Genomic DNA, 144,179 nt, shown 5'->3' with positions numbered 1-144,179 from the left:
GCCTTTTTTGCAATTTAACCCTTGTAATTATAATAGCTTAAATGTGAAAAGAAATCGAATCATGTTAATCGATCTATTTGTGATAGCTGTATTGAACATCCATAGTTATAGCGATATAGAGAAAGATATGTCTCTGTATATTATCTTAGAATACATCTTTGTACAATATAAACGAGATCAAGTTAAAATAGATGCGAGAAAGCGAACGGAAGAAAGATAGCGGGTAGAATGTCTAAATTGTTTCTCAATTGGAGACACGCTGTTTCTACGCAGAAAATTGGGATTTTGTATTTGAAATATATTTTAAGAATTGTCGGTTAGGTAATTGCCATATTATCATGCTTTTGTTGGCGATAGAAGTATTTATCCGGTTGTTAAAACGATCGTGTTATGCCCGTGCCACATAAGAGAAGAAACAGAAAAATATATTATTGCTAATATATAATTATTAATATTATTATTTTTATAACACATTACGATCACTATTATTACATTGATATACAATTAATATTATTATTACCAGCTTTGGAATTGCCTAGAAGAGCTGACACTGGATGGATTTATGTATAAAAATTTTTATTCAAGAGTTATAAATATAATAGATATACGTTTCGATCACAGTTTTGATCCTTTTCAATATCATATGTATACTAAAAGTACATTACAAAGTGTAATCGTCAAGCAAATAGAGTCACTTTGTTCTATAACGAGTTATGTTATCCATATGTGGTTGTAAAAAGTTTGTTACTAAGTCCGAGCGCCATATATATTTAATTTCTAGATTAACTCGAATATTTTATAAAACAATTATTAATTTATAAATTATTGTGACTAATAAAAATTAATATAATGACTTACATAATATGTACTTGTAACGATATGTTTAGTCGTCTTAATAGATTACTCGCTCGTTGACATTTAAACTAGCAATTCGTGAATATGCTATGTGTATGCTGGTGAAAATATAAAGGAAAGGAGGGAAGCAATCAAGAGAGTCCTTGAGATTAAACTCGAATAAAAATTTTTATACACAAATTCATCCAGTGTCAGCTCTTATAGGCAATTCCAAAGCTGAATTTAATTCGCTAGAGCTTGGTTATTAATTCACTATTATTACCATTATTATATTCAGGGATCTTTATTATCTAGTTGTCACTAATTATTATCATTGTTACGAAAATCAGCGAGCATAATATTATCGACACATTTATGCGCAATCATAACATTATACATGCCTTTCACGATAAGAAATTTTTTTGAGAAAACGAGAGATATATAGAAAATGAGTAAATTTCATGAAGGTTTGTTTGACGATTATCAGTCGCGAGTCTACAGCGGTTTTTATCAATTTCGCTTATAATCATTTCAGTTGTATGGAAGAAGTTTATCTGAAATTAAGCTTTCTTAGAATTAAGAGCTAGAGTTAATAGTAAGCCATCTAAGAAGACAAAATAATAGATTCATGTTCAATTCTTTCTCTTATTTTTTGTTTATTTATGTCTTATATACAATAGATAATTTATAGCAAAAAGCAGGATTGGTAAAGACAAATGTTTTTATTTAAGACTGAAACATACTGTGTTTCTTCTTAAATATGTTTTTAATGTCTCAAATATGCTTTATACAGTACTATAAAAAAAACATGCAAAACATTAAAAACATCAACTAAGCATGTTTTAAACTATTTAAAACATTTTTTTTATCAACTCTAGCAAAAAGTAATATCCGTATCTTTTTAATTAGAAAATCATTTTCTGAAGATCGAAGTGGTAAAAGCCGCATATAGACCTCGTAATTACATCGTGAGATTATCATCATGGGTCTAGAGTGCAATAAAGTTAGGATACGCAGTTCACTTTCCTTAATAACAAAATAATATCCTTTCGCTGTCCTTAATTGTCCTTATTTTCTGCTCGTAGGTTATGAGAGTCTTTCTCCTTATTCTTTCTGCATTTAAATCTGTGGAAAACAATTTGCGGTTCAATCTCGCACTCGCTATTCTTCTTCACGTTTCTCTAGTAATCTATCTATAGTTATCTATAGTTTCTCTATCACTATTTTCTTGATTAACTAATATAATAAAAAAGAAAAGAAACAGAAACTATTACAGTCAAATTGAATTTGTTTTTCTATACAGATATTTGCGCCCGATTTAATTTTCTAGTAAATTATATTGCTTTCTTGAAAATGATAAAAGTTGAAAAGTTATTACTTGGGAAATATAAAGACGTGGAAAACACTTTTATAATTACATGATGATATTTGGAATTTTATTATATTGTTGTAGCAATGTTGCATTACAATTACAAATATATACTGCAATGTTACTAAAAAATATTTTAGCAATTCCAATTTTCTTGCAGTGACATTGCTGTAATGTTTTGTATTGTATGGAAATTAATGCCATCCAAAAATGTTTTACAAAAGGCAGCTTTAGTCTCAACAAAAGATAGTAAAAGTGAGCATTTAATGTTGTTTAATGATGTTTTTACTGATGTTTTTTTGGACAGTCCTGAAAACACTAAATGCTTTTTTTGGCTGTTATTCGTACATAGTTGTTTGAGTAATGTTTATTTTCCTTTTCTCGTTTGAAAATATGATCCTTAAACCACAGAATATTCCAGTAATATTGCTGGAACATTCTGTGCTCTATGAGTAACACTCTTAGATCGAATGTTTTTGTAAAAAATTGCAGAAATATCTGAAGTTTTACTTCGCGGAGAGTTTGTGTTTCGCCATGTTATGTACATCAACGTATTTCAAGCTCATTAAGATTTAAAAAAAGGCTTTTTCCCTGATGACATTCTCCATGTAACACGATACCGATGTTTTTCTTTGTCTTTCGTTGAGGCTAACGAGCTTTCCCATTTAACTGTGATATTTGCATTACTGGGCGCATCACATTGCATATTCCATTGTTGCTGGAGTCAATCTGTAGAATTAATGTTTCTTTTTTCACCCCTTTGTTGTACGCGCGTATTGAAGGAACCGCGGTGGTTTTAAAAATATCCGTTGATCCACAGATACATCCCTCGAAGTTTCCATATTGTCCCAACTTCTTCCACTTGAGAGATAAATGAGGATAATTTTCGCTGATTTCGTCCCGACTTCTTCCTTCCGTTCTTTACGCTAAATTTCTGAACCACTTTTTCCTCCGCAAGTTTACGATCAATTACTAACAATCGTGCAACTCCTGCTGTTTCATTTGTCGCAAAGTTACCCCCTCAAGGCCCTCCAATCGTGCCGGCACGATGGACACAGAAAGATTTTAAGGGCGTACAAAGGGCAGATATTTTCGCGTGCGTCGCCTCATCGAAAAAAAGATAGAAAGAGAATGAGAGAGAAGAAAAGAAAGCGTCAGGTATTGTTATGTACGCTGCCGGAAAGTTTCATACTCTCAAGCATTTTTTCTTTGTACATATAATATACATGTGTAATCACCGATTCGCCATGGCGGTAGAATCGTAGTCTCAGGGTTGCAAGCAAGCAAACACGATACAAACGATAGGCACATTCAAATAGTTAAGCGAATTTATCTCTGTCAAACATTATAGAAGTAGTAAATAAAACGATAGATTTAAACGAGGGAAAAGAATAGAGCGTTAAAATAAAAATACGATGCGTTATGTAGGAAGTTTGCGAGATTACGAAGGGCAGATAATTGTTGTGGAAACGAAAGGGAAAGCAAACGCGGCGAGGATGGAACTATTATGATGGATTAATTATTATAAAAGTATAATTATTGTAAGACATTATGGTGCGGAATAATTAGGGACTAGGTTTTTATTTTCTTGTGGTAAAGAAGTACTCCCGAATCGTCGAATTTTACAAAACTTGTGTTTCGTCGCCGCACATCTCTTTTGAAACTTTTTGTTTTGAACGCGCGTGACTTGTCAGACGGTGATGTGTTATTTCATTGAGATCTCGTATTAGAAGGGTGGTTAAGACTACGTGTAATTTATTGTGAAAGGACAATTCAAGATATAGTGAAGATTCTTTCGCGAGATAAAAAAAAATGTGATGCGACGTGACTCTCTTCTTTCCCGACGTCAGGATAAGGATATGACGATTGTACAGCGCTAATAATCCGTGGCTAAGTAAGTTCCTTCGACAGGGGGCAGAGATCTTGCCTTATCGATTTTGCGATACGCGAACTACACTGTGACGCGAACGACACAAACGCGTCTACACTGAAAGTGTATTGTATACATGTTCGTGTATAAACGTATACGTGCAGAGATGTATGGCAGGCAGGCTGCGATATTTCGAGATTTTTTTTATATTTGTAGAGCGAACTGTTCGTAAGTGCGGATTTGGACGATTGCGTTTCTCTTCAGGCTTTCCCTTAATTATTGTAATATAAAAATCGTGCGAAATTGTTGAGCTTTTTTAGTTTTTGTCTTACGAGTCATCACTTTTCCTGTCTCAAGTCCGTCGATGTGATTCGCGTCTGTAAGAAGAGAGATACTGCTTCTACGATGATTATATAAATATGTACGTAGTTACTTTGTAATTATGACGCGATAGATTCTATACATAATTTTTATATGTATGTATGTTGTATGTGTGTGAAAGAGAGAAAGAGAAAGAGAGAGAGCGCTATATAATTTGGTATGTATCTGTAAAAAAAAATGAGGCCGAAGAGATAATATAAATGTATCAATATTGTCGATGCAACGCAATTGCAAACAGGGCGGAGTTTCATAACGCGAATAATTAGAATAGTTTGTATGAGAAAAAGTGAGAAAGAGAATGAGTGTATTAAGATGACGATATATCTACAACGAGATGCAGAAAATAAATCAACAAACGACACGCTGTATGGAATTACCTCGGTAATAGTGTCTTCGTTCATTACTCCTTCAATCGTTCGTATATAGAACAAATAATTTTTTTTCTTTTTCCATAAATACTTAAAAATACGATTTTTTATTTTATTATGCAACAGAAATCGCCGAGAATTTTTTTAGATATCTGTCAGCGGGCATCGACAATTTTCAACATAAATTGGAAATTTAGTTAATTCTTCTCGTTGAAGCTGTAAAAAAATTATAAAATGTTTTATTCATTACTCCTTCAATCGTCCATATATAGAACAAATAATTTTTTTCTTTTTTCATAAATACTTGAAAATACGATTTTTTATTTTATTATGCAACAGAAATCGCCGAGAATTTTTTCAGACATCTGTCAGCGGCCATCAACAATTTTCAACAAATTGGAAATTTAGTTAATTCTTCTCGTTGAAGCTGTAAAAAAATTATAAAATGTTACGCTTTATTTAACACTGAATTTTGTTTCAGCATAATTTTTTAACTCCGATCATAGCTCTATGTTAAAATATTTAATATTGGAAATTTTAAAGAAATTCTGATTACAGTTTTCAACAGGAAGCGCACATTTAATGCGTTAATGTTGTAGCCGCTATAATGATGATTCAATGATTTCGTTTCGTTACCGGTAAAGGAAGTTCTCGACTAAGTTGACCTGCCATATAACAGCGATTGAAAAACACTTCTGCATTCCTGGACGTTTATCGCGGCGCGGAGGGATCGGATGCAGCTCTCGCTTTACAAGAAGCGAGAATCGCGAGGCCTTGTATTTCACGTGTTACCGTACCGCGAGTCGTCAGTGTTTGCGTTTGAAAATGTGCCGATCCTAACGAAACGAGGTGCTCGCATACCGTCGCTCGTCCGCGCGAACAGTTCGAGAAGCGAAATGTCGCGAGAAATGTTATCGTACGTTTTAATTCTTTTTTGCGCGGCGTTAATTCTCAACAGTAAGTACACGCTATATTATTTCATGTTTCCTGAAGAGATCTCCGACTGTTCGTCACTCTTTAACGATATTGAATTATCGCGAAACGTGTCAGACAAGACATTGTTTTAGGATTTGCATTACGAATGCATATCATAAGAATAAGAACCGTGGGCTTAAAAATTAATACATAGAATTTAAAATCGAAATTATCCAGACAACAAAAACTGTCTAAAATCAGGTCATAAGATGGTTTTTGCGTCTAAAAGACGACTTAAAAACGTCTTATGTTATAATTTTAGACTTTGTGTTGTTTGGGTAATGACAATTGATTTTACATCCCATATCAAGTTAGATCTTGCATTGGTCTTTTTTTTACACTGTTCTTCAACCACTCGATTATGATAACAAAATTAAACTATATTTTTAAAATCTTCATGAATTTCTGCAAATAATAATTCTTCATTAGACCTGCCGATTAAACCCGCTTTAAATTATCTATAATTCGCGTTAAATGTTGAAATCTAACTTTTATAATTTGTTATATTAAGTATTTTGATTTTTCAGACATTCTTTATATTGTAGAGCATATAAAATTATAAGTAAACCGATATTCATAGTTCGTTCTTATTTCGTGATCGTTTAAGATATCAATATGACATCTTAAGACTGTATTTAAGAAGGTTTTAAATTAAGGACTATAAATACTATTTGAACTTTGATATGAATTGTTTAAAATTGTCTTTAAATTAAATTGAAGATGAGACGTTTGATCTTTGCTCGTTTGAGAAATAATTCGAACCGCAAAGGATTAACACGGTCGATTTCCCATGAAGAAAATTTAATGACAACTGAGCCACGTAACGTGATCGAAGGACTATTTCCACCTTTATAAAAAAAAGAAGAAATTTTGAGGGTTTATAATAATATTACAGTTTTTAGTAGTTCTGTAAAAGAAAGAAAAATTCACTTTATAATTGATTTGAGAGGAGAAACAAGTTTTTCGATATATTTTTTCTTCTTTTGCAGCGGAATGCACGAATGGTATTCCAAATCGCTGTTTAGACCTGGCCAGGTTTGATGTCGACGAGATCGAGAATCATTTGTCCAAATTAAATCTCATGGACGTGCCTACCGTAAAAATGATGACCGCCGGATTTAAATGTCCAATTTCCGCTCTGCCCTTCGGTACGCTAAAGTCGGACTGGGCCAGACTGTTGTTGCTTCAAGAAGCTCAACCTAATGGGTCAATCATCAAGCTTAAACTCGTTCGGTTGATGCGAATATTGATAATTGCTTATTATCAAATGGAGGAACGTATTGAAGTGACGGATTCTGAGGCGAAAATCTCAAAGTAAGCCAAAAGGAATTTCTTTTTTTTTTCTAAAGCCAGAAACACATAGAAAAAAATAAGGAAATAAGACCTAAGTGAGTCGGCTAATCACAGTAGAGAACACAATTATTGCTTTAAGTTCTCTATCGTGATTGGTCAATTCGTTTACTGCTTACATTTTACTATCTTACGTTTTTCTAACAAGGAAAGTTTCACAACTGTCCGGAACTGATTTGATTCTCCATGAAATATATTGTTAAACACGAAAATCTAAGATTTTTTTATATGTGCTCTAACTCATGTTTAAAGGGTGAAACACCCCTTTGAAAAAAAACGGTATTTTTCTTACGAAGCGAATATCGTCGGAAGTATAAAAGATGGAAAAAATTTTTTAAACAAGAGTTGTACAGTTTCAAGAGAATCATATTTCATGGAGAATCAAATCGGTTCCAGACAGTTGTGAAACTTCCCTCGTAAGTATTTTTCTTCGAGCGAGGAAGATACGTTCCGATTCCTTGGAAAACGTCGCCGTTTTCATTTTGTTAATTATCTTACTAGATTTGATATAATCGAATAGTCAATCACTCCGAACAATTATTCTCCTCTCTTATCACGAGTGATTACGTGTTTCGGTGATGCATTAAAATAGCGCATACGTTCGTTAAATATTTGATTTGCAGAACGTGACGGAAGTTTCTCGCGAAAACTCTAAGTGCGCGAATCGCATGATTCTTTGAAAATGAGCTTTAACAATTCAGCAGTAGCTTATTTGCTGAAGGTAAGTGCAGTTGGAGACACGTTCCCTTGTAATCAAACTCGCTCGAACTTTAGTCCAGTACACGTTTCGCGTCTATTTAAGTTGGGATTTAAGCTAAGAGGAACGAGAAGAGAGAAGTCCTGGATGATGAATTTATCGAATTGCTACCATTACGGGACCGGTCTAAATCCACGCAAGTTTTACGTATATATGCAAGGCGTTTCAATCGTATCCAATTTGTTCGACAATTTTTTTACTTTAATCCTTAACGCAAAAGTTCCGCTGCTAACAGCTTCTTGGTACCTCAATTAAAAAGTTGCAATAAATCATGAATGAATTTATATATTTATTTTTAATAAAAAGAACTTTCTTTTTTTTTTTTTATTAAAACTACCAAAATATGATAGAACTTGATGACACTAATTGGTTTAATGGTTTCACTTCAGGAAATTTATGACAGAAGAAACGATGACGACCGTAGCTGAGGACAAGACGAGACAACCGCATTGCCCAAACAATAATTCCTTGGAAGCCGAAATTTCGAGTAACAATGTGATTAATCATTGTCCATGCATATTTTTGAATGCAACGCGGTTGGCCAGCAAAAAAGACTCGAGGATAAAGCCGAACTCGACGACAGTAATCGAAATCGCGACGATGAAGAACTTGTCGAGTCCCAATGGGACAATCACATTCGCTTCATTCGACACGACACGTCAAAACGTTACGTCGTCGAGCGATCTTGGCACGACGATCACGTATCATCAGGACGACGCGAAAAAAGCGGCAATAAGGATACTCGGTAACTGCTTGAAACAATCTTTGAAGAGTGTCACGCGAGAACAACCGAGCAGTAAAATATTCGAGATCGTGAAAAATAAGGCGAAGTCTATCGAGGATAACGAGATTGGCGATCGCGGAAGAGATCGCACCATTGTCAGGATGTCGCCGCCGATAAATGAATTCTGGCGATACGTGACGTTCCCTACGAAGTCGCCGTTAACTATCGCCAGCGTAGCCCCGGCATATCGAATGCGAAGTGGATTTAGAACAGGTCCGCGGAAGTCGCGAAAACGCCTGAAATTGAATAACGACATTTACGAAAGCTTCAGGCAGTTTTATGGCGTCAGTAAGAATACATAAAGAGTAAAGGGAACTCTTAAAGTGAGTGTCTTCATGCAATGTATGAAACAGTCGGAGAGTTTATTTTTATTAAAACTTTGTCTCCGCTACTTTCGAACATTTGTGTGCTATAAAATATGAAAAGTTGTGAAAGATAATCTTTATGTCTACATAGACAATTTGAAGAGAAAAAATTTTCAATTGAAAATACTGGGGATAAATAATTCTATTATATATATATCTATATATACCTACATATTTATAAATATAAAATTTCTGAAAAAAAATATATCAATTTTAATATAAATATTTAGTTTAATGCTGCTAACTAAACATTTACTTACAATAAATAAATATTTGTTCAGTAAAAAGAATGATTGTTAAATTAAATTAATGTTTCTTGTATCAAATAAATACATCTTTATATTTAATAAATATTTAGTTGGCAGTATTGAACTAAATATTTGTTAAAATTGACTATATTTTTTTTCAGTGTAATTCATATATGCGTGTTTATACGTGTTGTGATTTTAATAATTGTGATTCGGATGTGGAAGGGACATTTTCGGGCGAAATATCAATTTTGGACACTTTTTAAAACTAACTTTAAATTCGCTATTTGGCGGCAGACACACGATTGACTCGATCACTTGGTAGCTCATCAAACTAAAGAGTTAATGCATAAATATTCTTAGATCTATATACACCAAAATCGTACCAAGATCAAACATAAATTTAAGACCATAAATTATATTATATTATATATAATTTTACATACTCTCTCTCTCTCTCTCTCTCTCTCTCTCTTAATAAAAAACACACATATACTTAATAAAAAAAAATATATAAATTATATAATATAAATATGAAACTATACATTATATAAAAATATGTTTCACATTTTACGCATTTTCACAAAATATGCGGGCGATATCTCGATCGAGAGTAAAGAAAAAAAAAATGAGGAAAAAGGACAAATTAAACGAAAAGAATATATATAATACATGTCATATTCTTGTATTTTTCTCAATGTTCCTCCACGAGCTTATCATTCGGTACATCAGGCTTCGCTAGATAAACGTTTGCCGATATCTCACAGAAAATCTCAATAAAATCGATCTTTCAATATATCTTTGTTCCGATATTCTTACACGAGCGACATTTGTGCGAAACGATTCGCCAATTTTTGACGTTTATCTTGTCGACTGATAAATCTGAAGAGTAAGAGCGTTTCGTTTTCTATTAAAATACAACGTTGGTCTCTGTGTATTATTATTATATTATTACGCAAAGGTACACGGCGTGGAAAGAACAATACCGCATCGAGCGAGATACAATTTGATCGAAGTGTATGATTTACCTTTTGTACAATCGTGACTCGCATTTATTTCGCTCTGTTTTGCGTGTTTCGTATGTGTTGTTTACACGCTCGGAAATGCGGAATGTGGAGAACGTTCGGCGGCACGACGTTTCGATATATCTATTTTCGACGCTGGAATATCGTCTGCCACGCGCACGTGTTGCACACACCCGCGGAAATGCACGAAGTATTCGCAGTCCTACAAAAATCGAGATTTATACGACTGCGATGGGATATATAACGGCATTATATGTATATGATGTCGGTCCCGCGCATTCACGAGTATATCGGCAGCGATTGTACCGCGAGTTTCGCATGGTTGAGTTATAGCGACTCCAGTTCAATAAGGTTGCGGTCCGATTCACACTCACGTTTAAGAAAAGCAACTCTTCCGGTGCAACTCAGAGGTCACAGAGAACAAAACAATCTTTTAAGGCCGGAATCAGATTACGCATTGAAGACTGAAATTGAAGGTTGAAGATTGAAATTTGACCAATGAGCACAAAGGAATTTTAGTTCCTATTGTTTTGATTGATCAAATTTCAATCTTTTAATCTTCAATCTTAAGGTTTGTTCGCGTCGCATGCTCCAACGTGTTTCAATATGTTCCTATCATAGCTCTTACTCACTCCAATGATCGATTAGAGTAAGTAGGAACTATGGTAGGAGCACGTTGGAGCATGTTGGAGCTTGCGACGCGAACAAACCTTTAATCTTCAATGCGTAGTCTGATTCTAGTTTTAGACTATGTTCAGATTCCTACCCGAGTGCCACCCAGGTGTCACTCCATCCTTGTTAACCTACCGAACTTTAAACAAGAATGACATGACATCCGGGAAGCACCCGGGTGGGAATCCGAACACGCCCTAACCTGATAGTTATTGTCATGTGATTTTTTTACAATTTGGAATTTGGACCTAATTTTTTATTGGTTCAAAAAGTAGCCATTACCTCCGATTGATTTACATTTGTTTAATAAAGTAACGCGGTCAATTCTGCTTGCTCGCGGAAGCGACATTAATTTGGAAGAGTCACTGTTGAATTAAATTTTGGATTCCAGGCGAACGTTCTTTTATTAGGCGGATGCAGTTCAACATGCTGTTGAAGAACGTTCGCCTGGAATTCAAAATTTAATTCAACAGTGACTCTTCCAAATTAATATAATAAGGGCAACGAAGAACGGCTTCCGCGAGCAAGCGGAATTGACCGCGTTACTTTATTAAACAAATGTAAATCAATCGGAGGAACGATAAGGGAGCATTCCAGTTTGAAACTTTCGCCAGACTACGAGAACGAAGAGTGTGGAGAAAAGTAAGCTGAGAAACTAATCATGATTTCGAATTCAATCGCGGGATTTCCGCGGAATCATCATTCGGAATCGCGGCGCCTCCGCCGCCAGTCGCGCGGATTCGTTCACTCGCTCACGCGGGCCCCTAATATTAATTTCAATCTACATAAATGCATAATAATAAATTCAATAGCGGCTCCCACGGATATGCGCGACTTGGAGAAAATCGGAGATATTACAGCGTTCGGAAAAATTCTTCTGGCGATCACGGCTGAGCGCGTGGGCTTCTTTCTCCCTTTCTTGAACGAGCGAAATAAAGCTGTTGCATCGTTCGTAAAAATAATCATTTTATTAATAAACTGGAAATTGTAAAAATTAATGAAAATATTATTAGGCACCAAGACCCGCCTTGATCGAAAATGGTTTATTTTTTACTTAATATTATTCATTTCATTAATCTTTATAATATTAATATTTTAATATCGATTTTAGTTGTATTTATTTTAATTTATTGTAGTATCAATACGTTAGTTTATTGTGTTTATTCCAATAAGTATCTTACTAATATACATATAATACAATTTTTTTAGAATGAAAGCGGCTGGTATTTTTATAGTCCGTTCTTATTTCAAGATTGTCTTTATTAATGTCTTAAAATGTTAATGTACGACTCTGTAACTGGCTTATGACTGCCTTAAAACTCTTAAAAGAATTGTTCTTAAAACTGTACTTAAGACAATCTTATACGAAAAAAACAATTTTACTGAAGCATCTAAAAATTTATCTAGATATAGATTTGAAAATAATTTTGTCGGACTACTAAAATAATTATATATGAATCTCAAGCATGATGAGCAATTTTGTGAAAAGTTTTAATATTTTAGCAATTAGAATTTGAGCATCCTCCTATATAATTATTTTCATAATCCAACAAAATTATTTTCAGATCTGTATCTTGCTTAATTTTTACTTTAATAAAACCGTCCTTTTCTTTTGATGTAAAAGTAAGAACTAATTATGAATATCGGTCATAGGATCAGATTTCACGTGAAAAATCATTCTTTGCTTCTCAGTTGAATATTAACGTAGTTTTTTTAATTCAATTTCTATTATAAGTTACGACTATTGAACCGTTTCAAGATATACAACTCCGACCCGAGCATTTCGTCTGACACGAGATACTTCTGAAACGAGATTCAAGTAACAATTGTAAATACGGGTCTTAAAGACATCACGATGTGTAGATAATTGTTACTCCATCGTAGAGTTGATTATAGTAATTTTCCTAACTTCACCCAATTTTCCTCGTTCGCGCCCGTCTCTTTATAACTTCGCTCACTCCGGCATGGAAATTAGCTTCGTATCGCATTCGACAAAGACCAATGAGATTGTCGTCGCGGGGTAAAAGCAGGGGTAATATTTTAGTTGTTTCGTCGCTTTACGGTTTCGTTATGAGTTCGCGAATTTTTCGCGTCTCGCGATATCAGTCGTCAGAATTTCAAGGCAACCTGCGAGCTGCATTGACGCGAAATATCCGTTTGCCACGATATCATTTATTTTAGCGTTTATTTTTATAAAGACTTTAAAAATACCTCGTGAACTTAATTCGAGAAGATATCTGATGAACAGATTTTAACGTGATTATTTAATTATCGCGAGATTTTTGGGTAAAATCACAAAAACGGGACGAATAATGACCTCTTTTCGCGACTCTCTCTCGATTTCTCGGTCTTCGGTAACCTTCAACTATTCGAAATACCTCGGAGTCTCGTTTGCATGCCGGCAGTTGCATGCTGCCGGAAGGGTAGGTAAAGTTTCAACCCCGCGTCGGTCTCGGGCGAATATTAGCGTCGCGTCCGGGTTACACGTGATACCGTCGTTCCGTAATTCCGCGGACACACCGAGCAAGCTATGGGGTCCAATCTTCGGGGTCCGGCTGTTTCAATTTTCGACAGTTTCAGTTTTCGAAAGTTCGTCGAAAGCTGCTGCGCTGCCATTCAGCGACAACGACCGCGCGGTAGAGAATGCCCGGGTATGACTTTCATATTGCGGCGGAGACGCTGCTCGCCATTGCTGACCGCGGAAGCGAATTGTTGCCAGCACGCGTAACGACCATTCAATTTGTAATTTGTTTTGTGAAACTGTTTGCAACGACGATAAAAAGCGGGGAGAACCGAAATGAAAAAGTTATATAAAATAATAAATTTTAAAATAATTTTTTTGAACAGATAATTATTCCTTAAATGACATTATTTCTTAAATGGTTAATTATATTCTTTTCATTCAAATCTCCTAAACTCCTAAAATTTTCTTTTAATGATATATGGAAAGAACGGTTTTGCTAAATATAACTAAAAGTTTAAGTAGATACAGATCTGAAAATAATTTTGGACTATCAAAATAATATAGGACGCTCAAGCTGGTTGCTGGAATGTCAAAAATTCTTGCATTGTTTATTATGCTGAGATTCATAGATAATTATTTTGATGATTCTACAAAATTATTTTTAGATCTGTAAAATAAATTTTTAAATACTTCAGTAAAATCGTTCTTTCTGTATATAAATATACCTTCTTTCCTTAAAAAATGTTGAGATTCTAGAGATATATGCGAGGAATATTTTATATTTTTTTTTCCCGAAATCTTGATGCTTAAAATAAAAAAAGCCATCAAATTGAATTTTTTATCCGCATACTTTAAACTGGATGTGAGTAATAAAAAGTGAAATATGCAAGTTAAAAATATTCTTAAAATTTTGTTCAAAATAGATCGCGACACGAAAGATTCAAGTGCATTATTCAAAGACGACGGAGATATAAGCGAGGAACACATCTTCTTGTTCTTTTCTTTTTCTGAAATCTTGATGCTTAAAATAAGAAACTCTCGAACTATTTTTTATCTGCTTGCTTTAAACGGATGTAATAAAGAGTTAAACATGAATTTAAAAAAATCTTCTTACTTCTTTATTCAAAATAGATCATGACACAAAAGATAAGTGTGTACAATATATTATTCAAAGATACCGGAAATATATAATACGTTACAAAATTATTTATGAAAATCTATATCTTATAAATTATATCTTGACTCCAAAATGCGAAAAAGCTACATGTATCATTATTTGATAAATTATTATAAGAACGAATCGATTCGGGAGTCATCACGATCGACCGGAATCGCAATTCGGTCGGGAGAGCGCACGGTACCGATCGCGGCCGGCTGGCTCATCTTAATCACCAATTCATCACCCGCCATTGCCTCTCGAGGCATTCGCGTGTGAACCTAACCAGATAGACGATACATCGACCGTACCAAACGCGTAGCTCCGCACAGCCTCCGTGCCGATCTAATAGATCGTCGGTACGGGCCGACGAGAAGAGGCAGTGGTATGGACAATCTCGGCCGTCCGGCCCGGTTACCACGACCGGTTAATGCCTGTCTCCCCCGTTCTCGGGGAAGACAGGGTGGGATGCGAGAGGATCGAGCAAAGGAGAGGGACAGGGGATGCTCGGGTCGGGCGAGAGGGAGCGTGGGTAAAGTTAAGGCTGGTTCGGGGGATGGCTGGAATTGATACGAACGTTCCCGCTGACGTGGACGACCCGACCCGCAGCTCCGCTCGCCGATAACAACCCTTAAATCATTCCTAACCGGGGGCCGTCCCGCCACCCCGTCCGTCGCTCGCCCCGCCACGTCATTCTTTGCCCGATGCGTTTTTCTACTTAGGGAAAATCGTCGATATCAAGAAATTGCTGATTTGCGGCCGGCAACGAACCGTTCGGAACAAATCGCGATTGTTACGCCAGGAGGGAAGGAGGACATTCTGAGTACGCCGAGGATATTAAATATATATGCACTGATAGTTATATATATGCACTCAAAGTATTGGAAGTCATTTTGAAGGATTAAACATCACAGGTATTTAATTTGTAATTACAAAAAATAAATAAGAAAATTTACATGCATTAATTTTTATTAAAGATATGTTTATAAAAATTATTTTTTATAATTGGTGGGCGGCAATAATTAGCAGCGTACAAGTGGAAATATTTATTACACAAAATAAATTCATAAAAATTTTGAAAATTGTAAATTAATTCGAGATAATATAAAATTTTACTAGAAATTACTTCTTTGTTGATGTTGATTTGCGGCCAGCAAAGAACCGAAATGCATTTTACATGAATTACGTTAATTGTCTGATAAATACGATTGTGCCGAGCTCTAGACAATGGAGAGGAATTCTATAGAACCTCACGTCTAATACTATTAGCACAATCTACGAGAAGTATAGAAATAAACCTTTCATCTCTCATCCCATTTCTTCCTAAAAAAGAAAAATTTGAGCGGAATATCAGAATTGTTATCGTAATGATGCATCTTACGTGACATTACTTGTAATCTACGGGATATAATCGATGAAGCGTTAATCGTTCTAAAGTATTTATTGTTTAAATCGAGGACACACCGAGATTTAAAGCGCACACGCAGCTGTCGAGGGCAATAAGCGACGCCAGGTAGAAAGGGTTAGTGGAGAACGGCGCTCAACCGTTTTGCCCCCTTTCCCCAACGCGAAGATGCGTTGGCCCGTGAACTCACCGATAATGCAGAATTATAGTCCACGGCACTGCTGGAACCTCCCTTTTCGAGCCAGCCGTGCGACTACCTACGAAACGCCTATCACCGCGCGTATCGAGGCGTGAGCAGGGGTTGGTTTGCACGCACGTATTACACCCCGGTGATTACGCGTCCCATCCCAACCCGATGCCACCCTCCTCTGCTCATCCGAGAAAGACTTGCCGGATTTTGCAAAGCACTCCCGTGTCCCGCAGAAATCGCGTAAACATCTCCCGGATATCTTTATGGCTTTTATTTTTGCGACAATCGGATAGTCTCGATAATGGATGAGAATCGAATTGCAGTGAACGATATAGTGAATGATATTTTACAAATATCATGATCATTATAAAATAAATCAATAAAAGAATCCAGCGAACAAACTGACGTTATTTATCGTCTTTAATGTCAAAATAATGTCGAAATGATGACAAATAACATCAGCTTGTTTGTTGGGAACACTAAGAAAAATGTCAAACTCCTGATCACTCATCACGAATCTTTAGACTGATGACGTTTTATTGGTACGTTTGGTACGTTTTATTGGTTTAATAAAAATATTTTTCTTAATAAAAATTTATACTATCTAATAAGTTGTGATATTTCAATTTGAATTCTTAACGCAGCCAGAAAATAATAAAACTTATGTAGCTAATATAAATCATGTAATAGTCAAACAAACGCAAAAGCAGAAAGTGTAAAAATTCAAGAGAAAGGTACGAAGGAAAGGAAAGCACTACACCGCGCAAAAGACTACAACAAAAGAAATGAAAAACGATGTATATTTCTTTTCTGCCAAATAAGTTTATAATTCTAGTAGTTGTTAATAACGTAATGGTAACAGCGATATTTCAGTTTATAGCATGATATGTAGATCGTGGTCGCAAGTGCAATCGTGACGTTGTCGGAATTAAATACAGCGCACGGACGCAATGCAAGACTTTCATATTGCCGTAAAGGCAATGAAAATTACAATTATCTCGAATTAAAGAGACATACGTTCTAAAAAGTTTGTGGCCAAAGCGCATAGCAAGTTGAGATTACTTTTTCTCTCTGCAATTATATAGCGACATTCCGTAATACGTACAGCATATTACATTACGAAGTTTTTATATTATGCTACTTTTTCGCTCTCGTGTCGAAAGCAGTTAAATGATATGCGTTTGGTCGTCAGACTAATAATACTTTTTTTACAAAATAATATAAGTTAATCAGGATTTTCATAAATTATTTGCTGCAACTCCTAAACTGAACTCCACGTGATATTTTCCTTCTCATTATTTAAAGCAATCTTAAATATTAATGCTATACTTTCTTCTTCTTTTCTTCTTTGTTTCGAGAAGAAGACGAACTTCTTTTTTCGCAGTTTTTAAGAGTCTTATTAACATCAAATTATTAATATTCTTATAAAATGCATTAGCATCAAAAATTATTAAATTGCTCGTCATATGATGTTACTATTTTAGTTTTGTTTATGATGGCGTTTCAAGACCGAAAAAGATTTCGTCGCACGGTTTGCAAAATCAGATATAGGTATATATAAATTAACACAGAAATATTTAAGCACTAAGATCCGCTTTGACCAAATATAGGATTTTGCTTATTTAATCAGATTTAACTTCTTTTTTAATATTTGTGATCTGTGCACATAACCATGTCTCTATCTTGTCTTTCTTCTTCTCTCATTGCGATTTGAGTTATAACAGAAACTGGTACAAGACGAAGATTCAATGTATAATTCGTAAGTACTTAGATTTGTGCCCTAGGAATAAACCTAGTAACAGAGATTGTCGAAACCACTGGCCGTTCCCCGGGGAGCTATTACACCATCGCGTTTTACCCCTGTTCCAAATCCTGATATTACAGGCTTACATAATATGCGCTTGAATTTTCATAAAGTTCACGAATAGAATCACTGTAAGTGAAACTAACGACATGACTATACGAACAGTCGTGTCATTTGAATAATTTGAATAGGTTTGAATATATATAAAGTTGAATTGTTCGACAAACCAAATTACGATGAATATTTCACATAGTGACCGAATAACTGTGTCAATCCTAATAAATTAAGATCCTAGCAGAATACACAATGATAAAAATCATCGCCATATATAAATAATATTATTTTATTCGTTCAATATTCATCTCTATAATCCTGTTGAGCTTCTTCGTTCCGCTCGCTTAGTCAATCCTTATCTAATCTTATCTACGGATTGACGACAATTGATTGCACCGTGGGGACCATTTTATATAGGTTAATACGGGGCGCGTGAATGTCTTTACCCGTAATCTGTTTAACTGTACCGTTGCCCTCTGTAAATTTGTCCTTTTGTTTCTCGGTGTTTCATTTCACTCAGGGTATGTAAATTCGGGTATATAATTTATTATTACTGATCATAAAAAAATTTATTATTATCGTGATTAATATTAACACCAACACAATGAGAATTATATAGACGCCGCATGATGATTAAATCCGTGTGATGATTAAATCCGTTCTATTTAAAAAAATCAACGTGATCTTGATCTGATCTTATCGACGCCATCCGAGGTCAAACTGATTAGATCAATAAATACTTCATTTTAAATCCTACAATTTTTGTCTGAAACATTTTTCTCAAAAATGCATATTTTCTGAAATATTCAGCTGGCCCGGGACTTTTGGTGGACTCTGTATATAATTATGTATAAAATATGTCATTTATATACAGTGTTATATAAAATTATATATAATTTTATATAATTATAAATAAAACATTTTTTCTCGAGTACCGATATTTTTTAGAGCGTATAAAACTGGAGCTTCTAACCATAATTATTTTATCATGTAATTATATAGTCATAAGTATCAAACACTTTTCCTCATAACAATAATAACTATAAAAACAGAGCTCCTAATTATAATTATTTTACCATACAATTATAATCATAAATACTAAATTTTTCTCTCAGTGATGTTTTTGGAGAGCGTTATTATTTTGAAGCGGTTTATCCATTTCCAATAGGCCTGGAATTCGCAGGCGATTGATTGCGCCGCATGCGTTTGAAATGGCTTAATGGTGAAGATACGCTTGAACGGTTTATCGAACATCGGCAGAAGATCTCCATGAAGCGACGTACGCATCAGTAGTTACGTATTTGAAGACCGTTATTAAAATTCAGCCCATATTAAACGGGCGTTTTCGCTATGTATGCTGAATATGTATGTCTAGATAATTTTACAAGAAGATGTAATGAATAAATACAATAGCCGTTTATTGACGTTCGACTATTCTACGTCGAGCAAAATATTTGCGATTAGCAGAATTTCTAAATGAACAGTAAAATTTTTAAATAATGACATAATAGCGGGAGAAATGTGCAATCCGAGTAGACATCGAATTTTTACAGTTAAATCAGGACGAAGATATGTCGTTCCGTATGCACAGTAAACCCGCCAGTATTATACAGTAAAGGGTTCAGTAAAACCGGAGGAGTCGAATGTGTGGAAAACCTATAGAATCTTTTTGCCGGAGCGCCGCTCGTTAAGCTCTCTTGAAAACGGATAAAAATTACGGATTCGCGGATCTCTAAATTTCTCGCGGTGGCAAAAAGCAAAAGCGCCAGTGCGGATTTATACCGCATTCGTAGCATATTACGAGGTATTATCCGACGTCGCATAATTCGTTAACAAATGGCTTTTGACTATTTTGATGGTGGACATCGTCCTCAAAAAAAAATTTCAAATTGACCACAACTAGTTACGAATGCAGATCAGCCTCTCGGATAATTGTCGATGACACTCGCGGACCGAAGATTTCCAATTATGAACGTTTTTAGCGAGTACCAGCCGGAGTTGCTGGGGGATAGGGGAGCGCAAAAGGTGCCGAGGGTTCAGTCCATGGGAGAAGGGGAGGGTTTGGACTGGACGTGAACGTGGTAGATGGTGGTTTTGAGAGGGTATGGCCCGGCGTTAGAGACAATAGTAGGCGGACAAAAGCGTGATATACGGCGACCCCCAGAGCAGCGGTATTAAAATCATATTTTTAAGCCCCCCAACCCCGGGGCCGCGGGGAGTGCCGTGGGGTGTCCTTTCCCCGCCGGTCGGCTGGCCACCTCTTTTAACCGTCGACCTCTGTCCCGCAATCCACGCCGAACCGCGAAATGGCGGAGGACGGGCGCTGTCTTTGCGGCGCGTTGCCGCCGCCAGATTTAATTGGATTCACCGGCCGTAATTAACGCGTCCGCCATCGAAGACAGACTGTATTGATTTACTTCCAATATCATTCCTCGCGACAGCACGGCCGGAAAGCTTTTCAGTCATTCGGAAAAATTGACTCCGATAGTTTGCGTCTTCATCGACGGCATGCCTCTTCTCGCTTATATTAATATATTTTATTTCATAGTCAGTTGCTAAATAATCATTATTTTTTATTATTTATAAATTATTTGCAAATTTAAAGATTCTCATTAACATCAGATTATTAATATTTGTATAAAGATGATTAGCGTAAAAAATGATTAAATTGCTTGTCAATTTAATAAGTTACGTTCCTACTTCTGTTTACATTGCGTTTCGAAAAAGATTTCATCACGCGGTTTACAGAATCAAATATGTTTATAAATTCACATAGAAATATTTAAGCACTAAGATTCTCTTTGATCGAATATAGGATTTCTTTTATTTAATTAATTTATTTTTATGGTTCAAATTTGTATTATAATTGTTTTTTATTATTTGTTATGTAATGGAATTGATTTCTAACGTTTATTTTATACCAATTTCAATAAAATTCCGTGAACTCGTGGCAAGAGGAATTACATATGTGTGTCGACAGTATCTGACACCACAAGGATTTTTTTATAAATCAGTCGTCGCAACGGGCATGCAGGGAAAAAAAATTCGATGCTCTTGGAACGCTTATGTCCGCGTATGCTGTCCCGGGTGCACTTCATTAAAACTTTTAAATTTTGCCTCGCCCTCATCGTTTCGCAGGGTAACTCGCGAAACGAGAGAGAGTTTCGCTATGCCGCGTCGCGCCGGCATGAATTTGCCGGTCCCTTGAACGTCGTTACGTCAGCCGTGACCCTCGTGTAGTGCTTCTCTACATAGTTTCTCATGTAAGTGTCTCTCTCTATACGTATTTCTTTCACTTATTACACGCACAGTTATGCAACTCGTGTAATTTTGTTGCAAACTGCCGCAGTCGCGCAACTATTACATCTAGAATCTAGGACATCGAATCGCGAAGATCTAACCGTGTGTGATTTAACTTCGCTCAGCCTGATTACTGATTATGAAACAGAATATCTAAAGTAACTCTGTCCCTTATGACCTACTTAAACGTTGAGATTTTCAATATTAATTGAAAATATGAGACATTTTCAATATTTATACATGGGTGCAGTGAAGATTTAACTATCTACGGTATAATCCACAAACAGCATACTGGGTGCAGTACTTTATATACGTACAGTCCTCGATTTTTGAAAACCAATACTCAGATTTAAAATAGAAGACATTTCTAAACATTAATTGAAAATATGAGACATTTTTAATATTTACGTGGATGCAGTGAAGATTTAACTATCCATGTAACTATCCACAAACAGCATATCGGATGCAATACTTTACATACGTAGAGTAAAAGCAGGCATTATGGAATAGCGTTTTTTAAATTAACATTACTCCGATATAAATGTATATGAAGACTTTAAATTTACACAGAACTCTTGAAGAATATGTTAGCTACAACATCCAATAAATGAAAGTCGCCAAATTTAAGTCAACGTCAATAGGGTAAAAGACCATATTACTGGTATATTAAGCGTTTAGTCATATTTGATTTAGTATATTTATACAATTAATGATAATTTAAGTATTAAAAATATTTTTTTTAATTATTTCAGTTATGAACTTTACAAATAAAATAAAAGAGTTTAAATAAAATTAACTGTTTTTTTTATTTAATAAAATAAAGACTAAACTTAGTTGCACCTTATACTGATAACCTTAAAATTTCATTGTTCGTAATACTAGCAACCAGATGAATGCATTACTGACAGTTTTTCATATTAAATTATTGTACCTGTAAACTTAGTCTCTTTGTGTTTTAGATAATAAGTAATTAAATAATTTTAACTTTTGAAATATTTTTAAATGCTTTTATTGAAATAATATACATATGTATATATATTAAAATATGTATATTAAAATAATATAATTCATATTAATAAATGGAACATAAAATTAATCATTCGAAAACTACGTTTTTCATAAAATACATTTTTTAAGTAATAACAATGATAAGTAATAACGTAGATAGCCTATTTTTTATTTTTCTTTAATGATTTTAATTTTGAGAATAATATCCGAGAATAATGTTTTGAGAATAATATCTGATGTATTAGAATAATATCTAACATATTTAGTATTGGAATAATAGTGTTATAATAATAATATTGTACTTTCGAGAATATTCGATGATTCGAGCAATCTTGAGTCTTGGATACCTAAGGACACACACGACATACGTTGATATTGACACATTGAGGTTGTATTTGTCTTTACGAGACGCCAATATCATGCTCATTTCGTGATTAATGACTATAATACTGTTGACAGTATTAGGAAAAATACAAAAAAGTGAATATATTACTGGCATTAATGAATACATTATACAAATTAATAAATTTATTCAATATTTAATTTTTTTCTTTTTATTTCAACATTATTTCATCAGAAAAATGAGTTTTCGTTTGACTTACTGATCAAATTTTCCTACAATCGCTCATCTTTGCAACTACTTATTATCCACTCCACTAATAAAAATGGACATAATTGAGCAGAAAAATGTGTTTCTCGAACTTTAAGTTTTATTTGTAATTAAAGGATTGGTTTTCATTTTCAGTTAACTGTTGTAATAATAATTAGATATATTACAAATTCTATTAAAAATTAATAAAACAATGTAAGATATACTTTTTCCATCTCAAAATGCATTTTAATTTTGATTGACAGTAATGTATACACTGTCAGTAATATGGTCTTTTACTCTATTAACGAAAAAGTAAAAAGTGAGAAAATGGGGGATCTAAAAAATGGGACATAATATGGAATACCGATGAAATTTTGATCATAGTAATAAATAACACAATAAATGAAGTTTATTTGAGAAATCCAAATTTGTTTATTTATGTAAACTGATCAAGAAAAATAGAAAACTGTTCACATTTTTATTGTACAATAACACAGAAAATATAATAGCATCATTGAAGGTTATTACGCATGGACAATAAAGAATAAAATTAAATCTTGAATTATTAAATTATGACGTACAATAAATATTAGCATCTAAAATAAACATTATTCACAAGAAGAATCAAAAAGTTATATTCTCAATCCTCGATGTATTCCACATTACCTGCATATGACAAACAAAGTCTTTCCGTAGCAATAAACAAGTTTGAAATAGCAATTAATCTGCATAATATTGTTCATGCAACATTATTAAAAGCGTCTATGTAATATATGTAATAAAAAAATTTACCTACAGTTTGAGAACTTTTTAGAAAAAGCTGCCGGATCTGCTGACGTAACGAAAATGAATAAATGTTAATTATAACAAAACGTTTGGTCGGACTGAGTTTATTACTTGTTATGACATGTTTGGTAGCAGTTGCAACAACTTTCAGCGATTGTCGCTAGGTTGCAATGCTTTGTTTAAAAAAATAAGCCACTATTCCATATTAGTAGCCTATTGGCATAATCCCTGCTTTTACCCTATCTAAAGTTCTCGATTTGTGATACCGTTCAGTCAATTCGGAGATTTTTATGCGACTGTAATGTTAATAATTCGATCATTCCAACATTCTTTAAGACAGATTAAGGACATCCCTTAGGACAGCCTCCCTTAAGACGAAATCGCTTGATATGACAGTTTGTATTTAAAGACAGTGTCAGTGTTATATTTCACTTGTGTTAATCTCTTGAAGATCTAGGACCGCCCGACGACGTTATTAGGCCCCGGATGACATGAGGGTCGAATGTCTAATCGACCTAGGAATAATGTGCCGCGTTTGCCAGGAACTTCGTCCCCGGCCGAGCTTGCTCCAAGGGATATTCTAATCCGTTCCTGAGAGCTCCCACTCGTTCCTCGCAGAATCCCAACCGGGAAGAGGGAAGCGAGAGATGCCGTATGTGCCAGCCCTCCGCTTATTCGTTGCAAAGCTCGCTCGCCAGGATAGACGACGAAGAACAGGGGGTGAAGGAGGAGACAGAAGGGGGCGGAAAACGATAATTCGGCTCATTCGGTGGTTGAGCTCCGAGAACGGAGACTCGAGTCCTCGCTCGGGATGAGCAACTACGGGCCATTTTCTACCTTCCCCCTTCCTCTCCTCTCTTGATATCGCTGTTAGACGGCGACTACCGAAATTCCGCACTAATCTCGATTTACGACACCGCGGCAAATCATATGTGCCTCTGGCGATTCTCTCCCTCGCGTCTTCGCGTTATTAGCCGGTTATCAAGCCCCCGTGTTTCTGAATCGACTGTATACATTGATTGTATCCTAGGCGTGGCAAAATGGCTTGATGTTCCGGATATTTTTCAAAAACAACTTTAAAAGACATATACAGATTACAAGTGAAACAAAAGATCCCTATACGAATAAATAAAAAATCTCTAAATATAAATGAACGAGGCTAAATTTTGGTTTTTATATAAACTGCGTGCCAATTACTATCGGATTTGTAAGACGATTGTAGACTGAAATAATAATCTCACAAATTAATCATCGATTTGATAAAAATATTAACATCATAAAATACCGTAAAGATTAACCTCAACTGTATTTGGCTTCCTTATTTATTTGATTATTTTCTTTAAAAAAGATATTTATTATGATCATATCAGAGACAAAATAGTCGAACGATGAACATGAGCTAATTAGAGTTTCTTTATAAATAATTGCTGAACAATAAATAAGCAATAATAGCTTTTCTAATTTATTTATAAAGCTCGCTCGAAAAGTACGTGGTAATTTTCTGGAAACCTTAATTACACGAATAATTAATCTTCCTCATTTTTTAATATTTCAACAAAGTTAAAATCAACTCTGACTCGATCGAATATAACCTATGTCGTTTAAGTGGATCTAGAATAAATGGTTCAGATTAAAACAAGGATTAAAATAAGAATTTTAAAAAATATTTAACCGTATATTTAAAAGCTCGAAGAGAAGAAGGAATAGAATCACTGCTCTCCAGTCTAAGTGATGGTATACGCACAAAGGCCGTTGAAATTGTTGAACTATCCTTGTATCACGAGCATACTCGACAACTATCTGTTGGTGGCGCATAGAATCCGCGAATTTATCAATTTCGTGTATTCCTCCGGAGGTTCCTGCTGGACGGCGGAGAGATTGTCTGGAATGTCGCCAGGCGAGCAATCGTTCGTCCAGCTGGAAGGAGAACTTTGTGAGGTGCGTCTGGGAGTCTTTGTGAAAGAAAGTGGCGAAAAAGAATGTATGGAGGTGGACTTGAGAAAGAAAAGGAAGCATAGACTGAGGTAGATAGGAAGAGTGGTGAACAGAATGGAAGAAGGAAGAAAGGAAGGAAGGAAGGACAAAGTCTGGGCGAAAAGACCACGAAATATCTGTCAATCGCAAGAGGGGAGGACCGCGATGGCGAAGTCGATTTAACGCCCGTTAAGGAAGCAATTCCTTTAAGGAGGACGAGCACCTCGCCCGTAAGGACAACGTAACCCCAGAGATCCTTGACCCTTGCCGGAGTCGCTCTTACGACCTCTTCTCCGCGGGGAATCGCTTCTGCGCCGCCATTATCGGCGGACGAATAGAACATCAATAACCAATTTCGTAAGACTAATATCGCGAAAATTAGTTTTCCTCCTCCTCCCTCCGAGGTCCTCTCCCGCGCGTCCTTCGTATTTCATCGCCGCCGGTACCTTTCGTTAAAAGATCGTGGACCTGCTCGATAGCGACGTTCATGGTTTTCTTAATGTCCATCCACAGGCGGCGAACGATCTCGTGAATCTTCTTTTATCGTCGCGCGATAGTCGTTTTTCTCCGCATCTTTCGCGCATCCCCTTCCTTTTTTTTTTTACACCCCGGCAGATATATCGCAGCGACGTCATTACGTCGAAGCGACGTGGCAAATTTTTTAACTGGCATTCTTCCACAGGTTTGTAGGAATCTCAACGACAAATTCAGTATTCTCAGATCAAAGTTCGCTACTGCATTTTTTACTGAAAGAAACCGCGATGTGTCAAACCTCGACGGATTGATCGTCGGACTTCTTTCGTCCTGCGTCGTATTTACATAATTCTCAGTTATTTTCAGAAAGAATGTTATTGGGTCAAAGAGTCAAGAGATCACAATAGCTTTTTTTTAAAGCAAATAAGAAATAATCATACTGCAGTCATAAAAATCAAATACAAGTAAATAAAAATAAATTTTATTAAATTTCACGAACAGGACATTACAAACACGTTACGCTCGTGTTTGAAGCTGTGTTTCAAATTTACTGCCAGCACTGAAAATGCTACAATTTACGTTACGTGCACTATAGATTTTCAGTACTTTTGGAACACAGCCTTGAGACTCACAAATAAACCTACCCAAGTGTTACACTCTGATTTTGATGAGTTTTTAGTATGTTGTTCTCCAGATAAAAATAAACGATACGTATATTTTTATACGTGCCCATACGTACTTTTAAGGGGTGAAATACTCTTTTGAAGAAAAAGTTTTTCTCTTTCGAAGCGAATATCTTCGAAATTATAAGAGGTAGAAAAAATATTCTAGAATAAAAATTGAATGGTTTCAAGAATACTTTATAACTATATAATAAAAATTTTTTTATAAACAAACAATTTTTATTATAAATTGAGGGGATCCTAAAGTCGTTTGTATTACTGACTGAACGCAATAATTTTTGTATAACAATTGCTTTTTACTTCGTTTATAAATTTAAAAATCATTTTCCAGGATTAAAGCATATGCATTAATACGTGTCTGTAAAGTGGAGTTTATGTCGAGAACGAAAAAAGATCTTAAATTGAAATTTTCTTTACACGGAAAAAAAAGATTAGCTGCCACAGCTAAAAATTAGGTATGGCAGCTAAATTCAGTAGCATTATATGGACACCTAACGTCGTATCTGCGAGGTCTAATTTCCATTAGCTGTGAAGCCTAAATATTATCATTGTAACAGACAAGCATTTTGCTATCATGTCGATGTATTGATCATTGGAGCAAACGTTTTCTGTGTAACAGACAATTTGGTAGCAAGTACAGTTTCAGCAAACCATATTTAACTGTGGTAGAGACAATTTTTTTTACACGGGCATATCCGATAACTGTGACAATTAACTTCATATTGCTAAATAAATCGATCTGTAACAGGCATGCATATTTTGCTATTACGTCCTTATATTAGCTACAGCAGCAAATCCTTTGTATGTATTAGCAAATTCATAGCTACAGTAGCTAATGCAATTTCAGCTAATCAGAATTAGCTGTAAACCAGAAACATTTTTTTCCGTGTACTATTTCTTAGTCCAATATGGCTTGGAGCTGTCAATATCGTAATAACATTTGCTTATTATATAACTTTGCAATCTGTACTTACGAAATTGTGGTCCACAGACACGTAATTCACATGAACAAACAACGTCGAGTTCTTGGAATTAGACACTTTATCGCGACGAATTTATTATACCAAAATTGCCACAAACGTGTGGCTATGTATATCATAGTTTGTGAGATATTGGTATGGTAGTATATAAAGATATGTCCATGTGCTGTAAAACAGCGATCTTTGGTGACCTCGTTGGAGTTCGGGCTTCACTTTAGGATCCACTTAAGAATCATTTTATCCTTGTTGTTTGTGAAATGTTAAACAAAGATAAATGATGCTCATAAGCGTTGTAAGCATGAATTGAATTACGGCGCCCAGTATGGCAGTATATCGGAATACTGCCATAAATCATAATCAATTTTATGAGAAATACACATTATATACAAATAAAAAAAGTATATAGATATTATTCGCCTAAAATCTATGTTAAATATTTCCTTTAAAAAAAAAACATGATTTAAACATTTGTTTTAAACACGTCAAAAATTTGTTTAAAATATATGTTTGTTTAAAACAGTACAGAGTTTAAAACATGTTTTAAACATTTGTTTTAAATACAAATGTTTTAACAACTGCCTAAAAGTGCGTATGGGCACGTATAAAAAACATGTCGCTTATTTTTGTCTGGAAAATAACATACTAAAAACTTATCAAAATCGAAGTGTAATGTTGATTCTACAATGAGTCGGAAATCTTAAATCTTAATCAATTTTATTCTGAATAAATGACTATGATTTTTTGCATCTACTAGTTGTTAATTGTACAGTTGTTTAGCTCGATTAATGGAATAGTCGAATTTGGTCAGTCTTAAGAAAATCGGTAGTCTTAGTCGTACAAGTTGGCTGTTGGCCAACTCCACCGATTCACCGATAAGACTTAGGACTACCGACTACCGACTCATTGTAGAATCAGCTTAACACTTAGGTAAGTTTACTTGTCAGCTACGATCGCGTGAAGTCTCGCGATGTTACGTTGCGTGACCCAAGGAACACGCCAAGGCAAAAGAAAATCAAAATGACTTTATTTTGATGTGATGAAAGTCAAAATGACGATTTTTGATCACAAAATTTGATTTTTTATTGACGTTAAGAATCAAAATAAAGTCATTCTGATTTTTTGTTGATTTTTGTGTTCCTTGGGGAAGAGATATCAAAGAGTGACGACCCATAAACCGTCGATGCATGTCGGCGCAAATCGCGCTGAGATGCAAATTTCACTGGATGTTTTTCCAATGGCGTTGATGAATAAGGAATCGTGAGGTCGCGCGCCGTGTGCGAGTAATGAAATGGAGTACGGAAGGGAAGAGTGGCATAAAGACCTTGTTGGAAAACTGAGTTTCATCAAGCACTGGCCTCCTTTCTCAGCCCTTCTCGTCCTGCCCTCTCTTTCTCCTCCTCGTGTCGCAATCTCGGCTCCTTTATGTATATACATTCGCTCTTATCAGAACGCGCGCTTGTAGAGGATGGGCGACACTGGAGAAGGCCCGAAACAGAATTTTGCGTACCAAAGTTGACGAAGCACCCGCCATGCATTATTCCACCCGGCTCTTTGTGCGCGCATCGTGTCGTATCTGTTACCTGTTTTCGCGCGTTCTCATACTTTTTTACCGTTTTCTTTGTTGCCGTCGATGACGGCCGCTCGGTAAAGAAATCGACCGACACATCCAACATGTACCTTTTTCTCTATTAACAAAAATTACATTTAGGTGTTTTTGCTTAAATAATTTGTAATTAATGTTGCGAAATTAATAACACATGAATATATTATTGTCTAAATGTAAATAACGTGATATAATTATGCAACTAGTACATTGCGCGAGTGGTATGTCATGAACAAAAGCTAATCGATTTTAATAAATGTCACTCGTCCATATATCATAGCGTCGGATAAATTTGCAGTATAACAGACACTCGTTGAAACTTTGTAAAATTCTCCGGGTAAAATTTAAAAAATGAAGAAATGAAATTCTAAGGATCAATAGTTTAAACATTTTTTCAAAATTTTATAGTGATCTCCCATGTAAGTTTAATTTCTGCTGTTAAAAAGCATTATATTTGTTACAGTTATTTTAATATTAATTTATCAGGTATCACAATAAAAAAAAGAAGCTTATAAGTTTATTTATCATTATTTTCACGTTTAATTGCGTAATAAATTAAACCTTAGAACTTATATTAAACGTTTTCTTTCTGCCTTTAACCTATTTACCTCATTTCAATCAATTCTTTATTTGCCAAGGTTTTTTTTATCGAGAAAAGTGATTGGATGCCTCTCGATTCGCGATATAGAATTATCATAGATAACTTTGACTCATCAAGCGAAGGTTACGAAATAATATGAAAAGAGGGACGAAGTGTGTCGTACAGACTATTAATCTGTCCAATCCGAAAACATGCATAAGACCGAAGGTTCAGAGACCCATTAGTGCGAATGCGGATTCTTCTTGCGATCTTAATCGTGCAAGTCCAAGTGCTAGACCAGCGGCAGTTAAAGTTTACTCGTGGAAAGACGCTCAGTGGAAGCATCCGCCAAAGGTAAGGGAAGATTATCGAAGTTTTCAGGTTTAATAAGTTCTAGAATTTGCAAACACATTTGAGATGAGTAAATATTCATACAATGATACATCATCAAACTTTTGAATCAACTTTGAGATAAAAACAGCGTTAATGCCGCTGCGTTGTTCAATGTCTGACAAATGAAAATATCGCAATAGAGAGAAGAATGCAACATAAAAATTTTTGACACGAAATTGGATGAACATTTCATGCGAATCGCGAGATATCTAATTCTCGGTTAAATCATGTGGCTTGTCGCTGTGTCGAGCATTCACTTGGCCCTCGCGCGATATTGACACGTCGCGTAACGAGATGATGGTGTTCAAGCACCTGCATGGAATTGGTTAGTCGATACGTAGCTGCGTTTACCTGGAATTAGCTCGACAGTCGGGGTACACTATAGCGATGGGTCTCTAATGGAGGAGGTGCAAGTCCAAGTCCCCGTAACTGTTATTGGGATATCATTGAGGTTTTGGAACAGGTAGCCGAGCACGACAACGAATAGCGACACGGAATAAAATTTATTTAATCAGAGTTGTCACAAATTCCTCATTTTAAAATTTCTGTACTTTTTCCTGATTTCTGGACAAAATTTTACAATTTTCCTTGACTTTCAATAATATTTTGAAATTTTTTGGTCTTTCATTCTGATTTGTTGAGAGATTAATTTAACATAGCAATGTAAATTACTATTAATGTCGCTGACGCTGCTTGCATTTTTAAGTTCGTGGTATTCAAAAAAACTGTGTAGGTATAACGTATGTATATTAAACTTCTTTAAAGCCAAGAATTTTAATTTTCCAGAAAATTATGCAAAATTTCCCGATTCTTTCCTGATTTTCCTGATCGTTTTTAATTTTCCTGACAATTCTCTGATTTCCAGTTTTGACAACCCTGTATTTGACACATTTATATTTCCTTACATTTCAGCGACTCTCTGATTTAAAATATAGCGTTAAATCACATGTTCTAGAGGAACGTATAACTAATTGTAAGCAGAAACAACAAAGATGACGAATATTGTATGAGTCTAATTGCGTGCTTACCTATTTCAAATATATTTATAGTGTTCCTTATATTAAAATGTTTAATTAATTTTATTATATTATTTGTATTATTTAAAATGGATTAAGATCAAATTAAATTCAGACATTTTTAAATATTTTTTCTTAAATTTGGGTCAGATATCTATTTAAGCGTTTAACTATTTGAATAATAATAAGTGAAAATTAACTATTTAAATGTTATGTTTATTCGTACAGTTTTGCGAACCTTTTCCAAAGAAATCTCCGCCGTCTACGACCAACACAATACTTTGCAGGGCTGCGACGTTTTTTATAAAAGGCGCTGTTGTTGCTGGTCTCATCTGTTGGACCTGTTCGGAGGGTCTTTGGGGCAGCAATACCGAAACGGAAGAGCTGTATTACAGGATGATGAGCGTGATTTTCCCTGATCGGCAGGTAAATAAGCGTCGAATTTACATGCATTAAGAACTGCACGCGTAGGTTTCTCTTATAACGACACATATTTTTCGCATAGATAAGTTTGTTACGTTTTGAGGAACTAAAATACTCCGTGTTCGAAACGTACAATGACATGTTGATGAAAGGCATGGATATCATGGTCAGCGTACCGCGCGATGTGTATCGAAGACTGCAAGAACTCTTATTCCCGTACAGTGCAACAAAGGAAAGAGAGAGAAGGGCGAAACGCTTTGACGAGAATTGAGCGGAAATATAATTTCGTAAATTGTGTGTGTCAAAACTTGAGATACCGATGTGGATGTACATCATACGATATTTACAAAAAATTTGTATGAAACTTTTAGGCTGATATTCAGGGTCGATTCTTATTTTAAGATAATGTCTTAAGATGCTAATACAACTCTGTGATTGGTTTTTTAAGACTGCACTTAAACATTTTAAGACATTTTAAGACTGTAGTTAAAATAGTCTTAAGCCATTCCTAAACAAGAATCGACTATGAATACCAGCCTATGTCTTTTAATATTGTGCGTGGAATTTAAGTGAAAATGTGTGATTGTGTGAAATCATAAATTTCTGTTAACATGCAAATAAACATATTTAAAATTTACTGCGTTATTCGCGCAGGTTGTTGAAGATATCTTAACTAACATATCCCTTTCTTTCTTAGTTTTTATATACAGAATGCTTGGTATCCGCGGATATACGAGACAGGATTAAAATTCCGCGCGACATCTTTTCCATTTTTTCTCTCTCGTGATGTTCAAGGGCACACGTGGGAGTTTCCAAGGTGTGCATAACAAGCGATTTTTATGGCCTGCCTATGTATCGTCATAAAATCTCAGATAAAATCTTAGAAACCGAGATAAAAATTCGCGTTTTCATTACACGCCCTTTCATATCTCTTCACTGCAGTGTCTTACAGTGTAAATGTCGCGACGACTGATGTACGAGCCGTTAAGGAGAGAATATTTTTCGAGTCGGATTTGCGCGATGCATTCGCTTTCGCGACTCACGATACCTAAAGAAAGCGAAAAAAAACTTACGTGCGAAACCAGGACCTTCCTCGTACATATCGTGAATTTCTCAAAGCCGCCAGCTCCGCCGTGAGTCCTTACGCGTCGAGTATTCCTTTTTCGTCGAACCAGAAAGAAGTTTCGACCCCCATTTTTCAGGAGCGTCTATCTCCTTTTTGCGGTACGTGAGCGTCGTTTGTCAGAGCACCTATTTTACTTTATAAGCGCGTACCTCGCTCTCCCGCGAGTTGTATACCGCGTCGTTGCGCGCGGAAAAGGGCCATCACACGTAAAAAAATTTCAGTCGTAACCGTAAGATCGTAAGCATATCGACTAGACACAGTTAGGCGTTTTAAAACATAAGATCGTAATTTTCATTGTAATTTTTGCTTACGGCCTTACGGTTTACGACTAAAACTTTTTTATGCGTAATGGTCGTAATACCGGCTTAGTGAATAAAGAGTATCAAGAAAGAGCAATGGTGCATTATTTTTGGTGCGACAGACGTAACATTATGAAAGTGAACCAAATGTGACTATTAATACTCGATACCCAGACAACAAAAAGTGTTTAAAATCAGGTCATAAGACACTTAAACACGTCTTATGTCATAATTTTAGACACTTTGTGTTGATTGGGTATCTACGAGTTGAATTAAGTTTTATAATGTATCATATATTTCATCAAATAGATTAGTACTTCTTCATCATTTTTTCTTTTGAAAGTAAATTAAAATATGTAGTTAGTTGCTGCCTGTATGGCTTTTCTAAGATCATTTTATACATAATAATAATAATAATAATAATATACCGCTATTTTCGGTGACGTTATGTATTATAAGACTAAACCAAAGTAGAGATTTTTAAGTAAGAGGTTGGACATTATAAGTTTGATCCGCCATAATTTTCAGGACTTGCAGCTTAAGGTAGAATGAGATTATGAACAAGATAGAGTGAGGTATTCACGCACTTTATTCTACTTATGCATCTATCTGATTCCATCTTAAGAAAAATATGGTGAATCAATAAAAAAAAACTTGTCCAATTTCTTATGTACTTGAGGATCTCTCTAATTCAAAGCAAAACTCAACAATATCGTGATACACTTCTTTTATTTAATGTATCGGTTTTACTTCGCCAGGATGCATTTTAAATGAATGCCTCAGAGATTCGGACAATTAAACAGTTTATTCAGATCAAAACATGGTGTAGTATATACATACGAGTTAGTTAAACGATATCGGATCGCGTGACGGACAAGGGCAGTGGAGGAAGGGAAGAGGGACAAGGGAAGGTCTGATATGAAATCACCTATACAGTGAACTTGAGGTTCGGGCTTACGACCGCTGATCGATTTACGTGGACTCTCTCGCGTCGTTACAGCTGATTATGTACAATCACATTATTCGCTACTGTTACTTTTTCGTGATCGTTTGCGCTTATCTTTTTCTTTTCTCTTCTTCGCACTTGATTGTTGAGTCACGCCGACCGAGAACGTGACTTTCGGTACCTACTTTCGGGCGAGTCTCCTCGCAACACGCTCGCTGAATAAGATTCTCGCGCATGTGTATGAAAAAGATGGATATCCCCGACATTTCCCGTTCTTATAAAATGAATACGGGCAGTATAATACTTTGTCTTATTCTAATTCTCTCGGTCCGCTTTGATGCGTCACCACCATCGCTCATTCTTGAATTTCGAACAATTCTCGTGGACGTGAAAGATATGTGATATTGATCGATCAATTCTTCGACGATTGTTCGGTAACGATTGCTAGATTCAAGGGATTCGTTGCAAATTGGGTAAAGAAAAAAAGATTATGTAGCTCGGAAAGTTCAGGACCAGGGTCCCTATTCTCGAAAAGTATCGCATACGAAAAATTAGGGAAATACTATAGTATGTGTTACATATATACTATAGCATTTTCCTAGTTTTCCGTATGCTATACTTTTCAAGAATAGGGCCCCAGATCTGTTAGGGCAAGAGCACGCGATAGACAAAGGCCGGTATTCATAATCAGTTCTTATATTTAAGACCGTTTTAAGTTCAATCTTGAGATGTCATGAACCAATCAGAGAGCCGCATTAGCGTCTTAGAACATTAAGACGATCTTGAAATAAGAACCTATGAATACCGGCCAAATTTCGGCCGACTGTGTCGTATATGGAAAGTCCTTGGCAGTGTGTGTAATATGGATCAATTTTAACCCTCTCCACCGAGTAAAATAAATTTAACTCTTCTGTTAGCAATAAGAGATCTTTAAGAGATAGAATAAATTTTTCTCTCATTGTTCAGAAATACATAAAAATTAAAAAAAATTTTGGTATACTTATTAAAGTTTTAATAATGAATTTTTACTCTCATGGAAATTTGGTTTGTATTAACTTTCTTATTTATCTACCAAAATTCATAATTTAAATATAAATAAAGGCTTCAATTATTGGCGAAAGATTAATTATGAGCAGAAATTAAATTGATAAGAATAAATCAAATAAAAGGAAGCGTCCTATTTTTGATTGAAGCGAATGTTGATGCATAATGATATTCATATGTAAATTTTTGTAAATACATTTTTTTTAATTCAATGAACTGCGCGCTGATTCGATTTGTCGAACTTAAAATGCAATCGTAAACTGCAAATAAACATCATTATTAACTTTCAGTACTCACAAAGGGTTAGCGTAATCCCCCCTGATTTTCATAGTTCAAACGTTTTTACCCGATCCCTTTTCACTTATTGCAAAATATCTTTTGTATTACGATATTTTCGACTTTCTAACTAAAAAATTCTTTTTTTTTTCAGTCTTCAAACATTTGAAAAAAAATTATTATAGTTAAAATCGATGCACTATAATCTGAGATACAAGCAAAAGAAAACGCTGGATTACAAATACCCGGATGTGGGTAGATAGCGACTTTTTTGAAATGTGAGTACTGAGGGTTGAATTGACGATCAATATAATTTGAGATATCAATATTAAGAAATTTTAATTGTTTTTCATAAATGATACAATAGTCAACCGACACTTTGTCTACCGTGTGATTTTGCCTTTATTAGAATTCACAAAACTCTCGACGTCTAGGAAAGAAGAGGAATAGAAAAAATAAGATCCTTTTTTTCTTCTCTTAAAAAGGAAGAACCATTGTGTGAAGAAATAACGAAGCTACATTTCATTTATAATAAAAAGGTTCAGAGAGTTTGAAAAATACCTTCATCCTCTACACACACAAAAATCCGATCCTGGCATCGTCAAAAAATCGCAACGCCGCGACGACAGTTCAATCGATGAAGAGAGTGTGAATTTGAAAGATCTCAGTGGAACTCGTTGTCGAACGTTTTCAAACATGAACGCCAATGGAAATAATTTCCACAATTCTGCCTTCGCGTGGATTGGCGATGGAAAGTTAAACGAGGCGCTCGACAAGTCGTTCCGCTGAACTTCCTCTCGAAAACTTGAACGTTGTCAACCTATCGTTAGACTTTCCCGTGATAATATATACAGCGATATATTAACTAACGAGCAACCATCGTACTTGACCATTACCTCTTTATATACATTGAAACACCACACACCCGACAATTGATTCGACGTTATTCGCCTCTCAAGGATAACGACTACTACGCGTTACCAACGCGACTCTCGTTATTCATTCCTCGGTCTGTCACTTACACTCTCTCTCTCTCTCTCTCTCTCTCTCTCTCTCTCACTCTCCTTTTTTCTTTTTTTCTTTTTTCTGTTTTTTTACACATTACGAGTCTATCGATCATCCAAAGCGCGAACTTTTCCACAAGCAAAGTTCGCGTTACACCGTTTCCATTACGCTTTTCATCGATTCGTTAGTTCCATTCTCGGCGTAGAAGTTTCACGACTTCGTCGTGAAGTGTCACGTGGAAGACCAGTTTTTGCGAAACCTTACAAAGTGAAGCTTACCTCGCGTGAGAACGCAAAGAACATCGCGAACACTGTCGCGTTATGTCCCTTTTCGACTTTTCCTTCTTTCTTTTTTTCTCTCGTCAAGAATCGAACGCGAATAACGGTGATAACGATATGACAAAGGACCCGTTAAAACTATGTATATATTTACACACACGCATACACACATACACACACCCCGGTGGAAATTCTTAGAACGTTTAAAAGCGTCCGAGTCTCGCAAGAGTAGTATTTTTTTTTCATCATTCGGCGGGGAGTACAGACAACTCATATCAACGCGCGCGCGCGGTAGAAAAATTTATAAATGCTCTATCACAATTATCAATAGAGTGTAATGTGCGCCTGGGTTTTGTTTCCGTAAGAATCGCTTCCAACTTTGTACGTTACGCGGCTCGGCGTGGTTCGATTTTTATCCCTCTTAAGGGGCCGTCCATATATTACGTAAGCAAATTTTTGGCCATCTTTAATCCCATCCCTCCCCCATGTAAGCAATCGTAAGGCTTTCAGTCCCCACCCCTTTAATGACGTAAGATTTTTCACGCTCGGTGTCCAAGACTAAACAAATTTTCAAGGCAGTTACACGATTCCTTCATTATTATACGAACGATATAGTTGCATTGAAAAAATTTTAGACAAAAGTCTTACGTAAGAATATGTGACTCCCTCCCCCCTGCCCCAATTATGCTTACGTAATATATGGACGGCCCCTAAGATGCGACGAGGGGGTTGTCTCTTCTCTCTCTCGACTGTCCGTTAATTCAACTGTATTTATCTGACATCGTAAAAATTAAACGGCAGTGAGATTACGCGATCAATGCGATCTCGAGATTCGATATGTAAACGCGTTCGACGACTCGCGAGCGCTTTTCTTTTTATCTCGAGAGATTTTCTTGAATTTTAATATCGTTATCGTTATTCACGCCCGCAATATCGCGCGAACATAAATATCATCGACCGCATTCGTTCGGCATTGTCGATACTGCGATATGTGAAAGTTGTGCCCAAAATATCGAATTCGAAGAATTTAAACAGGATATCGACGCCCGCATTTCTCACCCCCTTTCTCTCGCTTTATCGCGATATCGGAGCTGATCGTTCAACCTTAAAACCGCATTTCACGCCTTCAAACTACACGCTAAAGTGGCATCGAGCATTCCCTTTCTTCCTTTCATTTCCCTCCCGGCCTCTTCTCGCTCGACTTCTTCTCGACTCCTCCCCTATCCCCGGTATATTTTCGCGCGGTTCCTCCATTCGTCTTCATTCGAACCATCGGAAAAGGGGTTCGTTCGAGAGCCTTTTATCTTTTCTCGTGTTTCACGGCCTGATGCTTCCGGACCAACGTTTCGTTGGTAGAATTCGGATTTATTTAGGGACGTCGCAAGATGCTAGAGATATACACGATAGATACTAGGTACTCTAAAAGATTTTAAGGGAAATTCTTCACACAAATTCAAGACGAAAACTTCATACAACTGAAACAGCTTAACAATAAAATAAATAATGAGACCATGTAAATGAGCAATATAATATCTAATTTATTACTATACTTCTACTACACTCATTCGATTTATCTAAAACGTTTCGAATTTTACTTACAAATAGTCTTCTTCAGTTATTCGATCTAACATAGAATATATATACGTTTCCCTATCATATAACTATACTAATTAATTGCTAAACGTTTATTGAACATTTTTTGTTTCAATCAACTTGTTTAGCAATTATTTAGTATAGTTATATGATAGGGAAACGTATATATATTCTATGTTAGATCGAATAACTGAAGAAGACTATTTGTAAGTAAAATTCGAAACGTTTTAGATAAATCGAATGAATGTAGTAGAAATATAGTAATAAATATTTAATATTATATATATATTGCTTGTTTACACAGTCTCATTTATTTTGTTGTTTAGCAAATTATACGAGCTTTTTGTTAAATTCATTTTGAGAGATGGCTTAATTTCAAAGATATAGAGAGTGTCAAAGTTAAAGAAAAAATTTTGTTTCTTTTTTCAAAAATTTTGAAACTACTGGGACTATTTTAATAAAATTTTCCATTTAGTTTTTGATTTTTTAACAATGATAACTTTAAAACCTTTTAGATTACTTAGTAGCCATCCTTTGTAACAAAATTTAATAAGTCCGAAGGAAAATCATTCGAGGCCGGAAAATGTATAGCAAAATAGATATAATTGGCTGGAAATAAAGGGAAGAGAAGAAAATAGAGTTGTTTTCTATTATATTAAAATAAAAATTGATTCTGTTGGACAAAATTTCAAAAATGGGACTAAAATAAAAGGAATTTTGATGTTCTTCTGTCTTCAAGATACTTTCAAAGACGTATTTTAAATTCGATGTTCAATCAGAGCGCAGCTCTCGCAACTCGCGATTCGATTTTCCATTCTCTCTTTATGGTCCGCGGCCGCCATAAAGAAGGGAAACGAACTTGGAGAAATATTCGAGAAGACGCAACGTCGAAGATCATCCGGTTTGGAACAAAAAGAGGGACAAAGACGGTTAAGTCGACGACCGAAAACAGAATGTTAGAACTTTGCAATACCTCCCGAGGCGGGACGGAGAAACTTCGACGAGTTTTCGGTTAACTTCTTCGCATACTTCCGGCCCCTTACTTTCCGCTATACAACGGGAAACTAGTGCGGTGATCGTGTTTCGGAAACAATCGCGACGGACGGTGTCTCTCTTAATCTCGTAGACCATCCCGCGAGAAGTTGCGTCGCGCGAGACTTGCCCCCCGTTGCCTTCCGATCAGACGTCACCGGACTCGATCGAAATCAATTGTTCGCGAGACATAATGTCGATCCCCAACACGTAACGTATCCCCGGGCGTCCTATTGATCGTTCCAACTACTTTGCTAGCGAGTCCTTTTTCCGTTTCGCCGAACGAGTCGATCGCACCGGAGACCGTTAACAAACACGTTAAAGCTAACAGACGGTTGTCACGAAAACGGACAACGCGAACGTTTCCCCGAGTAGCGAGACCTCGAAATCGTTCTAGGATACGCGACGAGTACTCTCGAGCACATTCGAGCCTCTCGCCTTTCACCGGGATCTCGTGCCGGCCTCCGATCGCAGCGCACGCGATAGCCGTATTCTTGAACGCCGTCAGGGTAACGGTGATGACGGCGACGGCGATGGCGACAACGGTACCATGTCATTTGCGGACGCGCCAAGCTTCTAGACGCAGCTCTCCGGCAGCCTGTTCGCCATCAGTCTTCGTTTGATCGCCTCGCCGTCGAGGCACTCACCAGCCACGATGACACCTTGTCCGCCACCCATGACGACACCTTGCGCGCCACCGATTACGACGCCCTGGCCGGCGCCCACCATCACCCCTGTTACCGGCATCCCCGGCAGATTTGGTATCGTGCTCCTCGACGGTAACCTCAGCTCCGTCGGCCTCCCCGTGAACTTGTGGCAGAGCTCGTCTATGCTTGGCGTAGGTCCGGGCGTGACCCAGTGTCCCGGGGGATAACCACCCGGATAACTCGGCGGGCTGACCTCCACGAGGTTACCCTCTAGAACATCGAAGCAGACGGGGTTCTCTGTTGGGAACTGCAAGTCGAGTGCGTTATGGGGCGGAAACGCGGAGAATAAGTTGTGCTCGGGGGTGCGGTCTTCTTTCTCTCCCACGGTTCCTTATTCTTCGCCGATTCTTCATTTTAGGTCATGCGACAAGGGTAAAAGTTCGCTGTAAAGTCGCGACTGAAATTTGTAATCTCCAATGATAGCGCGTTTGGTGAACAGAATGATATGTTATGCTCCTTTAAACTTTTTGATCAACTTTTTTAATGTACAATTTTTATGAAAAAATAAAAGCAAATATCTCCGAAAAATACTAGACTCCTGGAAAAATGATTCTATTCATTTTAATTTTAAAGATGGAGAAGACTAAACTTTTTTCTCTTACTTTTGAACAAACTTCTATGCACTTTAAAAAGTAAGGTGGCCGGCTAAAACTGCAGTTAAAACGCAGATTAAACAAAAATCTTCTTTTAATTAAATTTGATTGAAAGCCACATGTAACTTTTGAATTTTCAAAATTAAATATACGAATAATAGAATATAAAATAAATGAAAAAAAAATATAGAAAAAAGTTACAATTGTAATTTTTCTGCATTGAATTAAAAAGAATTTCTAGAACTAGAATTTCTGTAAAAAAAATGCTATTTTAAACGCGTTTATTATCAAACATCCTGCACAAACATAGAAAAGCATATAAAATTTGATGTGGGAATAAAAAGTATGCTATTTATTATTTAGTCTAACGTAGTATCCCAAATAAACGATTATGATTTTACAACCATGGCTGTATGGCATGCATGTGTTTCAATATTCACTGCCAGTGCTGAAAATCTATAGCGTCCATAACGTATGCTATAGATTTTCAGCGCTGGCAGTGAATATCGAAATATGGTTCATATTGTTTCCTTTATACAATTGCAAACAAGCAAGATGCTTCAATAAAACATATTCATGGTCCATAAGTCTTTGGCTAATTCCAGGTTTGCAGGGGGCATGTGCCACTATGTATACAAAGGATCTACAGACCATCGTAATCGGATTCGCGCGAAGGCTATTTAGTGGGTATCGGCTTCGAGGAGTCTTACCGAACTTGTTCGGGATCACGTCGGGATCAGTCTCTACGGTCTGCTGAGAATTCTGCAAAGGGTATTGTTGGGGCGGTAACTCGCTGAGTTCCGCCGGTTTCTCGTGCCGTGGTTTTGCCACGCGCTCTCGACGTACTCGGACCACCACTACCAGGATGATGAGCACTAGAGTCACCAAGGCGCCGACCACCACGCCTATCAGCGGTGACAACACGATACCAGCGTCCTGTCCTGCAACGACAAGAAAGGGTGACTCTTATCTTCTTGTTGAGTTTCTCAAGTTCAATTAAAGACCGATTAAAACTTATTTGCTCATTAAATTATTTCCTCGCTTAAGTGGATACGGTAAAGTAATATTTCTAAATTATATATTTAATAATTTATTTATATATTTATAAATTACTGTTACATAAAATACGACGCTATACTCTTTCGCTTTTTCTTTGTGCACGTTTATATTAAGAATATATGAGTGCTATGTGTCACGATTATTTTTCAATCGTTCGCAGCGACCGATTATTTAATTTCACAAATAAATAAAATAAAATTTTATAAATTATGAAGCGTGTAAATGAATTGCTTCTTGTCTTTTTAATTTCAAGAAAATATATCCCACGCCTCTTTGTCTCTTAATAATTGTTGTAAATCATACTTGCGAATATTTTTTCTTTCCTTATACTTATTACAAATTTTGTCCACTATGATATAGATACAATGTTGAATAATTAGATCAAAGTAATAAAGATTGCGAGAAAAGAGTTATTACTACTTGTTGTTGAGCCGAGTGGTCGAAGAATAAAGTTGATGTGGATAATCTTGTGAGGTAGAGGATTAACCATACTGTGTCGCCGTAAAGGGAAAACGACTGCTGGTCTCCACCCTTCTGTATTACTTACGAGTCCCTTCATTTTTTTCGTCCTCTCCTTCTCTTTTACGAGTCAGCTTTGCTACTCGCGTAAACAAACTCCAACCGATGTCGCAGTAGAGAAAACATTTTATATTCTTCAATGTCGGGATTACATCTGGCGTGCGATATTTTTTTGCCGTGCTGTCACGTACATGATGGGTTTTACTAGCATTCGGTATTTTCGAATCGTTCGTAGAATCTCAAGTAGTAATGGCAATGCACGCATGAGAAAGTATCCGGCTGCATAGAGATATGTGCTGATGATTAAAAATCACATGCAAGATAGATGTGAATGCAATTATATTCGTTTATCGTTTATATTGGGATATCAAATATCTCAGGAATCATGTCACACGCGGTAGGACAAATATGATTATTTAATTTTCAAATACAAAATGTGATTTTGCGTCATAATAAGTTCACAAATTACATCTTTTTAATTCCTTTTGACAAGAAAACAAATTTTCAAATTTACGCTTGTTTGTCAGAAATATAATTTAAAATCCACTTTAAATAAATATAATACATAATTCATGCCGAAATTCGAAATAAAATTTTATTCATAATTTTATAAACTGTAACACAAAAAACATTTAAAGAATAACAATATATATTAAAATAAACATAAAAAATATATGGAATGTAAAATAGTAAATAGAATTTTTTGCCTTAGGTGATCTATAAATTTTAATGCCCGTATATGTTACAATGTAGGTAGGCATGGTAGTTTAATGCATATTTTATACATGTATTTGGTACATACCTATGTAAAACATATTTTTATTTATACATTCTAATTCTTTCATTTTTTTTGTATTACACAGACATTTACAGACAAAATTATAAATAAAATACCATTCTGAATTCAGTTATCAATAATGGAACATTTAAAGTAGCTTAGTCGTATTTGAACGAAGCAAGTGTTCTTCTGCCTTTCTCTTTAAAAATTTTGCGTGCCGAGCTAGACGCGCAGTGACACCGGAGGTTTGCTCTATGGTTAGCGCGTCATGTTGAAATTATTTCTCACGATGCACGGTGCGCGATCATCGCATGGTATGAGAAATCTTGCAGCGTTGTTTTTCGCTTACAACCCTGCCGCCCCACGTATCGTCGGGCTCGCGCACACGTGATAGCGTCCCGCTTGATAGCGCCGGCAAGGCGTGGGACCGCGCCTGCTGTTTTTGTCGGATAATTAACAAAACTGCTTTCTTGCACCGTTCTGAGTTGCGATCAGGTGCGCCGGTGTGCAAAGCAGAGCCTCGAGCTACGAGGCGAAAGAACGCGTACCGTTCGTTCCGCGAGTCCTTAATCTTTAAATTCTCGCCAACTTATTTACGTCGATTAAGCCAACCCCTGGCTCGCGATGTTTGATGCGCGCTTATATCGCGAGCGTGAATCACGTTGATATCGCTTAATCACGTTGGTATCGTTTTAGCATTGAAAAATTGTACACTCGCATCAGTATGAAGATTAGTATTTTTCTAGCTATTCTTTTAATAGCGTGATTATACTGTTCGACTAAAAAAAAAAATACCAAAAAAAGTCATTTCCTATCACCAATGACCTTATTCATAGCTTTCAGACTCCATTCAGTCATGAATATCTTATTACCCTAGCCGACATTAAAAATCCTTTTGAGGGTTGAAACTCCTTTAACATTATACATAATTTTGATACATAAATAAAACTTTTCCAGCACGTCATATATCTTAGTTATAATATGACAAAATACATGAAAATAGCTTTTCTTTTACAATTTTAATTGTAAATTTCCCAAAATTGTAACGGATGGAGCAATTTGAAAAACGGATTCGTATTCAGAAATTACTAATCTTGTTCTGGTATTCGAAAAATCTTTTTTATCAAATTTAAATATTTTTACATCGAAATATTTGTGTAGCATACAGTTTTACATTTACTTTTATCGACATTATGGTAAGATCATGGAGAAAAAAGGTATGCCGGTATTTTATGAATTAATTATTATACAGATAGTGAAAAGATTTGGTAAGATTTCTCATTAATTTTATTTGCTGAAAATAATTTTGTTGAATCTGTAAATTATTTCGTTGTAATAGGAAACCATCTCGTTGCCACAGAGAAATGTATTATTATTTACTAAGACGGTAGACTTTCCATTTCGTTTTAACAGCAAATTTGTGTTTCTGCAGACAAATTTGCTCAGCGAAGTGCTTCAACAAAACAGACCTCGGTGTATAATATCAAATAATTAATAGCGACCAGCCAAGTTTAATTGCTTTCATATCGAATAGTAGCTACGATTCTGCAGCAACAGTAAATTCACCTTTTTTTTCTCGTGCGTCACACGGTAGAGAAGCGGCATCTCTCGCTCTCGTGACAATTGGACCTGTCGTCTCGTTTGCGCGGCTTGCGGCAACTCTCGCTGTAATACACCGGCATATTTACGCGTGTAAATGCATTAAAGTGCACGCGTGTATGCGTACATAACACGGTGTGTACGTGTGAGGTATTTTGCCAGTGCGCGCGGATGCGCGGTAATACCCGTAAAACCCTGGGTTTAATCAGCCGGCAACCTAGGGTACACACCACCGTGACCGAGCCCGTAACCCGAGGAACGTTCTGCGTCACGCGGCGATATTATGCCGGGCATGGTATCGAGCCATAAATGAGCTCCACACCAAGAAACTCGGGGTCGCGCCATTCCAGCCGAATGCCGGAGCGACGAGCGGAGTAGCGAGCTTAAGAAACTCGTAAATGCGAGTCGCAGCATCTCACGAGTGACCGCTTATCCGCGTGAATCTCGAGATCGTCGTTTTTACGCGTCGCATATTCTCGATTGCGTGCGCTCGACGACTCGCGTACGTGGAATAGATTTTCTAGAAACGCGCGTGCGAGGACATTCGCGGAAAGCTACCAGACAGTCACGACAGGATGGCAAGTTGAATTTTTCCCTGAGTGACCCTTCTGCGGTGCTCAAAAAGAGACAAAAAAAAGATTAAATATGCACACTGAGGCTATTAATGTAGCTTTGCGTACGCGCTGTTGCGTTTTTAAAAGCCACCTTTGGTTTATATTACGCACTGAAGAATTTTTGTTATAGAAGCGAATGTGTGTCTCGTTTATAACACTGAGAAAAATGATCTGGTTGGATTAAATAGTAATTCTGGTGGAAAATGGACGAATTAGAATTTTCTAATTAAATCTACTAGAATTCTAGTTGAAATTAATAGTTAGAATTGATATAATTATTCTGGTAAAAATAAGAATTCTAGTAGATTTTCTCAGAAATGTTATATCAACCAGAATTTCGGCTATCTCAACTAGAATTCTAATAAATTTAACCAGAAAATTCTGATTTATCCATTTTCAACCAGAAATTTTTTTCGAGGAATAAATTTGCAGTTTTTCATTTTTTTTGTATATATTGTACTAACTAAATGGCGCGGCATTATTTATATTTGGAGTCCTGCAAATCAAATTGGAAGACATCAAGTATTTGTAAATTTATACTGTCAAAGTAGCCAATCAAACTCACAATTTGAGTTATTTTTAATCATTTATGTAGGTCGCCACTGCTTCTCATATAGGTCCATTCAATTCGTCGTTAATTTAATTAAAACAATGGAATTAATCAATTCAGTTCAAGAAAATGTATTAAATTTCACTTAAATATATATTTAGTTTATTATTTACTAACAAGTGCCTACATAAATATAGATGTTGTTTACTTCAAAACTAAACAATTTAACCACACAGAAGTAAATTGAATTATATTTTGATACATGGAAGTAAAAAATAATACAATGTTATATATATTTGACTCAAGGGATTGGATTATCCTTTGATATTTAATAGTAAAAAAGTCATTTAGGAAAAAAAAAATAAATGTAAAATTTCAATTATATAATTTTCATGCTACATAAATGTCTCCGCTAAATTGTTTTAATTTTTTCCTTTCCATTTCTTCATAACTACGAAAGAGAGGTATCCTTCTAATTAGGATACAAAAGTCACATCATTTTCCGCGAGCTGATCATACGAGTATCACACTCGACGAACTTGTCGTTTCCATTTTTTTGTGTAATTGGCCACGGCTTCGACTAGACCGTAAAGGAAGATTTATGGAAGTCACAGTAGCACGTACGACGAGCATGTCACGTGTGAGCACACATAAGCGACACGGAGTCCTATTGCAACGAGCTTAAGAAACTCTCGTAAATTCATCCTACTCTGTGGATGAACTGCAGTAAGGCTTTTGACAATTTAGTTGAGAAAGATTTATGATGCCGAAGTGCTGCGGCGCGGTGCTACTTCGATGGTTTAAGCTTTTAAATATTTTATTATTTCTCTGTTATTTTTGATTGCAAAATGGTTCGAATTATCGCGCCTTAATACATCTCGAGTTTTAATTATGTCATTTTGTTCTCCGTTTAAATTCCTTTTACTCGCGCCTAAGAATGCAAAAGCATCGTGACTTGAAGTTTAATTTACATTGTCGAATGTTCTACGTTTGTTATGATTTTTGCAAGTCTTGCGATGCCTCGCGTGCGAGCGTGTGTTTTTCATATTAATGGATAATTTTTCAATTTATTATTACTTCTATGGAACTTGCGCTCGATGGGGAATAGCTACAGTTAGCGCGATCATATACAACCCTAAGCCTCCGATACTGTCTCGTAAAAGTTGCAATGGAAGTTTAATCGAGTTCTACGCGGAGAAACGTCTGGTGCCAGGGTAGTAAAGATAAACCGGTCCTTATATCGTCGATCCTTGAGAAAGGACTAACGGGATTCTCTAAAAGGGAAAGAGAGAGAGAGAGAGAGAGAGAGAGAGAGAAAGAGAGAGATATCGCATATCCCAGCGGATTCCCGAATCCCAAGTTCATCGAAGTTTAGATCACTAATCGGACTTGCAGTAGGGTCAGGGATGGAATTTAACCACTTGGATTATTTGGGAAAAATATCTCTCAACGTAGATAGAAAGATACTTGAATAAAAGGGAAAATTCCGATCATCCCGATCCGAAATAATCCAAAAGTTTTTCTATCTGTCAGAAACACCGAAAAGTTTGCTAGTATTTTTGATGGATAGTTATTTAGTTATTTTTATCTCTTATTTCTGCGAGATCTTAGAAAGACATAATTAACCCTTCTAACATAATTTCTTTGACATCAATTTTCTGTTATTTGATGGCGGATAATCAGATGCACGATCAATCTCAATTGTATATTTCATTATGCTTCGACACAGATCGATATTACAGTAAAAACTTTTTCTAGAGAATGAATAATTGCAAACTTTTAGCATACTGAGTTAGCTGTTGCCTGAAGATTTTGTTATTGGAAAGATGGTATGTCAACAGCAATCTTGAACCAAGAAAATCACAGTGAGTTCTTAAATAATCTGAATTTTAATTAAATTTCATCCAACTTTTCGGCATAAGATGTTGTAAGACTAACTCATGAATCTTATATAACGAGGAGCGAAAAACTCGGTGGGATTAGAGAAGATCGTCTTTAAGGTGGAGGGTTACACCCCGTAACGTTGGCGTCCGCATCAGAGGTAAGGCGAAGCTCGGAGGAGGTCATGGTGGCCGGTTAAGTCATCAAGAAGCCTGGCTTAGCCGGCACCCAAATCCAAGTTCGGCTCACCTGGATTAATTCCAACGTAGGATCGACCCCAAATCGCTGTTGCACCGCCTTTCCCTCGCTTTCGGCTAAAGCGACTTAGTCTCTCCCCGCTTTCAATTAATGAAACGTTCACGGCTCACCTCCTGTCGCTCCGTCACTATGGATCATTTCTCGAACGAATTTCCAAACCTCATTGTGAGGGATGAAGCTAATATAAACTTTTGAAAATTCAATATAAACTGGTTTAACACGTTTCACCAATTGTTGACTACTAATATAATTATTTCATAATTCTATCTCTATTTTAGTTTGATTTCAAAATAACGTAAATGAATTTCCTATAATGATTTGTTCTTCTATAGTTGTCCTAGATCTAAAATACTATGATCTAAAATAAGATCTAACATCTAATATCTCAAATAAAATAATATTGTATTAAGAAACTTGTAATAGCATTTCATGTGCAATAATCAGTCGTCACAGAATGGCGAACTTGGAGAGAACGCAGGAACATGGAAGCAAATCGGCCGATTACAGTTAACTACTTAAGAAGCTCGTGTTAAGTCAACACAGCTACTCGAATGTTGGGAAACCTTTGTTCCGGACTATTCATCAACAGCATGCGCGTTCCTCAAAGCTAATGAAGGATGATGAAGAGATGGCCGGTAGGTCGATGGTATGTTGGATCGTCTTTGATGCAATTAGTCGGTATCGCGTTGAGAATGTGAGACGTTTTCAAAAATTTTAGAGAGCAAGAAACGTATTCTGTGTCAGACATGTTACAAGTTACTTTTGATGTCATCATTGCGCGGATAGCACCGAGAGAACGTAAAATAAAAAAATGTTTCATTTCTTTTACGTTATATACAGAAAATTCTGATTGGTCCATTTTAAGTCAAAATTTCAATTAATGCAATTAGGTTCTTTTCCCAATATAAGATATTAGACTGCAGAATATACGTTATTGTATTAATATCACTACTAAATGTTCTCATTTAGCCAACGTAGAAGGCTAACATTCTCCTTTCTTTGATGTAACCGTTTTCATAGCGAATGTCATTCAATGTCAACACTAGTAATATCATGATATAAAAATACATGGACAGTGCGTGATTATTGGAACACATGGAATTTATACACAAAGTCACATTGGCTAATGTTAGCGTACATTGGAGTTGACTTAAGAGGTGCGAAAATATTTCGTTCGATTATGTACTCGTAAAGTGTGGAATCAACACCTGGTTTCGACACACATCTTAATTACAATCAGTAATCGGGAAAGCTCTGGGAGATTATCGATCGATCCTTTCTTCGTACACGCATATACACGCATACGGGCATGCTTGATGGTGCGTGTCGGGGTGAAATCGGACAGCAATTACCACCGCAATCCTGCCTTGCGGAGTGGATTGGCTCCCGGTCTGGCTTGCATAGTCGAGATGAAAGGATGAGGTCCTGTGGCAAGGCACAGCCACAGATCTTGGGCATCCCATCCGCAATAAGCGATCATGCCTGAAGGAGCTAGGAGCGGCAGGATGGCTTCGGGCTTTCGACCGTCGACGACTGGGAAGATTTTGGAGTCGGCGAGTTCTAATCTCGATTGTTGTAGGAAGCGTCGCGTCGCGTGGCATCGACGTCGATAGTATCCCTTATCTGATACGATTCTATCTCTACGAGACCTCTTGATGTTACTGTAATTCGAATACCCGCGGGCTCGTTTCGACCAAATTAACCCAGCGGATACTTTGCCCAGACCAATCCTCCGTAGTACGGTGTAAGCCGCATGGATCGCGTTTGTACTTGATCGCAGTCATCCGCTGTTTAATTGACAAGTTCTAAAGCTGCCTCTACATAACTCGCAAATCGCAAAACGTATTTCGTAAATGCAGACGCAAAATGATGAGCTGCATTTTGCGAATATATTGCGACCTACATAAAGTGAACTGGACTGTCACGTTAATTTCTGCAATGAATTGATCAATGATAGAACAGCAAAGAGTAATGGAAATGAATTTTGTTTTTCCTCATTTATTAGCAGAGTCATATTTTTTATAAATTTCCATGATACGGAAAATATCAAACACATAATAAGTTTCTCTAACCCGACTTAAATATTAAAATGTCAAATGCCAAAAGGCAACACTGTTGCAGTTTAATTTGCATCTGCGTGTATCTTGCGTGCGGTGATTCGTTATTCTGCGTTTGTGAACTACGTTTTGCGATTTGCGAATTATAAAAGCAGCTTAAATCAACACAGTCGGATAGCGTTTTTTAAAATAATTGTCTTTCGTAGGTAAAGCGGAAGAATAATAAATCTACTCAGCATACTTCTTCAACTTAAAAGAGAAAAAAAGGAAAATGACAATGTATTTCCAGGCTAAGTTAATTACGTATAAATTGATTATAAACGTCACGACATTTATAATTTTGAGTACAAAGGACCGCGTTCATTATAGATAAAAATGTTATTAGTCTATGTGTACGCATGATGCGAATCACTCTTTTAATTTTCAAAGTAATTAAAAATTTTCGCAACGTTCGCTATAAATTAGATATTGTTTTGTAACATAGAATATTCGTTTGTGAAATTTTCGGTTCAAAATTCGAGGAAGATTTGTGCATTATTTTAAAAAGATATTTAGATTGAATTGCAATCAAGTGATTACTCCTGATACATTATTCGAGCAGAATTTTATCCGTTCCGTTTTACTTTTTTTAAAAGAATGTCTGAAGAATCAGGTTTTGGAATTTATATTACACTTTTGTTATGTATAACTATGTTCAATTCCAAGGTCTATACGAGAAACGGGAAAGAAATAAATATCGCCGCACGAGCGACTAGCAATCCCTCGAACAATCTTCTTTCCGTCAAGCGCAAACTGCTAGTTAAAATTCGCGCAGGCTTTCGAGCGACAGTTTCGCAAACATCTCGGACGAGGATCGTCGTCGTGAGAAGTTAATAACGTATTACAAAACCGGAAAAATTTCATCATTACACACCGTTTCTCCGCATTTTATTATTGCATACCGATTCGCGATCGATTAGCGTTTCTTAAATAATGCCGCTCTCGTAAAACGACTAAAAAAGATGCAACTTTCAAACACACAATGGCAAAACCGCCGAAACGAACGTACAGAAAAAGACTATTACGATGGAGATTAAAAGCTCGTATCGATAATCGATAAAGTTTACGTTTAACAGGACCAATTTCCAAACTTTCCGATTACGCCACGTAGATGCTTAAGTTGGAGTTTACAAATCGACTCAGGGTGGGTCAACTCCCGTTTTCATTTCTCGATATCAGTAATCGTTGAAATCTGGGAACGCTTTCCCAATGCGTTGCTGATCTATTATCCTACGATTTTCGCCTCACCGATGAAAGGGACCGTGTACATTTAAAGCGAACTTCGAAGAAAATCGCTTTTGGCGAGAAACGCGGGTACGCTAGGGGTGGCGCTAATTATACTTTCCCACTAGACCGTGAAAAAAAAGGCAACCGCCATCGCCGTCGAGGATGAAATAACCGGGCGAGGTTACGCGATAAAAACGGAAATGGAAGGGAAAACGTAGCGGCGCGCACGTGGAAAGATGTGGCGCTTCGGCGACGTCTGACGAGGTCACCCGTGGAAACGAGAAGCGCGAAACCGGACGGGAATATGAGCGGGGAACGAGGAAAGGGGGTTGAGACAGACGAGGGAGGAGTGCGGGACAGAGGGAGGACCGAGAAAAATGACGACGGAGGTAAACAGAGCTAAGTGAAGTTAACGATCGGGCAAGAAGAGCGGCAAAAATGACCCCGGGAAAATTACCGCACGCGGAACGGCTTAATGTCCAAAAAGATGAGCATAGAAGAGAGAGAGAGAGAGAGAGAGAGAGAGAGGAGGAGATAGGGAGAGGAAGATAAAAGGAGAAAAAGAAGGAAGGAGAGAAAAAGGAAGTCAAAGAGAACGGTCGAGGTCAGGAACGAGAGAGATATCACAAGAACGAAGAGAAAGGAAAGCTGCACCTGCTTAATGACCATCCTGTACATTCGTATCTTTCTTGGATAGGCTTTCCTTTTTCTCCATTCTTTGCAGTTCCGCTTTACTCCCTTTTTCCTCCCTAAGTCCTCCGCGCAGTCCCGGCGCTGGGTGCCGCTGGGACCATTATCTGTAATTGCTTTCCTTAATTCGATGTTCGTTGCCTATGTGGTGGAACAAGAAAAAAAAAGGAATTCGCGTAATAAGTTAGAAACGGTTTAAGTGCCACCTCGACTTGTGTAGGATCGCGTGAAAAGTTCAAATCCGTCGTGGCACGTCGTGTTTCGCTATGGATACTACATTACGATTTACACAATTTCTCACGAGGTCCAATAACTTCCCTTAATCTTTCTACGCAAGATAGATTCGCAGTCTTTTCTAAAATCGGTGGCCGCAGCTTTCCTTCCAGGAGTCTTCGTGCATAAACGACGAACAGTACAGAACGAGATAGAGAATCCCGGGCGATGGTTGTCTCTTCGGGTGATCGATACCGGAAATAAATCGCGCCGTGGTGGCCAGAATCTCCTTCGGATCGCGTTCGAATGCAGATTCCTCAATTTGTTTTTGAGCACGCGGACTGGCGGGTGCTCGCAGCCACGGGGTCAAAAGTCACGTGGAAAAGCCGCGGCGGACCGACATCGAGCGGCAAATTGATCGACGCTGCGACGACCGTAAATCACTTCACTGACAATTGATTCGGGTGCTGCCCGTTTTACCTCGGGCCACTGCGAGAACTACTGTTTACGAGAATGCGCGTGCACGTAACACTACGTTGTGTTGCGTACGCGCGTTGGTTGCGGTTTCATTTGCCACCGTGTTTAATGATACGCAACGTGACGCGCTCGTAACGTTTCGCCACGTTCTCGTTGCGTTACCTTGTACTCCCGTTGCGTTGAGATACACCTATTTCTACGCTCACATTTTACAATGAAAATAATCAGCGGTCGACATTCTGAACATTCTATTCAAATATTTTCTTCATGTTCTGCCACTTTCCTTGTATTGTTTTAAATTAAAGTGTAAAAGATTTTTTATTACGAATTTATCTTAAGTAATATTAGGGTGTTTTTGAAGAATGAGAAAATTATAGTCAGTGGCAATTATTTGATTAATAAAAACTACGTAAAACTCGTGATTTTATTTGATAAATATGTAGTGACACTTTTTGCACTAACAACAAAATAACGAGAAAATTTTAATTCGAAGCTTAATTTAAGAAATGCATAACAATGAAAATTGGAAATTGCAATAAATGGTAATTTTCTTTGTTGTATATAAAAATTTCTAAATTGATAAATTTTGTTAAAAAATAATGCGGTGAAAATAAAATATCTGGTATTTAATAATTACTTTCGCGGTATATCACAGAACCTCATATTTTTTCTCTTTTAACTTTAGAGCGTTATCAAAATTTTATAAAGTTCAATTAGAAGGGAATGTTTTTATATAAACATCGCGCATTTTATGAAAAATGAATATGTATTTTATAATGCCACACAGAAAATTAATCGAATAATTCTGTAGTTAAGAAAAATAAAATACTCAATATACTTTGAAATTAATTCCGACACATTATGTGGGTTTTTCTTGATAAGCAGAGCGTTGTGCAATATATACGAACGTCTAATGGGGTGTGGTGCGTTCGTCTCGTAACATTGTCTCGAGGGTGGTGATCTGTCTTGCTTACCGCCCCGCGTCGTTGACACCACCCACCTCGAGAACATTCGCTATCCGAATCATCCTCCCCCGCCCGAAAGACCCACATGAACCTATGGTGACCTTGCGTCGATCCGTGTACTCGACCAGCAACTTTTGCTAATCTCCAGGCAATCGCGAATGCTCGCTAAATTGAGTAGGGTTGAACTCGGTTGACTTCTCCTCAACAACGCCTCCTCATTCGACCTCGCGTTGACTAAGTGATAGACGATACGCGATTTTTCATCCTGTCGTCACGATAATCCAACCAACCGCGTATCGCGTTACCTGACTAGGAATATCCTCGCACAAGAACAAGACGTATTACAAAACTTCACGTGCAATTTAATACCACGTTAAACCTCCCGATGAGTCATAACCCGAGATTGTCGATCTAGGATTAAGGAAGTTTTTTTTTTATCTCTACTGCTCACTTCGCTGTCATGTTTAATATCAAGCAGTGACTCCCATTTTTTAGTCCATCTACTCTACTCACACATATAAATCACATGATATATAACCGTGATACAATCGGATCACATGGTATACTTACAGTACGCATACATGTGCATAGGTGCACCCTAAAAAATATAGATATGGATTTATAACATTCGAAGTTTTAAATTCATACTAACTTAACCATGTTGGTGTTAATATTAACCCTTAATATACACCTTTGAGTCATTCGTGTTCTGCGCATTTCGTTTCTGCATTTATATACAACAATATTATCCACAACAATTGTATATAACAATTTATATACAATTTATTATAAATATACAACTTTCTGAAGATGTCAAAATATACGTAAAAATTGCTTAATAATTTATATATATCTTGTAAAAAGGATGAAAATTAATCCAGAACACTAAAGATCCATCGTGTGTAGTAAGGATGTCAAAAACTAAGGTGTGTATTAAGGGTTAACACTAACTGTGAGAACTATGTAGATACCGCATATAGTGTTAAATCCGCACCTATATTTTTTAAAGTGTGGACCAAAATAAGGACAGCTCAAAATCACTTTTATCTCTTTCTGCACATGTAAGATAATCGACGTGAGCAATTATAAAAATTTGTGGTTCTATCAGAACAGCCAATAGAACGCAGCCGGCCAAATGATGGATCGCTAATTTGATTTGACAAATACAATGAGATGCGTTTGCGATAATCAAATGTTACTCCTGAACTCGTACTTACCGGTACGCTTCTCGGCATCTCGATATGTGACCTCACTGAGGATGACGGGTTGACTTCGACCCTTGGCGTTAACCGCATAAACCGCCACGTGGACCCCAGCCTCCACCGAGGCCTCCAATCCGGCGAGAGCGAAGGATGGCTCGTCCGGGTTGGAAACATTGTAGAGGGGCTGGCTATTGGCTAGGTAGTCGACATCGCCGTGATAAACTTCGAGGACGAATTTTTGCGGCAGCCCACCGTCATATCCCGGCACGCATTTCACCTCCACGCTGGTATATGTCTGGTTCGCCAGGGTGCAGTTGCGCACAGGAAACGGTTTCCCTGGAACGAGAGTGGTCGATGACGTAAATTAGCGGGGCGGAAGACGACGGCTCATATATTATGTGACTTGTACAGCTGAAATAGCTTCACCCGTGTAAAACTAAAAATGGAGCTTCGACAAAAGAGAGGCTTTCTCCCTCTTTCTTTTTCGCGGTCGTTGTATACCCACACTAAATCTTTCTCGGAGACACGCACGACCGCCACTTCCGTCTCGTGACACTTTCTGGACACCTTGTACGCGTCTATACATCCGAAAACGGCTCCACAGGTTGGCTCGGGTCGTTCTTTCGGAAATCAAGCCCGGCGCGCGAGTGAAAAATGCTCGCGTGTCCACGAGTGGCAAAGATTTAGTGTACCAGGATCGTAATGGGCGTAGAGATGTGTTCCGCTCTCTTTTTCTTCCCATATCTCCGTCTGAGCAGACTACCACCTCAACATGACACATTTTCCCCGTCGTCGGAATCACGCTGTTCTCTTTCCCCCCCTCGTCGCGAACGAGAGCGCGTCGCGTCGTTTTTTCTTCTTTCGGTCGAAATCATTTCTCGCGCATCGTTCTTACCGGAAATCGTAGCGACGGCGAGAAGGATGGATACCGCTCGTTTCGTTCCGCGTGGCGAACGTCGTACGCGCATTTCCTTCTTCTCTCATCTAATTTCGATATTCAACGCGCTCGTTTCGCTCGGGATTGCATTTATCACAAAGTTCGTCATCATCGTTGTCGTCTTTCCTGCTCTTCTCGTTATAACTCGCGGATTTACAGAACGTATATTGAATCTCGACAATGCTTCGTTTATACTTTACGCGCGCTTGTTCTCTTCTCGCTCGTCTTTGCCCTTTTCTTATGTCTTTGCCACATAGCTCGAACCCCACTCTTAACGAACAAACATTTGAAACCTGTGCTTTCGTGCTCGTAAAAGGGCACCGCCGGGATAGAGGCAAATTCAAATTAGTTTTGCGAGCAAAGAAGGATGACTAAATTCAAATTGAATGACTCGCAAAATGGCGTATTCTTCTTATACTTTTCTATGCGAAAGCTTTGTCGAAAAATCAGAATGCCTCAACTACTAACACATATAATATGACTGTAGCAATCAGAAATATGTGCAGTTTATTTTTATATTCAGCTCCCAATATCGTAATAATTTTTTAAAAAATTCAAAAATTATGAATCTCGCATTATATCCATAAATGTTTAATATTGTATATTTTAGGAGATGCGCAAATACATATTTTATCTATAATATCTTATTCTTTTGTAAAATTCCTTTGGAGCAATAATAAGTATTGTTAATTTATTTTTACCGCGACTTTTGGTAGAATGGAATATCTTTGTTTCATTCATGCGTTCAGAGATCGTAAATTTCAATATGTCCCGGAATTTCAATTGTACATTTGATATGCGTAACGAGAGGAATCTAACGTGATCCTTGATTCTGTCACGAGACCCTGTTCTGGAAATCCCGTCTTTTTACCGTTCTTCCACGCTTCGACGGATATATTTCTTACCGAAATGCTTCGCGGAATGCTAACCGACATCAATAACTTCGGGGGATGAGGCAAGAAGGGTGGGAGGATTGGGGTACAAAAATAATATCATGCCATCGGGTTTACGGGTCGTTGGCATTGGTGGAGCACCGCGAGAGGGTTTCGATATCGAGGCAAAGAAGCGGATGGTGCGCGAGAGGACGATTTTATTTTCGGGGGGGGAGGGGGAAAGAGGAAGAGGAGGAGAGATGAGAGGGGGGACACACCGGTGCCGCTTACACTCGACGTATTCGTCAACGTCAATACGTCCTCGGCCGATCGCCATGTCAACGTCACTGTCGATCACGTACCGGACGGGGGAGGAGAGTGAAAAAAAAAGGAGAACGAGAAAACGCGAAAAAATTCGCTTGGGGATTAATGCCGATTTAACGGTCGATGATTAGTCGCCTCCCATTGTACGGCGATGATTCGCGGGAATCGCGCGCCGCACTCTTTTTCCCCCCCCAAGAGATTCCGTAAAAACAGCGGCGATTTTGCATTTCAATTGTCGTCGCGCCGCGCGCTTTTGACGATTTTTACGCGGACAGCTCGCGCGATTAAAAATGCCACCTAATTTTACAAACTCGGCGGAGAATTTATTATAGAGTCACGGCAGCGCGGATTCCGCTTTTGTTGAACTTCAGTATTATTTTGAGAGTTAAATGTCGAGCACATTTCTTTAAAAAGATTTTTAAAAATCGCACGCCATATTTTAATCATCTATTTATTTGCGTAGTTGTCGCAGTGCTCTACATTGTTTCCTTAAATACGAGAAATTTTTACAATTTCGACCAAGTACGTCAGCTTTATAATCCAATAATTTCTAATGAAATAACCACAATATTCTATCGACAGTTTTAAATATTCATTAAGTCTTTCATTTTACTCACTTCTATTACTTCTTTAAACAAAAAAGTATTTTTAATAAGATAAAACGAAAATAAAACAATTATTTATTTATTGCTAGTTCGTATTTATTGTATATAGATTTTTAACCTGATTTTTATAGCTATTCTTCGACGTCGTTTGGAAACATAATAAAAGAGATACATCGAAACGGAAGGACAAACATATCCTGTACGAATTGTTGGTTAATAAACAATGTGTCAATACACTATCGTCCTATCAATTTGTTCGGAGAAGATTGCAATATTACGCCCCGTAAAGTCCCTCTAGGCTGCAGTTTATCGTGTATACTCACCGGCTGCTACCAGCTGAAAAAGACACGGCCTCGACTGGGTACCGACGAGATTGTCCGCCCAGCACGAAAGGGTACCATAATCCAGCTCGGTGGACGGTGTGTATCTCAGCACGCTGACGCCGCTCGACTTCTCCATAGAGAACCTAGCAGGTGCTACCTCCAGGGTTTCGCCGCTGTTGTTGAATTTCCACCGGAAATTGTGCGCTGGTGGATCGGCCTCGACCTTACAGGCGATGTCGAGCGACTCGCCCCGCGATGCACCGACCACTATAATTCGGTCCTCCTTACACACCGGCGCGACTGGAAGCAGAATTATCGATTTGTATGTCCCAGCGGGAGGAGGAAAGAGACGATCTTCTTCTTCGCTACACGGTCCGGAGCTTACAACACGTCGCAATAGCGACTCTTTGATGACCATTGTATCGTACATACAAAAAATATATATTATGTGCAAGTAATAATTACTTAAATACGTTGATGTAAAAAAGGAATTGCCAAATGTGAGCCGACACCAGTTGTTCATGTTTAGTCCAATGTATATATTGAAAAAATGTAATACAGACGTTTCAACCCTGGTATTGGGTCCTCTTCAGTGTAAAATATGTTTAAAATAAATTCATGATGTCAAATTAAATATAAGTAAAACGCTCGATCGTCAAAACATCGTTAAACTAGTTGTCGCTGTTTGAATCTTTAAATAGTCGTCTGTTATATTTTACTGAATATACAAATACATTACTCTGAATATACATATACATGTTTACACTGAAGAGGACCGAATACCAAATTGGGTTGAAATGTCTGTATTTTTTCAATATATACACACATTGGACTACACACAACTGGTGTTGGCTCACATTTGGCAATTCCTTTTTTACATCAATGTATTTAATTGTTTAATTTATTTGAAGAGCCTTTTCGTATTTCTAATATTATTATTAATAATTATTTGTTTCAAGTACTTCAAAAGTTCACATATCCATCATGAGGTCATTACTGGCATTAATTTGTTCAAAATATATTGAAAATTCTAGTAAATTTAATATTTCAATCAAGATTACTACATTAAAACAAACTCAATTTGCTTATTATGTTAAGTCGTTTTCTTCGATCAATTTTTATAATATTCTTCAAAAAAAAAAAAAAGATAAATTCTTATTTTTAGTACAGAATAATGGACTTATCTAAAACTTGTAATAAGTATTATATTTTAAGATTATTATCAAGAAAACATTCTTTGTTAAAGGTAACCGTTACTTAAAAAGAAGAAAGTAAATTGAGTAATCACTTTTCTTAGCAATAAAATATTTTTCTGTGTATATAAATTTTACCGAGAATTTTACAGTAGGCATTATAAAACTCACGAAATTTCGTAACAATCCGTAAAGAATGGATTTTAAAGAATTACGAGTATAAAATTTCGATTGTAAACGTGAATTAATGTTACAAAATTATTGATTTGTATGTACGAGAAGGGAGAGAATCTTTTTCTCCGCTATGCGTTTTAGAATTTTCAACGCGATGGCGGCGGCGTAGTCCTTTGATGTGATCATCGTACCGGATTTTACCGTCGGCGCTAGAATTTACGAAATTTATAACAATTAGTACTTTCACGAACGTAAAATTCAAAAAGCTACGAGCATGAAATCTTGAATTTTCACATTTACGAATCGGGAGACATAAATGTTTAGTGATTTTAATTTAGTAAAATGTAAAACGTGATTGCATTAACTAAAGTTTCAAAATAATAATCAATAGATTTTATTGGAGAATTATTGATGGTCATCATATTATATTACGAATTTCATTTACCGATGCTAAAATTATGAAATTTATTGCAATTAATCAGACCTTTCGTATTGAAAAATGACAAGGGTTAGGAGTACAGAATCTTGAATTTTCACAATTATGAATCAAGAGATATGTATTTGACGATTTAATTTGATAGAATGCAAAACGAGATTGTTGCGTTGACTGAAATTTTGAAACATAATTAACAGATTTTATTGGAAAATTATTAATGGTCATTGCATCGTTCTACGAGTTTTAATACGATAGGTGCCAGAATTTATGAAATTTATTTGCATTAATGAGAATTTTCGTGAAAGGTGAAAAATGATTAGTAGGGTAGAATTTTGAATCTTCGTAATTTTACGGCTCAAGAAACATGCATTTGATGATTTAATTTGAATAAAAAAAAAGACCGATGTATTAATTAAAATTTTTCGGCAGACGTCTGAGAAAGATGTAAAGTAAATATCAGTGTTGTTTCTCTTTTTCTCCTTTGTCAGAGTAAGATTTCATTTGCGGATTAGTTGTAAATTTCAAAATGACTACCTTATGCTTTCCTTGCCTTCGGGCATGTCCCGTCAAGAAATTACTTGGGCGACGAGCGACGCGTATTAATTGCGCTTCTCGATAAACGTTATTAATGCTACTCTCTTTAGCTCGTTCTCTTTAACTTGCTACCTTGGGGTACGTATAGTTTTTATAAAGTGACCCTTTTTTCTTCGTCGTCGATTGTCTTACACCAACGGGTCTCTACTTTGTTATGCCAACCAGAAATTATCATAGCTGTGAGAAAGGTTTTAGGATAAGGCAGCTTTTCACAAATATAAACTAGAATTCATTAAGCGACAAGAGCGTTAATTGTCGATTATAATCTCCGCGAGCAGAGACTGTTATTCGCGAATGATAATATTCAATTCAGGAACGTTTACAAAATATACGTTGATTAAATTTCAAAGGGAACAAGATTGATGTAGAGAAAAAAGTTTATTGCCATTAATTACTTCGTTTAACTTATTAAGTAGTGCAGCGTAACAAACTACTTTACAATTTCACAGTGTTGGTTTAATTGTCCATCAGCAAGATTTCTAAATTAAAAAACGGCTTAATTTCTTCAAATTCTGTTTTTGGCAATAGATATCCGAGGATCTTATCTTCATCGAGATAAGATATAAGTCAAATTAGTCGAGATAAGGTATAAATTAAATTGACCGTAAGGGATAATAAAATTTTTAATAATGTATGTATGTAGAATAAAAGAAGTTTAAAATGTTAATTTTAAGAGGTTGTAATGTATTACATTTCAACATTTTCAACGAAGTTCTTCCAATAATTTTCTCATTGCACTATTTCATTACAACCGTTGCAAAGGATTTATTAATTATTATTTATTTATATTAATTTATTGATTCAAGACTTAATTCAAGATCGTTGTCGCTGTACTTCACAAAAAAATATCACAAAGTTACGAATTCATTTTACGCATTAATATTTAATGTTAATTGATTATTCTATAACTGCAATTTAGTCTTATAAATCGTTCTAGGAATATTGGCGAATCGGACGGGAAGGGAAAATTTTTCTGTCGATCTGGTAAAGTCGTAGTAGATGAGATAAAGCGACCGACGAGATTCAAGTACCTATCGCGGCGTTATCTGTACACGGAAGGGCGGAAGGTCTCCCGGGTCTGACGGTATGCCAATAATGACCTACATATGGCAATTGCATCTGGGAAAACACAAATGACAGTGATATCGTACAGAGGACGATTTTTCTGACACGCCCCGGCGTTTTGTCACGCGTCGGGAACAAAGGCCGTCCTTCTCTAACCGATGGTGAAGTCTCGTTTTATCAACGCAAGTTATGCAAAAAGGTCTACTCTCCCTTTCCTACCATCTTCCCGACTCGACGATATATATTTGTCCCGATTTATCTACGTTTATCTACGCCTCTCTTTGTCTCCATTCGTCTCGCGCCCTCTGTGCGAAGAGCAGAGAAGGGGACGAACACGAGCGAATACGTATCTCATCGTGTAATCGAACGAGACATTTCCGGCTGAACGGTGGAAATTGATATTACGCGAATAATCAGAACAAAGATCAAAATACTGATACATAATACGTTCAACAAACGCTGAAAGAATATATAAAACGAGAATCTACTCCAGGCTGAAAAGCTTGTGATCTCGATTGGCTGAAAGTACTCATTATTAAACCCGAATTGCTTTTAATATGTCACTTTTATTACATACTTTCCAGCTTTATTACGTTCATAATTACTGCACATTTCCTATCGTAATTCGATTCACAAAAGACAAGCGATTGTTATTAATTTTCGATGATGGCCGTAATGCAACATTCCATGAGAGTTAAAGCTTTTTACGGTTTAATATTGAATTTAAACGGAAGAGAATGCGCTGCGTTACAGGCTTATTGTTCTTCGCTCGTAACATTACATTGTTCCATTTGTAGTATTTTCAATTGCCTCATATTTGAACTTTGATCACGGTTTTTGTCTGAACAAGCAGCACGAAACAAATGCGCCGTCAGAGAAATTTTACGATAGAAAGGTAAACGTGCGAAGCATGTATGAGAAGTGCGCGTGTGTAATTGTAAACGTACTGTACCCATTTATGATGTTACATGGACTTGTGGATGACATATCCGTACAAAAATAATTCGAAATTATAGTCCACGCACGTATAGTTTACTATTTTTAAATAAATAGCAATATGATATATTGCAATGCATAATCATAAATAAAAGTCACAATTAAGGTATGATGACACTACAGATTATTTTATGTTATAAATTATTTTACACGCATCATTCTAAAAATGGAGAATGTCATTTATATTTTGTATTTTATTATAGTATAAATCGTTTTTTCTGTAATTAAATACACAACTTTCTTGATACTATATAAAATAAAAATCAGACAAACGATAAATGTAGTCTTGTTAACTGTACGACAAATTGAATAATTTATAATCAACAATAAATCGCGTTGAATGATGATATTGATTATAGCATGCGGTTTCAATTAGTTCTCATAAAATTTAATTAACATTTATACATCGAAATATGGCAAAGTTATTTTGTTGTTAGCCATTAATTAATATATTTCCATTTTAAACCTTCATGTATGTGTAATATCCGATTACCGTGCAAAATCGGCAAAATCTCGGCACGGTTTTTGTCTGGAATATTTATAAGGTTCGTATATTAATGAATAATCTATTATTACGTGACATTAATCTACAAAAAAATCTATGCATATATAGAGCAAGTAGTTTTACGGAAAATGCGAGAGACAACTTTGTTACAAATAAGTTCGAAACTATTATTTTTTAAGTAAGTAAATATTTATTTATTAATAAATAAATATTTATTTAGTAAAAAGAATATGAATTAAGATTTCATAAATTTTTGTCGGTGTAGAAAATCAGATAATAAATTATTAAGTTTTTCTTCTCTCTTTCTCCTGAAAATTTTCGATTATGTCATGTGTATGTCTTTTCTCTACAACGATTAATTAAAACGTGATATCAAATTGTAAAGTGAACAAGAATTTTATCCTATCTTCTTTAAGTACACGCGTGTCTCGGCTACCTCTTAAATTCTATTATTATTATACGATAATGTCGATGACGTAAACGAAATATTATGCCCTCTTTCTTAACAACGGCGTAATATATCCAAGGAAATAAACCACGAAACCATCCCGATTTCCATTCGTGGATGCTCGTGAGATGCTGGCTTATCCGGGACTATTTCCCGTATCTTCACGAGGTCGTCACGATTCACGGTTAAATATTGAAGACTCCTGTCTGTCTGCGGACTTGGAACTCGTATGTGATCTCGCAAACTATGCTGGGGTTTCATACTAAATGTCTCTGCGTGTCAATTGCTCCTGGATAGTTTTGCGAATTAGATTTAAGTATCGCACGCGAATCAAGGTAAAATCCTATCGCATCGTATTGTTACGACAATCAAATTAAGAAAATTCAAGAGACTCTAATTCTCTATTTTGACATCTCTTACATCTCGCGCGAATCAACGTAAAATCTTATCGCGTCATATTTTTACGACAATCAAATTAAGAAAATTCAAGGAACTCTAATTCTCTACTTTGACATTTCTTGCGTTCGAAATGATAAGATCTTAATTTAATTTTGTAAACGGAGTATATTCTCGAATATTTCAGAGAATTCTTAAGATGAGGCGACATTTTACCAAAAAATGTCTAGGTACGGAATTTCGGATTTTCTCCCAAATATCTCGCAAATTGTGCGTCCTACAAGAGTGCACGAGGTTCTTTCATGCCTCTCCCGTTTGAGATCTCTTACCTGGGAAGGACGCTTTGATAATTTGTGCTCTAGAGAGTTTTCAAGAGCGAGAACCGCGTACGTGTTCTGCCGTATATTTCGTAAGCTACGGTACGAATCACTTCTTTCGCGGAATTTAAAGGCGGCTTCCCTGTCGACATATTCGGCCGTATTCTGAGAATTGGATTTAAAAAATGTTGCCAATGCTAAGCACTCTTAAAATATTCACGACAAATGTGAATTCTCGGGGGTATACACGATAAATTTATGTATAAAGCTTAGAATATAAATTGTCTATTATCAGTAAAGGAATCTTGTGATGTCTGATCTACGGTTAAATGATATTTGCTGCAAGAGTGGAACTCGTAGGAGATCCTACAAGTGGTGCCGGGACTTCACTACTAAATACTATATATCTCTGCGTGTTAATTGCTCCTGGATAATTTTATGAATTCTCAGAATTTAAACGCAAGATGCATTAACGCGTGATAATTTAGGATAGTTAATAGTATTTTTTTTTTCAAAGGCTGCTTTGCGAATACTTTTTAAGTTCACAAATCAAACTTACATTTAACTCGAAAGTGCAGTGGTTCGCTGCGCGTCTCGTTTAGAGCATTCGTTGCTGCGCAGACATAGTGGCCAGCACTGCTTCTTGTCACACTTTGCAAGACGAGACTCTGATTCGACCAGATAATCCTCGCCGACGTGTTATGGGCCAGGATTTGATTCTGCAAAAAAAGAGATTTCAATTAAAATCAATTTATTGCATAAAACGAGACTTCGATGATACCGACGCGAATAGTAGGTATATGTATTTATCAAACAGCTGATAGAGAGAAAGAGAAGAACGAGAAACGAGCAATCCTCTGTCCTGCGAGACTTGTTCTGCCGCGAGATCGAGTTCGCGATTTCATTTCTCGTTATTTTCTAATTTCGCGATAAATTAGAGATAAGCGCAACAGTGAGCGCGTCTCACTACGATGTCTTCCTGCCTATTACGACCTGTTCGTTATCGTATCATTTTTTTTTCATCCCCGGAGGAATACCACTGTCGACCGACCGAGCGCTTTTATGACCGCGAAAGACAAAGGGGAAGTATCTTGCAAGATTACGAGGAAGCGTGCATCTGCAGTATACATTATTGCACGCGCAATATAATATTGTTGCAACTCGAACGAGTTAACGAGTCGTGTTTGCATAATGCGGATCATTAGAAGTTCTGACAAAACAGACTATTACTGTTTGTACATTTATCATAGTTATAGTAATATATCTGAATGTATATGTTACTATAACTATTACGTTTTAATTTATTATGTACTTGGCTGGTCTTTTGACCTACTTGAAATTACAGCAGTGGCTATTTTTGTTGAGTATTAATATTAAAGGCATAAACAAATTATAGTGGAAATTAAAAGAATAAATGAAATAAGAGAATTTTATTTTTGACAGATCTTAATATTCAATAATATTCATATATAAATTCACAGATGCATTTTTCAGTTCTATAAACCTCGACTGTGGAAATAATATTCTTTTTCTTACTTGATAAATAATCAAATTTCTTATCTTTAATTCATTAAAAAATTTTAATTCAATTTATATTTCATTTCGAGTTAGTTATTAAAAATCGAGAAATTTCAAGATACATCTCGATCTACATATTTCTCTAATATTTTTAAAGAAAATTATTTCTTAATTTATAAAAAAAAAATTCTGTCCTCAAATTGTCGTCCAATGCTGTTCGCAATGACGTCGTGTTAACGATATAACAGGGCAACATGTTCTACGTTATCTGGCAGGAGATGCGCGCGACAAATACGATTTTACGTTTTACCAGTCGCAAGAGGAGCGTACGGTTACACGTCGCTGTAACAAATTTGCCACTTTAATTAGCTCCAAAAGGGTGAGCCCCATTATGTCTTACTTTGTCCCTGTTTTCGCAACAAAATGAGAAGCGGGACGAATGTAGTGCTAATATCGTACTCTGCTGAAACTTGCAGCGGGAACGAACTCGGAGCGGAGTGGAACAGCCGCACGTCAGAGCCAACAAGTAGCTGGAGTCGGTGCATACGCCGGCATCGGTGCCGTTGCCAAATGCAGGCCGAACCGCTTAATCAGGCGAGAGGCGGCCTTCGAAAGTTCCGCGACCGCCATCTACTACCTAATTTACAGGCTAGTTGCTGGCAGAACGTTGTAGTTCGTAACGTAATTACGAAGTCCATTATTAAAAACTAATATCGAACTTATTACTGGGAGCCATTTTATTGAAATTCAATGGTGAATGCATCATTCTGTCACCCTCTCACGATTCCGTAAAAACTTTCTTCCCTTGTATTATATTAAACGATATCTTTTTATTTTATCTCGTTGTTAGCCGATCTCTTCATCTCTCTGCTGAACATGGCAAAAGTTCGACACGTGGAACGCGGGGTGGGAAACGCAAACGTGAGATTATGAAAGAAATATCTTCGAGTCTGCGTATGCCATAGTGCACTGTCCGTGAAAGTGATCCTACCTATTTAATCAGTCGAGAAACGCGAGACAGTCAGACGTCTTTGTCTCGCCAACAAACATTTTCTCGGTCGATAAAAGTCCCTTAAGTTTTTCACCCCACTACCTCCCTCCCGTCATCCTCTCACCACTATTCCGTTCTTATACCTCTTACCTCACTATACCGTTTCCTCCATTACACCGGCGGACTCTCTTCTCTCCCGTTCCGCCAGAATCCGCTCGCCGAAGATAATTCGAAATCGATTTGAAACGAGGCCATTTGAATCTTGGAGAAGTTGGCGGGGTTGGGGTATAGACTGGGGAATGCACGAGGGATGAAGCGAAGGGGAAGGTTCCGAGATTCCTTCTTCCACCACTTCTGTCTTCCCCTCCGGGACGCGTTTCTTTCTTCTAGACGCCGCTCGATGGGGCAGATTTATTCAATTGTTTTATAATCTCGGCAGCTCGACACGGCGCCTCGCGATGTCCCCTGTTGAAATCTCCTCCTCCTTTTTCTCCCTCATTCATCGTATTTTTCGCTCGCGTAATTTCATGACAATAGTACGAAGATATTTAATTACTTTGTGAACGATTAACTGATGTACCGATGAACTTATTTTATTGCGTGATCGGGATATACGAGCAATAAAATACATAATTACAATTAGGAACATTTAACATCTTCCTAATATGATGCCTGATTGTGCATTAAAATTATTAAGAATTGCTTGTTAATTTAATTTAATTCGTCATAATATTCCTGTAGTTTAATTGCGTTTATAAGTCCGGAAAACCAATTCGGCGCGCAGTTTGAAGGACTACAAATATGATATATATGCAAGTACATATATAGTATATATATAATTTACATTGAATTATTTAAGCATTAAAGATTTAACTTCGACCGATATAAGCTGTTTAATTTCTATTATTGATTGTGTTTATCACATGGTACGGTCTAAAATAAGATTCTTATTGTTTACAATTAGGAAGTTTATTTTCAAAATTTTTGAATTAAATTAATATTGATGAATTGAGTCAGAAATGAATTCCATTCTGTTATTTTTGTTAAAAAAAATATGGATATGAAATGATTAAAAAAACGAGCCAAAACAAAAACAAAATTTTAAATATTTTAGCCTCGCAACTCATGAAATCCCATAAAACGCTAAATAAAATATCATAGATAGTATATTAGGTATTTTAGAACACTTAGTCACTCATTTCACGATCACATGAATTGGACGCGTGGGTTAATATACATGGAGTTTTTTTTTTTTTTCAATTAAATTCACACACTCTTGATATATGAAATATATTTTTTTCAATAAAACGTAATAAAAAGCAATAAAAATGGGGGAAAAAGCAAGAAAAATGGGCGCGATGTTTGCGGCCATTAGCAACGTAACTCAATTAAACTGCATTGTAATCTATGTAATCAGCCATCCATGTGGTCGAGTCTAGGCTAGAAGGTTTAGCACGCTTAGCATAGGTTAAGCCCTGGTTAAATCCCGAGGTTTATCTTCGATTTACTTGCGGCAAGAGACGAAGCTCAGAAAGGACTCGTTAAACGTTATATCTTGTTAAGCTCGGCGGAGGAATTTTTAAGGAAACGCCTTTACGTCTTCCCTTTGTGTTTTTGCGTTGAAATTCTATATTCAATCTTACAAAATAATCCTGATCACATTACGATGAAATTCCTTGCGTTTTTACCTTTTTGTTCAAAAGAAATTCCTTTAAAATTAGATTACATATATAAAATGCTTATATTTTTTAATTGCAATTCAACAACACGTTTTGAAAAAAAATTATATATTACTTACTCAGACAACACGTATTGTCTAGAAGATTTCTTTATGATTGTGTCATTTAGATATTTCTTAAACATGTCTATCCCAAAAATGTCTTTATAATAAATGTCTTTAGACATGTATATTATCTGGGTTATTCTTGTTTAACAGTTCTCGTAATTAAACATGATCTAAACATTGCAGAAATCTAAAACAAAGAAGATTTAAATAAAAATTTTATACACATCGATTATTTACATGGAAAGAACAATTTTACTAAAATATCTAAAATTTTTTTAGCTAGATACAAAACTGAAAATAATTTTATTGGACTATCAAAATAATTATAGCAAGACTCACATATAGGATAAGCAATATTGTAAAAAGGTTTTGACATTCCAGCAACCAATTTGAGTGTCCTACATAATTATTTTGATAGTTTAATAAAATTATTTTCGAATCTGTATCTGACTAAGATACTTCAGTTCTTTCCACGTGGACTTCATGTGCGCCTTTATGCATATTATAGTTTCTCTCGATTTTTTGTTCATCGAGCTTTTCTTTTATTTCCTTGAAAGTAAAACTGGTCAAAGATCATGTTTTATTTCACGTCGTCTGTGTCAGACAAAAACTGTCGAAGCTTATCAAAACCACCGTTAAAGAGATACTCCGCGATGGAGATTCGCTACACGGAGATCGATATCACGGCAGCTTACACGTATGGTCCCGTTGCGTACTCCAGCCTCGGCAGAGATAGCAAAGTTTAAAGTTCCCTTTCGCGACTCGAATCCCTCAGCCTCCACCTTTCCATTCCCACGAGTCGGGATTCCCGTTCTTTCGTCGTTCCCATCCGCGTATCTCCTCGTCGTCTCGACGAGGCGGAATGGAGAGTACGATATCGTCCTGTGTAGTCAGCCCCTGACTTTCGTTTATCTTTTCTTGCGACCTAGCCATTCTACGAAGAGCCACCATCCGTCCTTTGCGCCTCATCCTACTTATCCAATCTACTCCTCCACCTGGTGTACTTGTATTTGTCCGCGTAAGTAGATTCGCGCCAGTAATTTCGTTCTAATTCAAGCTCGCGATTATTCGCGCGTATTTGTGTTCAATAGTACAGTACAGTACGGTATAGTAAAGTACAATAGAAGCATCAAAATTATAAAAAATGTATAAACCGAAGATACGATTATCCAAAAATTGCGGGGCTATAGATTGAATATTTCAAAGCGAAATCTGAAAGCGAAGTTCGTAAAATAAGACGAAAACTCCAAGTACGAAAACCAAATTCCTAAAATAAAACGAAAAGTGATGAAATTCACTGATTATTTCTGATAGATCAGCGAACGAAGATTGAAGTGCGGTAAATTCTACAGATCCTTTTATTATAACATAGTAAATGCATGAATAATATAGCAACCAGATTTTCCAAGCAAAAATCGTATATTTTGTACAATCACACGATACATTTTAGCTCAGCGTTATTAATTTAATTTTATTACGGCACTACGGCGAACGCAACAAGGCCCTTTGATCAGTCCCAAAACTAGAAGCAGAGAGAGCACTATGTGCTTCCGATAATTAGATTTCACAGGGTTTGTTCCGTAAATGAGGATCAACTAACTTCCCTATTGTGTCCATTCTCCGAGCGCAGACAGCTGACACCCTTCCACCTATCGACAAGCCTAATTGCATCGGCCTAAGGGAATTGCTGTCGCTAATGGCTAATGTTATCTATCTCTATGTCTTGGATACCTTCCTTTCGACGATCCCTTGAAAGATATTATAGTAACATTAATGGGTTAAATGAGGTCAGTTAATAATTGCGCATCATTAAAAATTATTTTAATTCTCTAACGATCGTTTCGTTGAAACGATGATCACCCGATATCCCGAGACCGTCCCTCGTGCTTCCTTTTCGATTCTTAGAACGCTTTCATCCCAATCGATAGTAAGACATTCTATCCGCAATATTCGATTTCTAGGGATGCGCTCGAGATGTCCTTCGTTGGTCCTCGAAATCTTGGGACCATCGTACCTCTGGACGTCCCGTCCAATTTCGTTTTGGCATCACCTTTTGGATCCCAAGGATCTATCGAATTTTCTCGCGCCCTTCAAACGAGGATCGCCTCTCGTATAGGAATGTCCACCCGATTCTGGACACAGAAACCATCTCCTATCACAGAAGGATCCTGTGCGGTCGCGTGATCCTCTCAGTATTCCATTCTCTCTCTTTCTTTCTCTCTCGTATGGTCGGACGCAAAAGGAGCAAGCTTGAGGAAAAAGAAAGGACTTTTGCAGATGGAAGGGGGGGATCGTTCATTCCGGTCAGACGGCACACTGATTCTTTGAAAAATTGCCAACAAGCCGCGGCCATACTTCCTTCCACTCTCCGTTCCTTCCTTCCTTCCTTCCTTCCTGCTCCTTTTGCTTTTTGGTAGACCGCTATGCCTCAAAGGAATCTTTTTATTCCGTTTATTCTTGCAAGGCGGTCGCAGGTCGCTGTCTTAGACTTATCCGCTCACAGGACATGGCCGTTCCTTCGATCATCTTTCAATTCAACTAAGACAATAATATGTTGCGACGTACAATCACGAGTGCAATATGTATCGCGTGTATGCATAAGAGTGTATCAATTCACAGCCGGGCGATACTAGTTTGCCGAAGTTATTTGTATTTTGGTTTTAGCAGTAAAGCAATCCCAATTGCACGGGGGGTCATATAGAGATGTGCTGTTATCGAATATTCGCAGTGCGTTGCAGTGTTGTCGATTTTATTACGGTAGAAACGAGTGGCGCAGAGTCGATCAATTACGGTGTTGCGCGGATTCTACTATTTCTGACTAGGTTTTGCAAAATATTTTTCGCACAGGACGGTTATGATCTTTTATCCAAACGCAATTCTTTCCAACTCCCTATCAAAATGCAAAATTTAAAACTGAGAATTATTACTGCAAATAAAAAAATGTTTCCACCAAAATACATATACAGTTATTTCCTTCACAAATTACAGATTGACACACATTTGCATTAAGAAATATTAAAATTAAGAAGGAAAATAAAATATAATCAAATAAAATTTTTTTACCTAAATAACACAATTCTTTGTGCTAAATTTTGAATGAGTGCATGCATTTAATTGTAACGAAAACAATACATATTTATATATTTGTGTATGTGTGTGTGTGTGTGTACAGAAGTTGCTTAAAAATCAAAGAAGATATACTTATATAAACTGTCAAAACTTCAAGGCTCCACTTAATTATACTCCTTGGAATTTATGTCTCCTGTTTTTTTAATATTACAAAATAACTATAAAGTTATAAATCAAATTGAAGTAATGCAGTCTCTTTTTTCACAAAGAAAATAAACATTGTAAAATATAACTTTTATAGAAGTTATAAAATGTTATAACTTTTTTAGAAGCATTAAAAGCAGTTTAATAATTCAGAATGTAACAACTACGTCAATGTTTTTTTATATCCTAGAAACGTATGTTGAAAACATATCCAAATACATTTTATTTGGGTTTGAAAGTAAATGTTTTTGACGTTCTCAAGAAAAGTTTAGCGATTGGAATAGATGGTTGTATTGAGCCATTAAAATCAGCCGGGATCAATAGCGTCCAAGATTTTGGTCGATGTTTCACGGAATGTCGGAGATACGCAGAGATGGGCAAAATCTATTTAAAGTAGGAAATGCAAAATAGTTGTAATTTTTCCATTTGAAGATATAAAATACAAAATGCTTTTTAGATACCCATTTGAAATAGAAAATAGAAATTAAATGGGCATTTTTAAAATGATCTTTTAAAATAAAAATGGTTTCAAAATAAAATTATTTTTTAAATATTTATGTTCTTATGTTATTTATTTTTGAATGTTTATTTCGTATTTAAATTTTTGTTTCTTATTTTTAATATCTTTTATGAGATCTTATAATTAACCTGCCAAACGAAAAAAGACATTCTACCTGGAGCTGGCTGAGCTTGGGAAGCACGTATTATATTTGAGAAAAATTTTTTTGACTGTTGGATAAGATGATAACATTGAAAGTGTTGTGTCTTTTCTATGATGCCAGATGACAGTCATTTTTTAAAAAGGTTAGAGATATATAGATGATCATAGTATCTCTAAAAAAAGGTATAAAGCTGACACCACACAAGACACCATGCAGACATGATTAATACAGACATAGGCTCATTCTTATGACTCTATCTAACAGTTACCTCACAATGGGAGATATCCAATGAGCGCATAGATTATTTAGAAAAGCTGTATACTTGTTGGTTATCGCGCATCGTGCGACATTAATCGCGCTAGTCTGTTAGAATTATTAGTACGAACCTATAAATATATTTCAAATAAAAAATAAGTAATAAAAACCATTTAAATGTAAAATAGTTTCTAAAAAAATGTATTTTAAATACAAAATACAAAATGGACATTTTGCATTTTGTATTTCCATTTTAAATGCATCTATCTCAAATAATGCCCATCTCTGGCAGATATGGCATGGAAGTAGTTTTGAACAGCTGTTCGAAAGTTGCCAACTATCGGAGGCACTTTTTAGGAGTGCCAGGCGAAGACTGTAGGTGACTACGCGATCGGCTATCGCTCCAGATTCCCCGCCGTCTCGTCTTATCACCTAACGAAAAATTGCGAGATCGAAATCATACGAAACGAATCCACACTCCCACCCCAGAGTCTCAAGGAGTTGCCCTTAGCGGGACCCCCCGACATGCCTCGATCGCGATGGAAGTGAAATTGATTGATGTACGGCCTGCCGAATTCTCGACATCTACTTTCTCGCAAATCTACGTTTACAGGTACACACACATTCATATATTTGCGCTCACGCTTTTCGACTCCTTCGCGCTCTCACACCTTGTGCCGCATTAAGATCCAAACTTGTCGGGCCGAATCTCGCGTGTGAGGGAAATGCACTGCGGTAGATTCGCAGCGCGGAAGCCGTTATCCTTGATGCTCGTGCAATCCAATCGATGTATGTACAAAAGCCACGACGCCGATATACGAGCGCATCAAAGCGGCGAGACGACGTGGAATTTCAAGTTTGATCGATATCGTCTCGTGCTAGCAAAATCCATTCGCTGGAAATCAGGATGTAAAAACATTTTTTTTCTTTTCAATGTTATTTTAATGAACATCAAATACGTTAACGTTCCAACACGACTGACTGAAAGTTTCTCAAAGAAGACAGCGTGATGTATTCGCTGTTAATTCTTGTACTTTCTGTAAAGAATAGATTTAAACTGTCTCTTAATAGGAAGCGAAGGTGCAGAGCTAGATACGAGAGAGAGACTCAACGGAGTTCGAGATAAATTCTTGATCTTTCTGCGTGTCCACGAGGACAACGGTATTAATGGGACTTTTCCGGCAGTACGCTCGGTCAATCCACTTTGCGAGAAAAGATGAAGAGTTGAGAGAATCCTTTCAGGCTCTCTTCTCGTCTAAACCGGCCGGCCGATTGGCTCGTCGATGCTGCAGGTAGGTACAGAACTTCTCTATTGTCCCCGTGAATGATAGAACCGACTTAATCACTGCACTCCATTATGTCGGCTACCCCACATTTCTTTCTTCGCCTTCTCGATTTCTTCCTCCTTTTCGCCTTATTCTTTCTCTGGTCCCTGTTATTTCCGTTTCTCTTTCACTTTCCAGTTCCATTCAATCTCTCCTGCTCGTGTGTCGTTTCCACCTTCCTGCCCCTCTCGCAAGTTCGTCCTACGACCGTTCATGATTCTTTCTCCCTCTTTACGATTGCCACTCAAAAGGTTACTGCTGCCCGAAACGCTTTTCTAAGACCCTGGTAGTGCCGGATCCCAGTCCGATTGCTAGCTCGGGATTGATTGGCAGATAGAACGTGCCAACGGCCCTTATAATTCCTAGGCAAACCTTTCCGGATGAGTGAAAGGGATCGCCGAATGAATGAAACATTTCGTTTGTGAGCGTGAACGTAAAAACCAACCCCAGCGAAATTTAAAGGCGATCGCGTTCAAGATTCGAAAAATAAATCACATGAAAATAAATCAATGTAAAAATCAATCATTTCCGTTGTTATAACACTTGATGTGTATATATTTTAATATATGCTCATATTAATTATAAAAAAAATTGTCAATTCCGAATTTTTGAAGAAAACAAATCGATGTCAGTTTTAAATCCTATTTAAAAAATAATCATTTGGAGAGAAGAACGAGCGCATTATGTCAAGAAATCTTCGGCGCTCATCTCTTATACTTAAACGTACTATTCTTCTAGAAGAAAGGTGCTCAACGTATCCGTTATTTCCGGAAGTTCGATAATCACCAAGAAGTCCAAGTATATACATGTATGTATGTGTGTGTGATCGCGGATAGTTTTAAGAACTGGCTTTACGATAATGGCGCGAATCAAGTGCGGTTAGATAATCTAGCCATCGTTTGATACGTACAAAGACTAGGAGGAGCTTAGCTGGAGGGTGAGAAGTGAATCGCGCGACTAGAAGACGATTCGCAAGCAAGAAGAAGTCGTGGGCGAAAAATGCAGTAGGGGTAAAAGAGAGGAGACGCAGAGGTGGGGATGACATAGTCGGTGCGATAGTCGGGCGCTCTCCCTCCGGAATGAAGTCGGATCATATTTTTAAGATGCAATTTCGAGGGAAATCTCTTACGCGGTAGCAGCTGTTCGCCGCCCACCGTTAGCCCGTTTCCTGCAGCTCTCCGCGACGTATATCCGGCAAAAGGTCGCCGTACGACGAAACGAAAAGAGGGCGAGAGTAAAGAGAAGAAAAGGGACGGTGGGGCAGCGGTGGATGAGCCGGGTTAAAGTGAACGACGGAACACGGGAGGGATATGAGGGCCCGGGCTGATCCCGGAAAAGACCGGGGGAAAGCTAATGCACCGCACCGCGCGCTCCTGCGGGATTCCTGGCTAGCGTAGCCGATGGTAATATAATTATAGCGTATACATGTGCACCGCAATCTTCCACCAGGTGTTATGGCCGTTGGATTAATGCATTAAGATCCGCGGGGGTTGAAAGGGGGGAGGTGCGCTGCTTTGAAAGCTCGAGAATGCAGCGGATCTTCCATTTAAGGTTATAAACAAAATTATAAACTTATGAGTTTTAAAAAACGTTCATTAAACATTCTGTCGAATGCTTTAGGATGAGCAAGAAAGGAAGATTGTGAGAAATTGCGATAGTTCAAAGTACAGCGTATATTTCTGGAAATACTGGCTGTGTATATAAGTTCAATTATTAGTCATGAAATTTAGGAAATTATTTCGATTTTAATTGAAAGATGCCTGTCAAGCTGTCTTTTTACACACGACGGAGATGTGTGAGTTATTCAGTGAGTCCGATAAAAATAATACGTTATTAATTAGAATCGTGTCCGTCTTGAATTAACTGAACTACACCAGCGAATTGAATTTGATCGAACTTCTAATTTTGTCGTCTAATATGTAACAAAATAATAAATCTGATAAAGTTTGTGCTCAAACGAAGAAAGGTTATTCTTATCGAGAGACAGTTAGAAGAAGCTATCGAAAGCTCCAATGGAAATTGACGCGCAGCTATTTATAATCGCGCGACTTCATAATTTAAACGAGTTAAACTACGTCCGCAGAATTGAACTTTATTAACCTTTCTGCAATCTAAGTCTTTTTTTGCACAAGCAAAAGTTCATTCAAATTTCTTCGAAATAAAGGAAGGCGGAGCATGATTCCTTCTCTCTCTCTCTCTCTCTCTAAAATATCTTGTAATATTTAACCCCAAAAAACGTTTTTAGAGAAAGAAAAAGGTCGAAAAAAAATTAAAAAGAAAAAGTTGAAAAGTAAATTGAATTTTTCCACATTTTTTGAAAGCCTGGAACAGTAAAAAAAAACTTGAGTGGATAAAAGACCCAGTTTGCAGACGGAGGGAGTAAAAATATATGGTTACGGACGGAAAGTTAAGACGTAACCGTGAAACCGAGTTACACGCGTATTTTGCGAACGTCTCAATGTTCTCACGTATCGTTAGGAGACTTGCGGGGACGGCGAAAAATTAATGCACGACTATTCGTGATCGCGTGTCACGTGTACCGCGTGATTCTGAGGCCGCAGCCGGTGATCGGGGCGATTAGAATTCAGGAAGTGTGCTTCCGTGGCAGTCACCGATATACACAGGCCGAAGTTTGTCGCTGATAGTGCCGAGTACGCCTTGGGAGCGTTCCTTTAACTTCCGTCTCCGCTGCAATTGCTGCGCCGGTAGGTGTATACACAATGCGCAACGGAGGCGACGGCGGCGGCGGCTGCGTTTCGAAATTCAGGTAGCGCTGCCTAGAATAAGCAGGCAGACGGTCTCCCGAGGCAACTATCTCTCGTATGAGCTGGGACCAACTAACGTTGGTTACGCTTTGATACTCGTTTTACGCTCATTGCGCGCCTTTTATTCTCCGAAATACGATAATGTCACGAATACGGGATAACGGCATTTAATCTGGCTCGATATAGCTTCGATAACGCAACGTTAAAAGTGACATCATTTAAAATTGTATAACTCCGATCGTAAAAAGGTTTAAAACAGCTAGAAGAATTAGAAGTTATCTCGCATCTACCGGATGCTTAAAATAAATTATTGATAATGCAGTGAGAATATAAAATTAAAATGCTGACTGTCGTTGTATATACATAAAATTATTTATATTGCTTTTATTTGCCGCAAGTTTGAGGATAAAATTCCCGATAGAAAGTTTTGTTATGAAAATAGGCCTGTATCGACATGACATCGTGTCGAAGGCTTCTCTTCACACGTCAATAACGTTACGTGGTAGCTTATATATTATGCAAATAAAGGATTTCAAGTTCTACTCAATGTTCGATGTACGAAGTGAGATGAGAGCGTCACACATATCGACGAAACCTACCATAGAAGTCTTCCTATATGCGGATACTGCATAAAATTTACGTGACGTCGTATTTTCGGAACCAGCGCGATATCATAAAAAAGAAGTACGAGAATATATTTAAGAATCCTTACGTCGTGTATCCAGACGAGCTTGGACCAGGGTGGGTTGGCTCTAATATGACACTCGAAGTACACGTCATCTCCTTCTTTAATGTCCTCTGGGCTTAAGGTCGATCCGAGGTTTAACGATACTATCGGCGGATCTGCAAAAGTAAAATATTAAAACTTTTTTATATTTTATGCACTGACAAGGAATATTTCAGGATTGCGTACATATTTTGCTACATCAGGCTCTCTTTCTCTGGCTGTTTATTAATATGTAATTTTTGTATATTAACTCTTAAATGCCCTTTCGATATACCTGACTTTCCAATGCTTATTTCTCTCATTGCTTATAACTTTTTTAAAGATATATTTAAAGAATAAGTATGGCCTTGTAAATGCTTATACATAAATATAAAGAACGCCAATAATCGGTCAAAGTTAGATGTTATGAATATAATGCAAATTCTTAAATTTTTAAATTTAATTATCTCAGATGTGACTGTGCGTCGAAACGTTCGGACATTAACCACAATCGATCTGAGATGTTAATAATATAAATATAATAAGGTCGAAACATTCGGACATTCCTATATATGAAATAATCCCCCCTAGTAAAGAACTTATTGCGAAAAATATTACCTCAGCCAGGATTCGAACCTGGAACCTCTCTTTCCGAGGCGAGTGTCTTATCCAACTCGACCACTGAGGCTTCTAAATCCTGGCTGAGGTAATACTTTTCGCAATAAGTTCTTTACTAGGGGGGATTATTTCATATATAGGAATATCCGAATGTTTCGGCGCCTTATCATATTTATATTATTAACATCTCAGATCGATTGTGGTTAATATCTTATATATATATATATTTATTTGTTTAGATTGATAATGTTCCTTGACATCATTTCGATAAAAATAAACTTTTTTACAATATGTTCATTTTTATGAAAGTTATAAGTATTTGACCTGGTATATCATACACCAGTGTGTTCACATGTAAGGCATTCAAGGGTTAAAAACATTAATATTAGCATAAAAAGAGAAGGGATAGAGAGACTCTAATGTTACGACATATTTCGCTTATTCGGATATTTTATCGTAAAATATATATATATATAATATTGTAAATATAAGTGATAAAAGCTTCGTAAATCGCTGTTTTCATTACCGAGACCGCGCACACATATCTCAATGTCTGTCGGCGAAGCTACGTCCGCGAGGCATAATCTTCAACCTCTTTCTCCATTAGCTCTGATATTTTTCCTGCCAGTGAGACTCTCAATAATATTTCGTGCCGTTCCCACAGTAGCTCGTAGATGTTCTCTAGCGGCTCATAGTTACGGATAGCTGCCAGCAATCAAGCCTTTCATTTGTTCGTGATATCTAGCATTTACTGTGCACATTAGTTTAATACCGAGCCCCTCCGATTCATTTTCATAGTTCACTTCCGCGATGTATCTTCTCGCGGAGATTATCGGATTTATCGTTCATCGTAATAAATTCCTCGTCTTTTAAGTCAACCCAATTTCTTCCCAGAACCATATATTTCCGGAAGATAATATTAAGCCAATATTAAGCTAATATAAGATAATATTATATATCTCGGTTCATCTTTGATTGTATTATCAATGTCTTCAAATTTAACAAATCCCGTTACTAATTTATTGTCTCGTTCATTTTTTTTTATAAATTACGGCAAGGTTAATATTAGAGAGAGATTGGAAGGAATTACCGGAAACTCAATCTTCTCTAGCCGTTGTCTGTCGGAGACGACGGTGACGGCAAAGCCGAGGGGTCGGCCGCGTCAGAGGCCGGACCGTCTCTCCGAGACGGTGTAATTCCAAGTCCGGACTTCGTAGGAACGGTCACCGTAATCGAATACGTGACATGACACCGTTTCCCGTATTCTGCAGTTTTTCCTGTTACGCGAATACTCGTCCGTGCTCCTTACGTATTTCCCGGTCGCTATATTTCTGCTCGACGCTTGCTACAGGTGCAACGGACGCAACCGGACAGATGAGAACGAACGATAAACCGTATGGAATCGAGAAATTTATCTCCGCCGAAGTAACGCGCGCGCGCACGCCTCCGCAAAATTGAAAAAAACTATCTGGAGGCGGCACGCGAATCTTCCGCCCGTATCGCACTTTTTCTCCGTTATTTATATGTATTACACAATTAAAATGAACATACGGTGATATACGGCATCCCACAGCATCGTAAGAGTGGTCTCTATTCTATCAAGGATTACCTTTGCGTCCCTGTTCGTGGATATAAATTTATATCACGATACTGAACCGTTCCTTTAAAGAGTATTCGATTTATTGCATCAGCACTGCTAACCCAATTTTCCAAAAACTCAAAAGCGTAAGAAGCTGAGAAAATAAAATTTAGATCAATAATTAAATTCAGATAATGAAAGTACTAAATTCAGATAATGAAAGTAATTACTAAAGATAATTTAGAGGGTTAATTTAAGCACCATCCGCGGCTCATTCATTTTACTTGTATGAAATTTATTTTTGGAGCTATGCAATATTACTGTTCTATTTTATTTAATTTTATCCTATTTTATTTAATTTTAAGCATTTCACTTGTATTAGATTAATTCTTGCTATTAATATTAGTATTTTATTTTATTTCCATTTACTTAAGATAATCAAACATTGATTTCTTAAAAATATAAAAAAAATAGATCACTTTTGCACTTAACCTTCCAAAATTAGACTTTGATGCCACAGTTAATTTTTTAATTGTGAATTCTGGTAGATAAATTTAAATCGTAAAAAAATACAATTCAACTTTTGTAATAATAAATACAGATTGTTAAAGCTTTCACAAGTAAGAATTTTTTTTTAGATTTTTATACAGTCCAAAACAACATAAAAATCTGCACTGAAGTTCGGAGACTTAAATTGCGAAAGGGTAAAAATTTCACATTGACGGAAGGTTGATTCTTTATGTTTTCTTTAATCATTTTCACAATAAATTGACTGTCATAGTTTCATTAAGACGCTATTATTTAACTGCCGGCAATATTAGGTGCTGGGAAAAATTTCGCTAGCGATAGATTAAAGACGCCGACACGGATGATGTTTGCGCAGGAAAACTTTCGAGATTAGGAGTCGCCGACGCCTTAAACCGTTTTATCGCGAGCATCAGTAGGGCGATTTCTCCGCGACTTAAAGAACCCCGAATCTGTATGCGCGTGTAAAGTCTGCTTTTACGCCCACATAACAGCGTGGCAATAAAAGCGTTATTATTATTTTTTCTGACGCAGCTTTTACGACTGGTAAGAAATTTATAATCGTTGTCTACGCGTTATATATATCGCATGGCGCAAATGAGGAATTTTACAGGGTCGTATAATAATCTCGCGAGAAAACAGTGTCGCGTGAGGTAGAAATTTGCCAGCTACGCAATCATTTTCCAACGCGGTCAAATATAAAACACATAAACGTTCGTTGAAGATTTCCAGAGCGATAACACCGAGACCGCAACTTATTTGAAGAATGGACACCGCTGGATGGAACGAGATACGCCTTCCTTCCGCAGCCTCTCATGGCTGTGTTGTCATTCGTTGTTTTAATATACACTGAGAAACGTGCCATAACTCTCGACAAGTCGAACGTAAAGTTTACGAGGTCGGATGAGCGCAATTGCGTGGTAAATTTCATGAGCGCCTAAAGCAGACTGGACGCAACATATAACATTCCTACATCGCGCTTATAACTATTTGAAATAAACAAGACAGAAAGAGAGACAGAGAGGAAAAAAAAAGACAGTATCGTGATAAAACGAGATGAAGCCGCTCGATACTAGAAAAAAAAAACTACCTTTAAACATGATTATCAGATTCGGGACGAAAGACACCTTAGTATCCTTAAAAGTACTTTAGTACCTTTAAGGATTAGAGAATTACGGATCTATAAGAAACTAAAGATATCGAGATCTCACAATATCTAACATTGCCTATTGTGTATATGAAAGGAAACAGAAAATGCATTAAATAGAAAGGAAGAATCTATGGAAGCAAAAGAGCTACTTGGCTGTCAGTAAACAAAAGTAATGGAGACATAAAACGTAGCCAGAAATTATATGACTAGGTTTATAGTGATTAAATTGAAATCAGAATTGAGAGGCTCCGACTCGGCGTCGTCGAATTTCTTACAGCGATTTGCAAGAAATCTCGCAGAGAGATCTTTTTATTGGAGATTGTAAAAAAGGGGGAGCAGCGTAAGACGTGAAAAGGAAATGATGCGTGAACTCGGAGGATGGGAAAGGTGCGTTTTGGTGTGCGGAGTGAAGACTCATAAAATCGGTCGATTCGGGACTCGAATGAAAATGAGATTGAGGATGTCGAGTGGCTGTCGCAATTTCTTCATTTTTTTCTTTTTTTTACGACATGCGTGCGATATGACAATGAAACGAATCAAAAGAGAACGAGAAAAAGGAAGGAAGAGTAAAAAGAGAAAGAGAGATCGAAAAAAGCTGTAAAGTACCATTCGTCATGATGTCGTATTCGATTTACCGCGATCAGTTTCGCGATCTGTCGGTCGTGAGCGAGTTTACGGTTCCGCGAGAAATTGGAACGTTAAGGAAAAATGTAATGTGTACTCACATACGACGTCGATCTTCCAGGACTTTTCGACGAAGAGTCCGGTCACGTTTGGATTTTCTGCTCGGCAGGTGATAGATTTCCCATGATCCTCCACACCCGGCTCGAACTCCACTGTGCTGACGGTTCGATTCTCGGATCTTTCCTCCTGCGAACCATCCAGGAAATTCAGTGAAATTATCTTTTTATCTATCAGGCCGATTTGTTCGCGTAGTAAATCGCGCAGAAACCGTATAGCATCTTGTAGTCAGAAGTATGTCAAATAAATCGTTTAAATATCACGCTCTCGTCAATAAATAAATTTATAAAATAATACTATATTTAAAATTGAAACATTATATATTAAACAATGAAACTTCAGCGTTTTCAATAATTTAATAACTGAACTTATCTAATTATTTAATCTATTAGATATTTAATAATTAAACTTATTTAATTAATTAGACACTTAATAATTAGACACTTAATAATTAAATTGATTTAATTATTAAATAATAAAAGAGGTAAAGAATTTAATATTCAAAGGTATTCTTAACTGGTTATTTATTATCGAGTATCTCCAATCATTCTCTTAGTATCTGTTTGCGAAACTTTTTGTTTGTCCGTGTAAGTCAATACAAACAGTGAATTGGAACGATTGAGGTCGGGACGTATATGAGGAAGCTCATCGAGTAAGACGACGTGGAAGTGAATTAGTACGCTCGTCTGTAGTATGGAGTGTGTGCGTTTTCGCTCAGGCGAAAGTCCTAGTTGCCAATTCTATATTCTGTTAAGGAACTAGGTATGCTGAGTTCGAGCTTCGATCTCTTGAAAACACGTTTCGTAGCTCGCAATTTCTCACAACGAAAAGTCATTCAAATTTCGCACGATGACGTGATGTGGAAGTGAATGAGCCAACACAGATGAAACGCTTTGATTAGCGACATAAATGGATTAATATTTCAGTAAAATTAACTCTATGAAAAACAGAAAATAATTCTAAATTTTAATATAATTTTTTTATGCATATAAAATAGAATATATATACATGTAAATGATTCATACATGCATTTAATATATACGATTTTTTTTGTTTATATAATTTTAATATATATTATAAATATAAAATAATATTGATTAATATTATTTATAAAATACAAAAACATATGTAAATCTTTAAGAAAAAATTGAATTAGTGCTATATTAGAAGCAACAAATTTAAAAAGCAGTTAGTTCAGTAATTACTGGAATTTTTTCTAAAATTTATTCCTGGATAGAATTTTATAAATTACTTAATATTGCTACAGTCAACTTATTGTTATATTATTAATTGATAAATACTTCTACGCTAATATATTTAATTTTCTATTCAGAATCTGACAATGAGTATGTACATTTGCATTCAATTCGTTGCCTCGCTCTTATCAAACTTGTCTCCAGAATCTCTGTCATTTGTGTTAACCTACTAGAGTTTACAACGGTTAGATTTCACAAAACCCAACACAGGAGCAAATCGCCATCCTGCCTTCCGATTGTCAGTCGCTTCGCACTTTAATCATTATGCTAATCATACAACTACCGTGTAGGTTAAATTTAACTCTCTGAATACGTAATATTGTTGGGAATATATCGATAAATACTAATTATTGCTTTATCTTCTCCTTATCTTACATATCTTTATGTCTTAATTGCATATTTTTACGATGTTACGTCGATGTTACGATGCGATATTAGAACTATTAATAATAATAACAGTATATTCCGTATAACTCGTACATATTCCTATCTTTAGTTTTCATTCGTTTTGTATGATAAATTAAATATGTGAAAAAAGTAAGAAAATTTAAAATTAATTTAGAAAAATCGCTGACCATAGTGAATAAAATAGAAAAAACTAAATATATATAAAATAAAAAAGGATTATATTTAATGGATTATATCATTTCAAATATTAAATCTTTCATATTAAATCTCTTATATATATATATATTAGATTTTTTCTAAATATGTGACTTTAAGAATGTAAGAATATATTTCGAGGAATATCCAAAAACACGAATGACCAAGTGCTAACATTGACATTGGAGCCGGCAGAATACACGTGTCAGAGGAAACATAAATAAGAAAAGGAAGCAAGAGAAAAGAAAAAAGTTAGATTCTCCTTGGATTCTTTAACACGTAGTGGTTGTTATTAAATTCATATGTTAAAGTTAAAGTACTGATACACACCAGTGCTATCTATGGATCCTATCACATATTTCGACCAAATAAGTAACAATAGATAAGAGAAATTTTAGTGACAAAGTTCATATGTGTATTAGAATTTAACATATATAGGACGTTATGCAAGAGGACATCACGAAAGCGGATATAGACCATATTTTAAAGCATAGAATACTACATAACAAACGAAATGTAAGCTATGCTTAAAGAAAATCTGTTCCTTCGCGACTCATATTACTGGCATTACTATGTATAAATATATGTAATGTAATAATATGAGTTACAACAACTGAAAGCATAAAACACGATGGAAATTAAATATTATTTCCTTTTTCGAAAATATATATTATAAATTCCAGTAAAAAATTGAATGTGTACTTCATTAGAATGGATGCCAGCAACGAAAGGATTAAGGGGTGCAACACGCGCAACTTTAGTCGCGCTTTCCGTTTCGCATTCATCAAAGAAATAGAGAGATAGAAATGAAAAAAAAGACAGACAGAAAGAAAGAGAGATAAACAAGTATAATTAAAAAAAATAATCTCGCGGAGAGAGAGAGAGAGAGAGAGAGAGAGAACGTTTCGAAACGTTCTCGCATGGTATAATTCCGTGACGCAAGATGGCGAGGGAAAGCGAAACGCGAGAAAAAGGAAGAGAAAAATCTGATTCGACGCGCCGCTCGCCATGGTTAATTTCGGTTATATTAGGTTCCGCAGGGGTGGGCCGTAAGCAACCGTGGTAACATCTGTCGGGAATTCGTCCTCACCGGTTCTCGGACGCTCGAAAAAGCTCCAAGTCCTGCCGACGCGACGTGGCGAGAAACTTTCCTAAGCAGCGTGGATTCCGATCAAGGATTTCGCCTGTTTTTCATTTACCGAGGAAAAGCGAGAGCTGTTCGCTGTGTGTATAGAAGAAGATAATCGAAAACCGAGACAAAGGGTACAATACTTGAGAATAATAGATAAGCATAAGTACCTATCTTCAAATAATTTTTAATACTATATCAAAATGAAGTATTAGAAATTCAATTATTGCTATGTAATATATGTCTCTTTATAAACTACAAAAAAAAATAGTACATTGTAATAATTTTAATGACGTATTTATGACTATATAAAACTTTTTACCGAAACACAATCAATCACTTAATATAATGTATGTGGATATATTCAATTTAATCTGATACAATCAATTTCACCGGATTATTCAGTCTGATATAATTAATTTTGCTAAAGCGATACTATTTTCCGAACACATTGTTCCACCTCATCGGCAATGCTTAGTAACAACTAATTACAATTACTACATTTACTTATTATTAATTTATTGAATATATACGACGTATAATATACATATCTATGTATTATTTATTATATAGGTCTGTCATATTTTTACAAAAAATAAAAGAGACATAAATAATAGTCAATTTCGAGATATATTTCTTATATTACTGTTGTCGCAACGTCTCGTATCTAATTTGAAACGTACACGATGCACGCAGCAATCGTTTGTATCGCTAATCAGCGAGTATAACGGAGTTTTCGCCCACTCTGGGAATACACTTTGGAGCTCCCGATATGCAGAGACGCCAAAACGTCGTTAAGCATTGCGGCCGGGGTTCGTTAATGAACTACGTGAAATTAATTAGAGCCGCACGTCAACGGCGCCCGAGACAACGCCGAATCTAAAGTGCGACGCGTTGGCGTGTACGCGAGCCAACGCGCGGAAGTTACAGCTCCGATTCCAGATTATCGATAATACCAGGCCCCCGGGGCTGTGCGTATCTAACTATCACGATTCGAGCCATCCTGGCATTGGCTAGTGAAGTTCTATAGAATGTCCAACGTAACCGAAGTACTCCCATTCGTGTTTAAACGCGAGTACGACGAACTTCGAAACGTATTCCGAGGAAATCGTATCTAGGAAATCAAACGATTATTGTTCACATATCCATAAGATTATCTTGAATCGAACAAGAGCGGAAAAAGTAATAAACATTAAATATAAAAAATAAAACGTATATAAAAATGAAGCATGGATATACTTGTTACTTTATTGAATTCGAGATCACGGCTCTATAATAATTTAATTTCGTCGATTTTTATTTGATACTTTTGATATCAACTGTCTAAATTGAACTTTTCATTCACATAATCAAGAGATTTTACGTAAATATAACGTTCTATTTTTTAAATATTAAAACATCTTCATATCTAGCATTTAAATGAAGACATTTTTATTACATTTTGATATAAGCGAGATGAAATAAGTTGAATTGAATAGACTGACCTATATCCTACAACATTTTATATTCTAAAAGATACATCAATCGAATCGACACCGTATATACATATAATATCGTAACTTTATCGATATGGAAATTCAACCGACAATCGAGACAATGTGTGATCTAATATTAAATAACTTCTTCGAAAATTTCATTCTAATTGGTAAATCGATACACGAAATTAATAATTACCTATTATCTAATATATCGACAATATATAATTCTCTAAAATCTTTGAAGTGAAATCTAACTATAAAAAGTGAAATTTCACTCTTAAAAATTGAAAATTGAACTACTCTTTCACTGCACTAGCTCAATTGTCACTCTTTGTCACTCTTTAGCATTAGATACTTTAAAGATTTTAGAGAGTATATATATATATATATAGGTATATATATATTCACCCAATCGCTAAAACAGCGATTTATGGAGGCAACTTAATTTTCATAATTATACGCGACATATCTATTCCATCGATTTGGCGTTTCATTCATTACGCCGTGATTAATAAATGGAGATTCCCTGCGGGTCGGGTTTCTTGCCCCTGCTCCGTTCGGATGTAGTTTAGCAGACACTCCAGGAAGCCAAGCAGTAATGTGCTCTTGATGATACATACATTATCGGATAATGTCGAATATTCCCACCGGCCCGAACGCGGATTTTCGCACTGTGCGTCCGCTCTCGTATCAACCGCGTCTAACGGAAAGGGCTTTTAGTAACGTAACATTTTGACAAGTATTATGCAACTCGTAGTTACAGCACCGGAGGGAATTTCTGATGCCACTCCCTGAAAGATCAATATTTCCCCTCTCGAAGGAAAGAAAAAAAAAACGCACAGGAATGTCAATTCTTCTTTTACAGTAATATTTTGTTATACAAATCATATTATGTTTCATTCTTTCGTTTTTATGACAATTTAAAACTAATTTAAATAGCATGGCTTTTTATCATTGGGATTAATAATTTCGCTTATATTCTGAGCACTAATGTCAACTTTTTCGATTCTCTGCACAAATTTAAATATTTTCGTATATGTATAATTCTTAGTTCTGTTATAGTTCATATCTCTAATTATCGCTATGATTATTTGCGCATTTTTATTCTTATAATTACTATAATTAAATTTCAATTTCACATGTGTTTTTTTAATACACAAATTCAAATACCTACTTGTGTATATTTTTGTATCCTTTCTCCAAAGCATTAATCCCGCCTCCTCTCTCAAAACAAATGTAGGTAAATAAATTACAAATAAAAAGCTCTTTTAACGCACGCTATGTGAAATCATAATGCCCCACATTTATTTTGATATTTATAGGAACATTGTCATGCAACGTGCGCGATAGATTAATGTTCCTTGTGGCGCCCAGGGTGTTCGCGTGTTCTTCGCAACTTGCTTCTTGCCGCCATTCGCTTAGTTAAACGTGGCAAGTAGGCATTGCTCTTCGATAGTCTTAGCACGGCGTTAGTAGAAGAGAGACGTAAATGTAAAGTGGATGTTCGGGCCGGGATCGACTGAATCGGTATAGCTTAATTGGCAATTAGCATACCGCCAATGAAAATATCTGGAGTCGACAGGTGTGGCTGCTTAATTCAATCGGCGCGTCTCGAAAGCTCTGATCTTCGCCACTACAACCACCACCATCACCAACACCTCCACTAATGTCGACGCTACCGTCGCTTTCAACCTCCCTTTCGATTCGCTTTCAACCTACTATCACAATCGGATGTGGCTCCGGGCTCGAACGAATCCAATCCGTTTGGGAAGGGTACTAGTTCTTTATTTGTTCCTGGTTCCTTTCTCTTCTCTTTCTCCATCGCTTTTCTCCCTTTCTTTCTGTCCCTTTCTTTTGCTTTCTCGTCTTCCTTCTTTGTCCTGGTCCTCGCGGTTCTTATGACTGTGCTCCTCTCGCGAGAATCTCTCTCAAGGGAAAGATTCGCTATCGAGGGGGGTAGTTATAGGTTCCCTCGGGACGTATCGACCTTTTAACCACGCATCCCTTCTCGCATTCGCGCCGTCATCGGCGCTAGCTCAACGTCTCATTCTTAACAAACTCTGAAGCGGCACGTAATTCTCGAAAGTGTTGGTAGAAAATTGACTCGATTGCGCGATCTTATCGCGTGACGTATTGAAATATATTCTTGATGTATTATTTGAAGAATCACGTTATCGTGTCAGATATATATTTTTTTTTTAGTATCAATAGTGTTAGCCGATATAAATATGAAACTAATTGGCGCGAACAAGTGGCAATTTTGAGGAAAGATTGCCGCAAACAAGAGTGCCTTAACTATTCTGTATATTGGAGAATTCCTATTCAGACACACGATAAATTTTTCCTTGATAAAATATTCCTGACAAGTATCCTCTTACAAGCGTGTGAATAGTTAGTGATATTCGAGTTATTGCTGTGAATGATATAATTCCTTGGCTTTCAATAAAGAATTTTTATTAACTATTTGCATTAATATTTCAAGTTAAAATTTTATTTTTTTTAATGCAAAAATAATGCAAAAACAATGATTTATTAATGATTTAACTCGTATGATTTCTGATGATATAATTAAAAGACTTTTTAATGCGTACAAAAATCTCTACAGTCGTATCTGTATGCATTTACGAGAAAATACAATCGGACAAAGTCCCTAAGCTTTATAAATGAAAGTTTGAAACAACGAAAATTGAACCAGATAACGCGTTATCGCGTTATCTTTCCACCCGGTCTTTTTTAAACTCCTAAAGTCAGCGACGGCGATTAATTACCGAGGACCCGACTGGAGGATAATAAGCAGCTTACTCGTTAATTACATGCTTCCGCGCGCCATGGGAATTACGTGCGAATCGAATCGCGTTAAAACAACGTATTAGCAAATAAGTCCTGATTAATCAAAGAGAATGGCAGTCGAGAGAAAGTTCGCGCCTCTGGGATTAGGTGCGCGCGCGCGCGAGTCCGGCCGTACCGTTCAGTGTTTTACGAAAGTGCCGGAACAAAAATGGAAGTGACGAGCCGCGAAAGAAAGCGAGGAAAAAGCGGCTTTTGTGTCGGGGGACAAAAGATACGGGATATACCTGTAGTATAAGCCACGGTAGGGGGACAAGGAGCAGCTACTTCTAGGTCGAGGATCCGCGCAACCCGCCGTTATACTTCTTATTTTTCTTTCTTACCGTCGTGTGCTTCAGCTGTCTTCTCCGACCCTTGTACCAGGTTATCACCGCGGGTGGCCTTGAACCAGTGGTCTCGCACTCCATATCGTACCGCTTCCCCGCCAAGAGAGACTCATTGCCGATCCCTTTCTTACCTGGTCTTCTTATGATCACAGACAGAGGTTTCACTAAACAAAAATGACAAATTTTAAAGATGTCTATTTGCTATGTTTATGCTACGTCACGTTCAAGTACTGAATTGTCATATCGGACTTTTCCAGTATATTCTATTACTGCGATAAAATCTGACCAAATATTTTAATACAATAAAATTAAAACATAATATAATATTATAATTAATATAATATAATATGCGCGAAAAATAAAGCACAGTGCCGATATAAGTATTCTCAAATTATCAATATTTAATCAAGAACCAATTTAATCAATTATTTGAAAAATTTGAAATATGAATTAATTATTATTCCATGTGTAATATTAACCTGAATATTATACATAATTTTTTAATTTCTTTGGACGATTTGTTTCAGGAATTTATTTCTTAATAAAAGCGATACTTTTTGCAAAATTCTCTAACAAGTAGATATTTTGCAAGTCTTGGTTTAAATAAATTTGGAACACTAATATGTAAGGATTACATAATACATATATAAGAACTGTTCTGGTCAGATTTAAAGCTTTCTGATAATAATAAGTATCATAATAATATAACAAAAAACTTGACAGTTTTATTAATAAAAATTTTGTGCCCCGCCTTAAGGAATTAAAAATAACCGATAAAAATATGTATGAGAGCTCTAGCTAGTCTCGTGTCAAATCGCTGAAAAGAGATCTAGCGTTATAAAATGATAAATGGTCGACCTGCAGCCACTTTTCACTTCTGTATGAAGCTTCGGTATTTCGCGTCATATTGATCGCAACGTGGAAACAATTACGTAAGTTAAACAAATATTTTCCACGTTGTTCGAGTGGACGCGTTTAATGAACATTTATTCAGCAAATATTTTTTCGCAAAGGAATAATATTTAGTCATATTTACGTCACGCGGTATCGTCTCCTCTGGTGATCGAATGTTCAATCATCGCCAATCATTATTTCTGATCTATTATTAATCATTTGCTCTTCTCGTCAAGTCTCGCATGAACGCATATACGTTGAAAAACTACATCGTCCTAAATTTTACTCCCGAAGTGACGATCGTTCTGACGGCCAATAAATCTAGGTTTCCAATTCGTTGGTGTCGACTAGATACGATTCGTTCGTTCGTTCGTGAAATATGAAAACTGTGAACAGAGATTTCCATACGCTGTTTGCGATGCACTTACTCCGATAATAGTGGCACGTATTCATTATTCATTATCTTTATGTTACCATCCTTATTACTAGTAAATTGTTTACATATTGACGCTATGTTTATATAAATATTTATTGCTCCATTTACGTAATTGAGTAATTTATTTTAATGAAACGGAGTGCTAGTTTTCGTAGAAATAAATATTTCATATAAAAATCGGACCATTTTATTAGAGATATCCAATTATATATATACGCGCGCGTGCGTGTGTGTGTGTGTGTGTGTGTGTGTGTGTGTGTGTGTGTGTGTGTGTGTGTGTGTGTGTGTTTGTGTCTATGAACGTGTAAAACTTATGTTCAAATTCAAACGTTCGTGTAAAAATATGAATTTATAAATTTATAAAGTAACGGTATTATAAAAGAGCGAAATAAATATAATACGAAATGTAACGCGACACAACATGAACAAACATGGTATTGTTGAAGTAATAATCTTACCCTGATAATGTTGGCTAAGTTAAATCAATTTTAAAGCATTTAAAATTTAAAAAGATTTAGTTTAACAATTTTAAGCATTTTGATGCGTCCGTCGATGCAGCAATCTCTCGCGATTGATGCACGCTGCCCCAAAGCGCTGAGTGCAAGAGGATACGCTGTTTGTTTGAAACACGATTTTTAGTTTTTATTGCACGGAAGATAAAAATAAAACGATGAAATAAATACGCAATGGACGTGTGGGCACTTTGCCGAAGTAACGAAAATCGAAGAGCGTTTATCATTTAGGCTAGACTTCGGCTCGTTCCTCTTCCTTCATCAGAATTTTCTCTCTGATCGTTTCAATCTGCTATTTTTTATTCACCGCTATGATGGAGTCGCTTTTCGCTCGATAACCGGCCTGCAATTTCGTTAGTAGCTTCGACGTGATTTTTGAAGAACCTAATTATTGAACATGTATCGATCACCGTCTCGTACGGATCTCGACATTTTCTCGTGGAAAAGTGAAATTCTTGCTTCCATAATATAAACATAAAAAGGAGCGAGACGGATGAAATCTTTACGAGAACGTCGGTGATGGATAACGGTCTAATCGAATCACCGACCGACAATCGAATCATTGACCGACAGCAATTGAGGAAAAAGGTCGCGTGGAAAATGGTAACGTCGGTTCAAGCGATACAAAAATCCCATCGTGTCACGCGACCCCGTTGGATAAGGCACGACGCGAGATAAGATTCCACTCGCCAATTTTTCGGTTTAATACGAAAATTAGGACCGTCACCTTATCCCTATTCTACACCTCATCCTTAACTCGCCCTAGACGGGTTAACGAAGAATTCTAATTTCGGAGGAGCCTAGAGGATAGTCTCGCTTTTCATGTTTCTTCTTGCTCCTTCTCGGAACGAACGACTCGAGCGGGACTAGGTGGATTTAATATATTTCTCGTCTTATCTTGTCTTATCTTCCCTTAAAGGTGACTCACCCAGCGGCGAGAGAGCAAAGGATGTTGGCCCACTTTTGGTGTCTCGTAGATTTTATCTTTAATGCGCGACAAGATAGGCTCAGAGGCGAGGCCTCTGATTTGTTAGCTGCGTGATAAGAATTTATATTTCTCATCTTTGCTTTCATTAATCTTACGTCCTTTTAATAAAAGTATTTAGCTATTAGACGCGAAAGAAACGTGACTTTCTGCTACGAAAATATTTTTCTGTAAATATTTCTGTCCTCGTGAATAAGAACTCTATTTTATTTAAATCATGCAATGAAAGATATTCAGATTCACTTACAGTTGAGATCCAGAGAAATCGATGACTCTTTTGAATCCACCAAGTCCGTGTTGCGCGCTTCGCAGGTAAAATTTGAGCCAAGGTCAGAGCGGCTGATGGGCTGCAGCGTTAATCTGTCAGTGTATATCACAGGAAATTAAATAGATGTGTAAAACTAATAAGCGAACGAGGGCAAGATTTCCCTTATAATTCCCTCTGATATTTGCGGAAAAATATTAGAAAATCGTACCTATTCTCGATTACGTCTCCAGCATTATTTTCGTATTCCTCATCTTTTACCCGGCCGTTTATGAGCCATCTAACCATTGGTTGCGGTTTACCTGCAACAAATAAAACATTAACTTTATTTTACACCTGAAAAAAAATTACTAAATCTTAAGTAATATGTGATTCCTTTAATAGTACTAAGTAAATATTTATTTACAGTAAATAAATTTAAAAAATGATAGTAAAATCAAATTAATGGTTTTCATATCAAATAAACATATGTTACATTTAGTAAATATTTACTTAGAACTATTGAAACAAATAGTTATTAAAATTTAGTTTTTATTTGGTGTATTGCGTTATGTGACAAAATATTCAATCTAGTTCGTGGTAAACAACAAAACGATCTAGTTCGAGCCAGCACATCCCCTGCAGTTATCCTCCAGAATTAATTACCTTCTGCAAAAGTTCTCCGCATGTAATAGCTATTCCTCGTAATTATCATTCAGAACCGAAAAACGAGCGAGGAATGACGCAGCGGTGTGCGCTCGCGGCAAGCGTTCGTCAGAGAGCAGGGAAGATCGTATACACGGTGCAACGAGTTTTGCCGGGGCTACTAAGCGGTAGACGAGTTCCTGGGAACTTTTAAATTAGCCAATACCTCTCCTCTTATCCTCTCGGAGCTTTCAGTGCCGGTGTGCTAAACAAAAACTAGGAGACTTCTCGAAGCCGCGCGTTCGATAGCAGCAAGTTATAGGTTGCTTCGCGCACCAACATAGACGAGGGCCAATAAATACGAGTTATATAACGGGTTGGAATATGCGGCGGGAATGATCAAAGTGATTGAAAAAATATTAAAAACGAGATTACACGGCTGACCCGTGGGGTCCGTACTCTCTCGAGAACAAAATGAAGTGTGCACGAAAGTAAACACGGTTATGCAGTTCGTTCGTGCGTCCTTTCACTACGAAATTATTTTTCAACTTTTCGCTTATTATCATTTTAAAACGTTCGATCGATATGCTTTATTTCCTACAAATAGAGGGAAGAATTATTAATGGCGTTTCAGTCGCGTTTTATCTCGTAAAATGATATCTATTGATAAAGAATAAAGAGAAAAAGAAAGAGAGAGTAACAGACAAATAGAGAAAGAGAGACGTAGAGAGTAAAAAAGAGATTGCTGCACGAGAATATTAAATTTTTATATCAAATTCATTAAATCTCTTAAACGAGATACACATAAGCTGTATATAATTACCTTCTGATGATGCTAAAATATTAATGGCCACTCTAATGCGTACTATGCATCTTTCAGATTAGACTACCTTCAACTTTACTTTTATCTTAAATATAGGTATCGTAAGCAAAAGTGCTGATTTAACGCTCGGAGATATTGGTATTTTATCGTGATATTAGCTTTATCTTTGCGAGCTACGTCGCGCCAATATTTGTGCCTGGCTGGGGTTGTGGAATACCGATGCGACGAACGAGGTGATCAAGGGAAAACCATGTAACGAGAGTAACCGTGGCTTATGCCGGATACGAACGGAGGTAATTCCTCTTACGGGAAATAGTGTCAGGGCTCTGCGCAATCTCGCTTCGTTTCATACCTATTAAAAATATGTTTTCATCAGTCTTTCTCCTCTCTCTTTCTCTTTCTCTTAGAAATGAATTTTCACAGATAATCGTACAAGTTGCTATGAGAATTTTTTTATACCAAGCATCTAAAAAATCCCACAAGCACATAAAAATTATTAAATGTGCTAACACTTTAATATTAATTTTTCTAATTAATAATAAGAGACACACGCAGCACTTTTTATTTAACCTTACATGTTTAAAAGAAGCAATTTATCGGACAACATAATTTTCTTGAATATTTGTTTGATCCCATAATTCTTTAAAAAGATTTGCATAGTAAATTATGTAATAACATTTAGTTAGAAATAAAAACCGAGAGAAGAAAATAGAAGAAAATTCGGAGTTATGAGTCATTGAAGTAAAATTCTTTTTTTTTTACTTGAGTAAACACTGACTATGTTTTCAACTAAACCAGCAATATAAAAAAGATCGTTTCGAGTACATCGTCTATCATCTGCACTTTTAGCAAACCGCGAAAATTCGTGTAGAGGCAGTATTGGTAAAGTGACGGCCATCAAAGGATCGAATTTTCCAAACTGTGAAAAATGGGTTTTATTTTGTTTATGAAAACCGTTATACGTGTTTCCCATTAATCCATTCAATACCACCGGACCACATATGTCCCAAGAAATATTTGAAAAATTCCATTGGAATTACAAATTCTATCAAGTACGAAAAAATATAATAAACAAAGATTCGTTTTATCGCGAATCGTATACATGTCTCAATTTAAAAAAAAAAAAACAATCTCAATTTAATTTGTTTGATTGCATGATAAATCTCTCTTTGGAATGTACTTCAGATTTAATACCGACACTCGATTATTTTTTTAATAGTATAATTTTTTATTTTGTATAGAATGTGAAATATCGTTGTAAAAAACTTTTGATCTACCGCAGTGTTACAGTGGTCAGACAAAAATCGCTGGAAAAATGGACGAGAACAATTCCTCGAGCCTCGGGAAAAATGTGTCATCCAAATACCATCATTTCATTGTTATTCACGGTAGCGTGCGGCGCCGGAAACGCAATTTAATCAGGTCCAATACAACATCGACGCGACACTTAAAATTGCAACCTGATCTTCAGTCGGAAAACACGGCGCACATACCCGACGTGGGAGAACGGCCTTTCCCCTAGATTAGTTCCATATCATTGTTATTCACGATGCCAGCCAATCCTGATTGCGTTTTAACCGTCTCGTTGCTTCTGAATCTCATCGTTCTCGCCCCCTCTGTTCCTCTTTCTTGCGTGCCGCCGTTCTAGCGAACGCCATATTGCCGCCTCTCGAAATTAATTCTATCATGTTTATTAGGTTTATTAGGTTTTACCTGAATCGCGACGGAAATGTAATAAATTTGAAAGATAAAAGAACTTTTTCTGGCTTTGTTTTTTACGAATGTCTATCATATCTACATGTATTTTAAAAATTTTAATTTATAATTTCCATGAAACCTCAATCCTGTTGAAAATTTTCAAATAAAAATGTGAAAGCAAATGTTTTTTTGTTGTATCAACAGCTCTTTAAAAAATCAATCGGTCAACAAATTTTATCCAAATGCGGGTATACTCGATCAGATAACAATAACTAATTTGGAAATAAAATATTGTTAGACGTTTTTAGAAGAGAGAAAAATTTCAAATGCAGTTTTGCATGACAATTTATTTTCGGATCGATTTCAAATGACGAGTTTCCTTCTTATGCACGAAAGTTTTACTGTTGAGAATTTAGACCCACAATATAGCTTCCGTCCGAAAAGCCGCAGTTCTTCATTTGCACAAAAAATACAACTGTTCAAAACTGTCTTGCGCTCAAAACTACCTCCGAAGTTTCCCGTAAATTTATAGCAACACTTGGAGATGTTTTCGTACAAACGAGTATTTTATTACAAGAGCATGACGTACAAGGAGGGCGGACTGCATTTTCCGCAAGTATCTGTTTACGCGTTTTGCTCTACGCCGCGTAATAATAGCGTAGTTGCACGTGCGAGAGAGTCTTCAGTTTCATCGCCGCTAATTATACAAATCGCGCAATCTCGCCGCTTAAGGAAACTCCCGGAAGAAGGAAAAAAATGGAGAAAAAAGAAAAGGGGAAGAGGAAAAAGGAACAAACAGCCCGGTTCGTCCGTGGACTGCTGTACGCTTAATTCGACGGTGAGCATTTTTCAGGGAGCAGACGGCGCGTTATAACGACGCGGCAGTCCCACTTAATTCGTAAGCTCAGTCGCTCGTTTGCATGAGTACTTAGAGCGAGAGGTCGACCGTGGTAGTTGAACGGAATAACAGTGATGGTTGCGGGGGTAAGATTTCCAGTGCGCCCTTGGCGTTGACTTTAACCGCGCACGGACTATATTCGAATCCTGCAACTTCCAACCCTTTCCCTCCCTTCTCTGATACGACACCTGGGGCGACGCAAGGCGATGCGATGCGACGCGCACCCTCATCCTCGCTTCTCGAATCCGAAGACAACTGGTGCTATCTACGCCGCACGGAGCGACGAGACGGAAGGAGGACACTAAAGTGCGGATTTTAATCCGCGGATACCGGACGATATCTTCCGGGATTAAGACCAGGTCCGCAAGCGCGCCCCAGTCGGCATCTAACAAGTTTACCGTCGGTTCGAACTCCGCTTAAAGCAAATATCCACTACGTCGGGGACTCGGTGAATCCTCTTGGCAGACTCAGCTCCTTTACTCCCACATCCCACGTTTCGTCATGATTTAGATGACTCCATGTTCGATTAAAGCCAATCTTGATACTCTTTTCGCTTAGCATTTTTACGGCGATTTTAGTAGCAGATGTCTTTTCTTGTGAATATTAGGTCAGAATTTAGTATCAAAGAAGCAATGATAACCCAATCCGTTGAGTTAAATAACATTTTGTTGGTTTAACATGTCCATGCATGTCAAAAAGTAAATCAATTCATTTCTGTAGTTACAAATAATTTTAAAGTAATTAACGTTCATATTAAAAAACATATACATTTAATAAATAATAAACTAAATTTAAGTCAAATTTAATAAATTTTGTTTAGTTAAATCGTTTAACTCCTTTGTTTTAATTAAATTAATGACACATTGACGAACAATGGCAACCTATAGAAATAATTAAAAATAACTCAAATTGGGTATAATTTCATGGAAAGAAAGATTTGTTAAAACAACTAAAAACTTCATTGATTCAGCAAATTTACATCCATATATGCGGACAGCCATTTTTTTATGTTAAATTAGAAAAGTTATATAGCTGAATAAAATTAGCGATTATAGAAATCATATTTGTTGTAGGTACAGCAAATTCATTAATATAGCAAAGATACTTTGTACGAAAATCAATCCAACATATAGATCAAATTTTTTAACAAAACATGCTAATTAAGATTTAAGATGATACATATTTTTGCTATTACAATGAAGAAAACATGTTATATTAGCAATTTTCGTTGAAGCAAAGAATTAGCTGAATTAGCATACTGCTTACAGACATAATTTGTTTGTTAAATCATCGAGTTTCTTTTTAGTTAGAAATATTGCTCGCGCAGCAAGCTACAACTTTACTGAATAACTCAATCTATTTTTTCCTGTATTGACATTATGAATTTAACAGTACAAGGGAGATAGAAATCCACGTTTAATAATAATGAAGATGTTCCATGGAGTTCGTAATTATAGATCGACTTAAAAGTTTGGAAAAGCGCGCGCTGAAACGGAATATTTTGCAAAGAACTCTGCGGATCGGGGAATGTTTTTGCTATCGACAGAGAGCGCGGTAAAAAAAGGTATTACGGAAATATAAAAGCAGCGATACGTAGGGAGATTTTTGCGTCTTCGGCTTCGCGGAACCAATAGCTACGGTTATTACGCCTCCAATATCAATATTTTTGTCGTTCCCGTGATATCCGGGGTTTTATCGACTGTTGCATTATTGAATGCCGAATTTTCCATCGCTGAATTTTCCGGTAACATATAGACATCTCCCGGCAGCCAACTTCGTACAATTATGTCGCTCGCCGATTACGCTAAAGCCGGCCATCGCCGTACGGCGAATTACTTACGGCCATAAACGGCGAGGCTGCTCATCGTCGGCAGTAAATTTTATTTGAGATTATGAGTCGAAGGAAATTTACGACGACATTTACGCGGACGTTTATGTGCGACATTTATATACGACCTTTTTCTTATCGAACTTGCTTCGATCGGCCATTCTTCCTTACGCTTCATGGAAGATTTTATACTTAAATACTATATATAATATATATATACTATATATACATAGGTGTCCTTTATTTTGCATTACATTTCGAGCAAGCAAAACCAGCATTATCTCATATTTTCATTTATCGCGTCGTATCTTATTTTCGATTGGAACTTTCGCGATTTACGAGTTTTCCGGTTTACGTGCTTGCTCCCTCCTCCTACCCCTTCCAGAACTGGATTATGTTTTCCGATTCCCCCTACGGAGATGCGCTATCATATTCGAATCGTAGCGCCGATAGTTCTCCCGGCCAGCCGGCCGGCCAATATCGATTTCCACAGTAAAAACTCTCCGCGGTGTTCGACGAATATTTCCTACGGTTTCACATCGCAAAAAATTTCTTCGCCGATGCTCTCTCTTGTTGGCGCGCGTTCTTATCATCCCCTGACATTTGATTTCAATACCGCGGCGAGCGCAATGAATTTTTACAATCGAGCACTACCCCGCGCGGATGCACCGCGTGGAAATGTACCATAACTGAAATTCGACTTTCCAAGACAATAAGCGGAAACAAAGTATCAGAATGTATACGGATATGTAATATTATTGTATTAATCTTGTAAATACAGCGACACTTTTAACGATATTACAGATTGAGTTTCAAATATATATCTCATTCCAAATGAATTACCATCATTGGAATCATTGGAAATATTTAATTACTGTTATAAATTAGATTATGATTATCTGCGTCCAATGAATCAATTTGATTAATGTTTAATTATGCAATTAGAGCAACGCCGCTTGTGTGTATTGACTCAGGAAAATTCGCGATGTTCGCCGCATCGAACGGAGATTAGAGAAAGAATAAATGCGTATTCGTTTTATCCAAGCTACTCGATAAACGGGGCGCAAGCTTATACGCTCCAGGGAAATAGGGAGAGTGTTTTGCAGTGTTATATAGTCGAAAAAAAATGTAGAGGAGTGGCGAGAGAAACATTCGTTTGTTCCGCATAGAAACACAGGCAAACGGGAATGATATCGAATAAACCGGTCAACTACTGGATGTCTATTGCTACGATAGCTGAAAACTGACGAGCAATCATTACATGCAATTTTTAGAAATAAAAAAAATTCCACAAATAGTCGGGAACAATTTATTTGCAATCACGTACTTTTATTACGCAATATACGAACTGTAATTTTTATTTCTGGGTTACATTACTTTACTACGTTCAAATGACATCATCAATGATAAGAAATATATCATATGGAGGGTGTTTCTGGTTTTAATATTTTTATGTGTGACTTGACAACTTTAGACATATTGAACGAAATAATAAAGATTTCAATTTCAAATAATTTTTTCTCGGCCTGAATTTCACCCAGCAGATTATTATTAATGCGTGTACCTCAATTCTGGAAAAAATTTCCTAATCTGCAAAAATAATGCATACAAAAATTCTCAACGAAAATTATTGCGTTTAATCGATAAAACAGATGACGTCAGCATCCCTTTAAAAAACATGACTGCATAACAAAAACAGGAATACGATCTATTAATATTCCTGTTAGACATGTGGGGAATTGTATTTGGCAGCGTAAAATTTGCATTTAATTGTATGCATCGGTAAAAAATCATGGAACTTTCCCTCAATCCGAATCGGAAATCAAATTCGATATCTCAATTTTCGTCACGCGTGTCGCCAGGTTGCTGGAATTAACGGACGCTCCGAGAAACGTCATATATTCCAAAGAGCTGTTTCTCCCGCGGGTCTCATTGGTGGAAAAATTATTTTCCCTCGGCTTGCGTCTCTCCTTTCCTCTTTTTCTTTGGCAAGATTGACGGAACGGCGAGAGCAAGTCCGCTACTCTGTAACCGTACCTTCGACGCTATTCGCTCCCTCACCGGTGATAATCATTTCTTCATCTTCGACGGACGGTCTTTGAGGTATGACCGGAATATCTTAAAGCGCCGGTGGAGCGAAGACGCAAACCTCTCATCGAGGTTGTACCCTTAAATTTAAACGTCGCTGTCGTCCGGTAATCATCCGCGATATGAGAATTTATGCGGGCCGAGAAGGTGAATCTTTGCGTCCATCCGACTGGCGGATGTGGCGTGAAGAAGGGTGAAAGACTTCCCTTTTACTCTCTTGCGTATATACTTCCTCGCGTGAAAGGACCCTCAATTCTGGGCACGAAGTCGAGTAATTGGCAATAAATTCCGGGCGCGGGACGAGTCGTAAAATTTTCTCACCAGCATTGTCATAAATTATAGATAACGCGGATACATTTTCCGCGTGAAGAAGATTTAGGCTTACTTGTAAATTGTATATAATAGAGTGTTCAAGACAATGTATAACTGCGCGGCTTGTTACGTGATTTCTTTCGATATCGTATACATATACACGTTTATTTGACTATACGACGGGAAAAAATTTATACGGAAAGAAAGGGCTATAACCAAGGTACTATATAACGAAGGCTATAACTTGCTTCTACATGGATGATTCAAATGGACGAGGCTTTTTTTATATGAATACAAATCAACGTTGGTAGACGTATTTATACTGAGTGACAGGTGGGAGTGTCTGCTCACGCCCTACATAGTTCTGGCCTCGCGGTAGTCGTTTCTGTAATCGTTATGATGTCCGAACAAATAATACCGAGTGCCATTGCGCACTTGCACCTTCAATAACGTCTCTTCTCCGAACTGTAAACACGGTTTACACAAAATTTCGACAGCTTTAACATTTTTATTCGCAAGAAACTTGATCAACGCATGAACTTGGACAATGACACGCGGTACTATTTGTTCAGACATCGCAACAATGACTATAGAAACAACTGCTGAGGCCATAACTATGTAGGACGTGAGCAGACACACCCCCATCTGTCATTCAATGTTAATACATCTACCTAGTAAATACACCTATCCCTAGAAGGAGATTAGTCATATACACACAAAATGGTGTATATAAATGTAACGTAAAATGTATGTACGTATGTATTGTGTCTTGTCAAGTATGTACGTTCTTGCTTTAATTGGTACCGCCATGGTGCGAGTACATCAATCAAAAGGGATCTAGACGATGGCGTGTCTTCTAGGAACATTACGTTTATCAATATTTGTATTTACCTACACAAAAAAGTCTCGTTCGATATTTGAATCCAGCCACACGTAATTAACTTTCGTAAATGAAAAGAACAAACATTACAGTAATATCTTGCGTTAATATTTTTCTGATGACGGACACGTTCATTTGCACGTAGATATTCGCATGACTTACTCGAAAACTTTATTTACACGCAGCAGCAGCATTACCGATCGATCTCCGTTTAGACAATACCACGGCAGCAAACTCGAAAATGATGAGCGCGATATTAAATTCCCATTTTTATTACATCAACGTTAACATCGCGCGCCGCTTAATTACGCGGCATATGGCGTTGTTTTTACAAGACGGCGCCGAGAGCAACCGAATTAGGCAAGAGAGAGAGAGAGAGAGAGAGAGAGAGAGAGAGAGAGAGATTCGTGCGGCTCCCGTTTTCAGATCTCGCGTCGTGCTGTAGCTGCTCCAGGCACCGCGCACCTCGTTTTATGAAGATTAGATTCGAGACCGGGGCGTATCCCGTATGCGCGTGTCGCATAAATCCCAGACAATTTTCTAGCACGGATAGACATGGGTAACTGCATGTTATAAAGATAACGAGCAGCGGAACAGCAATCGCCCCGCGGGCGAGCTCGATTACAACGATATTGTAATTTTCGAAAATTCGGTAGAAATGTAACTCGTCATTATGGGAGGCGAATGGAGATACGTAAGCGAACGCGCTCGTCGATTATGGTACCGGTATGATATTTCTGTTTTCGGCGTTTTGATAACTACGCGAATTACGCACGTTCGCTCGCGCAAAAAAGGTCCCTGCCGGAATGTCACGTGTCAGCCTGTCACTTACAACCGGGAACGTCGTCCGATCGTTTTAACAAGCGAGTTTTTAATTTTAAATAAAAACACGACCTCTCTCTCTCTGCCTCCCCCCTCCCTCTCTCTCTTTCTCTCTCTATTTCTCTTTATCTCTCGCTGCCATCCGCGCTTTGTTCTCCGACTGGCAAAAGATCGCTTGACATTTAATGCTCGTATTATACTCGCCTCGTGTGCTTTATATGTCGCAGCCATGAATCGGATCAAAATTCGCCACGAGTTTCAAACGATTTAAAAATAAAAAAGAAGAAAAAAAAAGAGAAAAAATATCCTCGCTCACTTTGCTGTTCATAATACTGATCGCGAGAGTTCGATTTCACTCCTTCTTCGTAAGCGTTATTTACAATTAAATTAAAACGCCGGATTCGCAACGGCGGGAGGAATCTTCGAGGGCGCGACGTCGAATGTATTGTTAAGGATAAGCCGATCTTCTCGATATTCAATTTATACGCCGCAATGCGTTTGATCGATGCGCAGCGTGAATGCAATTCCCATCGAATCTGCATATGGCAATATTCCCTCGGCTTTGTATATTTCGATATACATATATATAATATATATATACATATATATACATATACTATATATATATCCGCCGAAACGCGGGATGTGATGAACAAGGGCAACCGAATACGCCGTTATCCATTGCCTGTATTTGGCAACGATTACTAATACGATCGCTCGAGGGGCGATTCTAATAGCGAGATTCATCTCCTCTCGCGGTAACGAAGCCGACCAATATCTTCCCTCTTTTTGCTCTCCTTTTTTATTTTATTTCCGCTTTTAGCAAAGCGAGGAGGATGGACAATATATCGTGATGTACAACGCTGTTCTACCGAACGGACGTTTCGATAGAAATTTGCCGTTAACGGTTTGCTTCGGTTCAACATATTTGTGCCATTCCGTGAAAATAGAGATTCTGTATCGTCGCGACAATTAAGCCATAATAAACATATTGGAAGCAATTAAAGAATAAGCTAAATCAACGTAACTGAAAGTAATTAAAGTTTCACTCATAATAATTGCGAGATAAATAATTGCAATATGAATAAGTGATGTAAATGTGACATCTCATGATAGTTTTTGATTTTAATTAATTTGCGAATCTAATTTGTTAAGCGTAAACTCGCTGAAATTCTGACATTTTCATAAATCTGGTGTTTATATGAAAAGTATGTCGCGTTTTGATGAAAATAATTAAATAATAAGTAGAAAGAAGAGAGTGAGAGAGAAAAAAAGGAAGGGAGAAAGAAGACGGAAGAGAGACAGCGGTAATGAATATTCAAATAGCAGATGACTGCGCTCAGCGCGACTCGAGTTTGCCGAATTTTGCCGCGACGCGACTTAAGATCTTTAACGACGTTTCATTCTTGGTATATTATGCGCCTGGGAAGGGGAGTAGGAGGTGCACAGTGCTTAATCACGGCGAAAGCTCGAAAACGTTTCCAAGACAGAACGACAGGCATCGAGGACGGGCGGCAACCCCAGGTTGAACCCCACGAAGTAGGGGGTAGGAAATAATCTTTTAAGGCTGCTGAAGAAGTTGTCGTAGTTATAAACAGAAATTTAGATCCAGTTGCTAAAGTAAACAGCAGGAAGCACCGCTCGGGTCCTCCCTGTCCCGTTCCATTCCTTTCCCTTCATTCTCGTTCGTGCTCGATTCACTACGCACCAGTTTAGATAACCCCGGAGACTTTCCGCATTCGGCTGTGGGGGTAGAAAGAGAGAGAGAGAGAGAGAGGGGGGAGGGAGAGAAAATGGCCATCCTCGCGTTTCACTGAACTTTTCACTTAGCCACGCTCGCTGATAAAAAGTTGCCTGATCTAATAACCGGCGACACACCAACGACTCCGACCACGATCGAAGTTTCCCAAACGATTTCGCGGTGAGGTTGTCGCGAATGACGACTCTCGAAAATGCGCCGCGTGTGACATAGGTAAGATTCGATGGAAGAAGGAGAGATCTTACTTCACCGTGAATTTTCGGGATGGAACGGGGAAGAATTTTATTCCCAATGATGTCAAAAAGAAAGAGATGGAGCGTGCGGAGGTGAAAACTTGCTGATTTATTCTCGGAAGGTTTCCTCGGAATCGCGTATATTATCTCTTTCAGCGGGTATATCAAACGTCAGTCGCACAAACTTGTCTCAATCACTGATAATTTAAAAAATAATTGCTTTCTTTTTTTATTTTTCAAGAAAAGTCGATTTTAAATTAATCGAAAAACCTATAATAAAAATAACTTACTGGAACATCTCTACCTATAGACATCTATATAGACAAGTGTAGATGTGTCACAACACGGTTAGTGAAGGCAGATAAACGTTTCTCAGGGTATACATATTATATTACTGTATTTTCTGTTAGCTTACCGCCCGTGACGCGACACGTGAGATAGGGTGTATCGCCTTCCTCATAAGGGCCAGCTGTGCCGTTCAAGATGCGACCCCATCGATCCAAAATGGTTGGCTGCTCTGGTGGAACTGCAATAGAGAGAAAGGAAAATTTGTATAAATGCTAATTCCAGAAACAAAAAAAAAATGAAATTAGCGTTGTGCAAAAATAAGATATTAAAAAAATTATAATAACTTGTTTTTAATATATATATATAATTAAAAATAATATACATTTTGTACTTAATTATATATATATATATATATAAAATAGTATATTATAATAAAAATTATTATGATACATAATATTCCCTTTTTAATATACCTACATATAGCTTATATTAAAAAATTAAATTATTATCTTTTCCTTTGTCTCTTGTTTATTATATTAGGAAAGATCATCTTAGCATAATAAAAAGTAATTGAAAATTAATATAACATATAAATAATGGATACGATAATAAAACAAAAATAATTTTAATTTTATACACAATAATTATATCATAAAGGAATATATCTGAGAATATCGAATCAATGAGCTAACTTTTTGAGAAATTCGGTTTGCTATTTGGTGATCCAACATATTATTTATAACACTGTTCAAATGTGTATAATGTAACGTTTCCGGATTGCCTTCATGAGTCGTACGTAACCTTATTAAGATTTCACGAGAGCAGCAAGTTTGGACACCGCTTGGATATCAAAGATATTTATGTTACTTGAGTTATGCATTTAGCCGTAACTGACCTCCTGCTTTTCTTCTTTATATTTGGAACAAATTCAGCGTACCTGCAACGGAATACGTGCTCGGTATCAGCTATACCGGTGTGTAGCTATGATCGTTCGCGGATTAAACGCAGCGATATTTTTTCGCAGAATATTCGCCCTCGTGAAATCGAAGCGAAGTCGGATAAACCGGCTAGGATATTTCTCTTGCTTTTTTCATTATTTTGGAAGTTACGCGCATACGTCGAATGTATCCGGTATTTTATCAATGATGTTGGTGGCACTCGCTCTCTCTTCTCTTTCTTCCTTACTCTCCTAAATCGCTACAAATCGCGCTTCTCTCAGTTTCCCCTCGTTCAGTGCGCCGCTCTGTTAACGTTTTTTCGTAAATTATACGGCCTCGGCTTCTGTTTGTCTATCCTGAGTAATTTTCGGCAACCGTTATGATGTATATATCGATGTTTTATCGATTCTTTTAATTTAAAAAGCAGTGCTTCAGTGTTTTCGAAATACGCTGTTCGCGACTAGGTAGAATATTGCTGCTCGATATATCGGCTGAAGGATCTCCAGGTTTACTCGACACTATGAGTCCTGCGTTTAACGATACGTATATACGAGAGCGTATACCAGCCACTCTGACGCGGCCTTTTCTCCCTCGAAACATCTCCCGGTTCGCCGCACGATATTCGCTAGAAAGAGAAATATGCGTATATCTATCGAACTGTGAAATATTCAACGCGGATTTCATGGTACGTAATATTTCGTATTGTTCTTTTTTTTTTACAAGCAATCCTAGAACTGACTCGAGTCCCGAAAAATTGTTTAAACGAGGAATTCTTGCGCAATTTGTGTGATCTCAGCCTCGACAAGCCATAAATAAGCGCGTTAATCTACCGTCGAATTTGTACAATTAATATCCACTTCTACCAATGTCGATTAACTTTAATCTTGGTTTCATTTACTCTTTATCTTTTTCCAATTCTAAGAACAAGAAAAAGACAAAAGGTAAGATTAAAGTTAATTTAACATTAGTATAGAAAAAGGCATAAATGTATCGACTGAATATACAGGGAACGAGGGACTAACTGTTACTATAAGAAAAAACGTCACAATTCTGACTATTATATTGATATTTTTATTTGAAATTTTCAGGAAAAAAATGAAAAATGATTTTATTTCACTAAACTAAACTTATTATTCGATGATACCACCTTTGGCTTTGATGATGGGACTGCGGGATTAGCTGCTATTCTTGGCGAAGAATGTTTTGAGCGTGTCTAAACTTTGGTGTTCTTTAGAGAACCTTGGTCTGCAAGATATACCTCTAAAAAACATCGAAATTTAAACGCGCTCAAAACATGTCTTCGCCGAGAATGGCAGCTAATCCCGCAGTCCCACTTTCGTGCAGCGGGCGATGCGTTCATCAGCAGAAACGCCATCATCAAGGCCAAAGGTGATATCATCGAACAATAAGTTTTGTTTAGTGAAATAAAATCATTTTAAATTTTTTCCTGAAAATTTCAAATAAAAATATCAATAATTGTCAGAGTTGTGGCGTTTTTTCTTAGTAACAATTAGTCTCTCGCGCCTTGTAATTGTCTTGTCTATTCATAGTAAGAAATTTCTGTCTTTTCGCATTGCTCGCAGCTTGTTGAAAGCTTAGGAGTTGCAGTGTTATGTCGAAACGCACGAAATACCAGCTGTATGCGTATTTCGACAAAAATCCCCGAAACAGCTTAGGGGATCTTCGTATCGCATTAAGGAAAATCCAGCGTTAAAAGAAAACGCGATCGTGCGGGAGGCAGAATTAAGCGAATTCTAAGAGTTTTCCTAAAGTAACAGCTACGACCAGCGGGATCGTCAGGTAGATCACCGCGGAGAACGATCAAAAATCGAGATGGACAGCATTATCTGAAGTATGATAACGCATGGTTGCCCGACGGAGGCACTTAATCAAACGTTCCCGCGTTCCGGCAAATTCAATTTTGGGGCATCCACCGTAACATCCTCCCGCTAACACTTCTGCGGCTGGTCCAAGAGCGAATCTTTCTCCTTTTTTGCCCCCATCTTCCGGCTGTATCCCCTTTGCCTCTCCCACTTTCCAGCTATCTCCTTCCTCTCTCGTGATGGTGCAACATCGCGATGAAATTTTCTCCCTCTAACCGCCGTTCCACCTGCCGGAACGTACCTGTAAAGTATTCACGAGGATTTATGGCCGCTTTTCAATCTATAATCGGGGTGTACCCGTGGAAAATAAAGCGTCATCCATCGTGGCCACGCACGTCAGCGTACCAATCAATCGATGCCCGCGCCGTCTCTTTCTTCCTTTTTTTTATCTCCTCTATTTTGATGCACACTCTCGTCTCGTCCTTTTATTTTCGACGCCGTGGCATTTCACTCTGGTTTCCTGGTTGCTCTGCTCTTCTTTTTGATCTCCCTATTTTCTCATTTTTTTATATTTTTTTCCCTTTTCAGACAGCCTTGGGAGAGGTACTATACTCTTTCGGAATGGAAAGGGTACGTTGAAGAGATATCACTGTAGGATTTTCGCATGGAAAACGCCTCGCAGAAAGCCCCTTGTGTTAAGCTCGTTTGACGCTGCGCGCGCACGGACTAAGCTTCGGGCGTAGATTAATTAAATCCGCATCAAAGTCGATGCGCGAGAGCATGCGAATTGCTTTCCTCGATGTTGCTATTCGTTTCCAATTCATTTTCTTCAAGTGCGTCATTTCCTTTAGAATCACGCTCATTATTTATGAAATCGTAATTTTAGATATCTCATCGATGTATATTTGTACAAATTTCATAATTATTATACGTTTTATAATACGAAAGGTAGAAATAAATTACGTAAATTACGGTAAATTATTCTACATGCAATATATCAGAATTCGTACCGAATTGCTTGAAACGCGACTTGAATCTATATTTCGTAATTATACCACTTTATGTGAATAATCTCAAATTTCCCAATGCTTCATCAAATAGTTTCCGTAAAATTAAAAAATGTAATTATAATTAAATTACATTTAATATCGTTACAAAATTCTGATTGATATAAATATGATAAAAAATTATTGTTAATTAGAACGTTATTACATCAATATTTTAGATTTAATCGAATCCAGTTAAAGGAAGGATCAACGTCGTCCTTTTGAAATTATGCGTAATAATGCTACTGACGCGTAATAACAATTAAACGACGCATTTAGATGACGATGCGGTGAGTATGGTAATGTTCGCGTAACGTTTAATGACATCGTCCATAATTTAGTCCAATTTACTTCGAAGAGCTACGTATCCGGCAAATTAAACGGAGATTATAGCATGTCGTGCATCATCCGATCTGCGACGATCCGCGACGACGGGCGACGACACCCCGGAGAGCTTAATTTTTACGAGACTCTCGGGGCGATATTTCGCTGGACTTTTGCACGACCATGGACGGCACACCTGGTATATTTTCTCTCTGCTCTTTAATCCAGGATTCATCCCGATCACTCAGCAAACCCTCTATAACTTGGCAGAGAAGATTATTTATTGAACCTGGGACCACGCTGATGTCAAAATAGAGGCCATATCCGCGACAAATAAATTGGAAATCAATCAGGAACGTTCGTCTTGTTTTTTGGCAGAAAAAAGATGAGTGTAAAATAAATATGGTTTGAAGTCTTAGATCAATGAATTTTTATAAAATAAAAATCTTCGTTAAAATCTGTTTTTTAATTAAGATTTTTATTAAAATAAAATTGAAAAACCTCTTTTGTTTGGCTTTAGTAAAAATGTAAGAAAATTAGTGATATATATTTTGGTGTGATATATACAGATCACTTTCTTTTCAGATTTAAAATATAAAAAGAATTGTTCTGAATTAACTTAAATCATCGAATATGTAATTCTTCTACACATAGCATAGATATAAAATAAAACGTTAATATCCACAAGTTTCAATATATTTTTATCTCATGGATTGACGTGAATTCGGAAAGGTAGAGATATTCGGAATTATTCGTCAATCTACAAAATCGGTATCAGGCAGACGCGCGGGCGGCACGATATTTCGGAATTTACTGGTTATAGATTTCATTATCGGGTTTAATCAGTCGAGTGAAACGAAGTCAACGAAAAATCTGAAATTAAGCAATTAACGATCACGACGTATTGCGAGGGAATGAAGTCATTCTTTATCGGAATATCGTGTCACGCTGAATTGATGCAGCGAAAGGCGAAGGTACTAAAAGCTTCTATGATGGAGTTTTGAAAGGAAGCTAAATTTCATCTCGTTTATCGAGCAAAGCACGTGTCTCATTTAATTACATAACCAGATATTACATTCATTAATCATTCACAAGTGTCTCCGAGACTTGGAACTTATCTTCGGAAAACAATATGCATCTTGTACGTGTGTGTCACAGGTACATCTTCATTTATAACGTACATTTTAATTTGACCTCTCACAGGTCACTCAGGATGAAATATTAATTATCACATATCAAACGTGATTATCAAACGACAGATTACGCATTAAATGTGTCGCACTTATGAAATTCGTTTAAACTTTAAATCAAATGAGTTAATAAATAATGATTGAGTTAATAAATAAGACGCTTCCTCTCTAAAAGTGAATTAGTGTATTATTACTGATTACATCAGTTATAAGTGTAGCACTGAAGCCATCAGCGAATATTTACTGTTTTTCAGTAATATATAATACACTGATTCATTTTAGAGGTTATGATTTTCTGCAGATTCAATCTGTAGAAACCATAACTTCTCAAAATGAATCAGTGTATTATTACTGAAAAACAGTAAATATTCGCTGATATTACAGTTATAAGTGTAACACTGAAGTCAGTGATAATACACTGATTCATTTTTAGAGAGTGGATATCTTTTAGATTTTCTTTTAATAGTTATCTAAGAAAGGTAGAGATACATTTTTGTACGCGCGGTACATAAATTACCCTTTTCAGAGTAACGCAAGATCGATACTGTGCGCGATACTAATCGGGAGTTACACGCGCGCGCGGCTCTATCTCCGAGAAGCATCGCTCGCAGGCGAAATCGTAATCGTAGAGTACGCCGGTAGTTACAGATACAACGCCGCTTTAGAGATCGAAGTAGCCGTCCATTTCTGCAAATAGGAAGTCTAGTTTCGCGTGCAATGTCGTACACGTGTAACAGTCTGCCTCTGCAAATATGGAGTTTAATTTGCCCGGGACGTTACGTACATGCATCTGCCTCTTATGCAAATGTCTTGTATATACTCAGTCGTTACAGAAGTAATGTAAAACGCATATGGTCGACAAATAAATTTATTTCACTGCATTTCTGTAATACCACGCCGCGTGGTATTTTTCTAACTCTGATCTTTTTTTTTCCTGTCTCCTTTAAATATTTATCATTGAATTCTCATGTGAGATAACAATTAGAACAAAATCGACCTAATTACTGTTTCATGCGGTCAAAGTTTCAATCTGCTTGCGCGCACCTTGCTACTGTTATTCAACGACAATTGAGAAGTTCTACGTTGAATGCGCGGGCTCGTTATCGTCACGACGAAGAGAGTACACAGTTTTGTATTCCGCGCTGTGAGAGAAGAACCCCCCTGGCGGGACCTAACTAAGGCCCGTGTGCGAGTGAAAGAGATTGAGTACGACTGGATGGAGATTGTAATGGCAATTACCAGTGGTAATCAATGGGCCGCGCTCAGACCGCGCCAATAATTTCAGGACCGGCTGGAAAACGAGCGGTACACCAGTGCGAGCGTGTGTGTAGTTGCGCGCGAGGGTGGAAGAACCAAAGTGGCGGAGGCGTGTGCTCACCGCGATTTTAATTGAGTTAATTTTAAGCTCGCGCCAGGCAGGGGCGGCTTCGCGTGCGCGCGAACGAAGCGTCGAAAAGAAAGATTTCGGCGGGCATTACGGTCGCGTGCAGCTAAAAACATTTTTATAACGTATTTTTTTTTCTTTCTATCAACTGGCAGGCATCTCACAAAAAATTTCAAAGTCGGCTTACGGTAGATTTTTTTGTTCGCCACACGGAAGTTACATTTTGCCTCGGGCATCAATCGGATTAGAGAATGCTTTCCGTACATGCCGAGCTTTTTTCCCTCGTGTTGGACGAGAAAATGTGTCCATGCATCTTTCATTTTTGAAAAAAGTACAGAAGTACGAAAGGTTAATGATTCTGTCGTTCCGATATCAAAGAAGACGAACTCGGTAATTCACCTACAATCAGCAGCATTCTCCTAAAATCGTAAAAATGGTAGTAACGAGCTGGTGGCTGGTAGTACGCGTGTCCCGAACGGCCACGTGCAATCAAGTCGCGATTTTTATTACATTTTTTCTGCATGAATTCATGGCGCGTGGAAACCAGCAAGCACACACACGCGAATGCATAGATCGCAAAGAGAATATTCGTGATTTTTATCAAAGAAGAGTTTGCAATGTAAATGGAATGAGTCCACGCAGATGGTCGATTATGAAGTGTTGTGTGTGTGTGTGTGTATGTGTGTGTGTGTCATGTAATTAAAATTATTATTTTATTACAGTACGCAATGAAATATGTAAGTTCAATAAAGTATGAAACATAGAGGATACGTTTTAAAGGTATTGCAAGTACTGCAAGTATGCAGTATTCATGTTATTCAGGTTGTCAGAAATTCTTCGTCCTAAAATTTTATAATTTTTCCCTAATTTCCAAACAAAATTTCATGAATTTCTTCCTGACTTCTCAATTTTAAAATTTTTTATATTTTCGTCCTGATTTGGAAATCGTTAAATATTTTATAGAGCAATTTAACATAGCAAAATTATTATTAATGTTGTTGACACTGTTTGCACTTAATTGTTAATTTGAAAGTATTTAAAAACTGCAGATGTATGATGTACGCATATCAAATTTCTTTAAGTTATTCTTAAAACTAAGAATTTTTAATTTTTCAGAAAATTTTGCAAAATTCTCGACTTTCCCTGAATTTTCTGACCGCAATTTCTTCGATATTTCTCCCGATTCTCGGTTTTGTGGCAACCCTATTATTACGATGCTTTTAAACGGGAGTAATATTTCATCGCCGATAATCGGGATATTCCTCGATCGAAAAAAAAAAAGGTTTTTGTTGAGGATGTTTGCCACAGGAATGTGTGAAATTGTTATACGGGGATTGACCTACTGACCCGCAGGTTCAAGCAGATTGGTCGCGCGGTTATCGAGATTCCGACTAACTCCCTGTAGAGCAGATCGTGCATCGAGATGGCATTCGCAGACGAAATTACGTGTCACGAAAATATTCGATTATTATTCCGCTGCCCTCGGCACTCGAAAACGAATATCGCCACATATTTCCAAGAGATTATTTATCTTCCGCGCGCGGAAACGATCTGTGCCCGGCCACTTCTTCCCAAATATATATCACTTACGGCTACATGAAGGCAACGATCAAGTGAAGAAAACGAGGACGAGAAGTTAACGGATCGTTTGTCATGTTCCAGCTCGTTTTCCGTAAATTTTTGCGTCGCGACGACGGTCACGTTGAACGCGGAAATTCCAGCGGGATGATTAATTGAAATCACTTTGAGATTTTTGCGAAAGCGGGGATTTAATCGTGTATCTCGTTTTAACTGTATTACGTTACACGGTGCATTAACCGCATAGGAATAAGCAGATGCCGTCTCTCTCGGGTTCCTTGTGCTTGCCGTCGCGCGGATTACCTTGTCGTTTAACTGCATAACAATAGTATCACGGCTCGCCGAGCCGTGTTTCATTTCATTTCTTCCGAGAGACATGCGTATGCGAAAATTCTCTCCCGTCACATTTTCGGCACTTAAACGCGACGTGAACAGCGAGCTGACGTTATGCAAGCCGAATAAAGTTATCGACCGCAACACGAATGTATGTGATGGAAAATATAAATTATATATATACGAAGTAATGCAAAATATAGATCGAGAGAGGATCTTAGAAACGCATAGTATCTGTAAAACTGAACAAAAGAATTTGAAACTGTGCCATCGCTCCGATTCGCCCGATAAGAGAATCCGCTCCACTTTTATTTATACGACCCAGCGTCTTTGTACTTCAAATCGCATATGTCGTTGCTGCATCATATCGTTGCGTATTGTTTCATCGCCTTCGTTTTAGCTCATGGCGGTCGGGAAAGACGCGTATTTCAGACTGTCGTATTGAGGCTAAATTGTTATCGACAGGAATATCATCGTTCGCGGCGTACGGTATCGGTTAAGGCGGCGCGACGTCGCCGGAGTACAAGCGGCCAAATCGATTCTCAAGCAATTACCACCTACGTAACACAAGCGCCTAAACGTGCTAAACAGGGCCTGTGATTTCATGCCACGATTCCGGTCCCACTTTCCTAGCTTATCGAGAAGGGTGAGCGCAAATGATCGAATCGAGTTTTCTCCTTTTAAGAAGATCTTAAAGTCGTCTGTTTTATAAAAAGAATTTTAGTCATTTTTGGTCCAATGAATGATCGTTAATCATAATGTTCGACTTAATGTAGTTAATTAATTGATACAATAACTAGATTCATTTATATAACTACATATTTATTCTTGCAAAGAAATCTATAAGTAATAGTTTTACAACCTAAATCATTATGAGAATTCATTGGACTAATTTTTATTAATTTAATGAATAATTTTATATAAAATTTTATTGTACTCATGTACAGTTTTGATTCAGTGTACTGATTCAATAAGACTTACACACATATTTACGTGTCATTAATATATCTCATTACATACTGTTAAGTATTATATCAATATCGCATGCACCAATTTGCGCATAAATTTTCGTAATGCATTGTCGCATTAAATCAGGAAAAGTACTACATTGCCAAAGTGATATTAAAAACTATAAACGTTACCAGCCAAAAAATCATGTTTAAAACAGCTATTCTTGAAACTTATTGGCCCACTTTTGGGCTCAATAAAATCCTGGACCTAAAATCTAAGCAGCCTATTTGATGGTCCTCTTCAAACCTCACAACTTTTATTTGAAACATTTTTTGCTTTGTTTTCGAGATATTTTGTGACTAAGTTAAAACGGTCAAACATATTCTGGTCCAAATCGAGTACAAAATTTATAGGATCCATTTCAAACGTGATCTTTCTGAAACTGGTACTTAACATTAGTATTCTGATATCACTTTTACGATATCAGTTCCTTCGTCTAATTATAAGAACTCGATGTCGTTTTTTCATGTAACCTACTAGTCTATGAACTATAATTTCGTAAGTACAAATTGCAAAGTTTTTATGTCAAGCAAATATTCCATAATAGACTAAGAAATGATAAAGGCCAATTTCAAAAATTTGTTTCATTTTCGGCATAAACTCCACACGTACTAAAGCGTATACATTAATTCGAGAAAAAGATTTTCAAATCTGTAAAAAAAAGAAAAAGAAAATGCGACACAAAAATTATTGCGTGCAGTCAGTAAACAGACGACTATAGGATCTCCTTAAACGAAATAACAACTTCCGATTGCATAATGCTAAAAAAAAAAATCAGATTGCGGTGGAAGGAGCGAGATCTCGAAAACGCCGCTTCGCGCGTCGGTAGACTAGGTCAAGAAGTTGGAATCAGCAAGTCGCGATGTTGTTAGAGAGGGACACTCGAAAGGAAGAAGTTTTTCCGTTTATTTGTCGCTCGTAACGAGCAAAGTTGTGCGACTTTATAATACCATGACAATTCGCCAGATTTAATATGCATCGCGATAGAATTCCAACTGGAGTCAAGTCCCTGATTTTATCTGTCAACTACCCTTTTCCCACCTTTCTCTCATTCTTCGACATCATTTTTCTCGTCTTAAAGATTGACGCGAGAAGAAATATTCTCAATATACCACACTATTATCTCCGCGAGTGAGTGAATTGCACGCTAATGGATTATATCCGGTAGACGGTTACGTTCGAGTTAAGATCCATCATTCGTAACTGCGCTATTAAACCTCCTCGAAATCCTCTCTCACCGACGTGAGGGATTACATGTATATATGCGTTGGCGACACGATGTGGCGGGTGCTCCGTCCTCGGATTTCAATAAAAACGTCAAATTTTATTTTCAAATTTACCGACACCACTGTCGCGCCCATCGTTCATGTTCCTTGTCACCGTCGAACTCGTCTTCCTTCATCTAGGATCTCGTGTCATTTTTCCACCGTCCTTCTCCTCTTCTGAGTCTCCTCCTTCCTTTCTTCTCTGAGTCCCTCGGTATGGTCTATTCGCTGTATGTCACCGAGTGTATTCCCCAAGTTCCTCTCATGGAAAGCCGATCGCAATAGAAATGAGAGTGTTTCAACCTACTAGCGAGACTACCACGTATTATTTTCGAGACGTGATCGGTTGTTATCGTTATCTCTCTTCGATATGTTTAACGGTCGCCGGTTGAAACGAGTAACGTAATTGGAGCAGCTCATGATGTCCGTAATGGATATAATGTTCGATGTCTAAATATCTCTCGAGTTTCGTGTCTGTTTTGCATGGTGTAATAAAAGGTATTCCTTCGACATATATCGAAAGACACTCGTGACAGAAGGATATGGAAAGGTACGTCGGCGATACAGCCCAGATATAACCAAGCGGAAAACGGTTTGTCAGGAGGTCGTGAATTAATTCGCGCCCGGCACCATCTACTCGGCCCCCACCCGTTCACTCGCCGGAAAGTTAAATTCACGAGTCGTGCGAGGTACACGAGTTTCCACTATCGTTCTAAAATTCAAACGAGCCACCGGCGAACTGGGCACGGTACTCGATCGTCGGGGTCGCGCCGCGGTTTTAAAATACTTGTCCGACCGAGACCACCTGAGTCGACTGCGAAACGAAATTCGCGAGCGATATCTCGCAAAAGAGAAAGGTGGGGGAGAGGAGAACCGTGGTATATATGCGGAAAATGCTGCTGGAGGCGACTACATTTTAGAAAGTAGATTGCTCGGGACTTTGGGCCAAAACGAAAAATTAGCCGTTCTTTTCAATCGAACTTTTATTTTTGAAGCAAATTGTGAATAAAAATCTATATTATAAGACCGCTGATGGTATAACTATAGTATATAGTATACCAACGTTAAGCTGTCTTTCGCGAGAAATAAAATGGTGGGTACTTAATTATTGCCGACCAGTAGATAAAATTTAACGCGTTATTAACCAAAATTTGTTCTTAATTCAGAGCTTGCTCCTTCTCATTACTGTATCTTTCGCCTCAATTCATTCTGAAAGTCCATTTCTGGTTTTTTAAATTCACCGTTCGTCCGGAGTAGCTCAATTGCACATAGATGGAGCTTCAAGAATATTTCATCTTCCGTTCGAGTGGCGGAAGCAAAATAAGACATTCACGAGGGTCGTTCCGATTTAAAGTAATCGCTCTCGTCCAGTCTCGTTCCAGTATCTCTCTATAGGTGAAACACGACGTATTTCACCAAGAAAGCATAAAGGCGATGAGAGAGAGAGAGAGAGAGAGAGAGAGAGAGAGAGGGAGAGAGAGAGAGAGAGAGGGAGAGAGAGAGAGAGAGAGAGAGAAGCTAGAGGGTGGAAAAACGAAAAAACGAACGTGGCAACTTGTTTCATCCTCCGTTTCTTTCTCCACATCCATCCTTGTTCCTATTCCTTCCCCTTTCTTCTTTCTTTCTATCTATCTCGCCGCCGATTTGAATAAGCCTGCTGAGCTTGAAACTCTCGCGAGTTGAAAAGCCGCACAGTGTTTGTCGAATGCCACTTCGTATGCCAGCAACGCGAAGTACGTTCCTAAGCAGGCGAGCATTTTCATATTCGGCCGTGTGCGCATTGTACGTGAGCGAGTTTTTATGCCAAATGTAGAGACAAGCGAAATGGAACCGAGAATGCAACGGCGACTCTCTTTTTCCCCGACGAAATCTGGGATTACCATCGCCCTCGTTTCGGGTTCGCGAGTCGACGAAAGAAACGCGATGATAAAGTTTCAACTTCCGGGTGACTACTGCACTTGTAGCAATAGCATATATAAAATACTAGCAAATATTTTCGATAGTTGAGTGTATACTATCAATATCAATGTAAACCATATTGGAACGCGTTTATTGAGGCTAATTATATTATTGTAAAATATTAATTATATTATACGGTACAATTGTATAATTAAGTAATTATAACGTAATATTATTATATAAATTAATAATAAATCAATCGTTTTTTTGAAAACTAGATTTGTATACACAGAATGAAAATTGTTGTCAAAAGATTTATAAATTAATATTAACTGATCAATTGAGCTACATTGTAAAAATGTTCAGAATCTCAAATAAAATTGAATTAATATTGTAAATTAATCATTTCTTTGTTATTGTATATGTAATTTCTTAGCCATTTTCTAAAAATTTGCCATTGTGATAAAAATCGATCGTATATTAATTATACATTCAAAATGATTTCTTAATGAAAAAAAGTACAAAGGAATAATTATGTTAAAATAGAGCATAATTCAGGTAGCAATTTCGTGCTCGCAATTATGAAATAAAGTAAAGAACGTGGCTTGAAAATTTATAGGTTACAATGACGTGATTATTCGGCGTGTAAATTAGCGAGGAAATCCGATGACATACCAGGAGCGAAGAATCCCGGCAATCTAGCTACCGTAAATGCCAGGCCTACTTTATCGAGGCGACAATAGCTGCCTGCGGAATGATACGGGCCACACGGGTAATAATAAATATTGGATTCCAACGGATTTCAATATCACTCCGTTGCACGAATCATCCTTCATTTCGCATTATTGGAACAGTTACGAGAGTTCCTTTCCTTATCTTTTCTCTCTTTCCTTCTTTCCTCTCTCTTCTCTCTTTTTTCTTTTCTCCTTTTCCTTCTTTCCTGTTTTGATCTCTCTCTTTCTCACACACATACACACATTCACACATACTACCGGTATCACCCAAATCCTGTAACCCGGTCCAGAAGCTCCCTTGTTAAATTTTTACGGCTAGCAGTTTTTGCGACGAGCAACGTACGGGGACAAGCGGAAGCGGGTTTCGTGTCATTCTTCAGGATCGCCTGGAATTTATGGGGCTCGGCACATCGATATACATTTATAGAGCACTGTCGATACATTTAATCGAATATTCGAAACGGTGGTGGAACGAAGAGAGTTCGACGACCTTATACGGAACTTCCGCGTTATCTCCTCGTCATAACGGAACGTGCTATTAACGCTGATCGATTTCGAATACGATCCTTATATTATCCGAGCTACGTGCTACTAATGGGGAGTGAGTATGGTGCGGTATTTGGATGACGACCTTGGATTTATGCGGATTCCGTAACAAGCATTGGTAGTTGTGAAATATGTCAATTTTGCAACAGTTTACGAGAATGCTTAAACTCAATCGTTCGTGACAATCGACAACTTGGACTGAATGAAACGGCAGAAACATTAAAGGATCTATAAATACAAAATAATTCAGATCTGAAATTATATATTTACATGCATTCCGAGTTCATATTTAATCACGTTCGATTTTTAATATGTTTTACAAAGCAAAAGTGTTATAAAGTAAAAATTATTTAGTATAAAATTAATTAATATAAATTTATTTATAAATACACTTGAATATGTTATTATAACGCTGAGATTATACTATTTAAATACTTCGTAACCAGAAGTATAAAGGTAAAATTTCAAAAAATGGGCGACCTCACCAATTCCAATGATACGTAATGTTATCAAGGTCATGACCCTGAGCGATCTCCCACAAATTTTAATCGTCGCTCATTATTCGTTAAAAAGTTATTAACAAATAAAGTTTAAATTAAACGTACATAGAAAGTCGAAACCTATGTGCAACAATACAATTATAGAAGTCGTGCGTCCCTTGGCAGGGAGGGAAGTGGGTGGGAGTCGCTTCAGGTGAAAGTCGCGCATCCCCAAGCAGGGGGGAGGTGGGGTGGGAGTCGTTTCACGTGGAAGTCGCGCGCCCCTAGATAAGGAAGGAGTAACTGCTTTTGTTAATAACTTTTTAACGAATAATGAGCAACGATTAAAATTTGTGGAAAATCACTCAGGGTCATGACCTTGACGACATATGTATGTCAAGGTCATTAGAATTGGTGAGGTCGCCCATTTTCTGAAGTTTTACCATTATAAATTATTAGCTATAATTTTATTATTCATTTTATAATATTACAAATGCACAAATTATTTTTACTATACTTTTTATATATATAGGACAGCATTTTGATAATTGATTCGTAAATAGCACCATCTAGACGTATTTGTTTGCATGATGTCATTTAATTAAAATTGAAGATTAGGAAATAGTAATTAAATTAAATAAAAGCCTTGAAATTTTCTTCATAATTGATAATAATTATTAGATATTTTTACTGTTTATCTGATATTTTTCTAAAAATATAAATTTTTATTCTAGCGATCCAAAACTTTAATCCTGTCTGTACGGATATAACGAAGGTGTACCTTTAATAGAGACCCATGTACGTAGCCATGTAGGTATCTAATAAAATGGCAAGGTACGCGATTTTTAACGAAACTATGAGAGAGAGAAATTAATTGGACGCGGAACGATGACGGAAAATAAAATATTTCCTTCGACGGTGTGCGAATGGAACTCGATATGAAAGAAGGCTCTCGATGATGAAAAGATATCCATTTCTCCGCAACAACGTCTTTCATCTTTCCATACTCCTACTTCCATACGCTCCTACTTCGCGTCTGTCTGGAAACGTGGTCAGAACCGAGCTGATTGGCTGGAATTCCGTGAAAAGAAGACTCGATCGAAAAGGAGAGAGACTTTTTTCCATCTTGTCTCAGTCTGAAGATTCGTACCTCCTTTTTCTTGCGGGACAACCTCTTGCCTACGACCGCGCGAAGTCGATAAGTCAAAGCGGCCGACATTTTAATTATGGCACACCCGGAAATTGCAAGGTACACAGAAACGAATGTAACGCCAGCGATCCTCGTTAATTCTTCCAGCCCGACTGCGTCTTCCCATCCTGCCTCTCTTCCCGATTCATTCTGTATTGTCTCGTACAGAAAATATGTGCTCGAACGATACGATGTGAATCTACTTTGATTGCGATACAGGTGAAACAAGTGAATTTTCAATAATTGAAAATCAGTTTTTATGTTCTTCTATAAATGGAAATTGGAGAAGTTTTTCTTTTCTAAAGAGTTGCCCAGAGAGAAAAAGCAGCGAGGAAAAGAGAGAAAGAGGAAAGGGGAGGAGATTCCAATGTTCAAACGTTCGTTCCTATCTTTCAAACTATATATAATTATTTGCTATAATACAGTGTTCAGTGCTTAAAAGATCCCGAATTCCCGCATTGCTAAATAAAAATGTCTCCATCTATCTATTTATCTCTTCAGAGCTTTTTTTTTGCACGAAACGAAATGGGATCCAACCGTTCTGTTTTTATCGGGCTACGAGATTTGAATTATGATCGTCGCGATATTGGCCGCGGATTAATGTTCGATTTCCGCGCCGGATGTGGTTGCTAATGGACGTGCGAGTGACTCGAGGAGATATTGGAAAAGCGATCGGTTCCTTTGAGAAATTTTCGATAACAAATATTCGCGTTTATGAAGATACAGTGGATGATAATCTAAATTACAAACGCTTTTAACTATATTTATCGCACTATCTTACTTTTCTATTAGCGGATTGCAAGAGTGGAATATTATGTGATATTTGAAAAGTAAAAATGCGAGTCTATGATAATGCTTATGCTACTCAACTTTTTCACGCAATCTCTCGTTTCGTGCGCGCCACAAAGTTCCTAATATCTTTCCGTGTTTGCGCCGCTACCCTCGATAACACAATCGAATCGTAATTACGGTAGCGTGTCTTCGTCCGGCCAGACTTAAAAGTTACGGAAACTCTCGCGAGCAATCGTCAGGATCGTTTAAGCCTAAGTGATCTAATTTTCAACCACCAAATGGCTGTCTTCGGATTCCTTAGTAGCTCGTTAACCGCCAGTGCGGTCGAGGAAGTGTGTCTGCGGGTCTTTATTGGTTTTAGATATCTGCTGAGATCGCGTATAGTTCCACGAATGAACTACGTACGTATATATATTATATATAGGTACCCCCTGGCCGTTTGATACTTCTCTCTTCCCGGTTCCGCTTTCCAAACGATCCGGCTTTTCATCCGATTTTTCCTTCATATTTTACGAACCATGCGAAATTATTTTTGAAATAACTTTCATAAACTCAATTTCGTAAGGAAAATTAATTGATACGGCGATGCGATTCCGCTCGAAATTTTTCAATTTAATCTTCCCACTCGCACCGCCTGCATTCCCGATGCATTCGATGCGCACACGTGCTTTCGCAACTTTTTGAAAGAGTTAAAATCCAGACGAAGCCTTAACGAAGTCAGCAGTGATAACTCGAAACTAGCTTATACTTACGCAGCATTATGAAATCTTTCTCACCGCGAAACTGCTGGCCACTATGTCATCGCATGCAAGTTGCGACGTCGCTGACGTTTCCCGGGAAAAATGTTATCCGACACCATACATCTTCGGGATAATGTAAAGAGAGGCAAGGGTCGGTAAGAATAATGCGGGCGTTTTCAGAAGTCGTCGACGGGCGAAATGGATTCTCGCGAGTTATCTATGGGATATGGGTTAAGGGTCGAGGAAAAGGGACGAGGGAACAGGGCCCATATTCGGACTCGGGACTCAGGAGGGGTGTGCGAAACGACGACGGATGAAAAAGTGCTCGCGATTCGTATAAAGTGATTTTAAGTGAGAGTCAGCTCGCGTCGAAAGTTCGCCCCGGCTGAGATATGACGGCAAATATTAAAATCTGCTGGCCGATCGTCAGAATTCGTGACCGTTCGGCGCGAATCTATAACGGCGAGAGATTCTTATTTCACAGGGAGGAACACGATAAAATTGCAAATGCCTGGTATATGTACTGAAAGAAAAGTGTTTGGTATTTGTGACTAGAATTGAGGGGATGGGCGGAATAAAGGCTTAATTACAAAATCTTGATTTTGATAAAAATTAAAATAACTTGTTACTTTTTTATTATACCATAAATGGGAACAGTATTAAATGTATATTTATATAATGTCTTTGAGTTATAATATTTCTCTATTATGATCAATATTTAAAAAGTTATTTGCAATTTAAAAAAATGCACTTACAATTAGTCCCTTTTTTCGAATATTGATCGTAATATTGTAAGAATCGACAGAAAGAAAAGACTATGAATTGCAAAAATGTTTTTTATTTTCACATTCTTCTAGAAGAAATACAAAATGAATATGAAATACTTGTTTACTTTTACTTGTACAAAATAAATTGAAATAATATTCAATCATCATCTGATGAGTTTTCGTAAGATTTTTTAACATAAATATATTGTAACGAAATAAAATTATTGTCGTACCATTTTCGTTCAATTTCTGGTAAAAATCTCATTAATGATTTTAAATCATTTATGCCCTTTTTCCATAGATTATATCATTTTCACCACCATAGGACAATCGAAACACGTTCATATTTAATTAATGTAAGCAACATCAATTCTTTGTTTATTTGCGCTAATCTCCGGAAAAAGGGCCTAAGTAGAATTGTGCCTTTATTCCACCAATCCCCTCAATTGCATTGTAAAATAATTATGATTAGGAGTACCATTTTGACTATATTTGTATGGCTAAAATAACTATAAATATACTGTAAAATTTTTAGACTGAATCTTACTCTGAAGAGTAAAATCTCATTCTTAAAGATTGAAAATTGAGGCACTTTTTTTCAAGAATCTTCACTCTTTAGAAAGTGAGATTTCACTTCGAAGCATTTAGAGAGTATAGCTATAAAAAAATGACTATAGATTATAGTTAAGTGTAAAAATGCATTTTTCTAATGCATTCCATCTGATTTAACTAGCCCCGGGACCGGGGTAAAATGACTGATGGTATGGGGTAATTTGATTAACATTATTAAAATGAAGATTAATAAATATTTTAAGGTACATCTTTGGCTACATAATAACAAAAATTTTATAAAAATGTATTTTAAACACAAACATATTTATTATAAAAAATGTATAACTTTGTACTAAATGACAATTTATCTAATCCGAATCGTTATCCGAATTACAGTTATAACAAACATAATACGATAAGTTACCCTTTATGCATTTAGAGTATCCACACGCATGTTCACAAAATTATACTTTTAATTATTCTTAATATTTTCACATTATTATTATTACTTCTATTACACTTAAAAATAATTTTACAAAAGAAAGAAGGATGTATGAACATATATGGATATGTTTCATATATAATTATATATGTTTATGAATATTTATACATGTTTATGTATAAATGTTCATAAACGTATATAATTTATCATATTATATATGTTTATACATATTTATACATATGCATGAAAAATTTCTTATACATGTAATTTAACTATTATTACTGGTAAAAAAAGTTGATAGAGAATGATTGAGAACGATAAGATTTCTATCAATTTGTATCGAGATTTCATTTCAAGAAGTTTGGGAGTAGATACTATCAGAGTCGTCACTAAATTAATCATATAGCCTCGTATTGTGGTTAGCCTATTAGCCCCATCCGTTCATTTTTTAAAAACATTAACAGTATACGACAACAAAACCAGATAAACAAAAAAAATCTGTTGGACTTTATTAAGTAAGAACTATGCTTACTACCTAAATGGAAATAAAATATCTCAGACAATTATATACAATTGTAAAACAAAAACTTTAAGAATAAAAATGTTTACTTAGGTGTACGATTTTTTTAAATTGTAGCGTAACTTCTATCATAGATGTGTTAGGAACGAGATGTTACAGCAGACTGAGCGGCAGTCGCTGCTGCGTGCTCAGACGAGTTTACGCGTGTCTGGCGCGATTTGTTTATAACGTAGCCTCGATTATTTTACTTACCCCTATAGTTTACTGACCCCGGTCTCCCCTAATTGCAATAATTTTTTCAGCGTATAGAGAGGGAAATAATCAGACAATCTTTATCATCAACGCTTGAAAGATCAAGAGCACATAAAAACGAATATAAAAATATATGCTTTTTTTTGATTGATGAGGAAAAAAACATTTATCAATCGAAATGAACGTTTCCATTCTATCGTGTTGCTCCAGGCATATTTACAGACTCACGCGTTATGTAACACGCAATCGATGACTTATGCAAAGCCGATCCCTGCACCATCGGCGATCTCCCGCCGAATTTATCGTGGTAACGTACGATTATATAGGCGGCAGGTTCCAGGCTGGGGCATCGATCCGGCGTGAACTCCAGTCACATCGTAAAGTCAACAGTTTCAATAATACCTCGCTATTTTGTACGTTCCGTTTATTGCGGCGACGCGCGACAGTAACTCATCAGAAAAAAAAGGTAGAAACTCTATACAGACAACCAACGATCGTCACGTGCAATAAAGATCTCACTTGACGATGATGCCGCCATCGTGATGTGTTCCCAGCGGTGGGTCGAATATCGCATAGATGTTTCGAGGGAAGAAGAGGATAGAAAGATATGCATCCGCTGAAATATTCGTCTCTCGGCGGTAGATACGGCGAGGAAAATTTTGTGTACTTATCGAGTTATGTACTCGCTTCACGTTCGTCGGATGTATCGAGCCAATTTGGGCGTCTGCAGTCAGATCAACTGCAGCTGCAGGCGAGAGGAGAAGACGGAGGAACGAGAAAAGGGAAAAAAGGCGCGGGAGGCTGGGTACAGATAGCGAGAATCTGGAGGACCAAGCCAGAAGGTAAAGGAGCCGATTTCTACGCCAATATTTGCGAAACATTACGCCACAGTAAAGTGACACATACTGGTGGAATGAACACTCGTCCTCAAGAGTGAGAGCGAGAGAGGAGAGGGAGCGTTCTTAGCGGGACATCTTATGCCGAATTCCGTCGGCTCGCGAATCACGACGACGAATAGAGTTCGTTTGCCGTGATTTGCATCTGAATCGAGTCGACGCCCATGCACAATTAGATCGATCGACTGTGATGGGACCGTTCGAATAGGATTGGTCTCTTGGAGAAACATTGGGAAAAATGCATGGAAATCTTACCGCTTTGAAGTGTCTCGAGTCTCTCAACCGAAAACTTTAACCTTCAGCAGACACTATACATTTTCGTGAGCTTTTGACGTCATGGGATTCACTTTAAAGAGAAGAAAATCTTCCAAGTGTTAAAAGATATAAAATTCTGATCTATTACCTTAAATATATACATGAAAACTTTATTTTTAATTATTATATTTTATTATACATTTATATTATTGTATTTTTTATATTTGATTATAAATGCAAATAATCTTAATATATTATAATTTATACCTGTTTCAGTATTTACAAAAACAATCAGCAAAAACCAAATGATTTTAAAATCACAAAAGATCTTATTAATAAATCAACATTGTACATACGTAATGAGTGCAATGCGTAAATATTTCAAATTTTATATTCACAACAGTTACGTTATTTTCCAGCAAAATGCATAAAACGTACAATTCAAGCGATCCTCCTCCCCCGCATGTATGCTTTGTTGTTATTTAATAATTAAGCGGATTAAACGGCTGTCCCCTTTTATTTATTTAATAAACTCCACAAACACGCGTGTGCCAACGCGCGGAACACTCGGTGGATTATAAACTGAGCACCCAACCGTGAGAACGAGAAATTCTCTTTGAGCAACCTCGCCGTTTCTCCAGCACTTCGAGGGGATGACCCCGATAGTTCGAATCAGCCACAAACGATGACGTAATTTGGGCGGAGGCGATATTAGTCGAGGTGTTCGGATACCTCCGGCAACTAACGCGATTACCGAGCCGTTTTTGGTTACCCGCGTGAGATCGTAGTACCGGGGGGAGGGAAGGTGTGGGAAGTACAAGGAATGCCCGCACCACGTTACCATCCTCTCGTTCTCACCCCCACGTCGTGCAGCCGCACGTCCGCACGCCCCGTTTGTTCCGGCCGCGCGCGTTATACGCCGAGGGCTCGAGGGCCCGGAGAGATGTGCGGGTGAAACTTCTTCAGCAAGTACTGCGCATAGCACCGGCATCTACTTGGAATAATTCGCGTAGTTAGCGCGCGGCAGTTTATCACGCCGCGGGTGACAACGTTCGCTCGTCGTACATAGGTACCGCTCGCACTTACGGGTTTCAAGCCGACAAGAGGGACGGTAAGAGGGAGAGAAAGAGAGAGAGAGAGAGAGAGAGAGAGATAGAGAGAAAGAGAGAACTTGTTGTGTCGTCGCTATACACACATAGTTCAGTAAACCAAGGACCGCGGTGGTGGATACTCAGTAAATGTCGGATGAGGACGAGACGTCTCCAAAATAGTTGACGGGTCTCCAAAATAGTTTTTACTACTGACTACTCGCTACAGTAACAGCGACTTTAATCTCACTGCTATCGTGTCCAACTGCAGCAGTTTTCGCCGTTTTCGCTCTTTGAATGCCGTGCGAATATCGATTTATTCAATTTTACGGCAGCACATCAAAATGGTATAATATTTACATGTATGAGAATAAATGCTGCTGTCGAAACGAAACACCATGAGATATCTAGTCATTATGAAGACATGTTTCAGGAAAAAGAGATTGACCTACTATTTTTTCTGTAGGTAATAATTCGCAATATGAAAATTTGTTTCACATATGTTACACATACTGATTTTAATAAATTTTGAAATAAATAAATTGTTAATTTTTGAATATAAATATTAAAAAATAAAAAAAAAGATCAATACACTTTATATATATTAAAATGTATAAAAGGCTCATTTGAGAGTTCAAATAATATAATATGTAAATAATAAATAAACTCACGGTAAGGTTAAATAACGAGGTCAATCGTTCCGCATGCAATTACGATGAAAGGAATCGGATATCCGGTGGTTATTGGCAAAAATATCAAGGATGTTATACCTGATATTTCTGACTCTTTCTATTTGACAGATTATTTTCTCGTAATTTTATTCGATCGGTATCACCAATTTACCTAATTTACATGAGTGAATAATTTTATGATTAACCGATGATGAATCTATTGAATCACACATTCGCAAGATCGAGGGAAACTGTTTGCAATAAACCTGATTGTCATATTTAAATTAATCGATTCTGCCTCCGCTTCTCTCTCGTTCAAGAAACAATGTTTTCCCGTCTCTCGTGATAAATACTTGATGTTGCGGTCGCAAGATGCTTTAATAAAAGATCATCAATCACTTTCCATTACGTGCTGGCGCGCGTACACGCGGGCTATGTTTTGTCGCAACACGTGAAAGTCGCGTTTTAATGAAAGATCGTCGGTCTTCTAGATTTCATTCTGCCGGGTTCATTTTGCCGTATTAAATTCTCGACGTGCAGTCGACAAAATGGCGACGTGGCGTGACGTTACTTCTCTAAATCGTCTATTTTAATGAAAAATAACTCACTCCGCAGTACACATCGAAAGGGTCGTTATAAATATTCCTTTCGCGAACGCAGATTCCTTTCGCGACGGATTGGAATTCCTAAGGAACTTCATGTCATCTCGTCCCGAGTCAGAATTGCCTCCCCACTTCTCAGATCGATACATCCGTCGGTCTCTTCAAGACTACGAATTGTTATATCCGTCGTTTACATAACATTTCACGCGTGACGATCGTCAATCTCGTCTGTGGACGGAAGGGAATAGTCTTTTTCCAATTCTATCGAGGAAAGCTGGATGGCGCGAACCATCCGGAGAGGCCGACGTCCGCAAAGGCTTCCGAAAATCGTGGTACGCGCGAGCCGGCAACTTGGATTTATGTCTCCCATAAATTCATGCGACTTCGCGGACCGTTTTTCCGATCTCGAATCCCGTTTGCCAATCTCCCTTTCTCTTTCTTTCTCTCTCTCTCTCTCTCTCTCTTCTTCCAGCTTCTCTACCCTCTTTTTATCCCGTGGCTCCGGCACTCTCTTTCCTCACCGGCGCATTCCGGCATTCCGCGGGTTCTTCCCCACCCACGAGAATGAATCCCTCCTGGCTGCGGTCAGTTTGCTACTTATTATCAAGTGAAATATCGCGGTCGATTTGTTATCGCAGAGGGTGGTACTTTGCGAAAGATTGTGAGGCTTACGATTCATGCGCTTGTTGCAGCGACAAGAACAGAAATCTCGATGTTGCCGGCGTACTGTGGTATTTTATGCTCTCGTAAAAATAACATGTCGGTTAATGTTTCGAGTGCTTCATACATCATTCGCGTGTGTCACAAACAATTTTGTAAAATAGTGAGTTTGATATATAGCTAGGATTTAAAGAAATGACGGTACAAAACAGCCGGAGCTCTAAGAATCGTTGTGGAATTATTGTAAATATTAACAAATCAACTGCCTTTGACTGATGCACAAATGTGCCTAATTCGCCTCTAATGATCAGTAATCTTTATTGATAATCTTATATTTTAATACATACTCATATATATAATATTTAATATACAGGGTGTTTCCAAATTAAATGGCAAAACTTCGGGAGCGTGTAGAGGAGTAAAAAACTAAGAAAAAAAGTCCTATAGACATATGCTCGTTTTTGCTCCGTTTCAGAGAAATCGAAAAAAAATGTTTACATTTCTTGCCATATCTAGCACCGACATATTTGATTACATTTTCCACTTTCTGTTATGAATTTGTCAGTCGCTCTTTGAAAGCCTTTAACAGTAGATGAATTTTGTCTTTTGCAATATGCCGCGTACGTATTCTAATAGTGAATATGCTGATATGGTTTTTGTATACGGTTTCTGCAACGGTAATGCTTTAAAGGCGGTGCGAGAATATGCACGACGATTTCCAAACAGAAGAGTGCCAAACCGAAGAGTGTTTATGTTGACATTTAATAGATTGCGAGAGACTGGAACATTTTCAATTCGACAAGAAAACAACCGATTTCAAGCAGCGTTACGAAGAGATTTGCAGGCAGGGAATCGTATTTTACAACATTTTGACAATCATCCTGAGACCAGCGTTCGGAATGCGTCGGCTGTATTGGGAGTGTCACCACAAACAATTTGGCGAACTGTAAAAGGAGATAATCGCTATCCCTACCACATTCAAAAAGTGCAAAATTTATTACCTCAAGATCATTGGAACAGATTGAACTTTTGTAACTGGTACCTTCAGACATGCCACAATGATATTTTATTTCCATCTAAAATAATGTGGTCAGATGAGGCAACATTTACCAGAGGTGGAATAATTAATCAAAGGAATTATGATATATGGGCTCATCAAAATCCCAGGTCTGTTAGAGAATACAAATTTCAGCAAGAGTTTTCTGTTAATGTCTGGCTTGGAATTTGGAACGACGTTTTAGTGGGACCGTTTTTTTTACCTGCAAGATTAAATGGGGACCGTTTTCTAAATTTCTTGGAGAATGAATTTTCTGACTATTTAGAAAACATCCCATTACAACAACGTACTGAAATGTGGTTTCAATTAGATGGATGCCCTGCTCATTACAGCAGAGTCGCTAGAACCTGGTTAGATAGAAAATTCCCACAACGATGGATTGGACGTGGAGGAGCAGTACATTGGGCAACTCGTTCGCCCGACTTAACGCCATTAGATTTCTATGCATGGGGTACTCTGAAGCAAGAAGTTTATTCTTCGCCTATTCAATCAGAGCAACATTTGAGAAATCGTATCGTAGCTGCAGCGAACAGAATATCGCAAGAACAGTGCCTGGCTGCTACAAGAGCCGTGTTTGACAGATGCAATGCTTGTATTGCTGCAAGAGGTGCACATTTCGAACAAAATCTTCATTAAAAAGTTTATAAATAAAATAATTAAAATAATAAATTAAATATATTTTTTTCTTTTTTCGTGATTTCCTGCGAAACAAAGCAAAAACGAGCATATGTCTATAGGACTTTTTTTCTTAGTTTTTTACTCCTCTACACGCTCCCGAAGTTTTGCCATTTAATTTGGAAACACCCTGTATAATATGTCTTAATATATATCTTAATATATATTAAACATTATTTTAATATATTTAATTTTATTCAATAATTCTACATTTTTCCTATCCTAATTGTTTCAATTGTACGAAAAAAGATATTCGCTTACGGACTAGATAGATTCGTTAAATCCCCTTGTCAATCAACGCGTCAAAAATCCATCAACCTTACATACTTGTAATTGTATATTAACCTAGTCGTTTCTGAAATAATTCGAAGAATAATTTTGAATTCCGCGAATACACAGTATTGCTGTGACAGCAAATATATAATAATAAAGAAATGATTAACCTAATAGATATTCTGTCGCGTTGCCCGATGTCTTCCTCCTTCGCTTTTCAGAATCCTTCATCGCACTTACACAATGTTCACTTGCAAAAGCTAAATTAATTACGACGCACATTAATCATACCAAAATACGACAATCACATGGTGTCTTACATGAAACTCCTGATGCTATTAATTGCGAAGAACACGAAATACTTGCTTCGTAATGGAATAATTTCAATGCAAGTTATCCGCTAATTAAATCTTACGGTCTGATAACCGCAATAATTCTAATTGTATAAATAATTGATCGTGCGACATCAAACGATACAGTCGCCAGCGTGGATTGAATGGTAATGAGACAACACAACGATTGCCCAACTCGCGCAAATGTTTATTTACACCTAGACAGACACACTATACGCCGCAAGGAATGAGCTCTGTGAAATAATCAGCTATGAAATAACCGTTTACCTACATTGTTTAGTCATGTTGTTCTAATTTCGCAATTATGTGAAACAAGGCGGTCAAATTAACCGAAACTGTGACTCCGTCGAAGAAAGTAAGTCCAATTAACAGAATAGCAGTCTTAACATGTATTAGCTCGCTAGATGAGAAAGTCCGAATTGAGAGTGGAACGATAGACTTGCGATTTAATTTGCACAAGTACGGGAACGAAACTGGCAGGAAGATAATGGTTAATTAGCCCTGCCACAAAGGAGCTCGATTATGTGGTGCTATATGACCGCGAATAGCACAGGCTACTTTTTTCTGCTCTTCCTCCTCCTTTGCACCTCTCACACGCAGCGGCTCACTTATACCCCATTAGTCGACGCATAGAATATAACAGTATACCCTGTGCCCGCTGGAAAAAGGGTTGCCGACCTCGATACAAGCTCCCTCATTGTTCATCGCGCGTGTGTATGTGTGTTTTGTGCGTATATGTGTGTGAATATGTATAAGCGCATGCAGTCATGTGCGCTAGCTTAAAAGGGTGGAACAAATTTCTGCTCGGCGCTTTGCAAAGGCAGCCTCTTTGGTTGAAGAGACAAAGATGAATTTTTCGCCGATCCGCGTGCGTCACGAGCGCATCAAAGTGTTTCGTGTTATTTGTACCTTCGAGGATGGCGCCTGGCGTTTGTCCCTCGAATCGGATTATCAACTTCGCAAATCTGCCCACTTTTGCGATCGTGCACGCGAAATATCGCGGCGCAATCGTTTAATTCTTGATTTTCTTTGTCGAGAGAGACGATACACCGCGTCCTGTGAAACCTTTTTGTTCCGCAGCAGCTTATTACAGTTTCACGAGTTTTTGAGTGGTTTCAGAAACACACCTCGCGACATTGTACTTTTTTTTGTACGAATTGCAATTCAGGATACACGACTTCGATGGATTTTGTGTAAAATTTTTTATCGCACAGTAAATTTTTATACTTCCATAGTAAAGAATTAAATATATATATCCAGGCAACATGAAAAGATTCAATTATATCCTCCGGTGTCTTTATTTGAATAAGCGAAATTGACGTCGTAAACGCAATGCGATCGATGAAGTGTTATCAAAGTGTATATTAACGAGGGAGAAGGAACATTTTGTACAGTTGAGGGATTAAATCCTCGAGGAAAAACACAAATCCGAACTCCTTCTGCGACCGACTCCGTCCGATAATCCGCTTTCGCTCGTCTCGAATTATTTCGAAGAGACGCGCCGCGTAGCCGCCTCCCGACAGTCTGACAAAGACGCTTTATATTATTTCGAGCTTAATTTCGACTTGCATTATCCGAGTTCTCGAGTATCTCCCGATATTATTTCAACCGTGAAGCGAGAAGTTCGATCTAGCTACGCTTCTCTTTTCCTCGCGAGGAACCGTAGACGAAGATTTCCCTGCAAAGAGAAGACTAAAGCGGAGAATCGGTAGAAAACAGAGTTACGAGAAAGAGAAGGGAAGGGGCAGGAAGGGATGAACGAGAGAGAAAAGGTTAGGTTAATTAAGGGAAGATTTAACGACGGGGTTTGTCCACCCCACGTCCATTCGCGTTCTTCCTCCTTCGCACCCCATTCGCCGTGGGAGTTTGGCTTGAGCTAACGCGGAAAGTTCGCGTGGATTTCTGAAATTCTAATTCGCTCCTCTAATCTGCGCTATCCTTCTTTTCACCGACGTCCGCCTGTGAGGCACGCCTAGCTTCAGGAACTGTGCTCGCTCGTCTCTATCTTCTCACAGAGAGGCGAAAGAGAGGCGGCAGATAATTACGTACATAAGAGTGATCAGCGATTCAAAGAGGCGATAATTGGAAAAGGAAGGAAAGAAACTCGCGACGGGAGAAACGTTCGGATGTTCTCCTCCGAGATTTGCATTGAGGAACGTTGTGCAACGTCTTGTCAGCGTTTCGGGGATGAAACTGCGTTTCCGTGTTTCGCGAAACTGGTGAGGCAACGACACGCATTTCAGGGGAAGAGAGGGAGGAGGTTGCTCATGAAACTCACGTAAGTATAATGAACGCTAACTATTGCGCCGCGGGTCGGCGCGTAATACACTTACATGATTACGACGGATAATAATATTGCGCCTAGTATATACTGCAACACAGCGCGCGCTGTAACACGATAGCGTAACAATACCGCGCGAATACTGACGCATTAGCCTAATCTATAAGACGGCGCGCCTCACGCGCTAGTGTCTGGAGCTTGTGTGCGTTAATATATCACAGTCGTGTCCGCAAGAACATACGCGTGTAGTCCATCACGTGTACACGTACCTTATGTAATCTGCAACATCCTTTACATAAGGAGAAGCCCTGTGGCGATTACAACGTACCTCTAGTGTAGTCTAGTAAATTTGATATTCGTTTCTTTGATGATTTAAAAATTAAAATGTGATATTTTACAGTTATATTTATACGCAATATTTTATATATAATAAAAATTATTAAGATTAAAAGATTGTTATTTTACTCATTATTTAGCACGTAAAATTACTGACATTTTTATATGAATTTTTATAAATTAACCCATAACAAAAATAATTTGACAGTTTAAATATTACGAATCAAAACAAACTCGATCAACTTGTAGTTCATTACAATTCGATTGTTGCAATAAAAACTGTAAATGATACGACTGTTAAACTTTACCTATATTCCAGTTACTCGTATTCAAAATGGAGCTTTTTATTGAAATATTGAAAGATATATCTCGCGTATATTTAATTTATTATAAGTATTATAACGCATCAATATGAAACGTAATATTTTACAGAGTTATATTTACGCGCAATATTGCATATATAATACAAATTATTTAAATTTTAAAATTATTTTACATCATTTAGCTGCTAAATAATGAGTAAGATAACAACTTTAAAATTTAAATAATTTGTGTTATACATGCAATATACTTTGTGTAAATATAAATAAACTCGATCAATTGTAGTACATTACAACTCGAATACAAGACTGCTGTAAGAGAATGAGCTGTGTAAATGACACCACTGTTAAATTTCATATGCGTATTTTCAAAAGTACAGCAAAAAGCGCAACAAGAATCTTAAAGTGTTTCTCATGTCTCGAGAAGATTAAAGAGACTGACGGAGTACTCTGTAGAAAATAACAAAAGTTACACGGCATGTCGGGATTCGCTCAACGTCGACGGCCGCATTCATGCAAACTTAAACGTCGAAGAGCTCAGATACGTATTCTTCCCGGCGTCTCGGCACCACAATATGCGAACAAGGAAAAGAGATAAAGCGGAAGAGACGCGCTTGGACATTGCATCGCTGGTATAGGACGTTGCCGGTTATCGCAGAAAAGCCCAGGAAAATCGGAGAGAGAAAGGAAAAGAGAGAGAGAGAGAGAGAGAGAGAGAGAGAGAGAGAGGCGGCAAAGCGTTGAAGAGAGGGGGAGAGAGAGAGATGCAATCTAGAAACTCTCGGGAACCAATCTTCTCTGATGAAAATACCTTGTCCTCTGTGAGGTTTGATACCGCACCCGCGGGGGCCAATTTCGTTTGTTACTTTTTGGAATACCGCGAGTACGTTTGAATTGGACGGGGTCCTTGCGAGGCAGATTCCAGGAGAACATTTTGAGGGTACGTGCGGCCGAGTGTAGTCGGCAATGCAGGGGTAAGGAGACGGGAAATGGATTGTTCTCTCAGCGCGTGTCACTTTTGCGATCAGTTCTCTCGGCGAAAAATATTGGTGCAGCTTAATTAGAGCTCGAGACCACGTGCGGGAACAATTGTACAAAGGAAAAGCGCTCGAGATGTTGAACTTCCATGAGAGAGATAAAGCGTGTACAAAAGCTTTAATCGTACTTTTTAATTGACACGATGTGATTTGTACGGAATGTTAAATGACAATTACAAATAACATATACGGAGTTGAAATTTTGAAAGTTGTAATAAATTGTAAGTTTTCGTATAAATGTTTTCGCGATAGAAAAATGGATCTCAATCTCGTGAAAGAATATGTCAATAAAACCATCATCCGTTTACTCGAGGATAACCTGTATTTGCGGGTCTTATATGGATATTCGATGTGGGGTGTTCCGAGTCGAACATTTCAGAAACACTACGCGCGGCCGGCTATTACTAGAAAGGGTTAGATCGCCTGAGGGATCAGCAGGGGAATTTCATGCTGGTCGTCGGGTCTTCTGGGAATCTGCACTGCGACACTTACATTCTCACTATCCTTATCCCTTTCCATGTCGTTTCGAATCTCTCTCTCTCTCTCTCTCTCTCTCTCTCTCTCTCGCTCTCTTTCTTTCTCTTGTACCCTCTCACTCTGTCACTATTCCGCTTCAGTCGATAGCAGTGGCGAAGAGAGGCGCCAAAGATGGATTCCGGTATCGGAAGGATCGGGAGTAGGATTTCTCAGGTTATATTCCTGCCGCGAGCTATACGGGATATCCCGAGATTAGAACGTACTTCGCTATAAGCGACTGCTCTGAGTGGGGTTTCCATGAAAGTTACACCTTCGTATGATGTGGACTTTATGATCAACCCGCACGACGTTGTACTCGCGCCGCGTACATCCGGGTAAAGAAAACGCACCGTGGTACCCGGATATTACTTGCAAGAGGAAGGAAACGGAAGCAGAATCAACCGCTACGTAATGTAATGGTGAACAGGAATTTTTGTGGATATCGTTCACGCGATTAGGGCTTGTTAGCTCATCGTGTTTGTCGCGGAATTCATATAAAATCTCACATAGCACATTCGAGAGAGGTCCTGAGAACGTCCTTAAGACGTAGAACGTTTTATGATGTCTTCTTTTCTTAAACACGTATTAGGGTTGACGGTTACGATTGACGATTACTCAGTTCTAATTCAGCTAATCACGATGAACTTGCTACATTGTGATTGACTGAAATAGGACCCGGCAACCATTAATCCGCAATCTGATACAGGCATTAGAAGTTTGTGTTGTATGGGATGTCATACTGATAATATATCTGTTTTTTATTTTTGCTAGATTGCACTAGAACTCTCTTTCTCACTTTCGTCAAATATCAAACCTATCCTACTTTTAAGTTCCAAAAGTATACACTAGTTTAGCTATTAAAAAACTGACCTAATATTCTTATAATGTAAGAATCTGAATTCGTCGCGTCCAAGTTCTGTTTGAAACGATGCGCTCGGGAATGGATCGGGAAAGCTTGGATCATGCGATTCACGTGGCAGAAAAACCGCAGGCGCGTAAAAGAAAATCGCAACCACGATTGGTTCATGCATTTTTCAGCGGTCGCAGTATTTGCTTGATCGGACGTTTGTACGTCCCTTCGACGTCGAGGCGTACCTTTCGCCGGGTTCTGCGAAAGGCAGCACGTGGTGATAAAATGGTACGCGAGGGAGTGTGTGCTCAAATAAGTAGCGCGAATAGAAAGTAACTCCGGTTGCGAGTGCGCGACTGAAGTAAGAGATCGATCGGAGCCGTGCCCTCGCGAAATAGCGACCTATAGTGTACCTATACCCTTCATGTTCGATCTGATCGCCACGAATCGTTTCTTCGCGGCGGCGCGGCGTGACGTGCGTGCTGAGCTTGATCGATTTCCCAAGCGAAATGTAACCACTATTTCTCTCCTTCCTCGGTTCTCACTTTTCCATCCAACGTCCAGGAGAGCGTAATATGCACCTAAGACTTCTCTTTAAAGCCGTAGTAAATTAGTTCGCTGTGATCTTCCTTTGATTGAATGGAAAAGGAGAGCGACAGTCTGCTTTTGTGTAAATGTCGTTGCTGTTACTGTTGCCATATTATTTATTATGATTGATATGAGATGATATTTAATTTCTGCAATGTTCCGCATTTTATTTTAAAAGTTTATTCCTGTTAATTTATGCAAAAGTTTGAAGCAAATATATTTGTGTTTAAAAAAACAACTTTCAATTAAATAGATATATAAAGTTTTATATTGCATATATTTAAAATCGAAAGTTTGATGAAACCACAGAATCTAAAAATATTGGAAACCGTATAGAACTTCAATAATTTAAAGATAAAAATTGAAACTAAATTTACATGAAATCAATTGGTTAAAGTAGAGTTTATAAAGAATTATGGATTTAACTTACTCTTTGTCTAATTGTTTTAAATTTAATAACTATTTCTATCTATATCTATATATTCTTGTATGGAATAATAACATATATAAAAAGAAATTATAGAATATATGTTGGATTATATTCAGAATATATGTTTGATTAAATTCTTACAGACTAGTACTCACCAATCACGGTCAAATTATACCGGAAGCTGCGCGTCTGGCCCTTCCGGAAATCCACTCTACATCTGTACGTCGCCGCATCGTGCCGCTTTATATCATCGATCACCAGAACCGCCGGGCTTGGAAAAGACGTTCGGAAAAAGGCGCGTGGACCAAAAACGCCGGAGTCCGACGAGTGGTGTGCCTTCGTCACTGGCTTCTCTCGTGCATCGATTCTGTAATGAAAAAAAATCCGTTTTAGAAACAGTGTTAAACTTATAATATAAAGAGAGAATATAAAATATTCTCTCAAGAATATAAAATGTATTCAAGAATATAAAATATTCCATAATTATAGAGTAATAGGCGTTATCCCATTATCCGTTACTGAGTAACCGTTATCGAGAAATAATTTTAGTAACCGTTATCAAATTTGGAGAATAACGGTTAATAGACTAAATGGATATTTTCATCAAGCCGCATTTTTACAATAATGCTTAAAATTCTAATACTATTATGAGACTATTCGGAAAAATTTCCAATCGAAATCGTTCCATTATTTCTTACATTTCCATTAAAAAAAAATGAGACAATTTCAATCGAATCTTTTCAAATAATTTTATAATATTTTTCCAGCTCGAATATTTTGGTAAGTTCACGATTTAATAAACTGGTCAACTATGTTACAAATTGATAGCTTACAAACTAATAGCTATGTTCATCAGAAATAAGCGATTAGTAACCATTTAGTAATTATAATTGTTTGTGATCGAAATATACTTTTAGATTCTCGGTATATTAATTTAAATTAATATATATCAGAGGCAATAATCATTAAGATTAATAATTAAGTTAATCTTTTCTAACAATGTCAGTAACCGCTTTACCGAATAATTGTTTAAATAACCGGTTATTTTGAAACAACAATTATTGCTGTAACTGTTTAGTAAAAATAATCATTATATATAACATAAATGATATCTTTCTCTTGATAAATTCTCTCTCTTACATTGATAATAAGATTACTTTGTTATTTAATTTAGCCAATTTACAACTTAAATGTATGTTATCCTTTTTATACTAGATCGATCTCGTACAATTTTCAAATTCTTTTTAATTATTTTGCACTTTGCGTTCTATTCTTTAAGTTCGATACAGCACCATTGTATACCCTTCTTTTTCTTCCACACAATTGTAAGACAATTACCAGAAGTTTCAAGAATTCACGGCACGATCGGTGGTATTCCGATATGTACATAGAAAACGACGGGGAAAAAAAATTTGCATTGCGATTCATTGACCGCCCCAACGAACCATGATAGCATGTATCCGAGTATTACCCGCTTACGAGCCCAATATAATTATTTCAAATCGATGGAATAATTATCGTGCGCGGTACAGAGAATGGGGCGTGGCGGGTCCAGGTAGCCGGCGATAACGCAATTAAATCGCAGCCGTGTTATCCGATATTTTGAACGGACACCGCTCATTTCATCGATATCGCGTAGATACTAGCCTAGCTGAAGAAAAAGGACCGATATGCGCGATTGAATCGAATCGAATCAAATCGAACCGCGCCGGCTGATTACAATGGATAATTGGAAAATATAATCACGCTGCTCGGTATAATCTACGGCGTTTACGTTATATTATGGTTTAGCGCTCGTGTAAAATATATGTGGATGTTTAGCGACAATGAGTGACCGCTGAAATGCACGAACGATTGAATTAAATTCTGATAGCTGGTTCTTTCTCTCTTTCTCGCTCGTTTTCTCTCTCTCCCTCTCTCTCTCTCTCTCTCTCTCTCTCTCTCTCTCTCTCTCTCTCGGAAATTTCTTAATTTGAAATGAAGACGATAAGAAGATTCACAAAGATAGTATAATGACAGCAACATAGTGCGCGAAATAAATTTGCGAAATAATGGAAATCAAAAAGAAAGCACTGAAAATGAGATGAAACTGAGGGGGAATAAAGAGAAATGTTCACAGTTGATTTTTGCCGCTCCGTGTTTCGCAGTAATTCTGAAATGAGATTTTACGAGTGCGCGTTCAGCGATTCCCGTTTGACATTAACTGCAATTATATGCACGCGTAATATAGTAACTATATATTAATGGGAACGTAAAATTTCCCGGTGGCGCAATATCGGATCTCGTTTGACGTAAATGTAATGTCAAAAGCTTCCTACCGGTGAAATTACGTATTTTATTAACGAAAGTGGCGATATATATACGAAATTCACGATCAGTACGGAAGGAAAGTTATTATTATTAATTTCACACACATACACACACACACACACACAGACACACATATATACGCAATTTAGCAGAGGATCCATATCATAAAACTACTTTCGTCGCAACGAGACACATTATGTCGTCGTAATTATTAATAACAGGACATTTCCTCTCATGACAAAGATCAGATTTAACGTACCATAATTATGTCTCGCAAAATACCGCGACGTTAATTACCACGTCATGTCCCCTGATATTTGCGACATAGAATAATTCGCGCGATTCTAATGTGAGAACGCATGGAACGAATGCATTTGAATTTAGAAAAGAAAAAATCGCATTGCGTCCGCAATAATGTACCGTACTTTCTTCTCGCTTTGAATGCGTTCACAAGGCTTATGCGTTGCCAGCACACAAGAGTTTTCATTTCTTTTCCTTAGATTTCACACAGATGAGGGACGCGAGGGAGATGCGATGCAGTGGATGTGGTTGAGAAGTGGCGGGAATAGAAGGAAGCGACGGAGACGAAGGGCGGGAAGATACGCGGCCAAGAGATGCAATAAGGAAATGCGTATCTTTCGTCTTTCCTTTATGTGCTGGCAGGACCGTTCCCTTATCCTTCGGCAGGCGTTCTCGAGAAGCACTCCGGCGAAGACTCTCGATCCACGTCGACGTAGGCGCCGAGTAATACGGAATCGATGTCTGTTTTATGAAACGTTTTATCTTGCCACGCAGCCAGCTTTCCAATATTTCGCTCGACTCTCGCCTGCCTCGTTCACGACCTTTTCCATCGAATTATCATTCTCCATCTTCACCGTTCTCTCTCGCTTCATGTTAGGCTGTTCTTTCTCGTATGACTGCGTTCCGCTTCGATTATCTTCCCGAGAATGATACATACTTTTTAAGCCAGTGGTAGGGAACCAGAGGTGCACGTCCCTTAGGATATGCAAACCATTGGATTAAAAAAAAAAATCAGAGCGTAGATGTATCTCGGTATCAATATAATTTTCGATATTTCGATAAGACAAAAAGACAAATATTTTCAGTGGAGGTGCGACAACATTTTGATAATTTGAAAAAAGTCAGAAAGAATCACTGTCTTAAAGACGCACTACTTCCTAGTCAATAGACAGCTTTAAATCATTACGTATATATAAAACGATTGAAATAATAATATAAAAACATTATCAACAATATTCGCTAATGTTATTATGCATAATCATTGCTTATGTGTTATTAAATACTTATAATATAATTTATTAAATATTAAATAATTTATTTTAAATTATCCTTCCACTGATGAAGGATCTTCTAATTGATTTTGTCAAACATTAACTTTAATTTTGTGTATTGACATCGTGCCTGGCTCATTGCCTTGTGTTATTATTTATCCATACAAGTTTAAAATGCTGTTATTGGTAAGTTTGATATTACATAATATTTCTACATAAGTAATACGCATAAAAGTGTATATGTACGTGTCATCCATTTGACAAATATTCTTGATAAATATAAATTTCTCTCAAATTGTACGGTTAATTTAGATAATTAAAGAATGAATTTCAGTATTTACTTTGTATTTAAAACGTTTGTGAAATTTCTGTCTAATATGCAAATGTCTTAAATTAAGAAAAAATATCTACAGGATAAGGTTTTGTGTATTATACTTGTAATGTAAAATTTCAATACATTTAGAATTAAATGTATGAAATCTTCAAAACGGTACGATAAAAAAATCAATGAAATTTTTTCAAGATATTATTGGCATAATCAATTCTTATATATATGTTATATGACTTGTTTTATGTTTCATCAAACGCGAGAATCTCTTTAAAAATAAACAGCTAAAATATACAGACGCGCAGTAAATGTGAATACAGACTGTTGAGAACTTGCGAACGAGCGACGATCGCTTTTCTTTTTTCAGACACTAATAGATTTTGTTCGGGACGCAGTATATATAAATTGAAAAAAGGAAAGAAGAACTACGTTTAAGAAATCTGCCTTTCTGCGGTCGTGCATAACTGAACACCGGCCATTTCATATTTAAATCGAATAATTTCGGAGTACAGTTAAATTCATTTCCAATATTCCGCCCTAATCCACGGTCTCGTGCACTTTTCTTCCCTCCTCGCGCATCTCCTATGTGACTCTCCGCCAACGATACACCCTCGTAAAAATGATAAATGTCCGACGAGCAAAGAGTAAATAGCGACGGAATGAATGTACGGCTCGCGGCTTTTGCATAGCGTACAAGAAAATTATACGTCTCTAAATATTTATTGGCGCATTAATTTTGTGACGTGTCTTTAACCTGGATTGCTACCCTCTCCCCTCCTCCTCCGACTCTTGCGACATGCAGGAGAAAGACGGGGAAGGTGCAGAATAATTCTCGTTGCGTCTCGTTGTTTACTGTGACACGCCTATGGGATAAAGTCGCCGGGATGACCCTCTTTTACAATTTTCTAGATTACATGAATTTCGAGAGCGGCTGAGTACTTTTTAATATCTCGCTCTACTTTTTCTCGTGCATGCTCTCCCTGTGTCTGTACATAGTATATGTATGTATATGATCTCTTCCCACCTATCTTTCTCCTTTCTTTGCACACGTCCTTCCCTCATCCCCTTCTTCACTTTTCTCTCTCTACGCTTTCTCTCACGGTCCTTTATAACGAAAATAACACGCACGCCCTTGGGGCAAAGGGTAAATAGCAAGAGAATAAATGCATGGCACCCGTTTTACGGGTACGCGCAATAAAATTTTTTTTCTTCCTTAACTCGCTCCCGTATAGCTCTATGTTAATTCCTCGTGTTTCTGCGGGAAACCGTATTCACGGCATATCACGATCAACCGGTGAAATTATCTAAAATTCGTGCAGTGCTTTTACATTCGTTTTTATTCAGTCGATGAGATCGTTATGTTAACATAGTAATAAACAACTGTAATATTCATGAGAACCTTGTTTATGTGCATGTTATATTGAGACGCATATATTGCGACGTTTTAATAAAGCTTTCAAAGCAATCTTATGTTCAGTCGCGAATTCAAGCAAAAAAGTTCTTTATCTCACGCCAAACATAACTCTTTTCAAAGTATTTTTAATCGATACACGATCAATATTGTAATAGAATTGTAGTATATAAAAATATCAGCGAAACAAGAATGACGTATCAGGAGACACAGTGTTTCACAATGCTAAGAGAGTATTGTTACACCTTGAAACAATTGCATATATAAATATAGCTATATGTATTTAAAATTTAAAAAATGTACGAAAAAGTTAACATTATTTTAAACAACTTTACACGAAAAGAACAATTCTGCTAAAGTATTTAAAAGTTTAGATACATAGATACAGATCTGAAAATAATTTTGTTAAACCATTAAAATAATTATATTGAAATCTCAAGCATGATCAGTAGGTAGTACAGCAAAAAGTTTTGACACTTTGGCAATTAGTTTGAGCATTCTACATAATTATTTTGATGGTTCAAACAAAATTATTTTCAGATCTGTCTAACTAAATTTTTAGATTCAGCAAAATCGTTCTTTCCGTGTGAAGTCGTTTAATACAATTTTAGTTATAAAATAATTTATTTTAAATAAAATAAAAATGCGACGTTAGCTAAAATTGTTTTAAACGATCTTTCTGTATCCTTTTAGCAAACGATTTAGAAATAACCTGCGAATGGCATTCAACATTATTCAAAGAAATATTAAAAGTGATTATTTCCCTTTGTAAAAAAAACTGTAAACATGATATAAACACAAACCGATTTCACCTAATAAATGTAACATTACATTTTCTGGCAATGCTTTTAAAAATTTAAAATTTATTCATGCAGTATCTGTGTGTATTAGTAAAATTTTATTTAAAAAACTTCAAAAAGTCAGTATGATGTTTTAAAAAATATGTACGTAATATATTAAAAGAAAGATATTTATTTACAATTTTGTTAGGTGCATTTAATAACGTTATATCATCTAGCTATGTTTTTAATTAAAAATTTACTCGTGCAATACCTTCACAAGATATTAGTAAAATTCTATTTAAAATAATATACAGAGTCAACATAATGCCCTAAAAAATTTGGCGACACGGTAGTGTCTCATATATAATATACATTATAATAAGAAAATATT

General features: G+C 37.2%; 4 protein-coding genes across 11 annotated transcripts in view; 3 read left to right on the top strand and 1 right to left on the bottom strand.

Moving 5' to 3' along the window:
- The window catches only part of ERR (estrogen-related receptor), a 28,481-nt gene extending 28,008 nt beyond the window's left edge, over positions 1-473 (top strand). For all 6 annotated transcript variants that reach the window (XM_018458505.1, XM_018458508.1, XM_018458506.1 and 3 more), the window contains one exon: positions 1-473. This exon is cut by the window's left edge and continues 1,182 nt beyond it. The gene's annotated coding sequence lies outside the window, so the exon portion shown is untranslated.
- Positions 474-5,703: 5,230 nt separating this feature from the next.
- Positions 5,704-8,990, top strand: LOC108729338 (uncharacterized). The gene is made up of 3 exons (XM_018458396.1): positions 5,704-5,779; positions 6,787-7,111; positions 8,294-8,990. The coding sequence occupies exons 1-3, from the start codon at positions 5,719-5,721 to the stop codon at positions 8,988-8,990; spliced, it is 1,083 nt and encodes a 360-aa protein (XP_018313898.1). The 5' UTR covers positions 5,704-5,718.
- A 20,872-nt stretch (positions 8,991-29,862) lies between these two features.
- Positions 29,863-32,260, top strand: LOC108729447 (uncharacterized). Of its 3 annotated transcripts, none has more exons than XM_018458575.1 (4): positions 29,863-29,890; positions 30,195-30,405; positions 31,689-31,886; positions 31,966-32,260. In XM_018458575.1, coding segments are annotated over exons 1-4 (600 nt in total). In that variant the 5' UTR covers positions 29,863-29,888; the 3' UTR covers positions 32,155-32,260. The 3 variants fall into 3 exon arrangements, with proteins under 3 accessions (XP_018314077.1, XP_018314078.1, XP_018314076.1); XM_018458576.1 differs by having other exon boundaries at positions 31,689-31,891; positions 31,980-32,260; XM_018458574.1 differs by having other exon boundaries at positions 31,689-31,908; positions 31,985-32,260.
- A 7,798-nt stretch (positions 32,261-40,058) lies between these two features.
- Positions 40,059-107,914, bottom strand: LOC108729337 (nephrin). The gene is made up of 12 exons (XM_018458395.1): positions 107,866-107,914; positions 105,101-105,211; positions 92,932-93,022; positions 92,703-92,815; positions 89,626-89,792; positions 81,974-82,118; positions 77,383-77,513; positions 64,655-64,814; positions 57,972-58,271; positions 54,926-55,246; positions 41,493-41,723; positions 40,059-40,399 (listed from the first exon to the last, which is right to left on the bottom strand). The coding sequence occupies exons 1-12, from the start codon at positions 107,912-107,914 to the stop codon at positions 40,059-40,061; spliced, it is 2,160 nt and encodes a 719-aa protein (XP_018313897.1).
- Positions 107,915-144,179: the final 36,265 nt, after the last annotated feature.

Source organism: Mycetomoellerius zeteki, unplaced genomic scaffold, assembly GCF_001594055.1.
Source record: "Mycetomoellerius zeteki isolate Tzet28-1 unplaced genomic scaffold, Tzet1.0 scaffold73, whole genome shotgun sequence".
NCBI classification, from domain to species: domain Eukaryota; kingdom Metazoa; phylum Arthropoda; class Insecta; order Hymenoptera; family Formicidae; genus Mycetomoellerius; species Mycetomoellerius zeteki.
Note: the sequence above shows the minus strand (reverse complement) of the source record. Positions and strands in the feature narration are given on the sequence as shown.

What these genes read in the sequence shown, in the direction of transcription:
- LOC108729447 (XM_018458574.1), top strand. An exon ending in AGTGGAAGCATCCGCCAAAG is followed by an intron (nt 30,406 to 31,688) that starts GTAAGGGAAGAT and finishes TTATTCGTACAG; the next exon opens with TTTTGCGAACCTTTTCCAAA. An exon ending in AAATAAGCGTCGAATTTACA is followed by an intron (nt 31,909 to 31,984) that starts TGCATTAAGAAC and finishes TGTTACGTTTTG; the next exon opens with AGGAACTAAAATACTCCGTG.
- LOC108729338 (XM_018458396.1), top strand. Translation starts at nt 5,719, where the DNA reads ATGTCGCGAGAAATGTTATCGTACGTTTTAATTCTTTTTTGCGCGGCG. An exon ending in CGCGGCGTTAATTCTCAACA is followed by an intron (nt 5,780 to 6,786) that starts GTAAGTACACGC and finishes CTTCTTTTGCAG; the next exon opens with CGGAATGCACGAATGGTATT. An exon ending in TCTGAGGCGAAAATCTCAAA is followed by an intron (nt 7,112 to 8,293) that starts GTAAGCCAAAAG and finishes GTTTCACTTCAG; the next exon opens with GAAATTTATGACAGAAGAAA.
- LOC108729337 (XM_018458395.1), bottom strand. Translation starts at nt 107,914, where the DNA reads ATGGGGGCAAAAAAGGAGAAAGATTCGCTCTTGGACCAGCCGCAGAAG. An exon ending in GATTTCTCTGGATCTCAACT is followed by an intron (nt 89,793 to 92,702) that starts GTAAGTGAATCT and finishes ATTTTTGTTTAG; the next exon opens with TGAAACCTCTGTCTGTGATC. An exon ending in CGTGATCCCGAACAAGTTCG is followed by an intron (nt 40,400 to 41,492) that starts GTAAGACTCCTC and finishes TCGATGTTCTAG; the next exon opens with AGGGTAACCTCGTGGAGGTC.